At 46.0% G+C, this 121,896-nt stretch overlaps 2 long non-coding RNA genes across 4 annotated transcripts; one reads left to right on the forward strand and one right to left on the reverse strand.

Annotated features, from left to right (window-relative positions):
* The first annotated feature begins 49,781 nt into the window (after window positions 1-49,781).
* On the forward strand, window positions 49,782-99,745 carry LOC129543665 (uncharacterized). Of its 3 annotated transcripts, XR_016036048.1 has the most exons (6): window positions 49,782-50,013; window positions 81,321-81,426; window positions 92,657-92,877; window positions 92,987-93,092; window positions 96,697-98,533; window positions 98,967-99,745. It is a non-coding gene; the product is annotated as an uncharacterized LOC129543665 (long non-coding RNA). The 3 variants fall into 3 exon arrangements; XR_008683317.2 differs by lacking the exon at window positions 81,321-81,426; XR_008683314.2 differs by lacking the exons at window positions 81,321-81,426; window positions 92,657-92,877; window positions 92,987-93,092; window positions 96,697-98,533; window positions 98,967-99,745 and adding an exon at window positions 75,661-76,099.
* On the reverse strand, window positions 74,470-99,189 carry LOC148774226 (uncharacterized). Its single transcript, XR_016036049.1, has 3 exons — window positions 99,091-99,189; window positions 96,129-96,262; window positions 74,470-74,852 (listed from the first exon to the last, which is right to left on the reverse strand). It is a non-coding gene; the product is annotated as an uncharacterized LOC148774226 (long non-coding RNA).
* Window positions 99,746-121,896: the final 22,151 nt, after the last annotated feature.

Here is a 121,896-nt window from a genome sequence, read left to right on the forward strand (position 1 = left end):
GCATCGGCCTTTGGGAGACACACTCGGTCTTGGGTGAGCTGTTCCCTTTCTGGTCGGCTCACCAGGGTGAGGTCCTGCCGTCCCCAGACCAACAGTAGCACTGGTTAGACAGGGGATAGGAGGCTGAAGTCGGACCCGAGGTTCCCTTCTCTCTCCTCTCACCGTCGCACGGTCAGGAGCTCATCTCTTCCTGGGTCATGATAACCCTTAGGTCTCTGGCCCTCATCTCTCTGAAGAGCCGCCCCACTTGAATTTCTCACTGCCTGCTGCTGCTGCTGCTAAGTCGCATAAGTCGTGTCCGACTCTGTGCGACCCCACAGACGGCAGCCCACCAGGCTCCCCCTTCCCTGGGGTTCTCCAGGCAAGAACACTGGAGTGGGTTGCCATTGCCTTCTCCCATGCTTGAAAGGGAAAAGTGAAAGTGAAGTCGCTCGGTCGTGTCCGACTCTTCGCGACCCCATGGACTGCAGCCCACCAGGCTCCTCCATCCGTGGGATTCCCCAGCAAGAGGACTGCAGTGGGTGCCGTCGCCTTCTGCGCACTGCCTGCTGAACACGTCTGAGTAGAACACGTCCCCTGCAGCCCTAAACTGTTCTTCACTCTGCACTTCCTTCCCCCGCCACCTTCCTCCCCAGCCCGGCGCCCGTCACCATCATTCCCAGACTGCACGAATCCTCCCGCCACGGGCACGGGCCCTTTTCTGCCCTCAGCGCCATCCTCGCAGTCAGAATCGCCACCCTTGCCTCCGTTAGGCTGTTTCCTCAACTACCGACACGACGGTTGACTGTCCCTGCTCCATCCAGCCCCGTCCCTTCTCACGGATGCTGCTTTCCTCCCAAGAAAGCTCCCCTCTGCCTGCTCCTCGTTTCCGTGTTCACCACATGGCCCTGCAAGATGTCAGACGTCCTCAGTATTTTTCAAGCCTTATCCCCCACTTCCCCTGGGCATCCCTATGGACGATCATGCAGCCCGTAACCCCCTAGCTCTGCGCTTCTGTGAGTGCTGCCTCTCACTTTTGGGCTGCCCTTCCTCCAGTCTCTGCTTCCTGAAACCTAACAAACGCCACCGGAGTTTTCCCCGATGTCCTTTTTTTTTTTTTTCAATCTGGATAAAGGATTGCCACCTCCTTGGTTAAATCTGACAAACAGAATTTAAGGGGGAAATGTGATGAACTGTTTGCAGAATTGCACATGAGCCCACAGACATACTAATCTAACCTACGCATAAATCCATACAGCATCCCATTCTTCAAATCCACACTTCTCCTTGATTGCTGGGACAGGGTGGCAGAGATGTAGTGATGATTTCAGTTAGTTGGCAAGGCCATCGAGAGAACATGTGGGGTGGTTAATAGCGGGGAGGAAGGGGGCGGCAGATCGAACATTTCTAGATTTAATCTCGTCCTTGTTGCCTTAACAACTTGATGTAGATTTCAGAGATGGCCCTTTCCCCGCCCCCCCTTCTTAATAATCCTTTTGGAAGTCAGAGTTGTCATAACAATAGCACTGAAAATAGTCAACCCTCTGTCAAATGACTTTTGTTGCTGGCTTTTCTTTTCATGAAAGGCCAGTAGAACTTTCGAATTCAGATCCAATAAGGCAAAGGAGAAGAGGTAACTTGGCTAAGTGGGAAGATCGCATGTCTGTGTGTAATCTAACTCCAAACCCTGCACATGGAGGTGGGTTTATACTGCTCACACTTATTCAGACTATTCCACCAGCAGCTTTTTCACCATGAAGCGGAGTCTTGGATGTGTTTTTTCACTTATATGTCATGCTTAAACAAAAGGTTAACTGTATGAGAATAATCTTTTTCTTAAAAGTAAATTTTTAGTCCTGCGTTTCCCACCCACCCGCTGGTCCCTGGGCCAATGTGATAAATTTGCAGCACCTGCTTGCCTGGACACCTCTCCTCCAGCTGTAGAACCTTCCTTCTTGGCTTCCCTCGCTCTTTTCCTCGGCTCCCATGGTCTTCAGTAAGGGATTTATATTGTCAAGAGAGTGCGAGTGTGGTCTGTTTGGCAGTTTGCTGCCCTGCATCATAACACTCCATGAGCCAAACGTCTCTCTTCCTGCTGCCCTTGCTGTTACATGCTCTGTCTTAGGCTGTTCCGGCTGCTACAACAAAACAGCGCAGACCGGGGAGCTGGTAAACAGCAGAGATTTGTTGCTCTCAGTTCTGGAGGCCGGAAGTCTGAGGTCAGGGTGCAGGCACAGCTGGACGAGGGCTCTCTTCTGGGCCACAGGCTTCTCGTCTGCCCTCCCATGGAAGAAGGGCCTCTTCCCTGACAGCACTGATTCCGTTCAGGAGGGCTCCGCCTTCCTGACCTGATCACCTCCCAAAGGCCCCGCCTCCTCATTCCATCACGTCGGAGGTCAGGCTTTCCACAGGAGAATCGGGGCAGGGGGCACGCACATTCAGACAGCAGCTGGCTCTGTCACGGCAGAGTGAGCGGTAATCGTGCAGGGCATGCAGTGTGCTTGCCCCAACCACTTCCCCTGCAGGGCGCATCCTTTTGTGTGGATCATCTCCCAGGGAAACAGTGATGGAATATATTCTGCCGTGTCCTTGACATTCAACCAGTGTTGACTTGGATCCTGTTTCAGGGCAGTTAAGCCAGTTGGCTGGGCTATGGAAAACCTTTAGTGTTGCTTTCACTAGGAGGAATGGCATAGTGTGTTCCCCTGGGCTGTGGGCAGACGCCCATCCCATTAGCTGTCTCCACAGGAGTGTAAGCACGGCTCAGACTCCTGCATCCTCCAGACTGTGGGTGCTTACGTCCACGTGGGTTGTGAATATATAGAGAAAAAGCTCTTGCATTAAGAAACCCCCATGAATCTTCCCTGTTTCTCAGATTCCCCTTGGGAGTCATTGTTGGTCATTTCATTTTTCTTACTCGACTTTTAAGGTTCTTGGGGAAGGAAAAAAAGAAATGTTTTTTTTTTTCTTCTTTTTTTGGTTACTTCCCAGTGGCAAAGCTTACAAAGAAATAACGGGGCTGAAAAATGTGAAGTGGGGCATAAATTCTGAAACACCCCAGAAGGTGTTGAGTTCAGAGTCAGTGTTGGCAAAATCGATCTAAAGCATAACTCCTCCAAAAGGGGAAAGCACCCTTCTCATGCAAAAAAAGATACAAAATTTCTGCACACATTCAAATTTACGGTTTTTAAGCGAATTTGTGGAATGCTGACACGTGACATACATCATCAGGATTCTTGGTTCCTTATGGGAAGTGAGGAATGGTGTGCGGATGAGTTACAGTTTTGGTGCGATGTGGAAAAAATGCTTCTTAGTCCGTTTTCTTTTGTCTTAAATTCATTATTGTCCTGCACTGTTACAAAATGTGACATTTGTCCTTGCTGTGTAGGTTTGGATTTGCAAGGCCAGCACTCAGGAGGAAGTTCATTGGCTCCTGCCTACCTCCCTGCAATTAGGAGGCGTGGACAAGTGGGCAATAGAACCTTACCGCTCAGTGAGACAAATGTTAACAGAAAGAAAGCCAGTGTTTTCCATTAGATTTTGCTTCTACATTGCCATTTAGCCCCAAAGTAGCTTATCACAAAAATTGTAACGTAATAACTTTCTCTAATACTACTAGTTACCACGCTATAAAATGGTGATGTTTTTCTAAAGTAATGTAATAAGGAATATAAAATTCCTCGCTGGGATTCTTTCTCACTGTCTGAGTTTTCCCTTTGTGCTACTACTTTACCAAGGAGTAAACGCAGAGAAAGGGCCTCCCTGGTGTCTCAGACGGTAAAGAATTTGCCTGCCAATGCAAGAGATCTGGGTTTGATCCCCAGGTCCGGAAGATTGCCTGAAGAAAATAGTAACCCACTCCAGTACTCTTGCCTGGGAAATTCCATGCACAGAGGAGCCTGGCGGGTTACAGCTTATGGGTTCATGAAAGAGCTGGACATGACTAAGTGGCTTAACAACAATGGCAAACTCAGCACGTGGGTAAGGGACCAGCAGCAGGAAAGGAGGGGGAGCCGCAAGGAGGCGCCCTAGAGAGCTGGCCACAGCCCTGTGAGACTGTACCTGTGTCTCCTTACAATTCACATGTTTCGGGTTGGGGGGAGAGTCAAGAGGGAGAGAGCATTGTTGTATGGCAGAAGCCAGAACAATATTGTAGAGCAATTGTCCTCCAAGCTAGAACATGGAAGCAACCTAGATGTCTGTCGACAGATGGATAAAGAAGTTGTGGTACATTTACACAATGGACTATTACTCAGCCATAAAAAAGAACACATTTGAGTCAGTTCTAATGAGGTGGATGAACCTAGAGCCTATTATACAGAGTAAAGTAAGTCAGAAAGAGAAAGGTAAATATTGTATACTAACGCATGTATACGGAATCTAGAAAAATGGTTCTGAAGCATTATTTGCAGGGCAGCAATGGAGAAACAGACAGAGTATAGACTTATGGACACGGGAGAGGGGAGGAGAGGGTGGGGCGTATGGAGAGAGTAACGTGGAAACTTACATTACCACATGTAAAATAGATAGCCAACGGGAATTTGCTGTATGACTCAGGGAACTCAAACAGGGGCTCTGTATCAACCTACAGGGGTGGGATGGGAGGGAGGTTCTAAAGGGAGGGGATATATGTATACCTATGGCTGATTCATGTTGAGGTTTGACAGAAAACGACAAAATTCTGTAAAGAAATTATCCTTCAATTAAAAAGCATAATTTTTAAAAAGTGAATTTAAAAATATAAAAATAAATAAAAAAAGAAGAGAGAGACCAGAACTCACTCTCTAGCACCTGAGGACCCAGTGAGAAGGCAAGGTCTGCAGACCCGGAAGAGATTTCTCACGGGCACTGATGCTGTTGGCACTGTGGTCTCGGACTTCCCGGCCTACAGAAGCCTTGGGGATAGGTGTCTCCTGTCTAAGCCCCCTAATCTGTGGGATCTTGCAGCCTGAGCTCAGAGAGTGGGAGCAGCATGGCCTTTGCACTTTGCCCCACTGCAGAGGTAACTCCACTGCGTGCAGTGTGTATTCTCAGAGCCGATGGGGTGCAAATAACTTCTGTCCCGGGGGAGTGTTTCACCTGCTTCTTTTCAGGGTTTTTCCCTCTGACACCGGTAGCTACTTTACACGCACACCTACATCAATACAGTTAGGTGCTTACGAAGACTCTCTGAAGATTTCCTGAGTTCTCGCTCTGTCCCCTAGTACCCTGCCCTGAGAAATTTAGCAGCTTTGGACTCACCAAATATTGAACTTTATTCCCCCACTCAGGAAGTCCACTGGGCTCTGAGGTTCCCCTTCTCTGTACCACAAACATTAAGATGGCCATTGCTTTGTCTCCCTTCCCTCAGAGGTTACTCTTCTGGGATGTCCATCAGTCAGAGACTGAAAAACACTGTCTCATATATTTTGTCCAGATGTTTAAGGTAGAAAGGTAAATCAGGTTCCTGTTAATCCGCTGTGTGGAAGTGGAAGCTTGCATCCCACGCTGAAGGCGTCTATGCACTTGGGAAGTCAGGAACACTACCAGAGCCGGGTTCTGGAGAAAGTGCCCACTGCAGAGCTTGGCCACCAAGCACTCCAGACCGGGAAGCAAAATCTTTTCCTCCTGTAAGTTCTCTCCACTGCCCTCTACTGACAAAGTTTAATATCATGCCGTCTGGTAGAGAAATATTTTAAGGGGCCCATATCCAGATCAGGAAGCAACAGTCAGAACTGTGCATGGAACAACAGACTGGTTCCAAATAGGAAAAGGAGTACGTCAAGGCTGTATATTGTCACCTTGCTTATTTAACTTCTATGCAGAGTACATCATGAGGAACGCTGGGCTGGAAGAAGCACAAGCTGGAATCAAGATTGCTGGGAGAAATATCAGTAACCTCAGATATGCGATGACACCACCCTATGGCAGAAAGTGAAGAGGAACTAAAAAGCCTCTTGATGAAAATAAAAGAGGAGAGTGAAAAGTTGGCTTGAAGCTCAACATTCAGAAAACAAAGATCATGGCATCTGGTCCCATCACCTCATGGGAAATAGATGGAAAAACAGTGGAGACAGTGTCAGACTTTATTTTTTTGGGCTCCAAAATCACTGCAGATGCTGACTGCAGCCAGGAAATTAAAAGACGCTTACTCCTTGGAAGGAAAGCTATGACCAACCTTGATAGTATATTAAAAAGCAGGGACATTACTTTGCCAACCAAGGTCCGTCTAGTCAAGGCAATGGTTTTTCCCGTGGTCATGTATGGATGTGAGAGTTGGACTGTGAAGAAAGCTGATCACCGAAGAATCGATGCTTTTGAACTGTGGTGTTGGAGAAGACTCTTGAGAGTCCCTTGGACTGCAAGGAGATCCAACCAGTCCATTCTAAAGGAGGTCAATCCTGGGTGTTCATTGGAAGGACTGATGCTAAAGCTGAAACTCCAATACTTTGGCCACCTCATGCGACGAGTTGACTCACTGGAAAAGACTCTGATGCTGGGAAAGGTTGGGGGTGGGAGGAGAAGGGGACGACCGAGAATGAGATGGCTGGATGGCATCACCGACTCTGTGGACATGAGTTTGAGTGTACTCCGGGAGTTGGTGATGGACAGGGAGGCCTGGTGTGCTGTGATTCATGGGGTCGCGGAGAGTCAGACATGACTGAGCGATTGAACTGAACTGAACTGATATCCATTTTCTAGAGCAGGTAATGAAGTATGAATTTAGAGTTAAGAGGCGATAAATTGATAACAGGCGTATATATTGTGGAAGGTTACTTTCAGTATTTCAAAATTATGTGGTCATCTGATAAGTTTAGATCTATAACATCAATTAAATGCTTTCCATGAAAATTCTGAGCTCAAGTTAACTAAGATTTATTTCCATGGAATTCTCCACACGAGAATACTGGAGTGGGCAGCCATTCCCTACTCCAGAGGATTTTCTCAACCCAGGGACTGAACTCTGGTCTCCCACATTGCAGGTCGTTTCTTTACTATCTGAGCCACTAGGGAAACCTAAGGAAAAGAATAGCGGCTCCATGCTTTCCTAGTAAAGAACAAAGCAAAACTTTACAGTAGAATACTATACTTGTCTCCAGTTTTCCTTATTATTTGGTGGAAGAGAGGAAAAGGAGAGGAAGGAAATCAGTGTCGTTCAGTTACTTCTCTGTGCCAGGTGCTTTGCACGTATAATTGTCTGAAACCCTCAAAACTACCCTGTGATAAAGTTTGGCCCATGTGCCATTTTATAGATGACCAAAAAAGATTGTAACAATATGCACGCATAAGAGTCTCCTGAGAAGTTTGCTGCTGACGAAGGTGACTCGACCAGCCCATGGTGGTGTTAGGAATGAGGCCCAGGAACACGCATTTAAACAAACACCCAGGAGATTCTGTTGCACGTGGTTCATGGACCACATCGTCAGAAACACATTTCAATAACTCATTCAAGGCCAAAGGGTTTAGGGACAGGCTTCAGATTGAGCAGACTATCGTCTGTAACAATGTCCACCCGTTTTCCTTCTGCCGCATCAAACTACAGATTAGCAGTGAGAATAGGAGCCTAATCTGGGGACTTTAGTTAGTTGCTTCAGGTCCACCTTGGAACTGTGTACAGCTGTCCCTTGGGATCCATCAGGGATTGATTTAAGGACCCTCTGGGGATGCCAATGGCCACAGATGCTCAAGTGTCTTACAGCTGGCCCTTGGTATCCGTGGGTTCTGTGTCTGATAATCCAAGTCCCGTGGATCAAACAGTGTTCAATCTAGGGTTGTTTGAATCTGCGGATGCAGAACCCATGGACACAGAGGGCCAACTCTATCAGGGAGCCAACAGCTGATGGACAAGCAGTGAACACAGAACTAACAAACTGTGTTTCAGGAACAGCATTTTATCCGAAGAGCACTGGGTGGGTTAGCTCACTAGTGTGATAATGCAGTATGTTTCCTCTTTCACTCAGCTCATTGACAGACCCGCAGTGTGACACTAGAAAAAGCAGTTAATGGTCAGTGGGTGATCTTCTTTATCTAGGAAGTTGATGGCAATTGATTAAACTTATACTATTAAATTGTCAGATAGTGTGAATATTGAATAATGAAAATTTCTGAGACTACCAGTTCTCAAGGAAACTTATCTTTCAAAGTTAATTGTCGGATGTTAGTCCATAATGCTTATTTTCTGAAGCAGTTCCAAATGAAATAACTTTAGATGTTTTCTTGTTGAGTGATGTATCATGCAGTATTAGCGATGAGAGCATGGAACTAGGCTGTGTTTTGGGTTGGGCAGGCACACCTAGTGTTAGAGCATTTGGAGGTTGATGCATTATTAAAGAGATGCATTCCATGTGGGTGACTCATTTACTCTTGGCTCTGCCCTTGGCATGCAAATGTGACATTTGGAGACAGTTTGTATAAGCGATGGAGTATCTTTTTCTATAAAAATGGAAACAGAACATCTAAGACAAAGAAACATTTTCCAATAAATGGGCCTGAATAAAACTCTCTATTAGGATTATGACATCCCTGACACATAAAGACTAATTTTTATTTACCTTCATTTCATAAAGAACTCTACTTGAATAAAGCATGGTCTTTTCTTGAGTGGAATCACTCAATTTCATAAAGGTTAATCCATAAATGTATTGCAATTTCTAACAATCTCTTAACCAGATAAACTGATTGTAAGCATCATGTGAAAAAAAAATAGAGTGTCCAGGAACATTGATTTAAAAAAAAAAAAAAAGAAATGGTAAAGGTGGGGGAACTATCTCTATCAGATATCAAAACATATTCTAAAGCTACAAAAATTAAAACAATGTGATGTTGGTGCATGGTTGGAAAAACAGATGACTAAAACAGAGTAGGAAGCCCTTTTATACACACAAACAGTACAAACACATACAGGACATGCTGCTGCTGCTGCTGCTGCTAAGTCACTTCACTCGTGTCCGACTCTGTGTGACCTCATAGACGGAAGCCCACCAGGCTCCCCCATCCCTGGGATTCTCCAGGCAAGAACATTGGAGTGGGTTGCCGTTTCCTTCTCCAATGTGTGAAAGTGAAGTCGCACAGTCGTGTCCGACCCTTAGCGACCCCACGGACTGCAGCCTACCAGGCTCCCCCGTCCATGGGATTTTCTAGGCAAGAGTACTGGAGTGGCTTGCCAGTGCCTTCTCCCATACAGGACATAGAAGGAGCAAATAGGGGTACAGAGTAAATAGCTTGGGGTCACCTTGATAATCAATCATCTGGGAAAAAATTTGATTCCCATTCTTCATATATATATATATACACAGAAATCTACAGATTGATTAAAATTTAGATGTTAAAAGTGGGAATTAAGCATTTTAGAAAAATATACAAAATTTTAAAGATTAAATAGGGAAATCCTCCCTAAGAATGAAAAATGCCATAAAGGAAAGACTGCTAAATTCAAGTCCACAGAAAAACTAATCGCTCAACAGGAAAACGGACAAGAAAAAATGTGAAAGGAGAACTCATAGTAAAGGAAATAGTTCTCAAACAAACAAAACGGCATTCAATTTTATTTATAATGAGGGACATAGTAATTAAACCCATAATGGCACATCACTTTTTGTGCCTATTACATCAATAATACATGCTGCACTGGCGACAGAGTACAGAAGTGGACTTTGTCCTCCATTGCTGGTGGGAATGTAATTCGGGTGCAGTCTCCATGGAGTGCAGTTTGGCAATACCTTTTAAAATGTCAAATGTTCGTACGTTTTGACCTTCTCTGTATTTATCTCAAATATACTCACGTGTGGGCTTCCATCATAGCTCAGTTGGTAAAGAATCTGCCTGCAATGCAGGAGACACGGGTTCAGTTCCTGGGTTGGGAAGATCCCCTGGAGAAGGAAATGGCAATCCACTCCAGTATTCTTGCCTGGAGAATCCCATGGACTGAGGATCCTGGTGGGCTATAGTCCACGGGGTCGCAAGAGTTGGACACGGCTTGGTGACTAAACCACCACTATACCCACACGTATGTATCTAGCAGAGCATCCTGTGTTGGAAACAATTTACAATCCAGTCAAGATTGTAAAGAAAGCTGTATTATATCCATATTAAGGAATGCTACATGTTGTTGAAAGGAATGGGGCAGCTCTTTACATATTGATACAAGAAATACGTTGTGCAGAAAAAGACGCAGATCAATGAGCATAGCATGTCACTGTTGAAATGCGTGCCTGTGTGTGCCCGCGTGTACAGTGTATGCATGCATGTGCAGATACAAGTTGACACATGAAGTGTCTCTGGAAGGAGAAATCGGTTCGAGTGGTTTCCTCATGGCAGGTAAACTAGGCGTCCGGAGGAGACAGAGGGAGCACTGTGGCTTTGATGGCTTTCTCTTTGATCTCTTTCTGGTGTTTTGCCCTGAGAATGGATTACTCATTTTTTAAATGGCTCTGATTAATGATTGTTTTGGAGAACTTCTAAGAGGACCTGGTCTCACGATGGCTTCCCCAGAACTCATACTCTCCTTTGCCAAGAAGTAGGAAAGACTATACTGGAAATGAGTATTCCTTTGTTCTTTTTGTTTTTGCTATTCATCCATGTCTGACTCTTTGCGACCCCCTGGACTGCAGTATGCCAGGCTTCCCTGTCCTTCACCATATCTTGGAGTTTGCTCAGACTCATGTCCATTGAGCTGATGATGCCATACAACCATCTCAGCCTCTGCCACCCACTTCTCCTCCTGCCTTCAATCTTTCCCAACATCAACGTCTTTTCTAATGAGTCAGCTCTTCACATCAGGTGGCCATAGTATTGGAGCTTCAGCTTCAGCATCAGTCCTTCCAATGAATATTCAGAGTGAATCACCTTTAGAATTGACTGCTTTGATCTCCTTGCTGTCCAAGGGACTCTCAAGAGTCTTCTCCAGCACCACAGTTCAAAAGCATCAAATTTTTCAGTGCTCAGCCTTCTTTACTGTCCAACTCTCACATCTGTACATTACTACTGGAAAAACCATAGCTTTGATTGACTATACAGAGTTTTTACCTTGGTTCCTAAAGGACAACCATAAGTATTTCAGGAACAATCCTTGCATTCATGCAAAGTACATCCTCATGAACATCCCATTTTGATCTCAGGGTAGTGTTGAGAAAGATATGAGAAACGGTCCAGGCACAGCTCCAGGTGCGGTGAGCCCAGAGTCCCACAGTGAGTCATTGCTGAAACCAGCATCAGAACACAAATCTGTGTTTCCCTTCCCTTACTGTTTTATCCAATATCATGGATAATATGTTAATAATAGTGACATTTGGGCATCTACTATATGTGCTGTTCTTAGTCTCTCGATTGTATTTGACTCTTTGTGACCCCATGGACTGTAGCCCACCAGGCTCCTCTGTCCATGGGGATTCTCCAGGCAAGAATACTGGAGTGGGTTGCCATGCCCTCCACCAGGGATCTTCCCAGCCTAGGGATCCCAGGTCTCCCACATTGCAGGCAGATTCTTTACCATCTGAGCTACCAGGGAAGCCCAAGAATACTAGAATGGGTAGCCTATCCCTTCTCGAACTGGGGTCTCCTGCATTGCAGGTGGATTCTTCATCAGCTGAGCTACCAGGGAAGCCCTCACCTACTATATACCACACACTTAAATACACTATGCCACTCAATCTACTTGTTTTATCACTGTGTTATGTTTTATCATCTTTACCTCTTTTGTATATTTGTCATCTTTCATTTCTCTAGTGAGAAATCTGAGTCTCAGAGAGTTAAATAAGCTGTACAAGTTCAAGTGGTAAGAATTTAGAGCAGGGATTTGAGCCCCGGCTTGCTTAACGTTGGCTTCCCTGGTGGCTCAGATGGAAAAGCATCTGCCCACAACGCGGGAGACCCGGCTTCGACCCCTGGGTTGGGAAGATCCCCTGGAGAAGGCAACGACAACCCACTCCAGTGTTCCTGCCTGGAGAATCCCATGGACAGAGGACCCTGGTGGGTACAGTCCATGAGGTCGCAAAGAGTCAGACACGACTGAGCAACTTCACTTTCACTTTGCTTAACGTTGGGTCTTTTTCCTTCTCTGCAAGTGTCACACACGATTCTTCACATGAGCGGCTGGTGGTGTGTCCACGTCCCCACCCCGCAGGTGAAACACTGTGTTCAATGTCCACCAGTCAAGCGCCTCTTCTCGAGCCGGGTCTGTGCACAGAGCTGGGCTACAGCAGCTGTTCTCATCGCCAGAGGACAACTGCTCACGGGAGCATCCTCTACACTGGGGTGTCCTGTCACGCCCCTTCTCTGCCCTGGACTGCCACGTGGGCCAGGGCTGACACTGCACATGTGTTTCTGTCAAGCAGGAGGTATCCCTTACTTCTCATTCACCTCATGATACGCTTTTGCTTTTTCCAAATGAAAATGGCTTCGTTTTTTAAATTCTAAAGATAATATGTTTTCGTCAAGAATAAGAGGCAGACAATCAGTTCAGTTCAGTTCAGTTCAGTCGCTCAGTCGTGTCCGACTCTCCGCGACCCCATGAATCACAGCACGCCAGGCCTCCCTGTCCATCACCAACTCCCGGAGTACACTCAAACTCATGTCCACAGAGTCGGTGATGCCATCCAGCCATCTCATTCTCCGTCGTCCCCTTCTCCTCCCACCCCCAACCTTTCCCAGCATCAGAGTCTTTTCCAGTGAGTCAACTCGTCGCATGAGGTGGCCAAAGTATTGCAGTTTCAGCTTTAGCATCAGTCCCTCCAATGAACATCCAGGATTGATCTCCTTTAGAATGGACTGGTTGGATCTCCTTGCAGTATAAGGGACTCTCAAGAGTCTTCTCCAACACCACAGTTCAAAAGCATCGATTCTTCAGCGATCAGCCTTCTTCACAGTCCAACTCTCACATCCATACATGACCACGGGAAAAACCATTGCCTTCACTAGACGGACCTTGGTTGGCAAAGTAATGTCTCTGCTTTTTAATATACTATCAAGGTTGGTCATAACTTTCCTTCCAAGGAGCAAGTGTCTTTTAATTTCATGGCTGCAATCAGCATCTGCAGTGATTTTGGAGCCCAAAAAAACAAAGTCTGACACTATTTCCACTGTTTTTCCATCTATTTCCCATGAAGTGATGGGACCAGATGCCATGATCTTTGTTTTCTGAATGTTGAGCTTCAAGCCAACCTTTTCACTCTCCTCTTTCACTTTCATCAAAAGGCTTTTGAGTTCCTCTTCACTTTCTGCCATAAGGGTAGTGTCATCTGCATATCTGAGGTTATTGATATTTCTCCCGGCAATCTTGATTCCAGCTTGTGCTTCTTCCAGCCCAGCATTCCTCATGATGTACTCTGCATATAAGTTAAATAAGCAAGGTGACAATATACAACCTTGACGTACACCTTTTCCTATTTGGAACCAGTCTGTTGTTCCATGTCCAGTTCTAACAGTTGCTTCCTGACCTGCATACATGTTTCTCAAGAGGCAGGTCAGGTGGTCTGGGATTCCCATCTCTTTCAGAATGTTCAGACAATAGACAGTGATAAAGTGGAAAAAATGAAAATAATCTGAAAGCCCATCGCTATGACCTAAGTACTGTTCACATTTTGACAAATGTACCATCAGACTGCCCGCTTAGCACAGAGAATAGATAGGTAGGACTCGTGTATACAGACTGAATCATTCTTGGACATTCTACTTTTCTCACTTAATAAATCACAGCCACTTATGTTATTAAATCATTAACTTTCATAAATGGATGGTGGTTTGGTCACACAGGTAAACTACACTTAACTAATTTGCTCCCTAAGTTTTGCTACTATGAACAAGGCTGTAAGGTAACATTTTAGCATAACTATACACTCTAGTCCTGTTATTTCTGAAGGACTGATTCCTATAAGTGAAGTTGCTGAATCTGTAGCTTCTCTGAATGCACTCAGAGAAAGAAACTTGAACGCGGGGTCCCAGTATAGACGCTAACAGTAAAAAGGGCTTCCTGCTCTTTGCAAACCCTTCTTGCTTTTCTTAGTAGTTTCTGTGCCTGTGTCGTGAACGTCTGCGTTTTTGTTAGATTTCTTGCCTTGCCTGTGCCTCTGTTTCTTTACTTCTCCTGTTTTCCTTTACGTAGCATTTATCTTCCGGAAAAAACAGCAGTGGTTACCTTGGACTCTGGTCTACCATAACTTTTCTTTTTGAGCAATTTTCCGTTTGTGGTGTCTGATTTTCCTTCGTGGAGACAGCAGGGGTCTGCAGAGCAGCTTAACACAGCCATCTGTGTGTGCGGCAAAGCAGAGACAATTAAAACCTGTTGACAACTTTGGGCAAAGCTGCAGGCCTCATGTTCCGTAATTTATGTGAAAAGCTGAAGAACAATCAGTTCAAGCTGGTTCTTCAAAGAGACACAGCCTGCTACATGCTTTTGGCAGTGGAGCCTCTTTGCACCACAGCAAAGGGTATCTGAGTCCAGGGAATTCTGAGCTGTGCTGGAGGGGCTTGTGAGCAGGGCCTGCGACAACAAACACACACTTTGCCACGAGGCGAGCTGGGAGCTGCTGCTTTCTCTGGATTTCGTCTGACTCCGCTTCTCACTAATAGACAAGCGCGTGCCCAGTACCTCCACCTCATTGCTTCCTCTTTGTCTCTGTCAGAAGTAGGAAGAATCCTTTACAGTATTTGCCATCGGATGTGCTGATGTGGTTATGGACACAGGGGTGATAAGGATGCTTGGGAAGACAGTGGTGTGTGTTTAAATTTCACCTCTGCTGTCTTCTAACTTTTTCCTTGGTTTACTCTATTTCTTATGCTTAAAAATGTAGACAAGAACACCTAGATTACAGGATTGATACAATGGCTGAGGTCATATTTTTTTTTTATCATCACTTCTTTTTTTGACCGCATGGTGTAGCATGCAGGATCTCAGTTCCCCAACGAGGGAGCGAACCTCACCCCATGCAGTGGGAGCAGGCCGTCTTAGCCACCGGACTGCCAGGGACGTCCCCAGCGGCTGAGGTTATGCAGAACGTGTCGGTCACCTTTCCACCTCTCCCGTCTCGTCTCCCTGTTACCTTCCGCATCCCCTTATGTGGCTCCCACCCCCATCCTTCCACTGAAGCACTGCGCCCAGATCACAGCACCGTCTCTGTTTCCAGGTCACTCCTTGTCTTAGGAGGCCTCTCAGGAATGCTGACCGTCTCCACCGTCGCAGAGCACCTCTTCCTTTGGCTTCAAGATCACTTTGACAGCTGCTTCTCCCTCTGTGGGTGCTGCTTCTCAGTCTCCGGTGTCTTGTCTCCTTGCTCCCCTCTGTTTGAGCGTTGGTGCTACTCACCTTGGTTCTTCTTCTTCTCCACTATGAGACAAAGGAGAGTGTTATACTTCCTGGTCCTTTTCTGGCAAGTGGGGTCATGTGACTAGTTTTGACCAATGGGGTGTGAGCACAAGTCCCACTAGGCATTACTTCCAGGGGTGGGTCCTTGGGTCCTGGGTCCCCCAGAGCACTCCCTTCCCTGTTGTGGGCAGTGAGAAGGTTAGTAATGTGCTTGCTCTGTTGCTTTGGGTACTTGAGAGCAGAGCCCTCTGCCGACCTATAATCGACCTACAGTCAAGAGTGAAACAGAATCTTTGCTGGCTTTATTCCCTGCTTGCTAATACAGCAGAACCTACGTTATCCTGACTAATACAGACCCTTCCCACCTGGGCACATACTCTTTTGAATAGTGTAGGCAACTTTTAAAAGACATTTAAACACAAAGGATATATTATACCCCTCTAAAAAGATGGTAAGGTCCACACTAACCTAACTAAAGAGGGAACCAACCAAAATATTCTCCACTGAACAGGAAAGATCTGCATGAAGATGACTTTCTCTTTGTCCCAGGACCATGAAGTTGCTGGCAAATTATCTCATCAAGGAGAAGAAAAGCCTCTGGTGAATGGCGCTGTTAGGGTGTCTCTTGTCTCCAGCTCAGATCTCTCTTGGGCTTTGAACACATCTTTGATTGCCTGCTTTACCTGGCTATCTCACCGGCACCCCAGACACCAGAGCTGCAAATTTAAAATCGCCGCTTTCCCCTCAAAGGCGCTCCGCTTACTGTGCTGTCTGGCTCAGTGAGTATCTCCTTGTCCACCTAACTGAATCTCCCCGACCCCTCTATCTTCCTTGCCCTCACACTAAACCTTTCGCCAGACCTGTGGTTTCTCCCTTCCCGTGTGTCCACTAATACACTTTGTGCCTGCCACAATTATTTATCTTTTTCTAGATCAGTATAAGCCTTCTCAGGAGCCTCCTCGTGTCAAGCCTCTCCCTCTTTCCCATCCACGGTCTGCATAGCAGCCTGGGTGATATTTCTACAAGCAGATCTGATCAAAATACTTCCCCGTCGAATGCCCTTTCATGGTTCCCCACGGCTCTTAGAAGAAAGATAAACCTTTAAAATGTCTACAGGTCTCTGATTTGGCTCCTGCGTCTTTTTCTCGCTAGCCTTTGACTCGTGGCCCGTGTGCCACCATGATGGCTATAATTGAAAGCGTCGTATTTTAAGAAACCCTCTTGGCCCTGTTCTCTCCAGCTGGAACATTCTCCTCGCGTTTACCGCCTAATAGTCATCCTTGTGTATTCAGCCTTCTCTTAGATCCCGCTTCCTCTGGGACGCCTTCTTTGACTCACCTGGACAAAAATAGGTGGCCTCTGCAGATGCCGTTTATGACCTGTTCTCGTGCTCATTGCTGTAAACTCTGTCATAACAGACAGTCCCTGCCCCTCGCTGAAATAATACGCACCACCTGTTTACATCTGCGTTATCCAATCCTCACGACAAACCCTTGAGATAAATAACATTCCCGTTTCAGAAGGAGGACACCGGAGAACGAAAAGTGAGGTAAGCGGTTTAAAAGTCAGTCAACTTGTTAGCGACAGAGTGGGTCTTGAACGCACATGCCTCCATCTTGCAGTCTTGGGCTTCACCGGTGGGGCATCCTGCACAGCTTCAGCGCTCACAGGAGGCAGTGTGTATTGCTCATTGCTGCACTCCCAGGACTCAGCACACTGTCTGGCACACCGCAGGCGCTCAGTAACTTGGCTGAATAAACAGACAAAGGAAAGAAAGGATGCAAAGTTACCTGGGTGATGATGGCTCACAGAGAAACCCAGCTATGACTCTAACGCACAGAAAAGCAGAAAAATGGGAAGACAAATAGGATAGCATCAGTTTGGTTTCTACATAGACTCTCTGGAAACGTATCAGGGAAGATGCAGGAAGCAGGAAGTGGTCTGCTTTTGAAACTGGGAGGCAGCTTTCCACGGAGCAGAGCTTGCTGGGCTCACTGCCCTGTTCTTGCAGGTCAGGGTCTCATGCTATGTTAACAAGCTGCTGACTCACGAAAGAACCTTCCCAGCTTCAGCACCATTTGCCAGGATGCCGTACATTCACCGGTATTTCCTTCAGGACAACAGGATACGCAAAATCCTTCTCCTGAAATAAAAGAAAATCGGCATTTATGGGAGAAGAAAAGGTTTCTGATAAGTTCTATACCAGCTTGCGTTTGGGTAATGTTTAAATATAAGAAAACTTTTTTTTTAAAGTAGGAATTTGTGTATGGCAGGTAACACTGGTAGGGTTTTGGGTACTTTTGAATTTATATCATCATTGAAGAGAATTTATATCAAGGGTGAGGTTTAACACTGAAAGTTAAGATCTTCATCCAAATGACACGTGCATATGTGAAATAAAATCGAAGGACTGCCCTGGGGGTCCAGGGGTTAAGACTTCGTCTTCCAATGCAGGGGGTGCCAGGCTGACCCCTGGTCAGGGAGATAAGATCCCACAAGCCTCACAGCCAAAACACCAAAACACAAACCAGAAGCAATATCGTCACAAATTCAATAAAGACTTTTTAAAAGATGGATGTTTTAAGGATTTTTGTTAGTAGCTCAGATGGTGAAAGAATCCACCTGCAATGCAGGAGACCCAGCTTTGATCCCTGGGTTGTGAAAATGCCCTGGAGAAGCAAATGGCAACCCACTCCAAGATCCTTGCCTGGGAAATCCATGGACAGAGGAGCCTGGCAGGCTACAGTCCATGAGCTCACAGAGTCAGACACGACTGAATGACTAAACAAGAAGTACTAATCACAACTCCTACGCCGCACACTGGCTCCCCAGAACCTACTCGTCCTGTAAGTGAAAGTCTGTACCCTTTGATCAGTATGGCCCCACCCCAGCCACTGGTGGCCACTACCAGCTCTCTCATCGACTTTGTCTATTGATTCAGCACTCCCACCATTCCCTCTTCATACTGTTCGTGGGGCTCTCAAGGCAGCAACCCTGAAGTCGTTTGCCATGCCCTTCTCCAGTGGACCACGTTCTGTCAGAACTCTCCACCATGACTGGTCTGTCTTGGATGGCCCTGCACAGCATGGCTCACGGTTTCTTGGGTGAGACAGGGCTGTGGTCCGTGTGATCAGCTTGATTAGTTTTCTGTGACTGTGGTTTTTGTTCCCTCGGATGGATAAGAGTAAGAGGTTTATCGAAGCTTCCTGATGGGAGAGACTGATTGAGGGGGAAACTGGTGGGCGGGGCCGTGCTCAGTAAGTCTTTGATCCAATTTTCTGTTGATGGGTGGGGCTGTGTTCCCTCCCTGTTGTTTGACCTGAGGCCAAACTATGGCGGAGGTACCGAAGATAATGGAGACCTCCTTCAAAAGGTCCCGTGCACACACTGTACCAGGTCACCGCCGGCCCACATCTCTGCCGGAGACTCCTGGACACTCACGGGCAAGTCTGGGTCAGTCTGGCGGTGGACAGGGAAGTCTGGCGTGCTGCAGTCCATGGGGTCACAAGGAGACAGACCCGACTGAGTGACTGAAGCGAACTGACCCTTCCCTCTATCTTTTCTCACCCTTTGACCGCCCATCTTCCCTCAGCTGCGCTGTGTTTTTACTTTGTCCAAGCTGATATTTCAATTCTATTCTATAATCAGAGTTAAATCTGTGTGCTTTATCTCTCGGTGGATTCTAAGACTGGAAAGCTAATAAGCAGCATTGACATTATTAAGACTCTATAAATGTTGACTTCAGAGATGAGGGGAAAGCTAATGATTACATTCTCTGCCCTGTAGGTCCAGTGTCATGCTTTCTGTGCACTTGAAACAGAATGTTCCCAGCTTCAAGGTCATAATGGATTTTTCTGTTCTTACACCTTATCATTCAAAATGAAGTCACATTTTTCTTGCCCTCAGTTTGGGACTTTTGACTTTTTTTCTTTATGTTTACCAGGTGCTTCTAATTAGAGTTCTTTTTTTCTTACTTAAAAAGAATCTTAGGTCTCCACCATAACTTCAGAGGTATCCAGCTTTTCAGTAGTTCCTAGTGTTTGGAATCCCTTCCCTCCTTCAGCCCCCACAATAAGGTACCTGCCAGGATGCCCTGGGCTTCCCTGGTGGCTCGACAGTAAAGAGTCTGCCCGCAGTGCAGGGGACCTGGGTTCGATCTCTGTGTCAGGAAGATACCCTGGAGAAGGAAACAGCAACCCACTCCAGTATTCTTGTCTAGAAAATACCATGGATGGAGGGGCCTGGTCCGCTACAGTCCACGGGGTAGCAGAGAGTCGGACATGACTGAATGACTTCTCTTTCTTTCTTTTCCTTTTTTCAGGGTGCCCTAATCTGGGCCTGTTGCTTTCCAGACCTGTGTACCTTCATCATCCTTGGGCTTCTCTTCACTGACCTGGATGAAAGGCCAGTCCAGACTCCGTGTCATCTTTTTGGTCTCGATTTTATAGGAAAATATACTCAGAAGACTTTAGACAGACAAAATGGTATATAAAGTGGGTCTTTGTTTGAAAATATTTTTATTTTACTTTCAAAATGCATTGCTAGTTTGCCTGGGCATAGAATTATGGGCTCGAAATGTTTTTTTGCTTCTTTTTGAGCACTGATTTATTATCTTCTGAATCTAATGTGACTAATGAAAAGTTTGGGTGATTCCTTGCATTATCCTTTGGAAGCTTCTGTGATATTTTTCTGTATCATTGGCTTTCCTAAATTTCAAGAGGATCTGCTGCTAGCCAGGCAGCTATTTTCAAGTTCATCCTGCTCAGAACTCAATAGACTTATCAAATGTGAGGATTTGCTTTCTTCAGTTCAAGGAAATGTTCTATTGTTTCTTTAAAAAATAGCTCCATCCATATTCCCTGTTCCCTTTTTCTGCAATTTCTCTTAGCTAACTGGTAGAGTTCCACAACTTCTGCCACTAATCATCTATAAATCTTATCCCTCAAATTAGCTATTTCTTTGCTTTAAACATTAAGGGAGTTTTGGGGCTTTGTATATTATCCCTTCTATTAAACTTCATATTTTAAGTGTTATATTAATTTATAAGAATTTTTTCCTGTTCTCTAGCTGTTCCCTTTCCAATCACACTAATTGTGTTTTATGAATGAGACATCTTCTCAAATATCTTTGAATATATTCATTAAATACTTCAAAATATTTTCTGTTCTTGAATTATTTCTGTTCTCATGAGACTTTATATGTTTTGACTTTTTAATTTCCTTCTGGGTGTTGCATTCAAATGTCTGGTGATCATATTTGTGTGTTCACGTTGGTAAGTGGGAATTAGTTTCATAATGATAATTGTCTAGCATCGGTTTCTTCTGGATTTGAATCAACATCCTTTTTGACAGGCTTCTCTCCTGAATGAGAAAGCAGACGAGGAACTCTATGTAAGTGCACAGGAATAACTAACTGGTGGCTTTTGTTTCATGACCAGGCTAGTGTTGGACGTTCCACTTCCTCTCCTCTGAAAAACGCAGAACAAGGAGACCGACACTCAGGAGTCCAAACAAGATCCCTCTTCAGCTGGTTCACTTCCTTTACCGAAGCGTCTTCGGTTACTTTTCCTCCATCTTCCAGAAGTAACAGCCTGCATGGAAGGGGGACCTCTCACCTACTCTAGATTCTCGGTGATCCTGGGCGGGGGGGTGACTGGCAGTCGCTCCCCTGAGGGTCCCAAACTCACATTTGGGGGTTGGCGTCCTGTGCTCTGTATCATCCACTAACACATTTCCGTCTGCTTTCATATGTGAGAAATGTGTTGAAGTCTTTCGTCTACAAAAGACCTTCCTTCCCAGTTTCTGCTACAGATTTATTGCTTTCCTCACGCCAACACTGTCCTTTTAGTGGAATCTCTGCCAATGAGGCCAACACACATACTTCCTATCAGCCGTCTCACACCGGTCGTGTCCTCAACCCCGGGACGGTGTTTTTGAAAATGAGTTTCCTTGTTAAAAGCCTACTCATGTCTTATGTGTATTCCTCTGCTTAACATGAGAATTCTAGAGACAACAGAATCTTGTTTAGAAAGAAAGCAGAACCGAGGAAGGAAGGAGAAAGAAAAGGAAACAAGCAGATGAAAGACCCCGGGGCACCAACCGTCTCTTAAACATTTCTCACAGGCAGTTAAAAATCCCACCTTATTTATCTCACTGAAGGACCTCAGTCTCACTGACGACCTTACGGTGTTCAGTTTTCAAAAGTGTGCCTTCTACTTTACTTATTTCCTTTCCATGAAGGTAATTTTGACCCTAAAGCTCCATTTTAATTAGGATCCAGTAAACTGAGCCTCACTGGTTACTGTTGCCTTCTTCTTAGGTCTGTGGCAGAACTGGAGAGCCCAAAATATAAGGAGAAGCCAGTGTATCCATTACACAAATGTTGACATTTTCCTTCTTTTTTTTTTAAATTTAAACATTTGTTTTAAGTGAGCCACTTTTTTAAAAGTCTTTACTAAATTTGTTACAATTTTGCTTCTGTTTCCTGTTGTTTTTTTGGCCCTGAGGCATGTGGGATCTTAGCTCTGCCACCAGGATGGAACCTACACCCTTGACTGTGGGTATTTGTTGAGAAAGGAAATTCAGAGCTTCAGGTACTGTTTCCCTCCAAGATGTAGTTAGCTCTTTGACGCCTTGCCTTGCACTTCTGTGGGGCTTCTTTTTCTTGAGAGAGCTATAGACCTTCCATCTCTCCCTGAAACACTCTGTTGAGATGCTTTGGAATAATCTCCTTAATTGGCAGAGGCTTTAGGGACTGTAGCCTGCCAGGCTCCTCTGTGCATGAGATTATCCCGGCAAGATCTATAGTGGATTGCCATTTCCTCCTCCAGTCTAAATGCAGAGACACGTCAGTAAACACAGGCCACCATTTTCTCTGTGCTATTTTAACTGCTGCCATTTTTGCATTTCAGCACAGGAGCTGTTCTTAGCCAGAAAATGCCAGATGGCCGCGAGGAGTCACATTTGTACTATTCCAGAGCAATGTCATCCTCAGAGGAGAGCCAATAGCTAGTTGACAAAGGCACCCTTACTGTTTTTACAGAAGTCAAGATGCTCTGCCTCCATGATTAGGACTTTCCTTTTACAATTGGCTTGGGTCTCAAGATCTCACTGGAACTTTACTCTGGCCAGAATCTGTCCCCTAAAGTCTGTCTTCAGATGCTGCTCTTAAACCGATTTCTCTTCTTCTAGCTTTGGCTAGCCATCCCATTCACCCTCCAAGTTATTTCAGCTTCCCCTGTCTATTATACATCCTTGGACAATTCTCATTTGTTATCTGGAAATTTCAGCTATCTTTTAAAAATATATCTACTTATGTTCCCAACCAGCTGATAAGACCCCTCTGGATGACACCTAAATATCTTGCTTCTTTTTCTCTGTTGGGGCCTCCACAGTAGTTTTCACTTGTTGTTGTTTAATTGCTAAGTCGTGTCCGACTCTGTGGCCCCATGGACTGTGTCCTGCCAGGCTCCTCTGTCCATGGGATTTCCCAGGCAAGAAGACTGGAGAGGTTTGCCATTCCCTTCTCCAGGGAATCTTCCTGACTCAGAGATCGAACCCGATCTCCTACACTGCAGGCAGATTCTTTGCCGCTGAGCCTCTGGGGAAGCCTGGTTTTCACTTAGTAGATACTAATTAATATCTGTTGACTGAGAGATTGATACTGTGAGACTTTCTGTATTCAGATTAGGGTGTTCCCCAAGAGGGGAGTCACAGGAAAGCACGAGGCTTTAGCGTTAAGTCCTTCCACTGGGGAAGATGAGCTCCCTAATATTCTCACAGCATCCGTGCCTTTCGTGACACCTCTTTGGAGCACTGAGCAAAAAGGGAGAGAGTCTTGGAATTATGCTTCCCATGCTATTCCCTCCTGGGATTGAAGCGTAAGTCCTGGCTCCCTGATGGGACTGAGGAGTTAAGCATCTTCCACCAGAAGCCAGAGGTTTGTAGGAAGATGGTTGGAAAGGAGGGAGCATTTCAGATGGAGAGCATGGCATGTACAAAGGTCCTGGTGCTAAAATAACATGGGAAGTTCGTAGCAGTGAGGTATGGGATTTGGTTGGTTCATGTTTTGGCTTTCCTTTTTAGTTAAATTTAGGAGACTAAATTTTTATTTTAAATATTAGACAGAATGCTTTGATTTATAACTGAAAATTTTTAAAAGAGTCCACAGAAGACCGGTAAACTATGGTTGTCATATCATGAAATAAAATGCATTCATATTATAGAGCTTTATACTTATTTATATTTTTTCTTATTTATATTCACATATAATTTATATTTAAAACTTCTTTATTTGATTGATATAAGAACTAAAAAATATGGAAAGGCACTTCCCCAGTTTTAAAAAAGAATATCTCTGGAATGTGAAATTACTGACTATTTTAATTTTATTTGCTTTGTGATTTTTTTTTGTTTGTTTTTTTCTCCATTTTGGGGAGTGGGCCTGCTGGATTTTACAACTGAAAAAAAAGTCAGGGTAGATTTTATTGATGAGCTAGAGCCTGACACTTGTCTGCTGGAGGGCCTAGGGGATCTGGTCATTTTGACTCTTAATTGTCAGCCTGGGTGGTGACACAAACACCAGTGACCAGCTGTCAAGACCAGCCGTGAAGTGAGTAGGGCGACTGGAGGGGGGCCGTTTGCCGAATGTTCCACCAAGTGCAGTTTTTATTACTCATCGTTTTATCTGCTTTCCATAAACTCAGGGTTTTTTAAAAATTTAATGGATCTGATTTGAAAATTAAATTCTAAGCAAACTGAGTGTAGCAACTCTTTCTAAACCCTTTATTGGATATTTTGGGATTGCTAAAACCACATGTTTCCTTAGAGACCCTTTAGTGAGAGAGTGGTTTGGACTGGCTCTTTCACCTTCTTTCATGCATCTGTTTACCTGTATATAGTTTATGAAAGAGACATTAACGTTGCCCTTCCTTTTTGTTCTGCTGAAATGAACTTTAAAGTGAAGTCTCCAGTAGCAAGTCTCAGTAAGAATTCTTCCCCTTCTGTTTTCTCTTTGTTCACATTTCCTGAATTAATTTCTCTTTTATTCAGAAATTTTGCGGATGTGTGCAACTTTTCGCTTGCTTTTAAAATGACAGCTTTGTACTCACTCTAGGACCTCTCTGCTTAGTCTGATCTGAGCCTCACATGCATTGCTGTGCCCACCGAGGCATGACCCCTGGGGGCCGAACAAGGTCTTCCACAGCAGTGCTTTCCTCGGTCCTCCACTCATGGACGTGACACGCAGGACATTCAGTCGAAACAGGAACACCCAGCAGCTGGGCATCCAGCTGCCAATTCATCAACTTGAGAAGTGGATCTGTTTCCGCTCAAGTCATCGCAGGCAAGGCAGGGGGTGGAGGGCGCTGGTTCTGTGCCCATGCCAACTTCCTCCAGAGTCTCTCTTCCAAACTTCCCCACCCTGGCCGGTGGCTGGAGACCGAAGAACCATCCTTGTCATCACCTTCTCAGGCGGATCTCCCACCTGGAGAAGCTAACCGGAAACCACATGCTGGGTGGGATTTCCTCCAACAGAAAGGAGGCAGTCGGGGGGTGGGGGGTCAGAGACCCTGCCTAGGAGAAGAGACCCTGTCCCTGGAATTTCGGGGGAAAGTGGACAGTTCATTCCACCCATCCCTCTGCCTGAGACACTCCCCTTGGAGATTGCATGTCCATCCATGTGGAGGTGGTAAGGCTTGAGCGAACTCTCGGGAAAACACTTCGATAGGAACCACCTCTCCCCTTCGCGTCCCAAATGCTGGCCTCCAAAACAGACTGATCAGTGAAGGCCACACACCCACGACAGCTTGTGGACACAAGTCAGACAACCAGGCAGGGTCAGACAGAGCAGAGAGGATGGCCAGGTGCCGGCTGGAGTGTTTGTGTGAAGCCGAGTGAAGAGATGGAGAAGGACACACAGAAACGGGCAGTGCCGGTTCATCGCGGCTCCATCGTAACCATACGAGGGAGCTATTGTGATCTCATTTCACGGGTGAATTAGCTCAGACGCATAGAGACTAAGGGCTTTCAAGGTGGCACAGTGGTAAAGAAACTGCCGGAGATGCAGGAGAACTAGGTTCAATCCCTGGGCTGGGAAAACCCCCTGGAGAAGGAAATGGCAACCCACTCCAGTATTCTTGCCATGGACAGAGGCAAATTCCATGGACAGAGGAGCCTGGTGGGCTATAGTCCATCTGGTCACAAAGAGTCGGACACGACCAAGGGATTGAGCACAGAGACGAAATAATCCAAACAAACAGCGATCACTGCCATGACTGCTTACCTGAGGATGTCTTACTCTGAAGCCGTACTCTGCATATAACACAGAGATGCTGTGTGTGTGTGTGTTTAATGCATATAGCTAGGCAAAGTATTCAACACGGAAAGCATGATTAATATTTGCACCTGTTTCCCAGGTTTAAATGAAAAGGGGTGTAAGGGAAGCACTGTTTACAGGTGTGGGCGCAGAGCTGAGGAAGCCAAAGGTATCGGCTAGTGCTCAGGGGCTCACATAGAGCGGAAAGCAGTCTCCAGCCCCAGGCCTGAAGGACCCACAGAGCCCTAGCCTCGGGAGAGGTGATCGAGCAGGAGCTGTGACGGTAGAGACACTGAGCTGTGGCCCAGTAGAGGCCTGGCGGGCCCTCGGGGATGGGGTGAACACCCTGAGCTGCCTTCTCCCTGCTCCCACCCTGCATCCTGCCCCGACGTAAACACAAGCTCCAGCAACAAGGACTTGGCTGATGCAACCCACGGGAGGAGATGGCCCGGAGCCCAGGAGGAGGGCCATGAGCAGAGAGGTAAGTGGAGAAGAAGAAGAATAACCAGCTACAACTGTGCCCAATCAGACTTGCTGAGCGATGAATAGCGTGATGTCGGAAAGGAAGCAGAAAGAGCAACCCGGATGCCGAGTCCACAGCTTCACCAGCAATTAACACTGAAGAGAAGCACCATGTGCTTTCATTCAACGCACGGGATGAAAAATATTGCCGACCCTTCCCTGGGCAGGGGGCCCGAAGCAGGGCGAGGCTAACCGACTCCTTCCAGGTGACAGTTTGCCCCGGGTATGGCGACACACGCTTTGTCCACTTCCTCTTCCTCCTGGCCCCCTCCAGCCCCTCAGGAAACAGAGACCCTCTGTTCTCAGTACACGCCCTGCCTCCCTTGTGTAGGCCGCCTTCCCCCACTCTGACACAGAACAGCGAACAGGCCCCAAGCTGTTAGGTTCTACCCCAGATGGATGGATGGATGACCATGGCCAAGATCAGTCGTGGCGTGCCCTAACAGGGCCCTGCTGGACACAGAGGAGGGTAACACACACGTCGCTGTGGTGTTGGGTACCCGTCTTCTGTTGGGGGTAATTATTCAGTGACGCCTGCGGGAATGAGCGGTTTGGAAACAGGGTGCCAGGTCTGATTAGCAGGCACGTCAATCTCAGCCTGACTGTCCCGTATTCTGAGCTCCCTGCTCGTTCTTCGTGAAATGCCCCCGGTTGCAAAATTCAAAACAGGAAGCGTGAAGTGCTGGGTCTTCGCTTTGAGACAAGACCACAGTGTGTGTATCGTGGTGCTGAGCAGATTCCTCGAGATGATTTGTTCGGCAAACAGTACTTACTGAGCTCCTGCCGCATAAACTAGGTGAAGGAGGTGAACATGTGTATCAGATTCCGAGAACTGCTGTAACAAACGGCTACAAACTGGGTGGCTTACCACAAAGGAGATGTTTCACCACAAGTCTGGAGGCTAGAAACCTGAGAACAAGGTGCCGACAGGGCCACACTGGCGGGTGTCGTCCATGGGGTGGCAAAGACTCAGACATGGCTGAGCGACTAACACTTTCACTGCTTTTCTTCCAGAGGTTTGCGGTTCCCTGTTTTCTGGAAGTTACTCCAATCTTTGCTTTCACCTTCCCATGGCCGTGTGTCAGTGTGTGTCTCTGTGCTGTCCCCTTGTCCAAATCTCCCTCTCCTTTCTCCTGTCTGGGCACCTAAATCCAGGAAGACTTCATCTTGAGATGCTGAACCGACTACATCTGCAAAGACCCCATTTCCAAATAAGGACACGTTCTGGAGTTCTGAGTAGACATGAATTTCGAGGAAATCCTATTTAATACAAGGCTTCCCAGGTGGCACAGTGGTAAAGATTCTGCTTGCCAGTGCAGGAGACGCGGGTTCAATCCTTGGGTTGGGAGGATTCCCTGGAGGAGGAAATGGCAACCCACTGCAGTATTCTTGCCTGGAGAATCCCATGGACAGAGGAGTCTGGTGGGCTACAGTCCCTGGGATCGCAAAGAGTTAGACCCGACTATGCACGCACACACACTACTGAATCCACTACGAAGTGATTTAATTCCGGTCCTGCTCTTAGAAGCGTTAGTGCTCACTGTTTTCCTGAACATTCCTTCTTTGTTCCTGATTTTCTTAGAAAGTTATGTGCACAGCATTTCCGTCTTTTTATATGTATGTGTGTGTGTGTGTATGCATGTGTATGCGTGTGTGTGCATGTGTATGTGTGTGTTTGTGTGTGTGTATGTGTGTGTATGCGCGCGTGTATGTGTGTGCATGTGCGTGTGTGTGTGTGTGTTTGTGTGTGTGTGTGTACGTGTGTGTGTGTGCATGTGCGTGTGTGTGTGCATGTGTGTATGCGTATGTGTGCATGTGTATGTGTGTGTTTGTGTGTGTGTATGTGTGTGTACGTGTGTGTGTGCATGTGTGTGTGCGCATGTGTGTGTGTGCATGTGTGTGTGTGCATGTGTGTGTGTGTGGGTGGGTGTACGTGTGTGTGTACGTGTGTGTGTGTGTGTGTGTGTGTGTCTTCATGTGCTTTGGAATAGGCTGAGTGCTCGGCCCACCCTCTGTCTTTCCTAAATTGTCTTATCTCATCATGGAATTCTCATTTCCTTGCTGGCACTTTGCTTGGTACTGTAAATCTAAATGTACCTTTTTTCTTTTAATGAGAAAAGCAATCTTTCTTGCTCTAAATGCTCAGACTCTGCTTATGCAACCCCTGGGGATGTTCTTAGTGGTGCCTTTCCATGCAAGGTCTGCAGATAGGTCACACGCCATTAAATCGGAAAAGGGAGGACATTTATCTTGAGTTCAAAATTGTTTCCATTTTGTTGCCGATTGATTTCTTATGTATTTCAGCAGCCTAGTACCAAAAGGGGGTGGGCCTTATCCCTCTGGGGTATGTATGTGTGTGTGTGTGTGTGGCGGGGGTTCCTGCATATCTACAAAGATACGCAAAAATAACCACCAAGTCCCATTTTCTTGTTGTTGTTTAGTCACTCAGTCTTGTCCAACTCATTAGCGACCCCATGGACTGTGGCCCTCCAGGCTCCCCTGCCCATGGGATTTTCCAGGCAAGAACACTGGAGTGGGTTGCCATGCCCTCCTCCAGGGGATCTTCCTGACCCAGGGACAGAACCTCAATTTCTAGCATCTCTTGCCATGACAGCAGATTCTTTCCCACTAGTGTCACCTGGGAAGACCCTCCACTTAACCTGCCCCCAAACAGACATCAGACTTCACCACGAAATCTCAAAACACAGAGATTGTTAAGTGTATTACTCAAAGCCCTAATGTACAATAATAAGGAAACAGTGATAGGTGTATGGTTGAAGTTTAAATCTCCCTCCTCCTGGTTGGTCCTGTTATGAAGAACAGTGCCTAAAATGACAATGGCAAAAATTTGCTGAGTGCTTTTGATACGCTAACAAACAGCCTTAAGCAAATATTGTTAGTTGCTTCTTATAATGGCCCTGAGAGGTGGCCTTAGTTTCTTAGACGGAAAACCGAGGCTTACAGATGTTCATTTTCTCTGCATATTATTGATTCCTCATAATGCTTATCTTTTATACTTTCCTCCCCCCCGCCGCACCCCGCCTCATGCCAGAGTCCCAATGGAAATTAATGGCTTCCTCTTCTCTGTAAGGAGATCAAATCAGTCGGTCCTAAAGGAAATCAACCCTGAACACTCATTGCAAGGACTGATGCCGAAGCTGAAGCTCCAATACTTTGGCCCCTGACTCAAAGAGCCGACTCACCGGAAAAGATCCTGATGCTGGGAGAGACTGAAGGCAGGAGGAGAAGGGGGAGGCAGAGGCTGAGATGCTTAGGTAGCATCACTGACTCAAGGGACATGAATTTGAGCAAACTGTGGGAGATAGTGAAGGACAGGGAAGCGTGGCGTGCTGCAGTCCACGGTGTGGCAAAGAGTCAGATGTGACTTAGCAACTGAACAACAACAACTTTAGCTAAATCGCGGAGGGTTGATTTCTGAAAGTGCAGTTAAGGTGCGGGTGGCGGGTGTGGGGGAAGAATATTGGCTGGAGGTTATTCAGGATTAGCAGCATCACAGCACCAATGAAAACGGAAGTGACAGCTGAAAGCCACAAGGAAAGAGGTGGGCATCCCAGACCTTGAAAGGAGCAATGACCTTCAGTCAGGGACCAAGCCAGTCGGAGGAGACCTTGAAAGGGCAAACACTGACTTCACGCTCCATTCATGTAAACTCTGACTTGTAGGAGTCTCTAGTTAGACTGACCAACTTATCCCAGTTTGCTTAGGGCTTTCTCAGCTTTAGCACTGAAGGTCTTGCCTCCCAAGAAGCCCCACAGTCCTGGGCAAACCAGATCCGTGGTTTATCCCAGCTCTAGGGCTCTGAGCCCGGCAGGTGCTTCCCTGGGAGCCGGTATCGAGGCATGTGGCTTGCAGAACCCAGACTCCACCCATCCACCTGCGCCATCATTTACTCATGAACTGAGTATTTACTGGGTCCCAGGTACTGGCCCAGCCGCTGGGGAGTCGGCAGTAAACCAGAAAAAGACTGCCTCATAGACGGTGAGGGAGACAGATAAGAAACAAGGAGATAAAGACAAGACATAATTTCAGGCGGTGGTAAGTGCCAAGACAAGGAAGAAAACGGAGTTCCCAGGGTGGAGAGCGAAGGCTGTGGCCGTGTGGGCAAGCGCTCCTCCAGGAGGCGCCGGGGAGCACATCCCTGGAGGAGGCAGCCGGCTCCTTCCGGAGCAGGAGCAGCTAGAGCCACGTGGCTGCCCCTTCACACTCCGCTTTTGTGGCTTCCCTTCAGCTTTTCACTCTCCCCCGCAAGCCTTCTTGTTTCTCCCCTCAGCCCCTCTCCCTTCTCCTTAAATTCCAAAGATAGAAATGCCTTTGCTTTCCCCTGCCATGGTTAAAATTGCCCGTGAGGGGCCACGTTTGAAGCTGTTACAGTTATTGATAGCTTTAGGTCTTGAGAAGACCCAGAGCCAGGTGTAGACGGAGGTGGGAGATTGGGCCTGAAATCCTGGGGGCTGACGATGGAAGCAGTGGTGATGGAAAGAAGCAAGGGGAAGAATTAAGTGCCTGTCTCTGAATGTCACTTTCTAAAATTCCAGCTCTTTCTCCCCAAGATGCTCACTGTAACCCCTGGGTTCTGCCCTGTCTGCATGAAATTAGAGTCTGGACCCCAGAAAGCATCTTCAGGAGGCCCCCAGAGCAGGAATAGAGCTGGGGGTCAGGTACAGAACGCAAGTGCCCAAAACTGAAACAAGTCGCTCAGTCGTGTCCGACTCTTTGTGACCCCAAGGCCTCTACAGTCCATGGAATTCTCCAGGCCAGAATACTGGAATGGGCAGCCTTTCCTTCTCCAGGGGATCTTCTCAACCCAGGGATCGAACCCAGGTCTCCTGCGTTGCAGATGGATTCTTTACCAGCTGAGCCATCAGGGAAGCAAGGGATTACTGACCTTCTCCTGGGAAAGTCCACACTTGTCCTACGTTCTATCATTGTCATTCTGTTTTGTCCACAGGAATAGAGGGAGCCAAGTGGAAGTTGGAGATCCCCTGAAATTTTGTACTATTCAAGTTAAAAGTTATTTATAACTTCATTCAAAACGGAAAAAATAAAAGTTTTATCTTATGATTCCTTTTCTTCAGTCAATAACCATGAAGCCAACGCGGCGTTATTGAACTTCCTCTGCCTCTGGAATTTAAGAGTGTAAAAGGCAGTAATTGATGGCTTTTTCTTAGACCACAGGAAACCACTTGTCACTATCCATTAATAGCTGCTTTTCAAGAATATTTTTCTTGTCTGCCTTAGGAAGAAACAAATGACAAAGCAAAACAGAAAAGCCATTTGTTACATTCCAGTCAGAGGAGCTAAACTAAAATTTCCTGGATGGCCACATGCTTGGACATGACATACATCCGTTGTGTTTGTAAGGGGCTTGTTTATTTGTGCGTTTATTTATGTACGTGCCTTTGGTTTCTCGGTTTTATTCTGCCACCCGGGTGCATCACAGGAGTGCCTAGACTCTGAATGGCTCCTCCAGGAGCCGCGCTTTACGGTACAGTCACAGCCCACTGCGTGGGGGACTTGGTGACGCTTTTCCTTCTGTCCCTGCCTCTCCGCCTCCATCTCTTTGTTTCTTGTGTCTCTATGTACATGAAACTGTGCTGTGCTCAATCACCCCCGACGGTCTGCGGCCCCACGGGCTGCGGCCCTCCAGGCTCCTCTGGCCATGCGGTTTCCCAGACAAGAACACTGGAGTGGGTTGCCGCTTCCTTCTCCAGGGGATCTTCCCCACCCAGGGATCAAACCCGTGTCTCCTATGTTTCCTGCAACGGCAGGTGGATTCTTTACCACCGAGACACCTGGAAAGTCCCTAAAATATAAAAACATATTCTATATATGTGTGTGTATCAACGTTTAAAAGAAACTTAACATGTGAACTGATGGATGTCCCTTGTTTTTATTTATTTTCCCCAGAGAACACCGTTTACCTGATAAAATAATTGAACACAAGGAGAAAGCTGAATCTGACAACTCATTCTCAACTTACTGATGCAAATTGAGGACAAGGTGCCAGTTTTGATTTGGAGTTTCCAGTTTCTTGTCAATCTGTGTCATGGCCTTAAGACCTCTATCTAGAGAGAAATTGGCAAACATTTCCCTGAATATCATTTCTTTAGACGAAAATCTCGCAGGATATTGAATCTAGTTCCCTGGGCTATACAGTAGGACCTTACTGTTTATCCATTCTGTATGTAATAGCTTGCATATTCAATATCCTGAGATGAACCATCATGGAAAGAACGTATAACTGAGCCACTTTGCTGTGCAGCAGAAATTAGTACAACATTGTAAATCAACTACACATCAATGAGAAATAATTTTTTACAAAGAAAGTCTCTCACTGCACTTCACAGAGCTTTCTCATTTTCCCAGTGGTAAATAGCACATGACCTCAGAAGTGAAGTCTATGCCACAATGGCTGTTTTCTCAGATGAATTAAGGATCCTACATGATTTTTGGTTTCCAGAGAAAGGTGGAATCTAATGGATCCTAAAGTAAAAGTGTTAGTCAATCAGTTGTGTCTGACTCTTTGTGACCCTGTGGACTGTAGCCCACCAGGCTCCTCTGTCCATGGGACTTCCCAGGTAAGAATACTGGAGAGGGTCGCCATTCCCTTCTCCAGGGGATCTTCCTGACCCAGGGGTCAAACCCACGTCTCCTGCCTTGCAGGCAGATTCTTTACCGTCTGAGCCACCTTCCCCGGTGGTCCAGCAGTTAAGACTGAGTTTCTCCTGCAGGGGGCACAGGTTCAAACCTGGTCAGGGAACTAAGATCCCACATGCCATATGCAAGGCAAAAAAAAAAAAAACATCCTAGGGGATCCATTTAAACACCAGTGGGTTAAACACCACTTAATCCAGGTGTTTTCAAAATAGCCCTCTCTTGAAAGACTCACCAGAGATCCCATACTTTGGGGGCTGCCGTCTGAAACTGGTGTCACCCCTTAATGAGAGGGCAGGCCACGTCAGCCTGCCCGAAAATACCCAGTTAGCAGAGTCCTGACCATGGCCAGAAGTGTCAGTGTCTAAGCCTGTGTTTTTTGCTGTGTGAACCATCAGAACTTTCTGGAGTTCTTGGTAAAAGTACAGACCTGAGTTCCTTCCCCACTGAATAAACCGGAGTCTTTGGGGCCAGGGCCAGGGATCTGCATGTCAAAGAAGCTTTATACTTGAGTACTGTGGGTTTCCAGGTGGCTCAGTGGTAAAGAATCTTCTGCCTGCCAATGCAGGGGATGCAGGAGACCTGGGTTCGATCCCTGAGTTGGGAAGATCCCCTGGAGAAGGAAATGGCAACCCACACCAGTATTCTTGCCTGGGGAGTCCCATGGACAGAGGAGCCTGGTGGGCCACAGTCCACGGGGTCACAAAGAGTCGGAGAGGAGTGAAGCATCTCAGCACACATGTGCTGTGCTCCTCAACCTTGGGGCCCTCCGGTTTGGACTGGCCACCGTGAGGGGGAGAATTCGCAGATCTCATCAGCTGAAACCTGAGAAGAGGGAGAGACGGCCCGGTCTGTGTTCATGCTTCGCCTCCACGTCCCAAGTGCAAGGCTGGAGGTGAAGCGTATGCATGATGGACAGTCTAAATGACACTGGATTCGAGTGGTTCGCAGCTCGTTTAACGCTGTTACCATCGACTTGCTTGTCTGTGTGTGCAAGCATGCGCACGCATGAAGGAGTATTTGATTATGTCTCCGTCATGGTTTCACTTGGATTTCTGTCATGAGCTCAGTTCAGGTCACTCTCTCAGCCGTGTCCAACTCTTTGCGACCCCATGGACTGCAGCAGGCCAGGCTTCCCTGTCCATCAGCAACCCCCAGACCTTGCTCAAACTCATGTCCATCGAGTCAGTGATGCCATCGAACCATCTCATATTCTATTCTCCCCTTCTCCTCCCACCTTCAATCTTTCCCAGCATCAGGGTCTCTTCTAATGAGTCAGTTCTTCTGCTCAGGTGGCCAAAGTATTGGAGCTTCAGCTTCAGCATCAGTCCTTCCAATGAGTATTCAGGACTGATCTCCTTTAGAATGGACTGGTTGGATCTCCTTGCAGTCCAAGGGACTCTCAAGAGTCTTCTCCAGCACCACAGTTCAAAAGCATCAATTCTTTGTCACCCAGCTTTCCCTATAGGCCAACTCTCACATGCATACATGACTACTGGAAAAACCATAGCCTTGATGAGACTTTGTTGGCAAAGTAATACTTTTCAATATGCTGTGTAGGTTGTGAGGCTGGATAACTTTTCGTATGCTTACTGGTCACATGGATACCTCGTAAAGCGCTGCTTCAAGTCTTATGTTCATCTTTTAAAACCTGATGACGGTTTTCCTTACTGACTGCAAGGAGTATGGCGATATACTCTGTTCTCAAGTCTGCAGTTGGACTTATCCATTGCACCCGTCTTCTCCCGGCCCGGGGCTGGCCTTCCACTCTTGCACCGTGAGGTCTTGTGAAGTGCTTTAACGGAGTCGCACGGATTTGAAAGCAGTCTGAATCCTCTCCTCACAGGGTCCCAGCCTCACTGAGTCCTTTTCAGCCCCATCTCTGGTCCAGAGGCTGCTTTTTCCCTGTTTCAGGTTGTTTCAAGAGGAAGGAAGGAATGGTAACCCCCTTCCTCTCCATGAAGGTGAACAGCAGAGAGTATTTCAGCTTCAATTTGAACTATCATCACCGTTCCCTCTGAACTATCATCAGGGCGGAGAAGACAAGGTAAAAAGGTGCCTAAACCTGCCTCTTGTCAACCCTGCTGAGCTGTCCGCAGTCAGACCCGCCCGGGAGCAGGGGCCCCCTCCCTGCCGTGTTTCTCTTCTGCGGTGACCACTGCTGCTCCCTGTGACGGAGACACCCCCAGACCACCCCCCAACTCTGTTCCACTGTCCCTGAATTTGGAAGGCACAGTCCCTTCTCCAGACCCCAGCGAGCTGGGGGTGGTCAGACGTTCAGCGCCCAGCACTCTTTGGGGAGGGTCCCTATCAGAGGCTCCACCTTATTCTTTGGGGTCCTGGGATCTTCCATGCCAACTGACCTAGAAAGAGGTTCCCCGCAACCAGACTGGTCCGCTACTCTGAGCCATTCTAAGGAAAATATTTTAGACCAGAATGATGGATATGGAGGCCTTTGACTACTTCCCTAAAATGAGGTCCCTCTGAGCGTCTTTTACTTGTCCCCGTTGTCCTGACAGACGGCTTCCTGGATTCGCGTGTTAGTCCATCACCAAGGCAGCTGCAGCTTACACTTAGCCCAGGCAGAAAAGATGCGCCACAAAATCACCAAACAAAACCAGCTCCTAACGCTCGTGTGTCCACGTTCCCAAAACGGTTCTTCCTGGCTGCTCGCCCTGAGAGTCACCTGTAAACGGGAACCCAGAAATATCTTTTTTAGTGGAATATCTTTCTTTAGCACACTCATGAGGAAATAGGTCTCGGGTCTTTCCACTTTTTCCTTTCTCATTTGTAGGAGTGGGACTGCGATGAGGAGTGGAGGATTCATTTCCTAGTGTCCCCATGGAGAGCTTACCCAGGGCCCCTGGGGCCAGCTGCCTTGGGAAGGCCCTGTGGTCAGGGCTCATGGTTCTGCTCATTCTCTGGATAATGAAACTGGTGTGTTAGGTGTGGCAGCAACGGAAGGACAGTCATTGCTTTGCTGGAGAAGACAAAATGGACCTGTCTTTTGGAGACAGCTTGGGCTCCTGGAAGCTGTGAAACTGTAGCTTCCAGTTCATTTCCTTGGATAATTGATGTTTTCTTCCTTTGATGTTAAAAAAAAAAAAAAAAACCCACAGAAACCAGCATTTTAAAGATAGAATCCTTTATTTTGTTTCCACTGTGTGAAGCTGGGATTCCCCCACGGAATACTTCATCACTGACTCTGGGCATCACGAACAGGTCCTAGGAAACATCCCAACCGCACGACAGGAGTGCAGAGTGGGGCTGTTTCGTGGGCCGCTGTTGGCTCTGAATCTCCCTTCAGAGATGACGCTTGGCGAGTCAGCAGATTTGGACTTTACGGTTGTGTAAAATCCCCTTAAAATGGATGTCCCTGAAACCCAGGAGACTTTTCCATCTGTCTTCTTTGCAAGATTTGTGCCGGGGAGGGACAAGATAACCCAGACATGTTGGATTCTTAGAGTCGCATTTTGAATACTGTTTAAGAAAACACAGACTTCTTTTTCTCCCAGTTAATTTTTGCCTCTTTATTTTGAAGGGAAATGTAATCCTTGGGCTTCTGCTTCATCAGAACTGAAGTCAAAAAGATGCTGCTTTCTAAGCATCATGTCTGTAAGAGAATCATTGTTCAAAAACACTTTTAAAAAAGAAAATGTTAAGAAAAATATTTTAACTAGTGGCAGATGGAGGTACAGTCTGAGTTGGGGTTCTGAGTCTGTGAATTTGGAGTGGACTTTAAGATTAACTAACTATGGGGTATAGCTGGGCTAGTTTGAGAGGAAAGAAAAATAAAAAAAGAAATAAAGGTCAAGATAGCCTCTTGATTCTGTCTGGCTGAACAAAGGACTCTGGTCTCTTTCTACACCTAAGTCATTAACCTATCAGTTTTCAGAGACAGATGGTCCCTTTGATCCCCAGTGGAATATTTCCTTCTAGAATGCACTGTCTTTATAATCCTTCAAGATACGCATCACCCTTGGCTTTATAAGAGAGCGTGTTGGGAAGACCTTTGTTTGAAGAATTAATTTCTTCACCACTTCTCTTAGAATCCCCACTGTATGAACCTCTCTAACCCAACTCAGATCTTCGCTTTCACCCACCTTTGTATGTGGAAACGCTTAGGCTTCCCTTCAATGAACGCCAGCATGCAGCCGATTTTGGCTGGTCTCAGTGCAGTTATGTAACACGCGTAACTGGCACAGCTCACTCAACCAGACAAGCCAAGTGCTGCTCTGAGGCTTGAACACGCTCTCTGACGCAAGTTCTAAAACCCGATGATCCTCTCTCCTCCACCCAAAACCACCCAAAACCCAAGCGATCAGCCAAGCCAGACAATCCTCTTAAGCCAGTGAAGAGCCCACATTCTTTTTACTCAGTAAGTGGAAAGTGCAGACTGGGGCAAAGGACTGGAGGCATTGCTAACTGGATAAGTGATAAAAACATGTACCTGAAGTCGCCAGGTTGAACCGTGGCTTCCCAGCTTACAAGCCTCTATTATATTATTTCCCTAGGAATGGGCTGCAGTTCCTACAAATGCTGCCAAGGGCCCTGGCGGGGCTTCTCTCATAGCTCAGTTGGTAAAGAATCTGCCTGCAATGCAGGAGATCCTGGTTTGATTCCTGGGTCGGGAAAATCCACTGGAGAAGGGATAGGCTACCCACTCCAGTATTCTTGGGCTTCCTTGGTAGCTCAGCTGGTAAAGAATCCTCCTGCAATGCGGAAGACCTGGGTTCGATCCCTGAGTTGGGAAGATCCCCTGGAGGAGGGAAAGGCTACCTACTCCAGTATTCTGGCCTGGAGAATCTCATGGACTTTATAGCCCGTGAGGTCGCAAAGAGTAGGACACGACTGAGCGACTTTCACTTTCACTGCCTTCTAGTGGACGTGAGAGTGGTCCTATGATTCTGTGCCATAAATCCCGTTATCTGCAGCCCCTGTGTCCTGTGGTTCTAGAGACTCGGGGTGCTGGGAAGATGTGCAGTCTCTTCTCTGTACTTATCCTGGCAGCTTCCCTCCATCTCTGGAGTTCCCATTTCTGGAGCTCTCCTCCAGGAGAGCACTGAGCTTCAGAACACAGTTTAGCCATCTTCTCCTCTGAGATTTTTTTTCCAGCCTCTTTCGATTTGGGTTAGGCACCTCCCCCAATCCAGAACATGCATATTATAAATGTCGGTTTATGTCTCTGCCTCTTGTTTTTTGTTTCTTTATATTTTCAGAATTGGATTAGAAGTTTCAAACCTCATTCATTTTTTTTAAAATCACTAAAATGGTAAGCTTTCTTTACTTTTTTCAGTAATACTAGATGCCAGAAGAAAGGGAACTATATCAAAGTTTTGAGTGAATATAAATTAGAAATCTAATATTCTATTCATATTTAGTCAAACAAGTGGAACCAAAATGCCATAAGCTTTTTAGCTAAGCAAAAATTCATTAAGTTTTCTAAAATGTATATATTATTTTATACTCTCAGTCATGTCCGACTCTTTGCAACCCCATGGACTGCAGCCTGCCAGGCCTCTCTGTCCATCCCTGACTGCCAGAGCTTGCTCAAACTCATGCCCATCGAGTCAGTGATGCCATCCAACCATCTCATCCTCTGTCGTCCCCGTCTCCTCCTGCCTTCAATCTTTCCCAGCATCAGGGTCTTTTCCAATGAGTCAGTTCTTCTCATTAGGTGGCCAAAGTATTGGAGCTTCAGCTTCGGCATCAGTCCTTCCAATGAAATATTCAGGACTGACTTCCTTTAGGATGGACTGGTTGGATCTCCTTGCTATCCAAGGGATTCTCAAGGGTCTTCTCCAACACCACAGTTCTAAAGCATCAGTTCTTCAGGGCTCAAGTTTCTTTATAGTCCAACTCTCACATCCATACATGACTACTGGATAAACCATAGCTTTGACAAGGCAGACCTTTGTCAGCAGAGTAATGCCTCTGCTTTTTAATATGCTGTCTAGGTTGGCAATAGCTTTTCTTCCAAGGACCAAGCATGTTTTAATTTCATGGCTGCAGTCGCCATCTTCAGTGGTTTTGGAGCCCAAGAAAATAAAGTCTGTCACTGTGTCCATTGTTTCCCCATCTAGTTGCATGAAGTGATGGGACCGGATGCCAGGATCTTCAATGGACATGAACCTGGGCAAACTCCAGGAGACAGTGAGGGTAGCGAGGACGGGGAGGTCTGGTGTGCTGCAGTCCATGGGGTAGGAAAGAGCCAGACACAGCTCAGCAACTCTACATACGCAAACGCTTTTCTGCCACACTTGGTGAAGGCTTGAGAAAGACCTCTGCCTCTTTTTACGCGCTGTGGTGTTGATGTCTTTAACATCTGACTCGGCGCCTCGTGCATACAGTCCCTGCCAGAATCTTGTTGAAGGAGTGAATCCTAGCATATCGGATGTCCATGCCAGGGAAGCCTGGCTCTGATCAAGATTCCACCTGATGGGGTTTGACGCTTCGCTGCAGTGGGACACCTGTACTGTTTGTTCATAAAGGCTGGCCCATGTCCAAGCTCCATGGTACCCTGGAGCACTGATGTAAAACCTTGAGTAGAATCGCCTGAGGGCCCTCTTGGGAAACAGGCATAGCTGGGGATCCTAGAGGCTGATCAGTCTGTTCCTGGTCACCAGCGGCCAGCTTGGCGCCATCAGGCCGTAGTCAGAGCTGCGTCTTCACGTGTGCTAGTTGTGGGGACTAAGTGGGCCTCTGTTCTCTGGGCCATTGTGTGTGTGTGTGTGCATGCATGCATGTGCGTGTGTTAAGTCACTTCTGGACTGTAGCCCACCAGGTTCCTTTGTCCATGGGGATTCTCCAGGCAAGAATACTGGAGTGGGGTGTCATGCCCTCCTCCAGAGGATCTTCCTGACCCAGGGATTGAACCCATGTCTCTTAATATGTCTCCTGAATTGGTAGATGGGTTCCTTACCACTAATACCACTTCGGAAGCCCTCTCTGGGTCATTAGGAAAATGAATAATCATGTTCAGAAAAACATCTATTTCTGCTTCATTGACTATGCCAAAGCCTTTGACTGTGTGGATCACAATAAACTGTGGAACATTCTGAAAGAGATGGGAATCCCAGACCACCTGACCTGCCTCTTGAGAAACCTGTATGCAGGTCAGGAAGCAACAGTTAGAACTGGACATGGAACAACAGACTGGTTCCAAATAGGAAAAGGAGTACGTCAAGGCTGTATATTGTCACCCTGCTTATTTAACTTATATGCAGAGTACATCATGAGGAACGCTGGGCTGGAAGAAGCACAAGCTGGAATCAAGATTGCTGGGAGAAATATCAATAACCTCAGATATGCAGATGACACTACCCTTATGGCAGAAAGTGAAGAGGAACTCAAAAGCCTCTTGATAAAAGTGAAAGAGGAGAGTGAAAAGGTTGGCTTGAAGCTCAACATTCAGAAAACAAAGATCATGGCATCTGGTCCCATCACTTCATGGGAAATAGATGGAAAAACAGTGGAAACAGTGTCAGACTTTGTTTTTTTGGGCTCCAAAATCACTGCAGATGCTGATTGCAGCCATGAAATTAAAAGACGCTTGCTCCTTGGAAGGAAAGTTATGACCAACCTTGATAGTATATTAAAAAGCAGAGACATTACTTTGCCAACCAAGGTCCGTCTAGTCAAGGCAATGGTTTTTCCCGTGGTCATGTATGGATATGAGAGTTGGACTGTGAAGAAAGCTGATCGCCGAAGAATCGATGCTTTTGAACTGTGGTGTTGGAGAAGACTCTTGAGAGTCCCTTGGACTGCAAGGAGATCCAACCAGTCCATTCTAAAGATCAATCCTGGATGTTCATTGGAGGGACTGATGCTAAAGCTGAAACTGCAATACTTTGGCCACCTCATGTGACGAGTTGACTCACTGGAAAAGACTCTGATGCTGGGAAAGGTTGGGGGCGGGAGGAGAAGGGGACGACAGAGAATGAGATGGCTGGATGGCATCACCAACTCTGTGGACATGAGTTTGAGTGTACCCCGGGAGTTGGTGATAGACAGGGAGGCCTGGCGTGCTGTGATTCATGGGGTCGCGGAGAGTCGGACACGACTGAGCGACTGAACTGAACTGAACTGAACTGAAGGGGTATGCCCAGGAAGATCCACTGGAGAAGGGACAGGCTACCCACTCCAGTATTCTTGGGCTTCCGTGGTGGTTCAGACAGTAAAGAATCCACCTGCAATGTGGGATATCTGGGTTCGATTTCTGGGTTGGGAAGATCCCCTGGAGAAGGGAATGGCTACCCACTCCAGTATTCTGACCTGGAGAATCTCATGGACTGTACAGTCCACACGGTAGCAAAGTTGGACTTGACTGAGAGACTTTTACTTCACTCACAAGGGAAGGGCACCTTTCCATAGCCAGTCCTGCAAGTCAAAATATGGGAATGTTTGTTTTATATTCAGTAATAAATTTCAAGGTCTCCATGGCCAAAGCAATCTGACTAGCTCAGCGGTCCCAAATTTTGAGCTCTGTGCCGCTAACTCAGAGCCACAAAGCCATCCTGGCTGTTCACTGATGCTATGTAGTCATAAACACAAACCAGTGTCTCTGTTTAAGGAAGGGGGAGGAAGGGTGTTTATACTGTAAAGGTTTTCTTCTAGATGAAAACTCTCCTAGTTCTCTGAACTGAAGGACAGTTTGTCCTTTAAATCAACAAGGTTCTTATTTCAGCATTTGTCCAGAGGGAAAGCCATTTCTCTGGACATTGATTTAGGTCAATCTAATTTCTGTTGGTTTGAGCCTCAGCCTAATGATTTTTGTTTTTCATTTGAGATTCCATCATCTACAGCTGAAAGGTAAAGTCTAGTCCACAGCCTTGCAAAGTGAAGTCAATGATATTAAGTCACGAGGTTCCCATGGGATTTCTAAGAAACAGAGAAGGGGCTTCAAACTATTTCCCAAGAAAGACGTTTTCTGTTCAAACCGTTTTGTCAATTTCCGTATACATTGACTTCTCCATGTGTTTATGCTGTGTTTATTTAGCTTAGATGTCCATTCATTTAACAGATGTTTGTCTAGTGCATACCAAAGTCAAACCTGAATTTAGTAGGTTAAATAGAAGGCATATCCATCGTGTGTTCTATTTTGGACCTTGGAATATCTTTGACACGAGGAACAGGGCTGATTTCCATTGGTCATCTTTCAGCTCAGTCTTCCCTGTGGCAAGAGATAGGTTAGTAGCGTGCGTGTGTGTAGTCGCTCAGTCGTGTCTGACTCTTTGTGACCCATGGACTGCAGCCCACCAGGCTCCTCTGTCCTTGGGATTCTCCAGGCAAGAACACTGGAACGGGTTACTGTTTCCTCCTCCAGGGGACCTCTCTGATGCAGAGACAGAACCCGGGTCTCCTGCATTGGCCGGTTCTTCACCGCTGAGGCACCTGGGGAGCCTCGATACGTCTTCATCTTTTCCCATCAGTCCTTCCATGAGAATACGGCTTGCATTATTATTAATACTGGTCTGCATTATAGATGCTCATATTATCTTTATGCCAATTAAAAAGTAACTTATGCTTGTTATAGAAGTTGCCGTATCCAAAAAGGTAGGAAAAAAGAGAAAGCAAAAACACACTCAGTTCCTCTGAAAAAGCTGCTGTGAGTATTTTGATGTAATTTTTTCTCTTTTCTGTCACTTACAAATCTAGTCTAACGTGTTATTTAAGCCACTTTATATCCTAACTTTCAGCTCTCAGAGAGGAGAAAGGCAGAGGGAGGGACAAAGCAGGTGAAGGCTCATCCTCTCACCAGAGTATAAACTAATAGCTGTAAAATAGGTGAGCTACAAGACTGTCATGTGCAGCACGTGTGTTCCATAGCAACTTCATATGCAGTGTATTCTACAGAAATATCAGGTCACTGTGTTGTATGCCTGAAACTAACATAATATTTTGAGTCAAATATACTTCCATAAAAACAAAGAGAAAGAATCGTGAAAATCATTTAAAAAAAACACAGCATATGCATTTTCTCTTGTTATTACAAACTCTAATATTATTTTGATGGAGACATATTACTTTCTTACACACACATAGCAGTATTCACTCAGTCTCCTCTTGGTTTAAATCTTCCTACCATATGATCCAGCAATCCTGTTTCTGGGTATATACACAAAAGAATTCTGTGAATTCTGTAAGCTCTTCAGCAGCGAAATGCATGGTTAAGAGCGCAGACTTTAGAAGCACGTTGTCTTGGGTCAGGTGGTGACCCTGCCTCTTCCTGTGTGACCTTGGGCATGTTCCTTAACTTCACTGTTCCTTTACTCCACATTTGGAGAAGGAAGATGAAAAGAGTACTTACTCGTGGTGATAAATGAGCTAATGTACATAAAGAGATGTACATCTGACACACAGTAAGTGCTATTCCAGTTCCCGGTGTTAGCCTATCTACTATCACAGGTTAGACAGGTGAAGGATGACCAAAATGAGGATCAAACGGTGGCTTATCTCAGAGTGGTGAGTTTAACAGTGTATTCCAAACCTTCACGTCCGCTGGGAACCTCAGAATATAACCTTTCTGAAAATAGAGTCTTTGCAGGTGTAATCAAGTTAAGACACAGGCACACTGGATAGGGTGGACCCTAATCCAAAGACAGGTGTCCTTGTAAGAAAGGAGACACAGAGGATAAGGCTGTATGCAGACGGGGGGAGAGACTGGGGTCAGGCTTCTGCAGTGGAGGAGCCTGGCGGGCTGCCGTCCGTGAAGCTGAAAAAGACTCAGACACAATTTAGTGACTGAGCAACAGCCACCGCCAGCCAGGGACACCTGGGCTGACGGGAGCAGAAATAGGCAAGGATTTTTTCCGGAGACTTCAGAGGGGATGTGGCCTGTCGATGCCTTGCTTTCAGACATCTGTCCTCTAGAACTGTTAAAGAATAAATTTACATTAATTTTAGGCACCTAAAATCTGTTGGAGGATACCAAGGCACAGGACACCCTGAAATGCCTCATGAAGCACCAGGGAGGAGGCTCAGTGTTTACATGAAATTGGCATGCTGTAGCCAAGCAGGATGGACATTATTTAAGGCCACTAGGGACCCCAAAACAGAACTGCAGGCAGGCTCACTGTGCCTTCCTGAGTGACACGTGACATCAGTGAGCTGACCAGAGCCCCAGGTCAGGGTCGTGGCCCTGTGAGCCTCCTGATGGATTTTTGCTCTCATCGGTCATTGATAACGTGGCCTCCTTTCCACATCTACTCTGCTGCTAGATTTTAATGATGATTGATTCACGTAGCAAATGGCCTAAAGTGGCCCTCACCGCCTTCTCATTGCAGACACAATTACCACTAGGCTGAGCTTGCTGCTACAGTGTCTGATAATGGACTCTAATTTGCCAGTGGGGTTTATGGTTCTGTGTTCCCAGACAGGGATCCATTTCTAAACTACAGACTAATTCATAAATATTTTCCTCTCCCGTCATGGGGGAGGGCTGGATCTCGTTTCATGTTGAAAGACAGTTCTAGCTGGAGGCCACTGAGGGAGGCTCTGGGCTCAGGCTTGGGACGGAGCTCACTGATCTAAGCTGTTCATTGTGCAGAAAAACCTGCTGAGGCCCAGAGAGGGAATATGACTTCTCCAAGGTCATACAGCAAGCTCTTTATTCCAACACTGCCTCCCTTGCTCCCTGAGTAGGGGAGCAGCAAAGAGAAGGGTGTTCCCAGAAGCCTTTTGGAGTGGAAGCACCTTGGCCTCTGCTTGTTCAAAATACTGTTAGGAGTTGTTTTCTTTTAAAATAGTATATTTACTGTTTCTATTTTATAATAACGTTACAAACTCTTCCATGGAAATTAGAAAACATTGCGAACAATTAGTCATAATTCTTTCACAAAGAGATACCAGGTTAGCATGTTTTATTCACTGACCGTGTTTTAGTGTAGAACTAGGGGGCTTCCTAGGGGGCTTCCCAGGTGCCTCAGTGGTAAAGAATCTGCCTACCAATGAAGGAGACTGGAGTTCCATCCCTGGGTCGGGGAGATCCCTTGGAGAAGGAAATGGCAACCCACTCCAGTATTTTTGCCTGGCGAATCCCACGGAGGAGGAGCCTGGAGGCCTGTAGTCCTTGGGATCTCAAAGAGCTGGACACAAACAAGCAACTGGGCACAAATGCATGCAATGTAGATGCAGAAATGTTTTATTTTACAAAACTAAGATCATATGTACAGTTTCTCCCCAAATCAATGGAGAGTTTCTATTGCCTCTTTAAAAAAATCACAGATAGGTCTCAGGACTCATCAGCTTTCTGTACTTTCTGTGGCTGGACAACGCTGAGATGTGATTCCTCAGCCTGCTGCGCTGTATCTCTTTCAGAGGCCTAGGTGCCATGCAAAGATTTCTCTGATCTCCCTGGTTGTAACTATTGTGATTTACAGAATCAAAGCTGAATTTGATGCAAGTTTGGAGTTGTTTCCGTCAAGAATCAACTCGTCTTTCTAGGCTTGAGATACTGGACAAGCAACATCTGGCCCCATCTTAACCCAGTGGATGGATTTTTCATCCATGAAATTTCATATTTCAATGAAAAATCTGTTTTGCTGGATATCGATGTTTACGGGGAAGGGAACATCTGTAGACCTCACTTCCTCACAACAGAAGCCCACGTAGAATTTTGTGTTCTGTGTTTTTCTGCCTGCTGTAGTTGGGTATTTTCTCATGTCATTAAATGTCTTGTTATATCTTCAGAAACATGACTCCATAATATCAAACAATGCAGATTAAGGAGATATTTAAATATTTTTACTATTAGACACATTGTTTTCCATTTTTGCAATTATAAATACTTCTGTTGTGTATAACTTGGGCATACAGATATAAGATTATCTCTGATTATTCCTTTATAATGAATAATTGCAAGTAGAATTTGGGATCAAAGACTATGATAGTTTTAAGAATCTTAAACAGTACATATTGCTAAATTGCCTGACTTATCAGAGTAAAAATGGAGACGTGTATGTACTTAAAATTAGAAAATCCATGCTTGAATCTTAAATTGCCACTTATTATTAATAGCTATATGACAACAGGCAAATTCTTTTGTTTCCTTTTTAAAGTTAAATTTTAATTGGACAATAATTGCTTTAAAATGCTAGAGTTGGCTTCTGTCACACAAGAACATCAGTCAATCGTAAGTATACATATGTCCCCTTCCTCTCGAACCTTCCCCCAACCCCCCACCCTATCCCACCCCTCTAGATTATCACAGAGCACCGGGCTGACTCCCTGTGTTATACTTCCCACTACTTATCTATTTTACACGTGGTAGCGTATATGTTTTAATGCTACTCTCTCAATCCATCTACCCTCTTCTTCCCTCTCTTCTGTCCAAAGTTCACTCTCTACATCTGAGTCTCTATTCCTGCCCTGCAAATAGATTCATCACTTACTGTGTGAAATAAGAACAATCACTACCTTATCAGGTTAGTAAGAGAATGTAATAAAATTAATATTAAAATGCTTCGCACCGTGCCTAACAATCAGCAGATACTCAACAATTTATTGTTGCTTTGAATTGTTGCTACCAGTGATAAGCCAAGAACCAGAATCTTCTAGGGAAAGACAAAGAATATTTATTTTCCAAACAAGTGCCTCTGGGTGTGGGATGGAGATAATAATCCTTCAGACTGCAAGTATGTAGGAAAGTTCACTGGAACACCCAAGACAAAGTTGTTCTCCGTGCTAGAACCACGATGCTGAAAAGTCCAAATGTGCCATTTTTATGATGTCAGTCTCTTCCTATGGAGAATATTTTGGTATGTCACAGTGCCATCAGAAAATTCAGTTCAGTTCAGTTCAGTCGCTCAGTCGTGTCTGACTCTTTGTGACCCCATGAATCACAGCACTCCAGGCCTCCCTGTCCATCACCAACTCCCAGAGTTCACTCAAACTCATGTCCATCGAGTCAGTGATGCCATCCAGCCATCTCATCCTCTGTTGTCCCCGTTTCCTCCCACCCCCAATCCCTCCCAGCATCAGTCTTTTCCATTGAGTCAACTCGTCGCATGAGGTGGTCAAAGTACTGGAGTTTCAGCTTTAGCAATGAACACCCAGGACTGATTTCCTTTAGAATGGACTGGTTGAATCTCCTTGCTTACCTAATGTCATGGCCAACCTCAGACAAGGCCAGCTGCCAGATTGGTTGTATAGGGTTCAAGAGAATAAAGCTCTGGCTACAGACCCTTCTCTAAAATCTCAGGTTTCCAAGGACAACAAAGGAGATTGGGCTAAATAAGCTTGGAGGAAGTGAGCTAACATCAAACCAACACGGGCTGTGAGCCCAAATCCCGGCTCTGACATTCCTTAGCGATTCGGCCTTGAACCAATCACTTGACCTTGACCTCCTCGTGTCTCTTTCCTGCTCTATAAAATGATGTCAAGGTAGCCAACTTGTTTAGTCACTAAGTCACTGACTCTTTGAGACCCCATGGACTGCAGCATGCCCAACTTCTCTGTCCTCCACTATCTCCCAGAGCTTGCTCAAATTCATGTCCATTGAGTCAGTGATGCCATCCAACCATCTCATCCTCTGTTGCCCCCTTATCCTTCTGCCTTCCATCTTTCCCAGCATCAGGGTCTTTTCCAATGAGTCGGCTCTTCACATCAGGTGGCCAAAGTACTGGAGTTTCAGCATCAGTCCTTCCAATGAGTATTCAGGGTTGATTTCCTTTAGGATTGACTGATTGGATCTCCTTGCTGTCCAGGGGACTCTCAAGAATCTTCTCCAGCCTACAGGTGTTTATCAGGCCAGAAGAAAATGAACATGAGATAAAAAGTAGTCAATAGATTAGTAGCCATTCTTACTATTATTATGTAATATTAGACAATCCATTACCGTTAGTCTTATCTTCAGTTAGAAAATGGAAAAATAATAATCATGTTCAAGTTGCAATATTACCATGAAGCTGCAATATTACCATACAGATTATCGACAAATATATGTGGGAGCACTGAGTAATTTGTGCGGCAGCTCGAAATAGTCAGGTGTGGGAGGCTGAGTGCTCACCCCTGAGTGCGGGCAGATGAGGGATGGCAGTGGGTCTTGAAGGCCCGAGGCCGTGAGCCTGGGGCTCTCCCGGAGCCTCACTGCCATACATCTTCATCTTGGTTACCCGCTGGCTTGGGCATTGCCCTCTAGTCATTTCTTCCTGAATGCCAAGATGATTCAGATGTTTACTGCAACAAAATCATGCCCGTCAGGGTTTCAGCACATCCCGTGGAGCCAGCAAGGGGCCATCAGTGTTTGCGTCCCAACTAGGGCTGTGTCCAAGACAAAGGCCTGATCGTAGCAGTCAGTGAGCCCTGGGCAGGGGAGGGAGAGTGGGTAGTCCTTATCTCCAGCACCCAGACGACCTTCTCCTGGAGTCCTGCTTGTGACGTATGTATACGGGTGGTTGGAAGGGTCAGGGACAGCCGTGTTTTACACCCGGGTTGCGTCCACTCACCTGCAGTGTCTTCTTTCCCGTGAGCACGTTCAGCCACCTTCATCACGTGTGTGTGAGGTTGTGACCAGGGCAGGGTGGGGCAGGTAATGTACGTGAAGCCAAATGCCTTTAATGACATGACCACGAGCTGTTTAAGGTAAAGACAAAAAGTTCATGGAACTAGGATTACGGATAGAAAGATCGGAACCCTCTCTTTGTGCTTTTGCCTTCCGTTTGGTGTCTGTATGACCCTCACACCAAACTCAAGTTTGCCCAGTTCATTATTTGTCGTAAAGATTAATGAAGCCTGTGTGCTTTTCTTCACATGACCCACTACTTAGAAAGCATCCAATGCCAATAAAAGATGATTTCACCAAAGTTGTTGATTTGAGAGAATGCAAGAGGGGTTACAAAACAAGTACGCATCACAAGTTTATTTTTTGAGGATTTAATTACTTACAGAGAAAAATGTGAGCTGATGCAGCCATCATCCCTGAGAGCCACTCAGCAAATATTTATTGAGAACTTGCTGTGTGGGTATTGAGTGCTGGAGGCTGGAGCCCTCCAGGGATTGGGGACAGGAGGAGGGAATGGCTGGTAGTAAGAGGTGATGAGGGGACGAAACCAAAGGGACGAGGGAAGGGGCCTGTGTTAGCCCAGGTTTTGGCTTTCGTGATTTCTATGAAGTTAGAGATGATGCTCCTAGCAGTGAGAGATTTAGAAAGACCCAAAGAAAATCAGAAAGACCAAGGAATCCTTGGTCTTCCCAGGTGGCGCTAGTGGCAAAGAACCCACCTGCCACTGTAGGAGACGCAGGAGATGTGGGTTCGATCGCTGCTTCAAGAAGATCCCCCGGAGGAGGGCATGGCAACCCACTCCAGTATTCTTGCCTGGAGAATCCCATGGCAGAGGAGCCTGGCGGGCTATAGTCCATAAGGTTGCGCAAAGCTGGGTATGACTGAAGGGATTTAGCACACACTCAGCGTATGAACTCCTAAAACTGGAAAGCTGAGGAGATCGGATGTAGAACAGAAAGAACGTTGCCACTCACAGTGGCCTCATGCAATGGGAGGCCTGGACCTGGTTCACTTAAAGGGACTGGAACCAAGTGAACGCCTGGTTGAAAGTAGCATAACGTGAAGGCAAAGTTGGCATGATCTTGCAGGAAGCACTTCCGTGGAGGGGGCACAGGGATTTGGTCAAACGCTTAGGACCCTGTTGAAATGAGACTTTCTCCAAGAGTGAGCTGTGAATTTGTGAGTGAGTCTCAAATCTTTTCAGGAGAGGATGAGAGGACAGTTGGCATTCGGCGGCAGAGACTGGAAGTAAAACCTCGCCCATCCATGTTTTGCCAAGAAGCTCACATTTCTTATGTGGAGCCAGTAGAAATGTCAAAGGCTGAGTGGTGTTTGCACACTGAGCCCAATGTGAATCAGCCACATTGTGCAACTTTGAGAAAAACCAGGGAGTGTCTGAGGAAAGACGAATAGGAGTGAAGAGTTTAGCAATCCAGGAGAGAGGCGTTATTTCCAAAGAAGCCAGAACTTACCAGAATGTTCTGTTGTCCTCTAGTCATTGCACAAGATCATCACAGGGGCTGTGCAGAACCCAGGAAGTGGAGGTGGGAATGAGGTTTGAGACAAAGGCTTGTAAGGGAAGAGCCAAGGACCTGAGCCGCTAAACTAAAAGAATAAAGGACTGGAGAGGGACCAAGGTTATGATTTACGGTGTAAGAAATGGCGTTAGTCATGATTAAATGGCCCCCCATTTTTGGAGAAAATAAGAGGAACGGAGAGTGAAGCTGCAACACATGATATTAAGGTTAGATTTGTTTGTTTACTTATTTAATCTATTTTCTTTTCTTTTTTTGGCCACGCCATTTGGCAAAGTGATGGGTGATCCTGCCATGCCGGATCTTAGGTCCCCAACCAGGGATCAAAACTGAGGTCCCTGCCTTGGGAGCCCAGAGTCTTAACCACTGGACCACCAGGGACATCTCAAGGTTATATTTAATGGAAGAACTTGCTAAGTGACTTTTCTTAAGTATGACAGGATTAGTTCTCAGAGGAAAATAGATTGACTATGAGAATCAGTCTAGCATGTCAGTAATAGGTTGTTTAGTACAAATGTTAATTGTGCAGCTACTGTGTAAGGAACTGTGAAGCTCCTTCCGCTGGGGACGGTGAGGGGAGTGGTCTTTAAAATGAGATAACGCCTCTGGAGTAGAGTCCAGACAGGATTAGCAGCATTCTTGAGTTTCATTCCAATACTGTGAATTGAATCCTAACATGTTTTAATGGGTCTCCAAGGTTTTTAGACTATTGTGTTTCATGACTCAGGTAATCATTCTTAGTTTTAATCTTCAAGGATTCCCCAGTTTTCGAAAGCCAGGCAATGAGTTAGTTCACACATGGTATTCATTTGGCCTTTGCAAATTTTGTTGTTGTTTTGTAGGGGCAGAGGGAAAGTGGGCATCTAACCATGTGTGCTGGAGAAGGCAATGGCAAGCCACTCCAGTACTCTTGCCCAGAAAATCCCATGGATGGAGGAGTCTGGTGGGCTGCAGTCTGTGGGGTCGCTGAGGGTCGGACACGACTGAGCGACGTCACTTTCACTTTTCACTTTCACACATTGGAGAAGGAAATGGCAACCCACTCCAGTGTTCTTGCCTGGAGAATCCCAGGGACGGGGGAGCCTGGGGGGCTGCCGTCTATGGGGTCACACAGAGTCGGACACGACTGAAGTGACTTAGCAGCAGCAGCAGCAGCAACCATGTGTGCGTGTGTGTGTGTGTGTGCACTCAGGTGTGTCCAGTTCTTTGCGACCCCATGGACTGTAGCCTGCCAGGCTCCTCTGTCCATGGGAGACTCCAGGCGAGAACACTGGAGTGGGTTGCCATGCCCTCCTCCAGGGATCTTCCTGACCCAGGGATTGAACCTGTATCTCTCTTGTCTCCCGCATTGGCAGGTGGGTTCCTTACCACTAAGGCCCTCTGGGAAGCCCATGGCCTTGACAAAGTGCACCTGTGTTTCTCTGCAGCTGTCCATGAGATGGAGCCTTGGTCCTGATGCTGCTCATGCTCGATGTGATTTTGCTGCTCACCTATCACTTTGCCAAAATGTCACAAGCCAGCCCCGGGGGGGGAGCCGTGTCACGTGGGGCCATAGACTCAAGGCAGGTCTGCCCCAGGTGCCTGAGTTACAAGTGCTGGAAGCAAAATCTGACGCAAGCAGGAAATATGGCTCCATTTTCTTATTCAAAAGACACACTAAGGTCCATGCTTGATAGAGCTGGGGGTGGGGCACTCCGACCAGCAAGAAAACCAGAAAATCATGCTGTTCTCAGCAGTGAATGAGGAAGAGATAAAAGTCAAACCTGAGATAAATCCAAACGAGGGAGCGTGAATGGGGATGAATCAGACCCATAGAGGCAAACGCAATCGAATGCCGTCTGTTACCCTCCGAGGTGCGTGGGCAAAGAGTCATAACACTAAGGAGGCTGTGGACCAGCAGGTGGTGCTGGAAGGTGGGGAGGACGCGCCCTGAGACCCAGGGGCAGGCCGTCCACGATGCTGTTGCTTGGGTGTCTGCACCCGGAGGTTACAGCTGTTCGCTGCTGACCTGTGTGTTAAACATGCATCACCCAGAGCTGTCTCGGGTGCACAGGGAGGTTTGTTCCAGTCCCCGAAGGAGCTTGCTTGTCTGATTGATGACAGGAGACGTGAAAAATGAAGGAAACTCATTCTTTCTCCTACAGTCCCAGTGTGTCTCCTGGCACTTCGAGATTATTCACAGCACTTGAATTAGTCAAAGAAAACTTCTGTTCCTCGGACATCATCTTTTTGAGAGAATGTGTGTGTGGGAGGGAAGGAGACAAGTTCAAAGTAATTTCTCCTGAATGGGCCAAAGTTCCCAGAACACTACGGTCTCTCTTGACTCCAGGTACCTATTAATACATGAAGCAGCTGCAGAGGTGGCTGAACCATGTGATGACTGGTTTACTCGACAAGTTCACAGGAGGTGTTATATTTGTTAATGGACGCGAGAGGCAATATTACTGTAGGCTGACCAAAATATATTGTCAGAGCTGATGGCTGCCTTTTTGGAGTCATCTGAAAAATACAGAGAAAGGTGTTGGGGAGCAGAGTTCACAAGGCCTGTAGGTGAAGTCGACCTCCAAACATTTTGTCTCCCACAAGCATTGTACCCTTGATTGCAGGCATACACGCCACTGTCAATTCCGAAGACGTAGCTTTTGCTGAGGGACAAGATTTTGCTGAGGGACAATGAGAACAAGAAATAGTTAGGACTACCTCTTTTCAAGTTCGTGTGAGTACAGATAGGAGAAAGTATCTCTGGTCTTCAGCTAGTGTCCATTAGGCTTTCAAATATGTTGGATGCTGTGAGGTTTTACTTTGGCTAGGAAGACGGGCTCGTCAAATGTTTTCACGTGGTGGTATCTCTAACTGAGAGAGAAAGCCACTACTAAATAAACAAAAAGCTCTAAGAGACCACAAAGCACTTAACCAGCGTTTCTTTTTTCAAATGCATGTTATAGCCATAGTGAAACAACCACCTTATTAAACCTTAAAGAGTTTAATTGACACTTTGGAATCAAACATTACTGTATCAGTTACCCAGGGATGAGCCCCCCTCCCTTGAATAAGTTTGGTTTGACTGATAAAAGATAGTGACAAAAAGACTCATTGGAAAAGAAACCCTGATGCTGGGAAAGATTGAAGGCAGAAGAAGCTGGTAGTAGAGGATGAGATGGTTAGACAGCATCACCGATTCAATGGACAGGAATTTGAGCAAGCTGAAAAAGACAGGGAAGGAGGCAGTGAGACGGGGAAGCCCGGCATGTTGTAATAAATGGGGTTGCAAAGAACTGGACGTGACTTAGCGACTGAACACCGACAGCTGAAAAAACTTGCCAAACGTATTTTGGTGGCCTTTTTTGTGTGTCAATTCATTTTTGCTTTCTGAACCATTGTCTTTACAGAGATCCATCAACAGCCTGAGGCAAGAAAATGGTGTTGGAATTAAGAAAGCAGGAGGGGAAGCAGAGAGGGAGGAGGAAAATGGAAAGGGAAGGAGGGAGGGAAGAGAGTGAAGGGCTGGGTTGGTAGCAGCGGGCGTGAGCAGGAGGGAAAAAACACCAAGGAAGGGACTTCACGTTGAAAGAAAAGGATGCTGGTCTGATGCCTGGGGGGTGACTAAGCCGGAACCCCAGCTACAGAGCCCAGGGGCCACAGCTGGAGTCCGTGCGCTGCAATGCAAGATCCCGCGTGACACAGGGAAGGTCCTGCCTGCCGCAACTAAGAGCAGACACAGCCGGATAATAAATTAATTAACTTTAAAAAAAATCAGTGCTTTTAAAAAATAAGTGAATAATACTGAGGAAGGAGAGGGGAGGAAGGCTGATCGGGGGAAATGTCTCTGAGCTTGCAGGCCCGGGGTAGTTCATCAAAACCCGCTCTGATGAGTAGCCCAGGGGCTCTTTGTTAGAAAGGGGAGCACAGGTGGCCTCTGTTTTTGTGAACAGAGGTCAGACCTCCTTCCCCAGCAGCCACTGGCCATGGCCCCTCTGCAGCTGAAGCTGCTGCTGCCCCACGCAAACCCCTTTGGTTCCGTTGCCATTTTCTCGCACAGTGGCCCCCGTATGCTTTCACTCCTGACATCCAGCGTGGATGTGAGGATCCTGGACTTGGCTTCCTCTGCACACTCTGAAAGCGGGAAGAGCCTGGGAGCCTATACCCCCTGCCCCAGCCCCCAGGGCAGCCTTGCTGGTGACTGACGGGTGCAGCTGCATCAGTACTCCAGCTCTGTCATCCCCGAACTTGGAGGCGTGGTTGTGGCGTCTCTACAGCTCCCCCTGCAAAAATGAGCCAAATTCACCCTCTGTGGGATGACTTCTTTGCCTTCCCTTTGCTGCGTGCCTCTACTGGGTGTCCTAAATACACTTCCTGATAAACATTATGAAACTTCATCTTGGGGGTCTGTTTCTGGGATCTTGACCTAAGATAGCACCCAATACCGAGGAGTCTGTGTGAGTGCATGCTCAGTTGCTAAACCATGTCCGACTGTGTGTAACCCCATGGACTGTAGCCTGCCAGGCTCCTCTGTCCATGGGATTCTCCAGGCAAGAATCCTGGAGTGGGTTGCCATGCCCTCCTTCAGGGCAACTTCCTGACCCACAGATTAAACCCAAGTCTCCTGTGTCTCCTGCCTTGCAGGCAGATTCTTTACTGCTGAGCCACCGGGGCAGCCCACCTAAAAGTCCAGATTATTCCAAAGACCACTGAGGAGCTCTCTCTGTGTTTGATCTCAGGGATGACTGAGCAGTATAGAGGATCTGCTCTCTGTGTGCTCCTACGCTTGCAGTTAAAGAGAACAGTCCCCTCACACAGTCTCCTCCTGCCCACACTCGTCTCTCCAAGCACTTGGCTTCTTCTGGAACATGTGAGCATCTGTCCTGACGCAGATGAACCCCGTCCTTGGAGGCTCCGCTCTCATGGCCCCCCTCCCCACTCCAGGCTCTGTCATGGTCTGAGGCTCCATCTGGAAGCCTGTAGGGCGTTTGTCTCCAGAGCTGGGAGTTGTTGCTGGGTGTGTTCGGGAGTTGGTTCCATCTCAACAAGCACCCCTTCAGCCCCCGTCTGACGGGGTCATCATTACTGGGGTGGGTCGAGAGTCACAGGAGCAGAAGGCAGACAGCTTCACTCACAGCCTTGTGGTCTGAACAGACATTTGTCACCCCACCCAAGATGGGTGTTACAGCTGGAGTCCCGGGTGTGTGCTGAAATGCCACCTGGGCCGCTGGAATTTTGTGGGAGGTGGTTAAGGCTGTATTTTCTGTTCCTGGTGATCCTGTAATTGCTCAATGAAGTCACTGAGGCTCACCATACTCAGTGAATCAGTTCTTAGGACTCTAATTGAGAGGGAGGCTTTTTTTTTTCCCCTTGTTCTCAAATACTGTGAAAAAAAAAATGTGTCTGAGTCTCCCTCCACATTTCTTCTCACCTTTATATAGAAAGAGGACAGGAAATAACTCCCCTTTTCAAAGTCAGAAAATGGAAAGCGGTGATGACTACTTATCCTTAGTAGGATTGCTCCCCATGAATCCAGGCTGGAAAAAGTTCTCTGCTGACCGGCCCATGGAGCAGACAGAGCAGAATTCCCAGTGTTTCTCTGCTGGAGCCCATCAGGAGGCCAATTTGAAAGACTGTGGCAAAGTCCTCTTTGAAAAACCCTGCAGTGAATATTTGTTGAGCACCTACTGTATGCCCAGTCATGTAAAGACAGGTGCTGGTGGGGGCGGGGGTAAGTTAGCATGACTTTTTGACATTCAGGAATTATATTTATTGCAAAAATATTATGTTATGCTGTAAAAATACATCAGTTTTGATACTTTTGATCGAGAGATTTTATTACAAATAATAGTGATGTGAGAAATCTCCCTCAGATGAAAACTTGAGAGATTTTATTTAAATTGCTGCATACAAGAGGGACTTGCCAGGTGGCGCTAGCGGTAAAGAACCCACCTGCCAATGCAGGAGATGTAAGAGACGAGAGTTCAATCCCTGTGTCAGGAAGATCCCCTGGAGGAGGGCGTGGCAACTCCGGACTTTTTGCCTGGAGAATCCCATGGACATATGGGCTATGGTCCATAGAGTCGCAGAGAGACAGAGACAGCTGAAGTGACTTAATGTTCGGGTGTACACACACACACCCGTGAAGCAGGCTGTCTGCTTGTGTTGGCGACCCTCACGTCAGTGGTCAGCCGCTTCCTGCTCATCCTCATTGCACAGAATTTGCAGTGAATCATTATTTTATGGAAGCTGTTGCTCATTGTGTCTTTTCAGAACCTCTTAGTTCTTGACAGTTTCTTGTAGGAAAGTCAGCCTTAAAAATATTCACATTTAATTATTTTGGCAATAAATTAATGAAAGGAAACATTCCTGACAGGGATTATAAACTGGAACATGGGACAATTACATTTTTTCCTAGGGGTAATGTTTACTAAATGATTACTAAGGCAGAAACCATTAAGCTTGTGAGTAAATCTAACTGCAAAAAGAAAAATTAACCCCTGCTCCTCAAAAGCAACTGCCTAGATTTGACTCCACAACAACCTGTATCTTTACCTGAACATTGAGATGGAAATATTATTTGAGGCAGAGATGGGAGATTTGAATGGCAAGGGAGAGCCTGTGCAAAGAAGATAGCCAGGTAGCAGTCACACAGCTCACACACCTCTCACTCACGTCATATAACACGCAGGGTGTTTTGGGAGGTAACTAAGGAGATCTGGGGAGGAGATTTTTGTGATCGTTGCTCATCTGGCTGCGCTGGGCCTTGGTCGCAGCGTGTGGGACCTTTCCTTGCAGTGCTTGGAGACTCTAACTGTGCCTCACAGGCTCAGTGGTTGGGGCATTCTGGCTTATTTGCCCCATGGCATGAGGGATCCTCCCGGAGCAGGGATTGAACCTGTGTCCCCAGCACTGCAAGGCAGATTCTTAACTACTGGACCTCCATGGGAGATCGCTTGCAAATTTTCTTTAAATCTGAAATTATGTCTAGATAAATATAGTAAAAATAAAATTTACATCATAACCCAGTGAATGTATACTTACGTACATGTCCGCATATTATTCACCCAGCTAATGCTTGCAAATGCCCGCCATAAGCCATTCTAGGAAACAGATGTACAGCAGCTACCAAAGCAGAAAACTGTCCTCTCACAAAGCCTACATGTTTGTCTGTTCATGTACACACACATCTGTCCTCCTGTGCTGCTCTGCGTGTGTACAAACATGTACATATATGCATGTCTACATGCACATCCATGAAAGTGGGAACATAAGCTTTATCTGAATTACATTTACACTCTCAATGGTGCATCACGACTTTAAAATTCTATCTTATTTTTAAAATGAAGCCAATGAAGTAAAGAATAAATTGATTTTGTGACCCACTAAGTGATAGTAATCTTCAGTTAACAAAGCAAAATCCTAAATTAGGGGAAGGAAAAAAGCAGTAGCCCAAAGGTCCCCCACTGAAGTTTTTATCGACCACATACCATAGCAAAAATGTTTGAATCCAGTCTAAACCCCTCTTCTCATCTCCACATCTTTATTTCCAATTGAAAACTTGTCATAGCCACAGCCATTTCAGATTTTCTCAGTCCCAAATTAAACTCTTGATCTTTCCTTTAAGAGCATTCTTTCTCCAGCGTTTCCCATTTCAGGAAACAGCACCTCAACCCACCCGTTGCTCAGCTTAGAAAGACTGGAGTCATTCTTGACACCTCCCTTCCCTGCACTCCCTACAGGGATCAGCCACTAAGCTCCCTTGATTCTCTACACTAAATATAGCTCAAATTCATTCTTCTTTTTGTCTGACACTGTTTTAGTCTAAAGCCACCAACATCTTTAACATGAATTATTGCAATGGCTTCCCACTTGGTCTCTTTGCATTCCCAAATTTCCCACCTAAATCTTCCATGCAGCAACCAAAGCAAACTTTTAAAGCCAAAGGTAACCACGTCACAGCCTTTCTGATCTTCCCGGCGCTTGTGGGAGAGCCTGACAGATCTTTGAGTGTGTCTGTGCTCAGTGGCTCAGTCGAGGTCGACTCGTCGTGACCCCATGGACCGTAGCCCGCCAGGCTCCTCTGTCCACGGAATTTTCCAGGCAAGAATCCTGGAGTGGGTTGGCGTTGCCTCCTCCAGCGGTTCTTCCTGATCTAGGGACTGAACCCGCATCTCCTGCATTGGAAGGAGGATTTTTCTTTTTTTATTTTTTTTGCCACTGTGCCATCTTTAACAATATGCTAATTCAGATTGTATTTGACCATGAAGGACAGAAAACCTCAAACAGCAGTGGATAACAGGATAGAAATGTCTTGTCTATCGTGTGAGAGAAATGAGTGTGGGTAGACTGGGGTTGACTTCATATACAACAGGGCATCCAAGACACCCTTTCTGTCTTGTTCAGGCACGTGGCTTTCACTCCTGGTCAAGTTGGCCACCTAACCTCCAGTCCTCATATCTACCTTCCATGTGACTGGAAGGAGCCTGTGATGTAGAAAAATTCACTCTCTCTCTTTAGAGCCCATTCAGCGTACCTTGTTATCTACACGTTTATCACACAACCACACAGCTGTGAAGGACGCAGGGTGCAGCCTTTTCTCCATGTGGACAACATACAGGTAGCAAGTGGGTATTAATAGCGGAGCGCTCACAGTAAAGGTTTTGAAAATAAATCTTGAGGTACATGAGCAGTCTCTGCCAATATGGTCTTTAAGGTCCTATAAGCTTTGGCCCTGCTGTCGTCTCTTTGCTCAAAGGCTCCACCCACACTGGGCTTCTTCATTCACTGAGCAAGTATCCTCTTATCTGGATGCCTTCCCGAAATACTTTCCTGCCTGCTTCCTTGGAAAGAACTTCCTTGACCTAACAAACAAGGCAATGATTAGTCTTAACTCCTCAAACATTCCATGTATAGCCTTCCTTCAGCTACATATTTCTTTATGCAAGCACTTCAGTTCAGATCAGTTCAGTTGCTCAGTCGTGTCTGACTCTTTGCGACCCCGTGGACTGGAGCATGCCAGGCCTCCCTGTCCATCACCATCTCCCAGAGTTTACTCAAACTCATGTCCATTGATGAGGTGATGCCATCCAGCCATCTCATCCTCTGTCATCCCCTTCTCCTCCCATCTTCAGTCTTTCCCAGCGTCAGGGTCTTTTCAAATGAGTCAGCTCTTCAAATCAGGTGGCCAAAGAATTGGAGTTTCAGTTTCAGCATCAGTCCTTCCAATGAACACCCAGGACTGATTTCCTTTAGGATGGACTGGTTGGACTTCCTTGCTGTCTAAGGGACTCTTAAGAGTCTTCTCCAGCACCATAGTTCAAAAGCTTCAAGCATTTGATTGATTTTAAATACTCCAGCATGAGTAGTGAAGCATGTGAGTGTGTAAAACAGGTTAAACCTAATCCATACCTACCATTTAGAGATGGACAGTAATCTTGTAAGCATGCTTGCTAAGGCACTTCAGTCATTTCCGACTCTTTGCGACCTTATGGGCTGTAGCCCGCCGGGCTCCCCTGCCCAAGGGATTCTCAAAGCAAGAATGCTGGAGTGGGTTGCCATGCCCTCCTCCAGCGGATCTTCCCAACCCAGGGATCGAACCCACGTCATTTTATGTCTCCTACATTGGCAGATGGTTTCATTACCAACAGTGCCACCTCAGAAGCCCTGTAAAGTAAGCAAGTTTAAACTAACCTATTTCAACAGCATAGAGTCGCCTTACTATACAAGGAATGATAGAAGTAATGAAACTTACATATTTAAGATACATGACTGGTGGGGAGGAAGGTAGCAGAACCATTACCCTTCTATGAGCAGGATTTTATTCATTTATTTGGCTGCTCCTTGTGGCATGCAGAATCATAGCTCCCTGACCAGGGATCAAACCCAAACCCCCTGCAGTGGACGCATGGAGTCTTCACCACTGGCCTGCCAGGGAAGTTCCCGAGTAGAATTTTAAAAATCAGTGAAACCATTAATCTATTCCATTGGGCCTTATGGTTCAGAGCCCAACCAGGGTATGGTATAGAGTAGACATTCATTGAGGAAGTAAGCAAATTCACTTAGCATTCACTGTCAGTTAGATAATACTTAGAATAAAACTAAAAACTCAAATGAGAGATAAAATCAATACTTCATTGGTTGCTGTATGTTTCAAATACTTTGTTGTTAAGTAGAGTGAAGTGAGGGCTTCCCTGGTGGCTCAGAGAGTAAAGAATCTGCCTACAGTGCAGGAGACAAGGGTTTGATCCTTGGGTTAGGAAGATTCCGTAGGAGAAGGGAATGGCTACCCACTTCAGCATTCTTGCCTGGAGAATTCCATGCACTGAGGAGCCTGGTGGGCCACAGTCCTTGGGGTCACAAAGGGTCAGACCCGACGGAGCTATAAACGCAACAACCACACAGTGAGCCGAGCATCTGCAGTTTGTTTCAGATTCTTAACACATTTATTAACACGTAGCGCACAGCACACAAGTGCTCCATTGAAAGTGTATAATTCAGTGGGTTTCAGCATATACAGAGTTGGGTGACCATCAGTTCAGTCGCTCAGTCGTGTCCGACTCTTTGCGACCCCATGAATCACAGCACACCAGGCCTCCCTGTCCATCACCAACTCCTGGAGTTCACTCAAACTCATGTCCATCGAGTCGGTGACGCCATCCAGCCACCTCATTCTCTGTCATCCCCGTCTCCTCCTGCCCCCAATCCCTCCCAGCATCAGAGTCTTTTCCAGTGAGTCAACTCGTCGCATGAGGGGGCTAAAGTATTGGAGTTTCAGCTTTAGCATCAGTCCTTCAAATGAACACCCAGGATTGATCTCCTTTAGAATGGACTGGTTGGATCTCCTTGAAGTCCAAGGGACTCTCAAGAGTCTTCTCCAGCACCACAGTTCAAAAGCATCAATTCTTCAGCGATCAGCCTTCTTCACAGTCCAACTCTCACATCCATACATGACCACGGGAAAAACCATAGCCTTGACTAGACGGACCTTTGTTGGCAAAGTAATGTCTCTGCTTTTTAATATGCTATCTAGGTTGGTCATAACCTTCCTTCCAAGGAGTAAGCGTCTTTTAATTTCATGGGTGCAATCAGCATCTGCAGTGATTTTGGAGCCCAAAAAAATTAAGTCTGACACTGTTTCCACTGTTTTTCCATCTATTTCCCATGAAGTGATGGGACCAGATGCCATGGTCTTTGTTTTCTGAATGTTGAGCTTCAAGCCAACTTTTTCACTCTCCTGTTTAACTTTCATCAAGAGGCTTTTTCGTTCCTCTTCACTTTCTGCCATAAAGGTGGTGTCATCTGCATATCTGAGGTTATTGATATTTCTCCTGGCAATCTTGATTCCAGCTTGTGCTTCTTCCAGCCCAGCATTCCTCATGATGTACTCTGCATATAAGTTAAATAAGCAGGGTGACAATATACAACCTTGACTACAAGTTTATTCACATTGTAGCTTGTATCAGTATTTTATTGCAAATAACATTCCATTGTTTGGAAATACCACATTTTGTTTATCCACTCATCAGTTGATGGACATTTGCTTTCATGGTTTGGTTATTGTTAAGTGTTGCTATAAGAACATCTATATACAAGTTCTTGTGTGGACATATGTTTTTATTTCTCGTGTATATTGAATTAATTTCCTATAGTGGCTGTAGCAAATTACCACACGTGTAGTGGCTTAAAACAACATGGGTTTATTATTTTATATCTCTGGCAGTCTTAATTCTAAATCCACTTCACTGGCTGAAGCTAAGGGGCTGGCAGGGCTGTCATCCCTCTGAAGACTCCCTCCTTTCCAGCCCCGGAGGTCCCTGCATCCTCTGGCTCCTGCCCGCCCTGGCATCCCTCCCACTTCTCTGTTATCATCCTGTCTCCCTTTCATCCTCTCCTGAAAGTCACGTCTCTGGCTTTCTCGGCTTTCATCGTCACACGGCTTTCTTTGACTCGGACCATCCTGCTGTGGTCTTGTCAGGACCCTTGTGATTACGTTGGATGCACGGATAATCCAGGACCGTCTCCTCGTCTCCAGACACTGAGTCATCACAGGTGCAAATGTGTTGCTGTTGCTCTTTGGTTGTTATTGCTGTCTGCTCGTTTAGTGGCATTCCTTAAGTCTGAAAGTTATGCGTTCCCTGCACTGTGAAGACACCATTGCTTAGCGATCAGCGAATGACTGATCAGAGATTTCCTTCTGTGCTTTCAGCCAATAATACTTCCACCCTTTGCTTAAGGGCACTCTGTGTGTTGGGAAGGCTTTCAATGCTTGGGTAGCCTACAACTCTGTCTTAACCTTCACTTACTCTTGTACAGGACCTAAAGTTCAGCCTAGGATGAGAGACTGGGGACCTCTCAGATGTTTTTAGAAATACACACAGCCCCGGATATGTGCATGGCCTTCTTAATGCCTAGATATTTGGGACTGGTACGGGTGACATCCTTTTTAAAAGAAATTTTGTTGACTCATCATGATAATATAAACACTTGGTGATTTGACATTTTCCAAATAGTGTTTCTTCCCCCAAACACTTATTTCTGTTCAAAGCCTTTGGGATGAACCCAAGAGTTAAGAAGATAAATCCAGCTGTCCTGCTCTGGACAGTTCGAGGTATACTCACTCTGGGAGTTAAGTGTGTTCCGTTCTGACCATAAGCACCCCCTTCTTGAAGTGGGTCAAGTGGCCTCATAGGTGACTCGCGACTGCTCTTGAACCAGAGGTGGTTATTGATGAATCAGCTGTAGCAGCATGTCTTTCTTGCAGAGAGCTGAGTCAGAGCATACTGAAGGCAAATATTCTGACAGCTTTTGAAGAAGAATCTACACGTCGTTCCCTCCAGCATGGCACAAACCCAGAGAACTGAACAGCATTTAAGAGTTTTTTTCAGTTGTGTCTGATGTTTTTCTTTCTTTAAAAAAAAAAAAAGACTCAAAAGTTTCCACTTGAGTTTCAATCAATATGTTGCAGATGGTCAAGTCATCCTGGCAGAGGGAAGAGCTGAGATTGTGTCCCTGTGGACGGTGCCAGGAGGCAGGGTGCTCCAAGGGAGGGCAGGGGTGAACGCTGAAGCTTCAGAGACCTGGCGGCAGCAGTGAGACACACGCACGTGGCCAGCTCTGGGGCTGTGGGCTGCTCCCAGGTATATTTCGGCAGGCACTTGGCTCCTCCCCTCGCATCATCCCTTTGTGACTTGAGGACTGACTAGCTTATCGCCTCCTTTCTCCAGCCCCTGCAAGTGAGAAATGGTGTGGTGAAGGGCGGTGTGCCTTTTCTGCAGAAGTGTGCGCTTGCATAGCTGAATAGCCCTTTAATAAATGGAGACATAGTCCTTCACTGACATAATATTGTCGAGATTTGTCCTCCTCCCTGAGCGATCTTCAGCTGGCAGCAGAGCTGACATACTCAGTTCCAGCATCTCTGCTCCCAGCTTCCTCGACAAGGAGCAAACGATTTTTTAATGGGGAATTTAAGAAAATGCTCTCTACTTGGAGATATTTTTATATATTCCCAAATATTACATATATACTATTAATATCAAAGACTTTCTCAAGCACAAGGCACTAGCCCCGCAGCCTTGGTGGGGCTGACAGTTGGGGACTGATGGCTAGATCATGCATGGTACTTACCCAAGAACAGCAGCCTTTGTCTAGAGCTCGCCTCATGGTTATAGGTTCCAGTTGGGTTCCAGAGTTTTGAAACTGTGGACTCCAAAAGGTTTCACCAGTCTGATGGCTGCTTTGCTGGAGGGAGCAACTCCAAGATCTTCCCGCTCTACATTTTGCATGAAGTCCCTTGTACGAATGTGTTGTGAAATTCACATAAATGTTATCTGTCTAAATCTCCATTTCTTACTTTTCCATCAAACGTTTTTTAAAAATTGTAGTGAAATACACATAACACAGTATTTACCATCTAAAGCACTTTTAAGCATATAGTTCAACGGCGTTAAGTATATCCACACTGTCCAACTAACATCACATCCATCCACTCGCAGAATTCTGTTCATCTTGCAAAATACTGAAACTATACCCACTAAGTAAAGACTCCCCTTTCCACCCACCCCACAGACCCTGGTGACAGCCATCCTACAATTTGTCTCTGTGAATCTGACCACTCTAAACACTTCATTAAGTGGTCCTACTGTCTATCCTTTTGTGACTGACTCATTTCACTTAGCACAATAGCCTCCAGGTACACCCATGCATCAGAATGTCCCTCTTCTTGAAGGCCGAATAATATTTCATTGAACGAATATACCACAAATTGCTTATCTATCCATCCATCCACTGAAGGACGTTTTGGTTGCTTTTGGCTATTGTGATTCATGCTGCTGCGAACAGGGGTGTATAAATATCTGTTTAAAGTCCCCATTTTCAATTCTTTCGAATGTGGATCCAGAAGTAGAGTTACCAGATCATATGGTAATTCTAGATTTAATTTTGGAGTAACCATCATCCTGTTTCCCACAGCCACTGTGTCATTTTATGTTACTACCAGCGGCTGGGAACTGCAGTTTCTTCATGCCCTCAATAACGCTTGATGTTCTCAGGTTTTGTTTATTAAACAGCAGCCATGGCAACAGGTCTGATGTTTTCCAGAGCCATACATGTTTCTTCCTGATGTCACGTTCTATTCCACTAACGAGGCTACATGTTATTTCATATTCTCTCCCAGGGTGGACAGCACCTCCCTGTCTAAATAAAGCTATAGTAACATATTTGCTCCGGAGAAGGCAATGGCAAGCCACTCCAGTACTATTGCCTAGAAAATCCCATGGATGGAGGAGCCTGGTAGGCTGCAGTCCGTGGGGTCGCTAAGGGTCGGACACAACTGATCGACTTCACTTTTCACTTTCACACATTGGAGAAGGAAATGGCAACCCACTCCAGTGTTCTTGCCTGGAGAATCCCAGGGACGGGGGAGCCTGGTGGGCTTCCGTCTATGGGGTCACACAGAATCGGACACGACTGAAGTGACTTAGCAGCAGCAGCAGCAGCAACATATTTGCTCATGGCCATTTGTGAATCTGTGTAAAATCAGTCTGGGCATATATACCCAGGGATGGAATTGCTGGATCTCAATGTATTAGAACTTGTGTACTTTTTATTTGACTAAGCAGTCTTAAGTAAAGCCAGATTGCTCTCTGGAATGGCTACACGGGTTTACATTACATTCCTACCGACAATGTATGAGGATTCTGTAGTTCAAAAATCTTTTATCAAAATTAGCATTATGAGGACTTACCTGGCAGTCCAGTGGCTAAGACTTCACCTTCCAATGCAGGGGCACAGGTTTGAGCCCTGGTTGGAGAACTAGGATCCCACATGCCACGAGGTCAAAAAAACTAGAAAAAAAAAAAAAGCAATTATATATACTTCCTATTGTATGCAGTCTGATATGCCTGATTTAATTAGTATTTCTCTACTTCAAATTATTTTGAGCATTTCTTCCTATGATTATTAACTTTTTGAGCTTTCTGTGTTAAAACTTCCTTGCTGATATCTTTTACTCATTTTGAGTTTTTTGTTGCTGTGGCTTTTCTTGTTTTTTTGGGGGGGTTTTGTTTGGTTTTCGACTGGCAGATGACCTTTCATATTCTGGAAATTAGGCACTGTTTTTGAAAGACATTGTTTATTCTTCTACTCTATCATGTATTTATTAATTTGTCCAATGTGTGTTCATCAAACAGAGGCTCTTAATTTTGATATACTCTAATTTGACATTTTTTAAACCTATACATTATTTTATTCAAACTAGTCCTTCCCTGCCCTTAGTTCACAAAAATATTTCTTCTACCTTTTACTCTATGAACTTCAGTGTTTCACCTTCCCTATGTAAGCTTTCATCTACCTTGCTGTATAGTGTTATTGGGAAGAGATTGTTTTTACTCCATGTAATGAGATGAATTTTTCTGCGTACTTTCTTCACATAATTTTCTGTTCCTTCTGTTGAATCAGGTTGCCCTTTCTTTATCAGTTTTGTTGCCCTCCTCATCAAACATTCTGCTCCTGGATACAGACAGGTCTGCTCCTGACCCTCCATGCTATTTCAGTGCTCTGCTAATCTGTTCAACAGTGACCCGATATTTTTTTAATCGTAATGATTTTTATATACTAGGATATAAAATTGCTAGTATTTAATCATTTTGACCTACAAAAATGGTAATTTCTTATAGCTGCACCTAACAGTATGTTTTAATTTGAATGCGGGAAGTTCTCCAAGTTCTCCCTCTTCTTTTTTTAATGTAAACTTGATTTGTCTCTTTATACACATTGGTTGGTTCTGCTTTATAAATTCCAGATTAAGTTTAATGAATTTCTTGTAAATATCTGACAACTATTTTGATTGAATGTCATTGAATTTTAGATCAATGTAGGGAAAATCAATACTTTTATATCAAGCCAGCTCATTTAATAGCATGGCATGTCTTCAGTTAGTCAAATAAATTTTTTATGTTCTTCATCAAAGTTTTGATTTTTTCTCTGTAGAAATCTCATGCATTCTTGATTTAGTTAATTCCTAAGTCCTTTATAATATTTGTTATTTTGAAAAATATTATTTTTAATTTTATTTTGAGTCCATCTCTACTGGGATGGAGAAATACTATTGATTTTTCTAGATTGATCTTCTATCCAGATAACTGCTGAACCCTCTTTTTACTTTTAATCTTTTTCTATTAGAAGTTTGTTGATTCGATTTATCTTTCTAGATAGAAGGTAATATTATCTGTAAACAAAGGCAGTTTTAATCTCTTTCTTTACAATCTTTAAAGCTATTTCCTTTCCTTTCCCAATAAAATTATCCAATACTATACTGAAATACTGGTGGCAATTGGGAATGCATATTTGTTATTAGTCTTAAAGGGAAATTTTAGTTTCTCCTTGCTTGAAACCTTTAACATTTGGAATGCTCTTTACATACCTTATCCCTCAAAATGACTTCAGAACACTACACCAGCTACTTGGATCGGATCTCTTGTCTCTGGGCTTTAAAAATCATAGGCAGTTGTTATCTCAGCCATTAGTAGGGAGAAATGTAATTGTTTTTTGCACTATATATCTTCCAGTTCTCTGTGCTAGTCAAAGCTGCAACTCTGTGTGTTTATATAGAAAATAACCCAAATCATTCTTTCTCTAGCCTTTAACACTCCAAATATAACAAATATCAATAAAGTTCTTACTGGTGTAAATGACTGAATGAATCAGTAAATGGAGGAGAACAGAGCCGTCTCTGACGCAGAGTAATTCCTAGTAATTTGAGCAGATGCCCTGTCCTCTGGCAGGTGGAGTAGAACTCGCCACTCTTCTAGTGTGGGCTGCAGATAGAAATTTCCTCCCAAAGAGCACAGCGTGGACAGGGAAACAGAGTTACTTTACAATGGAGAAACTCAACGGACACAGCCTCAGTCAGGTGGTCAGGGTCAAGATTAAAGGTGACGCTATATTGATAGTGGGTGCCCTTTGCAGGAAGGGCTTCCCGGGTGGCTTAGTGATAACGAATCCACCTGCCAATGCAGGAGACACAGGTTCCATCCCTGGGTGGGGAAGATTCCCCTGGAGAAGGAAAAGGGAACCCACTCCAGCATTATTGCCTGGATAACCCCGTAGACAGAGGAGACTAGATGGCTATAGTCCACAGGGTCGCAAAGAGCAGGGCACAACTGAGAGACTAAAGAGCAGCAACAACCCTCTGCAGGATGTGATGACCAAAGCGCTTGGCCTCTGTGGTCCTCCTGCCCCACCCACAATCCATCTATGCATGAGATGAACATCCACGGAGCCGCAGTCGAGGGACATGATACACAATGCCTGACCAGTGCTCCTCAAAACTGTCACCGTCACAAAAAAAAGAAGAACGTCAGAGAAACAGCCACAGCCAGGAGAAGCCTAAACAGACGTGAAAACTGAGTGTCCCGTGAGAGCTTGGGTGGGATCTGGACCAGGAAAAGGACATTAGGTGAAAACCGGAGGAACCACGACAAAGTGTGGAGTTCAGTTCAGAGTGACCTGTCTGCACTGGTTTGCCAATTCTGACAATTGTATCATATTAATGGAGGATGTCAGGAACAGAGGAAGACTGGATGTGTGCTTGATGGGTAGGGGAATTCTCTCTACGGTCTTCGCAATTTTTTGGTAAATCTAAAACTGTTTTAAAATAAAATACTCGATCTAAATAACCCTCTGGAGTCTTCACAGAGAGTTCTGAGTGAGCTGTGGCATCCTGGGTGGGTAGGGGTGGACAGGGAGTTTCCTGGGGCATCGCCAGGCAGAGAAGTGGTGGTGAATGAAAGGGACAGTTTAGGAACTTGGGAGTGAAATGGACGCACCACGACACTTGAACTAGATCACCAACAAGCACTTACTCTGTAGTACAGGAAACGCTGCTCCATGTTCTGTAATAACTTAAATGTGAAAAGAATCTGACAAATGATAGATACGTGTATATGTGTAACTGAATCACATTACTGTGCACTCGACACTAACACAACATTGTTAATCCAACATAAAAGATTTTTTAAAACCTAAAAAAAGCAGAAAGGGACTGAGAAGGAAGGGTGCCTTTGCTCAACACTTTTAAGAACAGAAACCCCCCGAGGGAGGCACCACCTCTCCTGTGTGTGCAGGGCTGTGCAGGGCTCTGTGAGATGGCAACCGCTGCTGTGCAGCAGAATGGGCAGTGGAATTACAGCCGGGGTGTTTGCCTGCGTCACAAAGTAGATGAGAATCTGTGCAGGGTACACACCCGCACGCAAACACACACTTGGTCGTGCATGCGTGCGTGCTAAGTCTCCTCAGTCGTGTCCGACTCTTTGCGACCCCATGGACTGCAGCCCACCAGGCTCCTCGGTCCATGGGATTCTCCAGACAAGAATACTGGAGTGGGTTGCTGTTTCCTCCTCTAGGGAATCTTCCCAACCCAGGGATCGAATCCATGTCTCCTGCATTGGCAGGCAGATTCTTTACCCCTGAAACACCTGGGAAGACCCACACATGTTCTCTCACACACACACCATCAGATATGACTTGGAGCAGACGTCCTGCTTCCTTGGAGGCAGAGGTTTTTGAAGGTGAGTCTGGAGCTCCTGGGATGAGGTGCCCAACAGCGCCAGGATGCAACCTCATGTCTCTAGAGCTTTTCTCCTAAGCTGCCTCGCCGGAGGGCTCTGCACACCGCACACACTCGCCATCACACATGGGTGATCACACTCGTCTTTCTTCTCTACCAGGAGGTGACGTTCCCTCCCACCCGACTCCTCTCTGCTTTGTGCTTATTTGCATGGCCTCCTGGCATTACCTCAAAATAAACTAACATCTCTTCCAGCTGGATCCCCGAGAATTCCGGAGGGGAGGGTTTCTTTGTGACTTCTGTTTGCTTATGGACTCTGCACAGTGTTTGCAAATTCTACGGTGCTGGAAAGCTTCCAGACCTATTTAAATCCATTTTCCAATTACCCAGCACCATTGAAGATGTCATTGACTTGCAGTGAAAATCCAGAAAGAGTATGTGTGTTTGGAGTGTGTGTGTGAACGTCCAGAATTTTCAAAGCACGTTGCTCGCAGGATCGGTCGGCTGGACATGAGATGCGGAGCTTCTGACAATGACCCTGTGCTCTTGGCTCGTGTACTCAGAGGCTGTCAGGCCCTGCCCCTGATGAGTGGCAAGATTCTCAGCATGGGAAAGACTTAGAATGGATTTTAGAACTGTGCCTCTCACCATCAGTTTGGGGGCTTTCAAGACCCACAGCTGAGCCATCACTGCACGGAGGTTGTAAGTCTGGTCCCTCCCACCTCTGGAAAGGCTCCCAAATGTAAAAAATCTATAGTCTGATTACTCTGGAACCAGGAATTTTTTTTCATCTTGGGGGAAGAGCAAGATGACAAATTACTTAATATTAGGTCTGGGAGACTTTGCGAACTGATTTCATCGCCCGGGGCCTTTGGGGGTTCTATCTGGGGAGTGAAAAGCATGAAAGCATGTTTGTAACTACTTACAGCCCAGGGGCCTTTAGATGCCAACTGAAGTTGTCGCACTTGGAAGGGGATAAAGCCCAGGAACATCTCTCCCTAGGATATTCTACTGTCCCCACTGGCAGAAATGATGATCCTATGGCCTAAAACAAAGCCTTATTAAGAAAGAAATCCAGCCACAGTGTGCGGTCATGTGACCAGCAGCATTCCCCCGGTGAAAGGTGCTCATCAGGGACTGTCTTAGTTGGTTCAGGCTGCTGTACCAAAAGTCCCTTAGACCAGGTGGCTCGGGATCAGCAGACGCTTATTTCTCATAGTTCTGCAGCCTCGTCCAAGATCAAGGTGCCGTCATGGTCTGCACCCCGGCTCACTAATGGCTGTCTTCTCCCACGTCCTTCCATGATAGTGGTACCAAAAGTCGTGGGGTCCGACTGCTCGCAGCCCCAAAGCCAATAAGCAGACCAGGTTGGTAGAAAGGAAAGTTAGCTTCATTTCAGATGCTGGCAGCTGAGATGGGGAGGGAAGACATCTCTCCAAAGTAGACTCCTCCGCTCGCAGGCAGGGCTGAGAGCTTCATAGGTTGAGGAGGGGGCTACTCGCAGAAACAGCACACTCGGCTCTGACAGTCATCTTCACATTGGCCCTCAGTGGTCTGACTTGCGTCATCTTGAGTGCTTTAGACACAGTAAATTTTTAGTTTCAGGGTCGATTTGTTTCCATTTCTTTGAGGACAATTCTTGGAACTGTGACAGCTTATATCTTGGTTATAGTCTGGTCATCATGTAGTTAACTTCTCCGCCTGGGGTGGCTCTTGGGATTTATAAGACAGTTCACGGGATGTGATGGCTCAGTTGATAAAGAATCCACCCGCAAGGCAGGAGACCCTGGTTCAATTCCTGGGTTGGGAAGATCCCCTGGAGAAGGGAAAGGCTACCTACTCCAGTATTCTGGCCTGAAGAATCCCATGGACTGTATAGTCCAAGGGGTTGCAAAGAGCTGGACATGACAGAGCAACTTTCACAGGATATGGCTCAGAATATTATCTATAGCTCTTGAGAGGGAACTAAATGTTCTTAATGATGCATGATGACTGCATTATTATTATTTGATCTCCTTTGACTGCTTTCCTTTGTTTCGGCATGTCTTCATTTCTCTGATTAAACTTATTCTTTGGCTAAAATTTTCCACAGACAAAAGGCTGGCCGAGTCCATGGCTGGGCATGGCGGTGGAAAGGACCTGCTCCGCTGTGGTAGAAGTGGCGAACAGGCTGTCTGGGGTCTCACTTGTGAGGCCCTCACCCTTACGACGTAACCGTCCCTGAAGGTCCCTCTTGTTCCGGAAGTTAGGATTTCAGCGTCTGACTTTTGGAGGGCCACACGTTTAGTCCGTTTCAGGGACCGTCCAAACGCCACCGAGCCCCACGTTGTAGGCGTTTCCCTGCTGAAACCAGAGTCACTGTCAGCCCGGGGCGCGGGACGCGGTTCCGCGCTGAGCCACTAAAGGCGGGTTTTCAGGGACCTCCGACCTGCGGCCTCGGCTCACTTCCTGTTGCTTCCTCATCCTTTTCCTGATGTGAATTGTCTGCGAAAAGTGCCCCACGGTCGTGCACTGATGTCGCAGGGTCCTTCCAAACCCCCTGCAGGAAGTGTCTACAACTCTTCTACAATAACATGCATTTAAAGCGTTTAAGTGCCCAGCGCCAGCGGGGGCCCCGGTAAGCCGTCTCAGTGATAAAGCATGTACTCACTCACTTTGTTTTTTCTTTTCTTGCCCCTGCATTCTTAGCGGATTTGCTTCGTTGCTACCATCATGCCTGCTGGTTTCTTCCTTTTATTACATTGTAGAAGGAATCCTGCTAGACACAGGGTTCCCTGAGTGACTGCGTCACACACTGAGAATCAGCTGGGCAAGTGTGTTTGAAGTGTGTGCGTGAGTGTGAGTCTGTGGGGCTGTGCATGTCGGTGGAAGGACGAGAAACCGGGGGCAGTGGAAGAATGAAGAGCGAAATGACTGGAAGGTGGCTGTGCATTGATTCGCTCCTGGTGAACGAGACGGGCTCAGCCAAAGGTGTGGCTTCAATTTGTTAGGAGCCCTGCTTCCTTTCTGCCTGCTTCCCCCGCTCTCTCATCCCTTCTCAGATCATTTTTATGCTTGCCTCCCCAGTCAAAGCCTATGCTCAAAACATTTATTCACATTAAGGTGCAAATAATAGGTGTTATTGTTGTTCAGTTGGTAAATCATGTCCGACTCTTTGTGACCCCACGAACTGCAGCACACCAGTCTTCTCTGCCCTCCGCTATCTCCCGGAGCATGCTCAGACTCATGTCCATCGAGTCGGTGACGCCATCCAACCATCTCATCCTCTGTTGCCCCCTTCTCCTCCTGCCTTCAGTCCTTCCCAGCATCAGGGTCTTTCAATGAGTCAGCTCTTCACATCAGGTGGCCAAAGTATTAAAGTTTCAGCTTCATCATCAGTCCTTCCAATGAATATTCAAGGTTGGTTTCCTTTAGGATAATAGACACCAGGTCAAATGAGAGTAATTTTAAAATTGTTTCCTCTTTAAATTAGATAATGTTTAGACTATAAGTGAAAGTCACTGAGTTGTGTCAGACTTTTTGTGACCCCATGGACTCTAGAGTCCATGGAATTTTCCAGGCCAGACCACTGAAGCCTTCTCCTCCTCCAGGGAACCTTCCCAACCCAGGGATCGAACCCAGGTCTCCCACTTTGCAGGACTATAAACATGATGCTAAATCGTGGAGTATCAATTACAGGATTGTTTAAGAAGGATTGTTAAGCCTTTGCGGATCCTGTAGAATACTAACTATGGCATACCTGACTCTACGTAAAGATTAGGTCACCTTTGACAGAGAGGGATTTAATAAAAAATGAAAAAAGTGAAAATTAAGGCAAATATTTATTCTTGAATGCAGTAGCTCAGGAAACTAGAAAACTAATGTTCTTGAATTAGGTTAATATTCCCTCCATTTCCTGTTTACCACTCAAATAAAGTTCTTTAAAATTCTGAATCACTTACTTAAAGTTTAATTGATTTGGACTCAGCCAGCAGATTATCTATTATCTCTTCCAAAAATTGAGTCTGCTAAAGTTCCTTGATGGTCTATATACAAAAAGCACCTAACCACTTCCTGTGGAGGATACAAAACGAACACACAAATACCTTCCTTACAGGATTCTTTTAATAATTAGGTTACTAACAGTCTATGTAAGGTGCTTAGAATTTAGTACAAAATAATACAAAATAAACAGTCCACAGGTGGTTACTATCCTGTTGCTTCATCATTATTCCCGCTCAGACACACTCTGCCTGTTTGACTTTGAACAAATTAATACGTTTCACTGTGCTTCATTCACTTTCCTTTTTAGGAGAATGAAGATAATAAATAGGTATAGCACCTACTTTACAAGTCGGTTATGAGTCTTAGCTAAGAAAATACTTGTAGCCCCGCTTTGAAAGCTATGACATCCGAAACAAACATAAGGAAGTCTCATTCAGCTGTTAGAGGAATGAGAGCTCAGTCCCCAGTGAGTGGAAGAATCGCGTGCTCCTGTTATGTCTCCTATTACCTAGAAGAGGCTTGGGAGAGGCCTTTTGAGCATCTCTGCTGGACTGTCCACTGCCAGAGGCATACCTTTAGTTCTTGGTTTGATGGGGTATATGGGATGTTAGAGGGAAAGGTTGAAATTGCTCTAAATTCTCACCTCTGCTTGTTCATTCATTCAAACTTTATTTCTTGGTAGATGAGAGGGGTGGGGGTGGGAGGGAGAGAGAGACTATTGTGCTGACCTTCTGATTCTTCTGAGTCTCAAACCAAGAGCATCTCCAACAGCAGAGCAAGGTGGGGTGGCGCATGTGCCCGGGAGACGTCTGGGTCACACAGCGACCCCAGACCTCAGATCTCAGACCGTAGCTGCTGCCTCGGAGAGACTGCGGCACTGGGCTCCCGTAGGCATCGCAGATATTGTCCACAAGAGCGCTTGGAAGGGTTAATGGTTGGCTGAGCTCCTGCACCTGTGAGACGGCTGTGGCGCGCTGTGTCGAAAGCGTTGCATAACGAGCCTTCGGTTCACTAACATGCACATGTTCTTATAATCTATCTAAGGGAATTGAACTCCCTTATTAAAACAAAGTGCAGACTCTCCAAAGCTCTAGTCCTCACAGAGGACTGCCCAGGTAAGACAAGGTATTTAGGCCAAGTGCATCCATCTCTTTTGGTCTTAAATTTTATCTATCCCATGGGTTTGCTGTCTTTAATTACTGTGGCCACCACTGCATAAACTTCATTTCTAAAACTCTGTCCCAAATGTAAACAAAATCATTCTTCTAAGTTCGTACATTTTGAGGACTAGAATCTCCTAAAGGACTCTACTTGATGCCCTAAAGAATAAGGAGGGAGTAGACAGGAAATTGGAGGGACTGATGCTAAAGCTGAAACTCCAATACTTTGGCCACCTCATGAGACGAGTTGACTCACTGGAAAAGACTCTGATGCTGGGAAAGGTTGGGGGCGGGAGGAGAAGGGGACGACGGAGAATGAGATGGCTGGATGGCATCACCGACTCTGTGGACATGAGTTTGAGTGTACTCCGGGAGTTGGTGATGGACAGGGAGGCCTGGCGTGCTGTGATTCATGGGGTCGCGGAGAGTCGGACACGACTGAGCGACTGAACTGAACTGAACTGAACTGAGACAGGAAAATGCAAAATGCAGAGCCCAGACTTGTGATGGTCAAAGCTGTCATCAACTCCTCCGATGTGAGCAGAGAGGAATATAGTCTTTATCCCAAGCTTGAATCAGCATTTTGCTCAAGCTCCCAGCTGACTTCCCAGCTCCTCATAATCTTTGGGTTTCCTGTCCCTATAGGTCGTGTCTCAGACATTTTGTTCATACTGAGTCCAAGCCAGGGTCAACAAACAGACAGCCTGTGATGACCCCATTCCTAGTTCTCGTTTCCGGTTGGAGACATGGGCCTTTCCCCAGGTGACTGGCAGGTTCCTGATGATATTCATGATGACTGAACAATAACGTAGTTCTCACACTTCTATGTGCAGCTGCTATATCTCCCTCACAAGTCTTCCTACGAAAAAGAAGAGGCAAATTCCATGATTAACCCATCCATGCAAAGATGGCAATGACCAGTGTGGTGGCCATTCAGATTTGCCGAGGAGGCCTTAGTGACCCATAGCCTGGCCACTGCCCTCTGGGCCCCTCGTGTTCCCCGGGGACCACTCTCCCTGTGTGCAGGCTGCTCTGAGCCAGCCTGAGCAGGGCAATGGTCCCGTGCGTGCCCGCTCCTGTGAGATACAGCCTGCTGTGCAGGAATGGACCAGAGGCCCCAACCTCAGCCTGGCAGGCCCTGACCTGAACCACCGCCCTCTCCAGGACTCCGCCTGCCCTAGTCTTCTCCCTCCTCACCCCTTCCACGCTCGCAGACCCGGAGAAGGCAATGGCACCCCAATCCAGTACTCTTGCCTGGAAAATCCCATGGACAGAGGAGCCTGGTGGGCTGCAGTCCATGGGGTTGTGAAGAGTCGGACACGACTGAAGCGACTTAGCAGCAGCAGCAGCAGTGTGGTCTGAAGATGCTGCCTGACTCTTGGGGAGGCCTCCCTCGATAAACATCTTGGAGATGGAATCCTGTCCTGGCGTTTGCATCTCAGTGGACACACATTGACATAACAAGTAACCAAGGAGACGTTTGGTTTCAGATCTGAGCTGTGTTTGCTGACATAACCTCTGTTAATTTGGAGGTTCATGTGTTTCATTCCTCGGACACCTGCTAGGCGCTGGGCTCCCCTGGAAGCTGGGAGCTCTGGGTGAGCTTGAGAAGCAGAGCAGAATGAAATCTTATCTCTTCTCACTGGGTTTCCCCCTCCATTTTCTAGGGCAACTGAAACCACAGAAGGAGACATGTGTGCGTAGCTGTTCCAGGCTGGGAGTCCGATGCTTCAAGAGTTCAGCCAAGGTGCCCATCCAGGTTTCGGGAGCCAAGCCATTTGGTTAGTGCTTGCTAACCTAAGTGGTCAGGAGCTTCTGGCTTTAGCCAAAAAAAAAAAAAACCAGCAACAACAAAACCCACCCAGTTTGGGAAACCTTAAAATGTGGCTATTGGCCCAGGAAAGAATATGCTGCTTGTTTGAGAAAGCAAAATAAAATTCCATCTGCGTCTGCAGCTGCTCTGGACACTCAGTGCGCAAACGAAGCACGAGCTTCAGAAGGCGTGCACACGCGGGCGGCAGATGACTGTGAGTTCCATTTCCGTAAACCTGTTCAGGATTTTACACTCCAAATGATTAAAAAATAAAAGGCTTTGAATTTGGTGTATATGTATTGACTTTTGTTTTATAATTTAGCATGATTTTAATTTTGTAATTGTTTATGGAAAGAAACTTTATACTATTTTGCACACGCTGCATCCCTAAAGGTCTCCATGTAGTCTGCAGGCATGGCCCTGGGACAGCCAGTTCCCCTATGCTCTCATGAATGAGTCCCCAGCGGTGGTTGTGCTGGTCAGTGTTGAATAACTGAATCTCTGGGAAAAAGGGTAAGGTCCAGGTTTCTCTGGAATTTCTATAAATAGTATATTCTACTTCCTGGGACTTCCCTGGTGGTCAAGTGGCTAAGACTCTGTGCTCCCAAGGCAGGGGGCCTGGACTTGATTCCTGCTCAGGGAACTAGATCCCACATGCTGCAACTAAGAGTTCACAGGCCACAGGTAAAAAGAAAAAAACAAAAAAAGATCTCGCATACCACAAGGAAGATCGAAGATCCTGAGTGCCACATCTAAGACTCAGCACAGCCAAATAAATAATTACTTTTTAAAAAAAAAAAACTATTCTACTTCCCAGTGTAAAACATCTAGGGACATCAGAAGAAATTTTTACAGCCCCAATAGGGACTCGAGAGGCAGCGGTAACACCGGTATCCTCAGAGTTCTAATCTTGCTCCTCTGCCACGAGGAAGTCAGCTCACTGTCGGCGGGTACCAGTGTCTAAGGACTTCCCAGGTGGCTCAGATGGTAAAGAGTCCACCTGCCATGCAGGAGACCCGGCTTCCACCCCTGGGTCAAGAAGGTATCCTGGAGAAGGGAATGACTACCCACTCCAGTATTCTTGCTTGGAGAATCCCATGGACCGAGGAGCCTGGCGGGCTACAGTCAGTAGGGTCGTAAAGAGTCAGAGACAACTGAGTGACTAACACATTCACTTTTCAGCAATGTCTAAAGCATTTTGCCAATCGGGTCTAGTGATTAGTTCAGTGGTTAAGTCATCAGCCCCATTGTAAGGTCCTTTATAGAGCCCAGACCAACTTTAAGTATCTAACAGACGTTTTCATCCTTTCCACAGAAAATGTATGAATCCAGCACTTACAAGGATAATCACAGTTTCCTGGAGATCATGCATCCCCTCCTCTCCCATCCTAGTTCATTCATAAACCCTAAGAACATCTGCTTGAAAGTTAATCTATAGTTACTCTCTTTTCTAACCTAAAAGGTCACAAAACTAAAGCAACAGAGCCCAAGAGAAGGTTGTATAGGAAAGGCAGCTATACTGTACGTGGAAATGTTCTTGACAAGATTCAATCAGACTGTGCAGCAGATGAACCTATTTCCCGGGCAGGAGTAGAGATGCAGATGCAGAGAACGGACGTGTGACCATAGGGGTGGGAAGGGGCAGGGCACTGACCCGGGAGGGGAGGACTGACGTGTACGCACCCAGGTGCAAAACAGATGGCTGATGGGCAGTAGCAGTGCCCGGTGCAGCTCTACAGTGAGCGTGAAAGGCGCTCTCGTGTCCGACTCTGTGACCCCGTGGACTGTCCAGTCCATGGGATTCTCCAGGGCAGAATATGGAGTGGGCAGCCTTTCCCTTCTCCAGGGGATCTTCCCAACCCAGGGATTGAACCCAGGCCTCCCACATTGCAGGTGGATTCTTTACCAGCTGAGCCACAGTTCAGTTCAGTCGCTTGGTCGTGTCCAACTCTCTGTGACCCCATGAACCGCAGCATGCCAGGCCTCCCTGTCCATCACCAACTCCCAGAGCCCACCCAAACTCATGTTCATTGAGTCAGTGATGCCATCCAACCATCTCATCCTCTGTCATCCCCTTCTCCTCCTGCCTTCAATCTTTCCCAGCATCAGGGTCTTTTCCAATAAGTCAGCTCTTCGCATCAGATAGCCAAAGTATTGGAGTTTCAAATTCAACATCAGTCCTTCCATTGAACACTGATTTCCTTTAGAATGGACTTTTTGAATCTCTTTGCAGTCCAAGGGACTCTCAAGAGTCTTCTCCAACACCATAGTTCAAAAGCATCAATTCTTTGGCACTCAGCTTTCTTTATAGTCCATCTCTCACATACATACATGACTACTGAAAAAAACCATAGCCTTGACTAGGTGGACCTTTGTTGTCAAAGTAATGTCTCTGCTTTTTAATATGCTGTCTAGGTTGGTCATAAGCGTCTTTTAATTCCATGGTTGCAATCACCATCTGCAGTGATTTTGGAGCCCCAAAAATAAAGTCAACCACTGTTCCTCTGTTTCCCCATCTATTTGCCATGAAGTGATGGGACCAGCTGCCATGATCTTGGTTTTCTGAATGTTGACAAGGGAAGCCCATATACTTACAGAATACTATACTGTGTAGTATAGTACGGTTATAGTACAGTATATAGCAGTATAGATGCAGTACAGCAGAGGAAGCTCAGTTTGGGGCTCTGTGATGACCTAGCAGTGAGGGATGGGGAAATTGGGAGAGTGGGAGGGAGACTCAAGAGGAGGGAACTTATGTGTACATGTAGCTGATTCACTTCATCGAAACCAACACATTTTAAAGCAATCGTACTCCAATTAAAAAATATATATGTATTTGATCAGACCAAGCATATCAGATCTCAAAAAGTGTTTCTTCTTTCTAAAAAATCTTAACATTCGTCTCTACAGAGGCACTTGGATGCACGGGGGACTCTGGCCCCTGGGAACTCTGTGGAAGGGTCCGAATAATTCCCATGAACAGAGGGAGGAGTATTTTGGAGCTGCTTCCTGCACAAGGGTTACTGCTGATTAATGAGCTGCTGCGTGTAGAAGTGACAGGAGCAGGGAAAAGCAGGAGAGGAAGTGCGGGGCTGGGAGATGAGGGCCTCGGGTGAGAAGGGCTGGAAGTATAAAGCTGCCTCATTAAACATGCATGTTCTCCAGCAAACAGCCGTTCCCTGGCCTCATTCTGTGCTCCCTCCTAAACATCCCTAATCCAAAGGGCCTCTGTGAGCCCACGAGGGCACTTTCTTCTCTCTGCTGAGTGCCTCCTCCACGTCTTTTAAGTTCTGCTGAAAACATCACCACCCCTGGGTCATGCCGGGCTGCCTGTGCCATTTGTATAGAAACAAACTTTTCTCCATCCATAAATTTGGCCTCAGAAGCAAGAACATTAGTTTTAGAAGCTGCCTCAGCTTTCCCAGTTTTCTTTTATTTCTTGAACTTTTTGTTTTATATTGGAGTCTTGCTGATTAACAACGCTGTGACAGTTGCAGGTGGACAGCAAAGGAATTCAGCCACACACATATACACATCAATTCTCCTCCAAACCCCGCTCGTATTCAGGCTTTGAGCAGAGTTCCCTGTGCTGTACAGCAGGTCCTTGCTGGACATCTGTGTTAAATACAGCAGCACATAGCACTGTGAGACAAATCCCGTCACCACTGGGGGTATGTGTGTGTTTTTTGTCAGTCACTGCTGGTAGCTGGTTTTACAGAGATTTTTGCTTCTGCAGTTTGGGCTGGAGGGCTCTGATCTTTTAGATACTCCTAAGATATTTCCAAAGTGCCTGACGTTCAGGAGAGCCTGGTCCCCATTCCTTTAACCATGATCGAGGGTCTCCTACACCCGAGGCAGTGAGCTCACGGCCAGTGATGGGATGCTGAGTGAAACAACTGGCAGTGGAGACCCCTGATAATAGGAGAATCACACAAATAAATGCAACACCTGAGGTGCCCAGAGATGTGTCAGGAGCTCTGAGAATTGGCAACGCAGGACCTGACCAAGTGAGAGAGGGCGAAGGGCACTTCCTAGAGAAAGTGATGATGTTGTTCTGATCCGAGAGGAGGCAGGGGTGACTGGGGGCGGGGCAGCTAGGCAGAGGAGAGAGTCTGTGAAAGGGAACAGCACGTTCCAAGTCCCTGGGGGTGGACGGAGAGCATAACATGTTCATGGATCAGGCAAAAGGAAGAGATGTGAGAGTCATAAAATAATGGGGATGATAAACTTAAAATTGGAGACTGTGGTTATGGTTGGTGCACCAGGAGTGATGGAGGGAGACTCAATTCAGGGGGGACGCTGGGGGATTCAACTATAATGTCAAACTGCTTTTTGCTTCCCTGCTCAGCCAGTGGTAAGGAATCCATCCTCCTGCCAATGCAGGAGACCCAGGTTTGATCCCTGGTCAGGAAGATACCCCAGAGAAGGGAATGGTACCCTACTCCAGTATTCTCGCCTGGAGAATCCCACGGAGAGGACCCTTGAGGGCTACAGTCCATGGGGTAATGAAGAGTCGGACATGATTGAGTGGCTGAGCAGGCATCTACCTTGTACAAGGCACAGGTGTAATATCGTTTATTTTGGCCCCGGCAATCTGTAGCTGTGGTGCTGTAATAAACTCAGTAAAATCGGTTATTTTTTAACTTGAGATTAAACAGATCCTTCCTAGACAGACTTTGGGAATAAGCCGAACTATTTTCAGAGTTTTCAGGCTGAGCTACTTTTCATGGACTTACTATCTTCTGTGGGGTTTCCTAGGTGGCTTAGTGGGTAAAGAATCTTCCTGCAATTCAGGAGACACAGGTTTGATCCTTGCATTGGAAAGATCTCCTGGAGAAGGGCATGGCAATCCACTCCAGTATTCTTGCCTGGAGAATCCCATGGACAGAGAAGCCTGGTAGGTCACTGTCCATAGGGTCACAAAGAGTTGGACACAACTGAAGCAACTGAGCACACGTGTACTAGCTTTTGGAGTAATTTCAAGATTGTAGGATATTGTTGCAACTCTGGAATTCTGCTGGACTTGTTTTTATTTTTAAGAAAGGTAAAATGAAAATTAAATGAGGTCTGAGTCACCCTCATAAATAGAATGTAAAACTACTCCTTTCATGTGGAAACGTACATTTCAGTTATCACTTAGAGGTTCCTTCTGTTTAGCTCATGTATTTATGGTTTTAAAATTGAGTTATTTTGTTAAGAAAACTTTTTTTTTTTCTCATGATTTGATAAGTCTGAAACAGAGTAAAGCCTTAAGTCAACAGAAAAGGAGAGGTTGGGCATATTATTGTGGCTTTTGCTGGAGACTTCGTAGTGCTTTCAGCTTAGGGTCTCCTTCTAGAAGAAAGTTTAAGTGCTACTATGATGAAAGAAATAACAATAAAGTATTATTATTATTCAAACGCTTAGCCACATTCCCAGTGCTTAGAACTAGGTCAGACACAGAGGAGAAAAGAAATATTTGTTGAATGGGTGAATGAATGTAAAGAACTTTACAGTGTTTTTTCCACGTGATAGGGTTCAGTTCTGCGAGCCTTGGTATCTGCTCAAGTTAGGAGGGACTCCCTGGATGCCTAAGTGATGAATCAAATTTATATGTACCCTATAGGGTCAACAACTCCTGGTAAGTGGGAAATTTACCTTTTCAAGTTGGGATCCTGGCAAAAGCAATTTCAGTGGGGTGGTGGCCACCGCCGCCTGTTTGAAATGGGAGAAAGGAAATGACCGTGGGGATTTTGCCAACTACTACAGCAGGTCATCCCATTAACCCCGTCCAGTGTTACCTTCCGTCTTTAATTCCACCTGTTTCTTGTTCTAATTCCTCAGTCTCCCCGCAGTGACCTCAGCCAACAGTTCAAATTCTGACATAATTGGAAATGAATTCAGTAATCTGGTCCATCGATCTGTTGATTGCCTCTGGTTCTTTTTCCTGGTTACCATGTTTATTAGCTTTCCTTAGCAGCATTCTGAGTGCCTGGCTCTCAAGGGTACAACAGGGAGAACCAGCCTTTCTTCCAGCTAGCTTGCCTCTGAACTCTCTGTGGGCCTGTGACGTTATAAAAATAGATGGGGAAGAGCCACGCTCTCAGCTCCTTGGGATTGCAACAGAGAGAAACATGAGATTTGCTTTTGCAGCTGTCCTTTGCAAACTGGCTCCAGTTGAATAGGGAGAGTTTGTGCCTTCTACACTTCTGGTTTTTTTTTTTCCAATCCATACTATTGGTTTCCAAATGACAAGCTCAATTGTGCTGGCTTCAGTGAACTTGGCTGCCATGTTGGCCAGTCTTTATTAGCATGACAGCAGGACCTTCCCCCTTCTGTTGAATGCCTGGTCAATTAATTACAGGGGCTAAAATGAAAAAAAAATGTTGGAATGATTGACATTTACTTCTAGACGTTACTTTGATTTTCAAGTCCAATGTTTTCCAGTGTAGTCCACATTTGAAATGGTTCACTTGTGGTTCCTTGGAATTTAGCTTCTGGTTTTGGTGTCGTAAACAGTATTTGCCATTAAAAATTCAGCAAAGCTTTGCTTTTTAATTTGATCAGGGTTCACAGTTCAAATCCAAACATTAGCATCGAAATTAGTTTGCTTAATTATGTGATAGCTAAAAAGAGCTTGGCATAGCATTTACTGCATCCTGGAGATTAGTACTGTTAATTCTTGACTGTCTACATATGGGTTATGAATGTCATCTAAACTTCCTTTCTCAGATTCTGGGCATAAACTATATTCGGAAAGCAATGTTCGTATACTCTGAGCTCCTGAATATGCATAAAGTCTTTTTGCCCAATATATATATATTTTATGAAGGGGGTCATTTATTATGACTCACAAGTAGCTTGAATGTTGTGATGCTGATCTGCTTGATCTCATCACAGTATAAAAGAGATAGGTGGGTACAGGCAGAGAGCACCACATTGGATTGAAGTCCCAAATTCCCCACTGACCAGCTCTGAGCAAGTTTCAGTTTGCTGATCATTATGTGGGCATAATTTAATTCTATGCCCTTTATACTGTTCAGGATTATTACGAAGAAAGAGAAATAACTGTGTGTATTCAACATGTAGCCACATAAGGTAGTTGTTTAATAAATTAAAATATACTGAGGATTAAATGAACAAGAAGATGCCTGGCAGTTTGTAAAACAATGCACACAATGGAACTGCACAAATTCTGTAATTGTCTAAATCCTTCTTTCTCCCCCTCCTCCTCCTTCACCTCATCTTCATGTTAGAGCATGAAGAACATCTCTGTATCTTTTATACAGAGAATAAAAGAGGGCTTTCCCAGAAAAGTCTAAGGAATTGCTTCCCTGATATCTAGCTTCAGTGCAACTCATGGTTAATACAGTTCCCTCAGCTGGCTTTCTTAATTGTTTATTCATCTGCTCATTCATTAACTCACCATACGTTTCTGAGCTCTCCAGGATATAGAGTGGCTTTATGGCTGAGTCGAGAGACCACAATGGGGCCTCAGCTACAAATAGGCTTGTTTTGGAGACAGAGAGAGGAGAACGACTTAGCTTTGGAAATGCAGCGCAGTCCTCTGCCTAATCTCATCAAGGCGAAGTGAAATAGGCGTTCCTTCCACTGACCCACACATCCCGCAGTGGGAGGAAGTCAGGAGAAGGGAGCAAATTCTCCTGTTTCCATGGAAACAAACCTGCTCAGAAAGGCAAGAAATATGCAAAGCAACTACCTGGAAGGTGGAATATGGTTCCGCTGCAGGGAGGGCAAGGGGCACCAGCCAGGTGGCTGGACACCAAGGAGTGGAAACTAGTAAATGTTTGGAATCATTTTGTTCATAAGACACTGATGTGATTGAATACTTGAAGAAACACTTGGTTTGATGAGGGGCGACGAGTTGACTCACTAGAAAAGACTCTGATGCTGGGAGGGATTGGGGATGGGAGGAGAAGGGGACGACAGAGAATGAGATGGCTGGATGGCATCACCGACTCTGTGGACATGAGTTTGAGTGAACTCCGGGAGTTGGTGATGGACAGGGAGGCCTGGCGTGCTGTGATTCATGGGGTCGCAAAGAGTCGGACACGACTGAGCAACTGAACTGAACTGAACTGAGCTGAAGGCATTGTGATATTCTTTGCAGCTGTCTCCATCCATAAACTGACACGATCCACAGCACTATCGGAGATACTACAGGAGCACCAAAGGAGATGCTAAAGGACACTTTGCAGAGTGCACTGCCTGTAAGATCTTTAGAACTGGGAGAGATCAACAAAAATGCCAAGAAAGGGGGAAGGGATAACCTCCTAGCGATGAATGTGTGATAAGTGATGAGCAAAGTCACTCAATCACGTCCAACTCTTTGTGACTCCATGGATTATACAGACCATGCAATTCTCCAGGCCAGAATACTGGAGCGGTTCCCTTTCCCAGTGTATTTTCTGAACCCAGGGATGGAACCAGGTCTCCCTCATTGCAGGCTGATTATTTACCAGCTGAGCCACCAGGGAAGCCCAAGAATACTGGAGCAGGTAACCTCTCCCTTTTCCAGGGGATCTTCCCAACCCAGGAATTGAACTGGGGTCTCCTGCATTGCAGGCAGATTCTTTACCAGCTGAGCTACCAGGGAAGCCCAGTGATGAATTTTATGACAACCACAAAGTAGAACTGGTAGGGATTGGGATTTCCTAGTTGCCCAGGACTGTGCTAATTGCTGTATGTGCCTCTTTTAAACTTCAGAACAAATTTGTGAGGAGCACGAGGCTTACAAAGATGAGGAAGATGAAGCCCAGCATGTTTAAGAAAATCACCTGATATCACATAGTTCAGTTCACTTCAGTTCAGTTGCTCAGTCGTGTCTGACTCTTTCCAGCCCCATGAACTGCAGCACGCCGGCCTCCCTGTCCATCACCAACTCCCAGAGCTCGTGTCCTTTGAGTCGGTGATGCCATCTGATCCTCTGTTGTCCCCGTCTCCTCCTTCAATCTTTCCCATCATCAGGGTCTTTTCCAATGAGTCAGTTCTTCTCATCAGGTGGCCAAAGTATTGGAGTTTCAGCTTTAGCATCAGGCCTTCCAATGAACACCCAGGACTGATCTCCTTTAGGATGGACTGGTTGGATCTCCTTGCAGTCCAAGGGACTCTCAAGAGTCTTCTCCAACACCACAGTTCAAAAGCATCAATTCTTCAGTGCCGAGCTTTCTTTATAGTCCAACTCTCACATCCATACATGACCACGGGAAAAACCATGGCCTTGACTAGACGGACCTTGGTTGGCAAAGTAATGTTTCTGCTTTTAACATGCTGTCTAGATTGGTCATAGCTTTTCTTCCCAAGGAGCAAGCATCTTTTAATTTCACGGCTGCAGTCACCATCTGCAGTGATTTTGGAGCCCAAGAAAATAAAGTCTGTCACTGTTTCCATTGTTTCCCCATCTATTTGCCATGAAGAGATGGGACCAGATGCCAGGATCTTAGTTTACTGAATGTTGAGTTTTAAGCCAACTTGTTCACTCTCCTGTTTAACTTTCATCAAGAGGCTCTTTAGTTCTTCTTTGCTTTCTGCCATAAGGGTGGTGTCATTGCATATCTGAGGTTATTGATATTTCTCCTGGGAATCTTGATTCCAGCTTGTGCTTCTTCCAGTACAGCATTTCTCATGATGTACTCTGCATATAAGTAAAATAACCAGGGTGACAATATACAGCCTTGACGTACTCCTTTTCCTATTTGGAACCAGTCAGTTGTTCCATGTCCAGTTCTAACTGTTCCTTCCTGACCTGCATTCAGATTTCTCAGGAGGCAGATCAGGTGGTCTGGTATTCCCATCTCTTTCAGAATTTTCCACAGTTTATTGTGATCCACACAGTCAAAGGCTTTGGCGTAGTCAATAAAGCCAAAGAGGATGTTTTTCTGGAACTCTCTTGCTTTTCTGATGATCCAGAAGATGTTATCAATTTGATCTCTGGTTCCTCTGCCTTTTCTAAATCCAGCTTGAACATCTGGAAGTTCACAGTTCACGTACTGTTGAAGCCTGGCTTGGAGAATTTTGAGCATTACTTTGCTAGTGTGTGAGGTGAGTGCAGAAGGTGAAGAGGAACTAAAAAGCCTCTTGATGAAAGTGAAAGAGGAGAGTGAAAAGGTTGGCTTGAAGCTCAACATTCAAAAAACAAAGATCATGGCATCTGGTCCCATCACTTCATGGGAAATAGATGGGGAAACAGTGGAAACAGTGTCAGACTTTATTTTTTTGGGCTCCAAAATCACTGCAGATGCTGATTGCAGCCATGAAATTAAAAGATGCTTACTCCTTGGAAGGAGAGTTATGACCAACCTTGACAGTATATTAAAAAGCAGAGATATTACTTTGCCAACAAAGGTCCATCTAGTCAAGGCTATGGTTTTTCCCGTGGTCATGTATGGATGTGAGAGTTGGATTGTGAAGAAAGCTGATCGCTGAAGAGTTGATGCTTTTGAACTGTGGTGCTGGAGAAGACTCTTGAGAGTCCCTTGGACTGCAAGGAGATCCAACCAGTCCATTCTAGAGGAGATCAATCCTGGGTGTTCATTGGAAGGACTGATGCTAAAGCTGAAACTCCAATACTTTGGCCACCTCATGCGACGAGTTGAATCACTGGCAAAGAGTCTCATGCTAGGAGGGATTGGGGGTGGGAGGAGACGGGGACGACAGAGAATGAGATGGCTGGATGGCATCACCGACTCGATGGACATGAGTTTGAGTGAACTCCGGGAGTTGGTGATGGACAGGGAGGCCTGGCATGCTGTGATTCATGGGGTCGCAAAGAGTCGGACATGACTGAGCGACTGAACTGAACTGAACTGAACTGAGATGAGTGCAATTGTGCGGTAGTTTGAGCATTCTTTGGCATTGCCTTTCTTTGGGATTGGAATGAAAACTGACCTTTTCCATTCCTGTGGCCACTGCCGAGTTTTCCAAATTTTTTGGCATATAGAGTGCAGCACTTTCACAGCATCATCTTTTAGGATTTGAAATAACTCAGCTGGAATTCCTTCACCTCCACTAGCTTTGTTCAGAGTGATGCTTCCTAAGGCCCACTTGACTTCACATTCCAGGATGTCTGGCTCTAGGTGAGTGATCATACCATTGTGTTTATCTGGGTGGTGAAGATCTTTTTTGTGTAGTTCTTCTATGTATTCTTGCCACCCTTTCTTAATGTCTTCTGCTTCTTAATATCTTTCTGCTTTCTTTGCATGAAATGTTCCCTTGGTGTCTCTAATTTTCTTGAAGAGATCTCTAGTCTTTCCCAGTCTGTTGTTTTCCTCTGTTTCTTTGCATTGATCACTGAGGAAGGCTTTCTTATCTCTCCTTGCTAATCTTTGGAACTCTGCCTTCAAATGGGTATATCTTGCCTTTTCTCCTTTGCGTTGAGTTTCTCTTCTTTCCTCAGCTCTTTGTAGGCCTCCTCAGGCAGCCACTTGGCCTCCACTTGGCCTTTTTGCATTTCTGTTTCTTGGGGATGGTCTTGGTCACTGCCTCCTCTACAGTGTCACGAACCTCTGTCCATAGTTCTTCCGGCATCTATCAAATCTAATCCCTTGAATCTATTTCTCACTTCCACTGTATAATCATAAGGGATTTGATTTAGCTGAAACTCCAATACTTTGGCCACCTGATGCAAAGAGCTGACTCATTTAAAAAGACCCTGATGCTGGGAAAGATTGAAGGCAGGAGGAGAAGGGGATGACACAGGATGAGATGGTTGGATGGCATCACCCACTCAATGGACATGAGTTTGGGTAAACTCCGGGAGTTGGTGATGGACAGGGATGCTTGGCATGCTGTGGTCCATGGGGTCACAAAGAGTCAGACACAGCTGAGCGACTGAACTGAACTGAACATACCTGAATGGTCTAATGGTTTTCCCTACTTTCTTCAATTTAAGTCTGAATTTAGCAATATGAAGTTCATGATCTGATCCACAGTCAGCTCCTGGTCTTGTTTTTGCTGACTGTATAGAGCTTCTCCATCTTTGGCTGCAAAGAATATAATGAATCTGATTTCAGCGTTGCACATCTGGTGATGTCCATGTGTAGAGTCTTCTCTTGTGTTGTTGGAAGGGGGTGTTTGCTATGACCAGTGCGTTCTCTTGGCAAAACTCCATTAGCCTTTGACCTGCTTTGTTTTGTACTCCAAGGCCAAATTTGCCTATTACCCCAGGTGTTTCTTGATTTCCTACTTTTGCATTCCATCCCCCTATAATGAAAAGGACATCTGTTTTTGGTGTTAGTTCTAGAAGGTCTTGTAGGTCTTCATAGAACCATTTAACTTCGGCTTCTTCAGCATTACTAGTCAGGGCATAGGCTTGGATTACTGTGATATTGAATAGTTTGTCTTGGAAATGAATAGAGATCATTCTTTCGTTTTTGAGATTGCATGCAAATTCTTCAATTTGGACTCTTTTTTTGACTATGATGGCCACTCCATTTCTTCTAAAGAATTCTTGCCCACAGTAGTAAATATAATGGTCATCTGAGTTATAGTCACCCATTCCAGTCCATTTTAGTTCACTGATTCCTAAAATGTTGATGTTCATTCTTGCCATCTCCTGTTTGACCACTTCCAATTTGCCTTGATTCATGGACCTAACATTCCAGGTTCCTATGCAATATTGCTCTTTACAGCACCGGACCTTGCTTCTATCACCAGTCACATCCACAACTGGTTTTGCTTTGCCTCCATCCTTCATTCTTTCTGGAGTTATTTCCCAACTCTTCTCCAGTAGTATATTCGGCAACTACTGACGCCTTGTCTAACTCAATGAAACTATGAGCCATGCTGTGTAGGGCCACCCAAGATGAATGGGTCATGGCAGAGAATTCTGACAGAACGTGGTCCACTGGAGAAGGGAATGGCAAACCACTTCAGTATTCTTGCCTTGGGAACCCCATGAGCAGTATGAACAGTATCACGTAGTCAATGAGAAGCAGAACAGAGATTTGAGCCCGGGTCTATTGAACTTTGAAGTCGAAGGATTTAATCGTTGCATTATGTTATATCCTGTGAGGTCATGACCCTCCAGCCATTCCAAGATGTTTTTTTTTTTTAATATTTATTTATTTGTTGGGCTGCTCCAGGCCTTAGTTGTGAAACCAGGGATCTTTAGCTGTGGCATGTGGGATATAGTTCCCTGACTAGGGATTGAACCCAGGGCCCCCTGCAGGAGTCTTAACCTCTGGGCCACCAGGAGTTCCCGAAATGGGTTCTTTAAGGCTTCATGTCACCTATTCATTTATGAGTTCTTTTATGCAATCCATTTGACAGCATCTCTGAACAGAGACTCCAAGGGTGTAATAAAGGAATATTGCAATAAAGGAGTATGTGAGGGAAACCACAGGTGCTGGGATCCTTCTCTGCATCTTATTGTATTGTACCATCACCAGGTCAGCATCTAGCAACAGAATGCACAGCCCCACTGGCGGAATGGAATTATTATGGTTGTATTGTGTTGATAGGCTACTCAGAGAAAGCAGAAAATATTCATGTTAGAGGTGAGGCCAGAATTCCATCCTGAAATATTTACCAAGGACTTACTGTGTACTGGAGGTCTAGAAATAAAAGGTGTGGCCTCCACCATCAAGGGATTTGTAGAGGGGAACAGACCTGAAAGTCAGCCTCGTGTGCCGGCTATTTTCTGGTGCCTTCAACACACCAAGAGGAACAAGGAATTCCAAGGAACCTGGAACCTCAGAGAAGGAGGGGGAACACTGGACGAGCTTCCAAGAGGTTGGCTAGTGCTTCGGTCGTGTCTTGAGGAGCAAGTAGGAGTGAGCTAGAAAGATTCAAGGGGTGTCCGTGGAACATCCCCCTGGAGATGCTTAACAGGTGAGAGGAGTTTCCAGTTTCAAACTCTTTCAGTCATTTGATGAACAGAATTGAAATAGGACCACCGCACCAGTGTGGAGCTTCTGTCCATTCAGGTCTTCCTAAGGGCCACGGGGGGCCCTTATATCTGGGTAACATTTTTCCTGTTTACACGATGCTTTCACACCATCATCTCATTCTGTCCCTTTCGAAACAGACACTGTTATCCTCATTTTCTGGCTGAAGACAATATATGAATTGCCCGAGTTCCCACAGCTCTGATAGGTGGGGCTAGGATTCAGATCTCACCCCGCTCCCCGCCCCCAGGGCTCCTTCTCTGAAGCATGTGGTCTCCCTCCAGCTGGAGGGTGAGCCTGCCAAGAAGCTCCGGGCTCCTGAAACATGCCCAGAGGAAAAAAGATGCTGAACTGGGCATGCGTGGCTGCTGGGCAGGGGGAGCTGGGATGACGGTGGAGGATAAGCCGGGAAGGCCTGGTGAGGAGGACAGCAGCGTCAGGGGAAAGAAGAGAGAGACGAACCCCACGACTCAGAGGTCAGAGGGTCAATCAGAAGGCAGTAGGGCAGGAATGAGTGAGTGACAGTCGCTCAGCCGTGTCCAGTTTCTTTGCCACCTCGTGGACTGTCGCCCGCCAGGCTCCTCTGTCCACGGGATTTTCCAGGGAAGAATACTTGAGTGGGTAGCCGTTCACTTCTCCAAGGGATCTTCCCACCCAGGGATTGAACCTGGGCCTCCTGCATTGCAGGCAGATTCTTTACAATCTGAGTCATCCAGTCAGGGTTGTGTAGCTTTAAATCCAGGGCTCAGAGTGTGTGCTCCTTGTTCCTGCTGACTCACAGGCCAGCTGCCCCCTCCCCACCAGGTGGGTCAATCAGAATGAACCTCAGTTACAAAGGATCAGAGTGGCAGTGACGGTGCTGAGGTACCGGGTGCCCTTCACATGCCCTCCCAATGCAGCATGCGCCCCGCAGGGCTGTGAGTGCCTGCCACTCGTCTTCACTGTTCGAGCTCTCCAGTGCTAGCAGTTGGCATGTTGTGGGCAGATGAATATTCAATTAGGCTTCCCAGGTGGCTCAGTGGTAGAGTCTGCCTGCCAATACAGGAGACTCACGTTCAATCCCTGGATTGGGCAGATGCCCTGGAGGAGGAAATGGTGACCCACTCCAGTATTCTTGCTGGAAAAACCCCATGAACAGAAGAGCCTGGTGGGCTGCAGTCCATAGGGTCAGTTGGACATGACTGAGCACACAAATATTAAGCTAATTACTAAAAGACACACAGACCATGCTGAATTTTACCCCTGGGACTGTGAAGAAGGCTGATGGCCGAAGAATTGATGCTTTTGAACTGTGGTGTTGGAGAAGACTCTTGAGAGTCCCTTGTACCGCAAGGAGATCCAACCAGTCCATTCTAAGGGAGATCAATCCTGGGTGTTCATTGGAAGGACTGATGCTGAAGCTGAAACTGCAATACTTTGGCCACCTCATGCGACGGGTTGACTCACTGGAAAAGACTCTGATGCTGGGAAAGGTTGGGGGCGGGAGAAGAAGGGGACGACCGAGAATGAGATGGCTGGATGGCATCACCGACTCTGTGGACATGAGTTTGAGTGAGCTCCAGGAGTTGGTGATGGACAGGGAGGCCTGGCGTGCTGTGATTCATGGGGTCGCGGAGAGTCGGACACGACTGAGCGACTGAACTGAACTGAACTCAACTGAAGATATAGGAGAAGGAAATGGCAACCCACTCCAGTGTTCTTGCCTGGAGAATCCCAGGGACAGCAGAGCCTGGAGGGCTACATGACTGAGCAACATTTGACGTTTTAGGTGGGGAATACCCTCTGAAGCCATTCTGCCAAAGCTGCTCAGGTAAGGCTCCCAGGGATGTCATAGCAAGATGCTCATTTCCCCTCTTTGAAGCCATGGGTGACACTCCTTTCTTTGAGCCAGAGCATCCTCTCTGCTAAGGCTCCCTGGCGCTCCTCCTGGGGACTCCCTCGTGCACGAGGTGGTACGGATGTGTCCCAAAGCGGGAGCAGCATCTGCTGCCTCTGGAGCCTCGTGAGTCGCCTCCCCCTCAAACTGACTCCGACCAGATATTTTATGACTATGCTGTGAAATGAATGCTTTGCGAAACTCTCAGAGGTGCCAAGGAGCTGAAAAAAGCTGGTAAAGAAACTAAGAGGAGATCCGGGGGCTGCCTGCAGGGGTTTGGAGAGTTGTTGTGCAGAAGCAGGAACAGGGCAGGAATTGAGGATTCCTAGATAGGTAGGAGAGGTAGGGAGAGGACCTCAGGAGCATCTCATCCAATGGCCTCTCTGGACTGATGAAGGTGCTGGGCTGGAGGGCTTGTCTGACACCGAAGGTTGAAAATGATAGATAAGCTGCTGCTGCTGCTGCTAAGTCGCTTCAGTTGTGTCCGACTCTGTGCGACCCCATAGATGGCAGCCCATCAGGCTCCCCCGTCCCTGGGATTCTCCAGGCAAGAACATTGGAGTGGGTTGCCATTTCCTTCTCCAATGTGTGAAAGTGAAAAGTGAAAGTGAAAAGTGAAAGTGAATTCGCTCAGTCGTGTCCAACCCCTAGTGACCCCACGGACTGCAGCCTACCAGGCTGCTCCATCCATGGGATTTTCCAGGCAAGAGTACTGGAGTGGGTTGCCATTGCCTTCTCTGGATAGATAAGCTAATTGAGCCTTGATATCCTTTTAAATTGGCTTTCCAGGTGGTGCTAGTGGTAAAGAACCCACCTGCTAATGCAGGAGACATAAGAGACACAGGTTTGATGCCCAGGTCAGGAAGAACCTCTGGAGAAGGAAATGACAGCCCACTCCAGTCTTCTTGCCTGAAAATTCCCATGGACAGAGGAGCCTGGCGGGCCATAGTTCATGGGTCATAAAGAGTTAGACACAACTTAGCAACTAAACAACAATAACAGCAGCAGCAACATTACTTCACTCTCCCTGAAAATAAGCTTATTTCCATCTACGCAACATGTAGTTACTAATCATCTCGTCCATTTAGGTGCCCGGATGGACTGGTCACTTCAACAGCAGGGACTGAGCTGGGATTTAAGAATGTCTTAGTGACTGGGGGCTAAAAACCCACACCGGATGGAGTGAGCTGGCATCCCTTCATGTCACTTCTTTGTTACTGACGAGGAGAAAGTGATAATCATGCTGTATTCATTAAACGGACATAGACATGCGCATTTGACCCAAATTGGCTTCTCCCTCACCTGTGGGGTACGTACACCAGGCTGCGCATTCAGTCTTTATAAGCCTCCCTGACCAGCTTGGGTTAACGCTTTTTTCTTTGGCTGATCACAACCTATCCTGTTCATCTCACGTTCAGAATCCCGAGTGCCAGCTTCCGCGTGATCATCGAGAAGCCAGGAGACTGCAGAAGTGGTTGTGAAAGCACTGAAACAGAGAAATTGCAGGGAAGGCTGGTCTGGAGGGTAAGACGGGGGGCTTGGGCTTAGCGATTTTGCAGTTGAAAGACACTGAACTTTCCAGTTAGAAGTTCTAGCCTGGAATTGGAAATATGGGCCTAGCAGGAAGAGTCCGTCCTAGAGGCAGCTTCTCTGTGCAGAAGTGAAGGTTGAAATCGTGAGTGAACAAAATATCGGAAAGAGGAGCACTCAGAGAGAAGCTTGGGGGCTCCAGGGCTTCAACATAGGAACACACATATTTATGGGGAGAAATAGCCTTCAGGTCAACTCAACACACCGGTGAGTGCTTACTATGTGCCAGGCGCCCCGTTAGATGCAGGCACAGTCACAGCCAGCTCAGAGACAGTTATAGGCTCTGCTCTCTGGAACTTATGGTCTAAACTAATTGAAAATATCAAAGATCCGGACATGCCAGAGGTGGAAGCCAGTCCGCAGGCCGTTCATTTCAACCTTCGTCTGATGGCTTAGTGGTACCTCCGTTCCAGTCTGACCCCTCCGGGTGGACATCAGTCCTTCCCACTCTGGGGAGGCACTAAACCAGGGCCTCTGACAGCCCTTGGACACGCCCCATGCATTCCACACCACAGGTTTCCTGATCTTCTCCATCCTGCTGCTTCCCGCTGAGACCTCTTCTTGCCCATCCATCTTTTTTATTTTATTTCATTTTTAATATGGGCCACTTTTAAAGTCTTTATTGAATATTGCTCCTGGCTTTTTTGTTTGTTGGTTTTGGTTTTTTGGCCACAAAGTATGTGGGAATCTTAGCTCCCCAACCAGGGATCAAACCTGCACCGCCTGCTTTGGAGGGCGGAGTCTTAACCGCTGACAGCGAGGGAAGTTCCACCACTGTGCATCTTCAAGTGCTCACCCAGGAAGCGTCCACAGAGCTGTGGCTCTGGTCTGGCCAGTGAGGAAAGAGATAACTACCTGGCATCAGATGTATGCGCCAGGCACGCACTCCACTGATTCTGTGGCTGCTTCCCAGCCACCTAATCAATCACTATCTCAATTGATGAGAAGAGTTAGACTCCCTTGTTCTATTTCCCAAACTTCTCTTAGCAAACCCCCAGTTTCACTCACATAATTTTCCTCATTAAACTCACTACTGTCTTACGTTGCTTTTACCCACTTCTCTTTTTCCCCGTCCTCAATTTGGACCTTGTTTTGGAGGCAGGGAAGATGAAGATTTTGCAGTTGGTTTATTGTTCCCATCTTCTGACTTCTCATTTCCTTATTGTGTAATCCATTGCTTTAGGGAACCTCCTCAGCTTTACAGCAACTGAAAACGTGATTAGCCTACTATCAACATCCTGTATCTGAAATACTATTAAATTTTAACAGGACAGCACCCCTGTGTAACCCAATCTAGAAAGTTCTAAAGGCCAGGAGCAGAAACAAAGCTGTGAATACAGAAGATGAATTTTCAAGTTGGTTAGCAACGGCAAACGTAACAGAGAAGTCAAACTGTAATATTCCTGGGGAGGTCCAAAGAGTAATTTCATCAGGATGGGTGGGGCAGAAGCCACGTCACTGGGGTAAAGGCAAGAATAGGTGAAGAGAGGCCTGAATGCACTGTGGGCATGCGTGCTCAGTCACAGTGTTTAACTGCTTATGACTCCATGGACTACCGTCTGCCAGGTTCTTCTGTTCATGGAATTTTCCAAGCAAGAATACAGGAGTGGGTTGCCGTTTCCTCCTCCAGGGGATCTTCCTGACTCAGGGATGGAACCCAAGTCTCTTGCATCTTCTGCGTTGGCAGGCAGATTCTTTCCCACTGAGCCACCTGAGAAGCCCCTGAATGGCCTGGAATTCCTTCATTTTGAACCCACTGTATCGACTCTGACTTCCGGCCACATATGAGTATAGGCTTTAGAAAGAAGCTGGTCCTTCAAGTGCTTGGAATTCTTGAAAGAGTTTGGATGAAATCCCTAGTGCTTCCAGATAATAAAGGTGGTGTTACTTTTCATCACCAATTAGATTCTTGCTTGCTTATTTAACTTATATGCAGAGTACATCATGAGGACCACTGGGCTGGAAGAAGCACAAGCTGGAATCAAGATTGCCGGGAGAAATATCAAGAACCTCAGATATGCAGATGACACCACCCTTATGGCAGAAAGTGAAGAGGAACTCAAAAACCTCTTGATGAAAGTGAAAGAGAAGAGTGAAAAGCTTGGCTTGAAGCTCAACATTCAGAAAACGAAGATCATGGCATCTGGTCCCATCACTTCATGGGAAATAGATGGGAAAACAGTGGAAACAGTGTCAGACTTTATTTTTTTGGGCTCCAAAATCACTGCAGATGCTGACTGCAGCCAGGAAATTAAAAAACGCTTACTCCTTGGAAGGAAAGTTATGACCAACCTAGATAGCATGTTAAAAATCAGAGACATTACTTTGCCAACCAAGGTCCGTCTAGTCAAGGCTATGGTTTTTCCCATGGTCATGTATGGATGTGAGAGTTGGATTGTGAAGAAAGCTGATTGCTGAAGAATTGATGCTTTTGAACTGTGGTGCTGGAGAAGACTCTTGAGAGTCCCTTGGACTTCAAGGAGATCCAACCAGTCCATTCTAAAGGAGATCAATCCTGGGTGTTCATTGGAAGGACTGATGCTAAAGCTGAAACTGCAATACTTTGGCCACCTCATCGACGAGTTGACTCACTGGAAAAGACTCTGATGCTGGGAGGGATTGGGGGTGGGAGGAGAAGGGGCGACAGAGGATGAGATGGCTGGATGGCATCACCGACTCGATGGACATGAGTTTGAGTGAACTCCAGGAGTTGGTGATAGACAGGGAGGCCTGGCATGCTGTGATTCACGGGGTCACGGAGAGTCAGACACGGCTGAGCAACTGAACTGAACTGAACTGAAAGGAAAGCCATTTTAAAAAGAAAGGGGTGAGACAGAGGCAGTCACATAAATTCAATGACTTCTATCTCAGATTGGTGTCCTGAAACAGGCTCTGTTCTTTTATAAAAGAAGAGCAAGTGTTCGAATCCAATTTCTTACTTGCTTGCGTGCTGCTATTCAGCTTACTCACGGTTTTTAACTATGGAGGAAACGCAGTGAAACAAAGAACAGGAAATGTCACTGCATGGCAGAAACGGTCAAATATCCAAGCGAGACGCTGCATATTCACACAGCCACAGTCCTGGTGCTGCCGTCTCACTTCCTCTGTAGAATGATTGGCCAGAAAAGAAAAGATGACACGGAGAATAAAGGCAGAAGGGAATTCTGTCATATTTTTGGACCCTAAATACCACCCTTAGTAATGATAATGAACATAAATAGGTTGATGATTAAAGTAACGCTTTTGGCTGTTTAGTGTATGATAACCTTTGTGTTAAAAACTGCACATTTTAGCTCATTTGATTTTCTATCTTTTTTTTAATTTTTTTTTATTGGGGCACAGTTGCTTTACCTTGTGTTAGTTTGTGCTGCACAGGGAAGTGGATCAGCTATAGGTACACATGTAGCCCCTCTTTTTTGGATTGCCTTCCCTTTTAGGTCACCACGGAGCATTAAGTAGAGTTCCCTGTGCTCTGTAGCAGGTGCTTATTTAATTTTCACAACCCCATGAGGTCTATGTTATTATTCTTATCTTACAGCTGAGAAAATGAGAGAGCAAGCTAGAAAGTGATGGAACCAGACCAAGGACACTGGAGTCCAGATCATCGACATCACGTCGGGTTGTCTGTACATCCCACTCTGTCAGCCTGGAGTACACACCCTCCATGAGTGCCTGCTGAATGAAGGAGGAGCAGTCCGTCTGTCAAGGCTCTGGTTCTTCCAGTGGTCATGTGTGGGTGTGAGAGCTGGACCATAAAGAAGGCTGAGCACCGCAGAATCGATGCTTTTGAACTGTGGTGCTGGAGAAGACTCTCAAGAGGCCCTTGGACTGCAAGGAGATCCAACCAGTCCATCCAAAAAGAAATCAGCCCTGAATATTCATTGGAAGGACTAATGCTGAAATTGAAGCTCCAATACTTTGACCACCAGATGCAAAGTACCAACTCATTTGAAAAGACCCTGATGCTGTGAAAGAACAAAGGCAGGAGAAGGGGGCGACAGAAGATGAGATGGCTGGATGGCATCACCAACTCGATGGACATGAGTTTGAACAAGCTCTGGGAGTTGGTGATGGACAGGGAGGCCTGGTGTGCTGCAGTTCATGGGGTCGCAAAGAGTTGGACACGACTGAGCGACAGAAACGAACTGAAACGGGTGAGTGTCAAGAACAGGCAAGCCAGCGGGACATAGAACAAAGCTTAGACGTAAGTTCTGTCAACCACACAAGCAAATTATACTGGTGGAATAATAAAGACACCAGTCAAAAGTCCAGCAGGTGTATTATTTTGGGAATCAACTTGATAAGAGCAACCAAAACACTGATGCAAATGAAGCAAACCTTGTAACCAGTGATCTTTCGTTATTAGACCAACTTCATGCGTGTGGTGGGAGGACCACAGGGGGAAAACATGTTTTGCACTCAAAGGGCAGAAGTGCAATAACGGAATCAGTGATTCTTCAAGAACTAATCTGGTAGAATTCTTTACAAAACTGGAAAAACTGGAAATACTCTATGTTTGCTTGTTCAACATGGTAACTGCTAACCACGTGTGGCTGACGCGTGGCTACTGTGACTGAAGAACTGAATTTTAATTTTATGAATTTTAATTAATTTAAATTTAAATTGTCACACGAGAATAACTGCTATTATACTAGGCTGTGTGGAGATTGAGAATGCAATTATCCTTTTGTAGAACCATGTTGTCCATTTAACAATGACGAAAAACTTGATGAATTAATTTAGCACCAAATCTGAGCTTGACAACCCCAGAATTCTCTCACTCCCACTGAAAGAGGTAGGGCTGCCTGTACACAAAAGCTCAGCTGAAACCTAAGTGGAAAGGGGGAAAGCAACAATTGCAAGCTATTCAAACATCATCTGAAATCCGGAAAAGGGCAGAATTAAGACCCTGAATTGGCTTATTAGGGAGACAGTCCTGGAAGCCAAGTGAGAACCATGAGCCGGAATTCAGCCAGTATTTGTTATCATTGTGGGCTTCCCAGGTGGTGCAGTGGTAAAAACTCCACCCGCCAATGCAAGTGACGTCAGAGATGTGGGTTTGATGGCTGGGTTGGAAAGATCCCCCGGAGGAGGAAATGGCAGCCCATTCCAGTATTCTGGACTGAGAAATCCCATGGACAGAGGAGCTGGGCAGGCTACAGTCCAGGGGTCACAAAGGTCAGACATGACTGAGCGACTAAGCACACACACTCCTATACGAGGGGGTGATTAGGACACAGACACACACAGAGGAAAGATCACGTGAGAAGACAGGAAGAAGATGGCCGTCTCTAAGCCCAGGAGAGAAGCCTCAGAAGAAACCATCCCTGCTGACAGCTTGATCTCAAGCGCCTAGCGTCCAGACCTGTGAAAAGGTGCATTTGTGTTGTTTCAGCCCCTCAGTGTTTGTTATGACCACCCTCGCCAACCAGTCCACTCCCAGCTCGCCCCCAACTTGTGTGTTCTTGCTGACCTTCTAGCACCTCGCCTCGCCTGCCCACATACCCTGAGCCCTGACCTCACTGGCTCCTGTAAGATTCATGGTCTCTGACTTTCTGTCTTTGCTCTGAGGACACCTCTACATAAATTGTCCTTCCCTCCACCCTTGTCTCAGGATGCAGCTCGTGTCCCACAACCCCTGTAACCGTCTCATAAGGCATCCTGGATGAACGCTTTCTCTCTGCCCTGCATTTGATCCTCTTGCTCCAAATCCATTCTCCTTTCCACCTCTCCTTCTCAACTCTTTTGGAGGGGTGAGCAGCCCAGCACCTCGGTAAAATATTCATTTCTCAGCCTCTCTCTCAACAGGTGGTCATGTGGTACTGGCCGGTGAGATGCTAGTGGAAGTTGTTGGCTGCCATTCAAGAAGAAAGCCCTGAAATGGGCTGTAACAACGACAAAAATGGAACATATGGTTCTGGAGGTCACGAACCTGAGGTCAACGTGTGGGTAGGGTTGGAGTCTCCCGAGGCCTCTCTCCTTGACCTGCCAATGGTTCCCTCTTGCTGGGTCCTCACACGGTGCTTTCTCGATGATTTTTTGGAATTGACACCAAAAGCAAAGGCACCAAAAGCAAAAATAAAGAGGTGGGACTACCTCAAACGAAAAAACTCTGCACAGCAAAGAAAGCCATCCACTAAATGAAAAGACAACCTACGGAATGGACCATAATGTTCGCAAAGCACGTGTCTGATAAGAAGCCGGCTCCCAAAATACAGGAGGAATTCAATTACAAAAGAAGAAAAAACAAAAACACAACACCCACAAGCATCAACAATCCAATTTAAAAATGGGCAAAGAACATGACTGGACATATTTCTAAAGAAGTCGTACGGACAGCCGACAAGTATAAGAAAAGGTGCAAGATGTCACTAATCATCAGAGAACTGCAAATCAAAACCACAATGAGGTGTCACTTTTCACCAGCTAGAATGCCATCATCAAAGACAGGAAATAACACATTCTGGGGAAGCTGTGAAGAAAGACAGAATCCTCGTACCCTGTTAGTGAGAATGTAAACTGGTACAACCATTTTGGAAAACCGGATGGAAATCCCTCAATAAATTAAAAACAGAATATATGATCTATCCATCCCATTTCTGGCATGTATCCGGAGAGAATAAAAATCACTGTTTCGAAGAGGTAGCTGCATTCCCACGTTCATCACAGTATTATTCACAAAAGGTTTAGAAACCACCTAAGGCTCCGTTAACAAATGAATGGATAAGGAAAATATGGTGTGAGTACACAAGGGAATAGCATTCAGCTTTTTAAACTGGAATATAATTGCCTTTCAATGCTGTGTTGGTTTCTGCTGTAGGACAGCGTGAAGCAGTCATGTGTGCACATGTGTCCCCTCCCTCGAGGGCCTCCCTCCCACCCCCTCCCACCTCCCCAGGTCACTGCAGATCGCCAAGCAGAGCTCCCTGTGCTGCACAAGCAGGCTCCAGCTAGTTGCCTACTTTACACAAGGTCGTGTACATGCCAGTAGATTTTGTTTTTGGCAGCAACGTGGGTGAACCTGGAAAGTGTTACGCTAAGTGAAATAATCCAGACAAAGACAGATACTGTTATCCGTGGAGCCCAATACGAGGTCTAAGAAAAGTAACCAAGAGTGGAACGGCGGTGCTGGGGCTGGAGCGGGAGCAGCAGGGAGGTTGGTAAAAGGGAACAGACTTTCCCTTAAGGCAGCAAGTTTTTTATCCGCTCGTCTGTTGATGGACATCTAGGTTGCTTCCATGTCCTGGCCATTGTAAATAGCGCTGCAATGAACATCCGGGTACATGCGTCTTTTAGATTGTGGTCTTCTCAGGGCACATGCCCAGGAGCAGGGTTGCTAAGTCATATGGGGGGAGAGGAGGGCGGCTCTAGAGGCAGGGGAGGAGTGTGTGACTATGGCTGATTTGCGTTGCTGTGTGGCAGAAACCAACACGTTGTAAAAATGAAAACACACACACACACACACACAAAAAGAATAAGTTCTGAGAATCCAAAGTATTAGAACGGATACTCTAACTATAGACTGTAATGTAAAATGAAAATTTGCTAGGAGAGTGGAACTTAGGTGTTCCCTCACACACACAAAGTTAAATATGTGAGGTGGTGGATATGCTAATGAGATGTTGAAATGTTGAGAATCCTTGCATAATGCATACATATAGCAAATCATCAAACTGTACATTGACGTGTAGGTACAATTTTATTTGTGCATTAGAACTCAGTAAAGCTTAAAAAAAATGCATGCTCCGTAGCAACTGACTTAAATATAAAACATACTTAACAAACGGAATAAAAAAGAACAAAGAAAGAAAGAGGAAACTAAATTTGTGGCTGTTTCTCTTTGAACTTGGTTTAAACCACAGAAAACTTGTCCCACAGATAAGATACTCCTTTTTCAAGGGGTGGCCCCTGCAGTGAAATAGCTGTGTAGGTGGCATTTACACCTGCAATTCCTGTTTTATAAGGGAAATAAATTTGCCTGTTATGTGAGAAACAGTGGAAAATGAGCAGTTTTTACGGCGTGCTGAGATCTCACCTTGAAGTCACGAAGGATAATGGCTCATAAAGCTTTGGAGAGGGAGAGACGAAGTAGCAGCCAGCCCTCTCCCGATGTGCTGGACTGGGAAACACCTGAGACCATGGATGTCATGGTACCTGTGATGGCTTTCTCAGCATAGGTCATGAGGCAGTGGCTGCCTTTGGTGATGAAACGCGAGAGAACTTGTCTGGGTTCTTTGGCTAATGTGAAGGGGACATTATCTATTTAACTTGGCTCTTTTTGGACATTTGTTGAGGGGAGAAGTTGAAGCCAACAGCATTTACACATGCCTCCTTGCTTCTCTGAGAGCTCAGTTGGTAAAGAATCTGCCTGCAATGCAGGACACCCCAGTTCGATTCCTGGGTCAGATAGATCTGCTGGAGAAGGGATAGGTTACCTGCTCCAGTATTCTTGGGCTTCCCTGGTGGTTCAGATGGTAAAGACTCCACCAGCGATGCGGGAGACCTGGGTTCGATACCTGGGTAGGGAAGATTCCCTGGAGAAGGGAAAGGCTACACATGGCATTATTCTGGCCTGGAGAATTCCATGGACTGTATAGTCCATGGGGTCTCACAGAGTTGGCCACAACTGAGGGACTTTCCCTTCCACTTCGCTTCTGCCTTGAGGAAAGCCATAATCTCAGGTTTTCGACTACCCCAAAGCCATCCTCACAGTCCTGCAGGAGCAGGTATGGACATCCGTCATCGTGAGCTGGGCTTCATCATGGCTCCAGCTCACACCAGTTGAATAGCACAATCTCCATCCTCTGTCTCACCAGCCCTCGGAGCAGTCACATCCCTCTGCTGTCGCTGGTCTCTGCAGGCCTCAACAGCCCTGTCCATAGCTAGGGACGTGGTCCCTCATTTTAGTTCTTTCATTGGAGCCATCTGGGTCGAATTCTGTCTCCTGATGAGACTACAGGAGATATGCCAATAAAGTCAGTTTCTAAGAAGAGGAGCCTGCTTTTTTGTTTCCTTTCATTTTCATTTTAAATTGTGGTAAAATATTATTATTGTTTAGTCATTCAGTCATGTCCTATTCTCTGCAGCCCCATGGACCGTTGCCCTCCAGGCCCCTCTGTCCATGGGTTTCTCCAGGCAAGAACACTGGAGTGGGTTGCCATTCCCTCCTCCAGGGGACCTTCTCGACCCAGGGATCGAACCCATGTCTCTGTCTCCAACACTGGCAGGCGGATTTTTTACTGACTGAGCCACCATTTTCTATTTCTTATATGACCCAGTGGAGGAGAATATAATTCTTTTACCACTCCCAAGAACTAGATAAGGTAACCAGGGAGTTTTCAGAAGACCAGGTTCCTAATATTCGCTGCGCTGCTTGCCTGTGTTACCCTAAGCAAGTTGCCAGGCTTCCCTGGTGTTTCTTCATCTGTGAAACGGATGATTACAGACATGATCACTCAGCCCTCTAGACCTTATACATCAAACATTCTGTAGGTCACTTACATCCGTCTTCTAAGGCAATGATTCTCAACTGGGGGGTGATTTTACTCCCAGGAAATAGCTGGCAATGTCTGGAGATGGTTTTGGTTGTTAAACTGGGGGAGGGGTTGCCATGGAATCTACCAGGTAGAGGCCATGGATGCTAATAAACAGCCTCCAGTGAGCAAGACAGCCCCCACAATAAAGAACTATCCAATTCCAAGTGTCAGTATGACCAAGAAAAAGAAATCCTGTTCAAGGGGGAGAAACCAATACTCCACAGAGAATGACACTGTCTTTTTCCTCGTATGAGTCTGAGTGGGGGAAGTTATGGCGGGTCCCATGCCATGACCTATGAAGGAGTACCAGCATGTCAGGAATAGCACGTTGATATGCTTGTCCCTCCGTGTAGAGTGTACACTCTTAAAATGAACTATCATTTCTCAATAGGTTTCATTGAAGATGCTGAGAAGAACTCTAATTGAATGCACCATCTGGAAACATTGAACTCCATGGCGAGAGCAGTGGGATCAATTTACATCCTCCTCCACACCCCCACTGGGTGTCTGAGTGTGAAATGCCTCCTCTGTAGTTATGAGGCCGAGGCTTTCGAAAATCGTTTCTATGAAGAAGATGAGAGTGCTACTTTTATTGCAGGAGCACCGCTCCTCTGATCATCTTAGTGTTCCACATTGCATTTTAAGGGAAACTGAAGGACAGGTGGTACTGCTGAGGCCACATCGCAAAGGCAGTGGTGGACCTGGGATGGGGAACTGGGTCTGTTGGTTCTTGGCTCCAGGCGGACCCATTGGCTCCTCTCAGCCATCGCCGACGTTTCCAGCATATGCACGTGTTCCTTATAAGCTGTGCTTCCTCAGGATAGGCTGGTGCAAATCCTATGCGGGAGGTTTCAATGAGGTCATGTGTCAGAAATCACCTCGTGTCTGGTAGATGCTCAGGAAACATTTGAGCTCTTTGAAAGGAGCATGCCGATGCTGAGTGGCAGTGGTGGGAGATCTTGAAATTAAATGCCACCTCCACGTTGCTCTGTCTCCTCTGCCTGTCTCCGAAACGGAAGCAGGTGGTCACTGAAAGTTAAGGAGGTTTGTTCTGTCCCAGCTGGGATGGGTTTCATGTTTGGTTACTATGGGGGAGTGAGACAAGTGACACCCAAACTGCCTTGTTTCAGCGCTCCAGTGGCCGTGAGGACTAATTGCTTTGCTATCAAGTGTGAGCCTCTACCCAGACTTGCCGGGTGGATGGACACATTCGATCTTCCGCGCGGTCAGCTCATTTCTGGTCCTGCCTCTGGGTGTGCGTTCTGAAGAGGCACTGGGTCAGGGCATCTGTGTGGGATGTTCCTTGTGCCACAGAGCCCACAAACTGATTTCAGCGCTTGCCATTTTTCTCCTGTTCACTTCTAGCCTCTCTTCTGTCTCCTTCTAGCTACAGAGTTGTTTTTCTTCCCCAAATTCAAAATAAGTTTACTCTAAGTAGGATAACTCCTGAGAGGCTATGTGAAAATCCAGTTCTCTTCTTGCCTGATGATGGAAGGAAACAAGACCTTGAAGGAAGGTTAGAAAAAAAAAGAGAGAAGAGAAAGCAACTAGCATGGAATTATTTGAAAACATCTTCGTTTCCTTTACAGAGAGGAACCTCAGTTTGGTCCTGGATGGATGGTCCAGCCGTTCTGCTGACAGCACTTTTCCAGGCCAGACTGTGCTTTTCCTTTTGTTTTGGTTTGTTTTTCACGTGCTTGTTTCTGGCGGCCCTGGGTCCTCAGTGTGGCGCACGGGCTTTCTCTGGCCGAGGCGAGTGGGAGCTGCTCCCCAGCTGCAGTGCACAGGCCTCTTGCTGTGCAGTCTTCTCTTGCTGCGGGCTCGACGTGCACGGGTGTCGGTAGTTGCAGTGCACGGGCTTAGTTGCCCTGCAGCGGTGGCTTCTTCATTCCCAGGCCGGGGATCGAACCCGTATCCCCTACATTGGCAGGCGAATTCTTAACCAGTGGACCACTGGACCACCAGGGAAGTCCCCAGGCAAAGCTTTTGTTGTTGGATGGATTTCAAGAAGACCCCCCAGTGTTTCACAGAGCAAAGCTAATTTCTAAAGAAGTAGCTGCGGCATTGCTTTTCTTGCAGATTGATTTTTATGGGTTACTCAAATATCAATACCAACTCATTGTCAATACATATAAAATCCACCATATGATCCTAGTCACCACTGAAATGCTAGTATAAGTAAACGCTCTGCAAGGCGTTGACTTGAACAGCCTTCCTGTGTGGCAGGGAGAGCAGACTGAGTTTAACCTACCTTTCCATTCAGTTTAGTTCAGTCGCTCAGTTATGTTCAACTCTTTGTGATCCCATGGACTGCAGCATGCCAGGCTTCCCTGTCCATCACCAGCCCCCAGAGCTTGCTCAAACTCATGTCCATAGAGTCAGTGATGCCATCCAACCATCTCATCCTCTGTCGTCCCCTTCTCCTGCCTTCAATCTTTCCCAGCATCAGGGTCTTATCCAATGAGTCAGTCCATCAGGTGGCCAAAGTATTGGAGCTTCAGCTTCAGCATCAGTACTTCCAATGAGTATTCAGGACTGATTTCCTTTTGGACTGACTGGTTGGATCTCCTTGCAGTCCAGGGGACTCTCAAGAGTCTTCTCCAACACCACAGTTCAAAAGCATCAATTCTTCGGTGGGCAGTTTTCTTTATGGTCCAACTCTCACATCCATACGTGACTACAGGAAAAACCATAGCTTTGACTAGACAGCCCTTTGTCACAAAGTCTCTGCTTTTTAATATGCTGTCCAGGTTACCCCTCACCCAGGCATGTCTGGATGTATCCAGATTGTGGTCCACAAGGATCTACTTATATAAGGGAAAGACTGATCTGGATTATTTGGAGATTGTAAACTTGAGAAATCTAACTTAAGTTTTTTAAAAGGGGTAGGGGAAAATGTCATGATGTTCCAGTTAACATGAGCTTTAGGCTCATCTGGATCCAAGTGCTCAATGTTACCATCAGGAGTTTCCATCTCTTGATAGAGGGGTCTCTGTTGCCCTTATTGCTTGACCTCAGGTTAATGGCAGAGTATTTATCAGTCACATTCACAATTCCAGCAGCTACAAGCCTAGCAGAAAGAGGTGGAAAAAGAGGTCATTTTTCATTCAGCATTTGAGCCAGAGTTTGGGGATTGAATTTCACTGATATAGTTCTCATCTCTATCACTCCACTCTCTTGAAACTCTTGCACTCACTCACCAGATGAGGATGAACGTACATCTCTGTTTGCCTGAGATGGTCCTTGTTTATATTAGTTGTCTGGGCATGAATATTAATAACATCCTCTTCTGTGAACAGCCAGAGAGTAAAGGTAGAAACAGTCCTCTAAATAGGGTTGTCAGCAAGGGCTGCTGTGACAAGGTGACCTTTGAACTGAGACAGAATAAAGTCAGGAACTGTGTGAACAGCAGTAGTGTCAGCATCCTCAGATGATGGCAGCGGGCGAGGTCCTTCGCCACTCTGACAGGTGTGCCTCCAGCCTGGGGGCAGTTTGCTCAGCACCTGCAGAGCAGCCCTGCACCTTCCAGGCACAGTCAGCAGAGCTGGCTGTGTAGGTGTTGGTGACCCTCATCTCCAAGGCAAACAGGACAGGAAGGAGAGAACAGAGGCTGTCCTGGGAGCCAGCAGACCTGGCCCTCAGGTGGGCAAGCCAAGCCAAGCCCTAGGAGAACCCAGAACCCTGCACTGGGCTGTTAGTTCCTTAGGGCAGACTCCTGACGATCCTGCTCACACCATGAGTTCACACCATGAACTGAATGTTCACACCATGAACTGAATGTTCACACCATGGTAGGTGCATACTAGTCGTGGTGACAGTCTAAGCATAGGTTGGAAAACAAGTTCCAACACAGAGCATTTCAGGGGGAGTGAGTTTATTAAGAACAAACAGCAGCGATAATGTGGGCACTGCAAGAACAGCGGGGAAACCTCCTGACACAGCTGGGAGAGTCAATGCTTTTCATGGGTTAGTAGCCAGTCTTTATAGCCTCAAGACAAAGAAAATTTCTGCTGGAAGGTGGGCATTAGGTGATTGGTTAGGGCACTGTAGGGTGACTACTGGGATGGGCGTTTGCCTAATTTGGCATCAGGAAGGTGGGCTGGTGATGATCAGGGGGTTTTTGGCAACGACTCGGGCTTAATTCTGAGCTGATCTTGGTTCTGGACTCTGTCTGTAGCCTTGGGGCAGGACTCCACACTGGTGTCTCAATAGATACTTGTTGAAAATGATCAATAGCTCTTCATGAAGAGCTTGAGTGCAGCCAGAAGTCCACTAGAGAATGGAGGGGTGGGGACCCAGAAAAATTCTTTATAATATCAAAAGTGGTTGCTTACACCCTATTCTCATGCCCAGATAGATTTTCTCAGAAACATACAGGTATGCTAGAAAGATAATTAAGAAAAGTCCTTTCTATTTAAAATCTCTCCCCTTGTGGATTCATAAGCTATAAAATTCCAGACCTGAGTTTGTCTTCACAACTCAGAAGCAAGGAGTTGTAGCTCATTACCCTTAGCCTTGAACTTGTATTCTGTTCCTTTTTCTACTGAGGCTATCCCTTGGTTTTACCAAGCTGAAATAAGACTACCATTTCCTTTCTTTAAATACTGTAAAACTTTTGGTGTTTGCTGGGCAACTAGTTGACTCATGCTACCGGAAATCTGAGAATTAAAGATATGAACGGATAACTAAGTCCGAAATGTGTCAAATAAACAACTTCCCCACTTTCCCTTATTTCTTCCTTAACTGTTTATTGTCAACATGTCCCAAGCAACACATTATACGTTAGGACTACAGTGATAAAAGATATCTAATTTGTTAACAAATTTTCTTTTGCTGAGTAAAACAAAAGACTGAATCACGCATGATGCTTGGAAAGAAAACACAAATTGTCAGTTTAGACTCTGAAATTCTCCCCTGGATTTGGCCTGTGTGTCGAAAGCTAGATCTTGTGATGTGAGAAAGAGAAATGAATGTACGTGGGATAAGATCCTTAACGAGACTGCCATCCAGATGTTAGATCAAACAGACTGTGATTCATTCAACTGGGAACTTTTGAAGGCCAAGCCAAGTCTTGGTGACTTTGAGGGTTTGCTTGTTACCATTTATAACGTGTGTGGTTTGTTCCATGTAAATATTATGCAACAATTTGAAAATGAACACCAGACTGAGAGAGGTACTCAAAATGGCTTGTCCTACTGAGCTCCACCTTTGTGAGAAGAGGTTACCCAAAAGACCAGGCTGAATAAACAGCAGCCCACAGGCCAGACTGCGTGTACGACTGGGCTAAATCCTGCCACTATTCCCAGAGCTGGCTGCTAGTTAGAGCACTCCCTGGGTGCGACCAGACTGCCATATTTTCCTGATTTATTACTTACCGCTGCTTCACTCCTTGTTCATTTCTCTTTACTGACTTCTGTCTGAGGTGGCGTTTCTGTGTGCCCATATTTTCTACTCAAAATGCCAACACTTATGATGACAATCAGGTATCCCACTGATGTCTTCCCAGACCTGTATAATTATGAGTTCTTAAAGAAATGAAAAAAGGCAAAATGGCTGTCTGAGGAGGCCTTACAAATATCTGAGAAAAGAAGAGAGGCTCAAGGCAAAGGAGAAAAGGAAAGATATACCTATTTGAATGCAGAGTTCCAAAGAATAGCAAGGAGAGATAAGAAAGCCTTCCTCAGTGATCAATGCAAAGAAACAGAGGAAAACAACAGACTGGGAAAGACTAGAGATCTCTTCAAGAAAATTAGAGATTCCAAGGAAACATTTCATGCAAAGATGGGCTCAATAAACGACAGAAATGCTATGGACCTAACAGAAGCAGAAGATATTAAGAAGAGGTGGCAAGAATACACAGAATAACTATACAAAAAAGATCTTCATGACCCAGATAATCACGACGGTGTGATCACTCACCAAGAGCCAGACATCCTGGAATGCGAAGTCAAGTGGACCTTAGGAAGCATCACTTCAAACAAAACTGGTGGAGGTGATGGAATTCCAGTTGAGCTATTTCAAATCCTAAAATATAATACTGTGAAAGTGCTGCACTCACTATGCCAGCAAATCCGGAAAACTCAGCAGTGGCCACAGGACTGGAAAAGGTCAGTCTTCATTCCAATCCCAAAGGAAGGCAATGCCAAATAATGTTCAAACTACTGCACAATCCCACTCATCTCACACACTAGGAAAGTGATGCTCAAAATTTTCCAAGCTAGGCTTCAACAGTATGTGAACCATGAAATTTCAGATGTTTCAGCTGGATTTAGAAAAGGCAGAGGAACCAGAGATCAAATTGCCAACATCTGTTGGATCATTGAAAAAGCTAGAGTTCCAGACAAACATCTATTTCTGCTTTACTGACTATGCCAAAGCCTTTGACTGTGTGGATCACAATAAACTGTGGAACATTCTGAAAGAGATGGGAATACCAGACCACCTGACCTGCCTCTTGAGAAATCTGTATGCAGGTCAAGAAGCAACAGTCAGAACTGGACATGGAACAACAGACTGGTTCCAAATCAGGAAAGGAGTACGTCAAGGCTGTATTTTGTCACCCTGCTTATTTAACTTATATGCAGAGTGCATCATGCAAGATGCTGGGCTGGATGAAGCACAAGCTGGAATCAAGATTTCTGGGCCAAATGTCAATAACCTCAGATATGCAGATGATACCACCCTTATGTCAGAAAGTGAAGAAGAATTGAAGAGCCTTTTGATGAAAGTGAAAGAGGAGAGTGAAAAAGTTGACTTAAAACTCAACATTCAGAAAACTAAGATCATGGCATCCAGTCATCACTTCATGTCAAACAGATGGGGAAACAATGGAAACAGTAAGAGACTTTATTTTGGGGGGCTCCAAAATCGCTGCAGATGGTGACTGCAGCCATGAAATTAAAACATGCTTGCTCCTTGGAAGAAAAGCTATGACCAACCTAGACAGCATATTAAAAAGCAGAGACATTACTTTGTCAACAAAGGTCCATCTAGTCAAAGCTTTGGTTTTTTCGGCAGTCACTTATGGATGTGAGAGTTGGACCATAAAGAAAGCTGAGTGCTGAAGAATTGATGCTTTTGAACTGTGGTGTTGGAGAAGACTCTTGAGAGTCCCTTGGACAGCAAGGAGATCCAACCAGTCCATCCTAAAGGAAATCAGTCCTGAATATTCATTGGAAGGATTGATGCTGAAGCTCTAATAGTTTGGCCACCTGATGCAAAAAACCAGCTCACTGGAAAAGACCCTGATGCTAGGAAAGTTTGAAGGCGGGAGGAGAAGGAGGTGACAGAGAATGAGATGGTTGGATGGCATCACCGACGTGATGGACATGAGTTTGAGTAAGCTCCAGTAGTTGGTGAGTGACAGGGAAGCCTGGCGTGCTGCAGTCCAAGGGGTCACAAAGAGTCGGACACAACTGAGTGACTGAACTGAACTGAGCTCTTAGCCTTTCAGGTTAGAAGTGACTGGAATCACTCTTTACTGAACCCAAATTAAGCTGAGCATCAATAATATGTGTGGTATACTCAAAGCCCTGGACCTATGTGAGAAAATCCAGGGGTATTACTGCTCTAGGTTTAGTTCAGAAGATCTGAGGCGAAAGCAAGGATATTGAAAAGTCATAGACATCGAGAGGACAGCCTCCACTCTGGACACCAGAAGTTTCCTTTCCCGCTGAACGTCGGGGTCAGCGCCACACTCCCCACGTGCTTGAATTCCTGTGTTCTGTCATCTAGTGCTTTTCCAGGGGACGTGTTCACCTCTCAGACTGACTGCAGTCATTGCTTTCAGCTCTTTACTTTCATCAGTGTGACATAACTAAAATATTTCTAGAGGAGCAAATTATTTGCACAAAGCTGTGATAAGCCTGTCTTTAAACAAGCTTTTGCAACAGAGCAGCACCCTATGGTCACCTAACTGGTGGCCCAGATGGTAAAGAATCTGCCTGCAATGAAGGAGATCTAGGTTTGAGCCCTGGGTCGGGAAGATCCCCTGGAGAAGGAAATGGCAACCCACTCCAAGTATTCTTGCCTGGAGAATCCCATGGACAGAGGAGCCTGGCGGGATACCATCCATGGGTAGCAAACAGTCTTACACGACTGAGCGACTAACACTTTCAGGACCCTAAGGGGCTTTCCCAGGACAGACTTCCTCCATATCCTCTACCTTAGCTCCTCTCTGAAGTACCTAGATAATAATGTTTGATGCACATCTCCTGAGCTGTTTTACAGACGTAAAAAACGTCCTACCAAACAGAAGATGTTAACTACCTTGAGCACCGAGCCCCAGGTCTCCTGGAGCCTAAGGACTGACACAGTTCATGCTGTGACATCAACCACTGCCTCACCATCAGCCAATCAGAGAATTGTGACACCACCCACTACCTCACCATCAGCCAATCAGAGAAGTGTGCATGAGCCTATCACAGACCCTACGACCAGCCCTCCCTCCTCTGGCTTTTAAAGGTTCTTTACAAAAACCCCTTGGGGAGCTTGAGGTTTTTCAGGGCGTGAGCCACCTGTCTACTTCCATGGCCCAGTAATAACCCTTTCTCTGCTCCAAACTCCAATTTCTCATTTTGTCTGGCCTCACTCTATATCAGGCACAGGAACTTATGTGAAATACTTTGACTATCTAGGGACAAAGCCTCAGGAAACACTTCAGACCAACATTTTTTTCAAATGGGTTAGAGATGAAGAGAAATTATTTAAAGTTGAATCATACAGGAACATTTTATATAATATTTGCATATTTTTATTCTATAGTATTCAGTATGTGATAAAGAAATCAGGTTAGTCACCATTCAATTAACGCAATCTCCATGTTTAAAGACCTATTTCATATAACTTCTCTGCTTTTGATATTTCCTGGAGTCACCACAGATGATTAATGCAAAATGACGTCAATCCAATGTGTTTTCAATGAATTTCTGAGCTTTCTGATCGTAATACCCTCAGTCTACGTTATAACAAATATTTTCTTAAATCTCTGGTCTGCGCACAGATGACTGCACAGCTTTACCCAAAGAAGAACTAAGTGCCTAGAGAAACAGAATATTTCCCCCCGTATTGGTGAACAAAGGAGGTCAGGGTCATCAGTGTCTGCTGCTGCTGCTAAGTCGCTTCAGTCGTGTCCGACTCTGTGCGACCTCATAGACGGAAGCCCACCAGGCTCCCCCATCCCTGGGATTCTCCAGGCAAGAACACTGCAGTGGGTTGCCATTGCCTTCTCCAATGCATGAAAGAGAAAAGTGAAAGTGAAGTAGCTCAGTCGTGTCCGACTCTTCGCGACCGCATGGACTGCAGCCTACTAGGCTCCTCCGCGCATCTCCAAAGGTGAGCGGGTGCGTCCTGAGGGAACTCAGGATGTGAAAACACAGGTTACCGGCCCCAGAGCAGAAATGTATATCACAGAAATGATGTCAGCAGCCAGACTTCTGCATCTTCCCATACATAGTAAAGTGCTCAGTTCCCTAACTTGAGATTTCTAGTTTTCTTGAATTAACAGTAACTTTTTGACCGTGAGAGCACCTGCCCTTTCTTACAAAACTCTGCATCTCGCCCCACCCGTTCCACCTCCCTGGACCAGTTTTCTGAGGGTTAGTTGAGATGCTGCCTCCAGGCTTGAAGTCCAAAAAGACTTCTGCCAGATAAAACACAACTCTCAACTTTAAGGTTGTGCTTTTTTTTCTTCTCAGTTGACAGCACGCTGAGTTTAAGATTCTCTTCCTTACAAAGTTCCTTCACTGCCACATTCAAAAGCGGTGTGAAAATATGTAGTAAAGCCATCCAATGTGGATGTACAGGACCCCATTTTATCTTTGTTAAGGATTGCATAGATTTCCACTGTATATGTGTGGTGTAATTTGTTTCAACGAGCCTCGATTAATTAACATTTCAGTTGCTTCCTCTTTTATGTGATTTGTAAACAATGACATTTAACATCCTGGGAAACGTATCTTTGCACACTCAGACAAATATTTCTACAGGAAAAATTCCTATAAGTGGAATTTTTGGCTTGAAGGAAACATACATTAAAGCTATAGTAGGTATCACTAAAAAGTTGTTCCTTTTCACTTTCTTGCCAACTCTGGGTATTAGCATAGTAAATCTTTGCCAACTTGATATGTCAAAACCATACTGCTGTTTAAATTTGCATTTATTTGATTAGTAGAGAGGCTGAATGTCTTCCCGTATATTTACTAGCCATTTTTGCTTCATTTGAAAACTGTCTACTCATGAGCTTTGCTCAGGATTCCATTGGATTGCTCTTTTTCTCATAAAGTCATTTGAGCTCCTTATGTATTATAGAAAGAAAATGCTTTGTCATATCGTTGTAACTATTTTCATATTGATCAGTTATTGATTACAATGAAGTATTTTTCTAGTCCACTTTATTATCAAAGTGTCACCCTCATCTGGCTTTCTGGGAATGTCCTGCATATTTTTGTGAGAAAATATAATAAAGACATTTATTTTAACATTATTATCAAAAAGGGAGCAAGAATCATTGTATAAACATAAATCAAGTGAAGAAGTGTAAGGGTTTTTTTTTTTTTAAATCAAGCATGCAAAGGCTATGACAATGCCAGAAAGAATAAAAAACATACATTTTTCTGGAAGATTCTTGAAGCCTGGAAATTCTCCAAGGCAGAAGTCTTGCACCTCTAAGGGGAATATCTCCCCTGAGTACACAGAGTTCTCAACTCCAGCAGGTATGGGTCGTATCATGGAAATAACATGGGCCATTCAAGCTTTCTGGCTCATCATTTATCAATCTTGTGACCTGGTGTCCCAGAACACTTCCTCATGTGTAAAGTGCATATGATTATACCTGACTTATGGGGCTACAGTAGTTATTAAATTGGGTACAATACGCAGAGGAGATGCTCATTAAATACTTGTGTTCCCACCCAGCCCCAGGAGTTTTGTTAAAGAAAAATTGTACCTATAACTACTCAGCTGCAACAGAGACATCTGAAAATGTAAGATCACTAACAAGTCAAATGTCAATGTTCAGCAGCTTTTTCTTAAAACACTGAAATGTCAAGAATCTTTGCACATAAGTATGAAGCCAAATCTGCCCTCTGTACCCCAACACCAAATTAATTCTCAAAGGCAGAGTTTTGGGTAAAGTAAAGAACAGCTTTATTGTTTTGCAAGGCCAAGGGGGCCACAGCAGGTAATGCCCTCAAAACTGTGTGTCCCAACGTGGAGGAGGCGGTGAGGTGTTCTACAGTAATGGTTCAAAGAGGGCGTGATCAGTTCGTAGAAACTCTTCTGATTGGCTGGTGGTGGCGTAAGTGGGAGTCAGCATCACCACCCTTCTGGCTCCACTGGTCTGGGGTCTACAGGCTTGTGGGCAGCATACAGCTAACTTCTCCCACCTGATGGGGGGGCCAGTGTCTGCAAAACAGCTCAAAGAGATTGTTGTATGTGTCCCTCAGGGGGGAGCCAGGACCCTCCCCCAGGGCTGCACTGTTGTTTCTCTCGGCTCTTCCTCCTTTGTCTAGTGCACCCTTCCTTGTCTAATTAGCGACTGTTTGAACCTGTCTGATGGGACTCGGGGCAGGTCAGGAGGCTGTTTCCTATAAACAAGAAATGGGGGACGCAGACCGACTTTTGTGTCCAGGAGCCCCACAGGGTCCTGCTCGGTATCAAGGGTCAGCTCCAGTGGGTGCTTGCCGAGGGCATCTGCCTTCTGCCTCTGCAGAGACTGGACCCGGTGCTGCTGTGGCTGTGACCTTTGACATGCGCTGAAGGCAGTTCAAGGTGGAGAGTGAGGCACCCTGAGTCCCAGGGAAACTGGTGGGACAGGTCTTTAGATAGAAATTTTCGGGAACTGACTTCATGATCCCAACCCTTGCATCTCCTCATATCCAGAAAAGCACCCGTGATGACATCATCTCCTCGTGCCTAGCAGAAAACCTCTTGTAAATCAAGCACTTGATTGCACTGAATTCCTCCTTCACCAAAACCTATGTGTTGACCTTCCCCCAGTACCTCTTTGGAGCAGTTTCTCAGAGCTATCCGAGGTGCTGTCTCCAGGGCAGGAGCCTTCATTTTGGCCCCAAATATAGCATAACTCGCAACACTCATGTTGTGCATCTTTTTTTAGTTGACACAAGTATACGAAGATATACTTAATTTTCTAGAATGAGTTTGAAATTATATTCTCTGTATGAGAGTAAACAACCTCTGTGCATCTTAAATATTTAAGGTTTATAATGAAAGATGTTTTCTAGGAAAATAGCAGCCTGCAGCATAAATATTAGGATCCATAAACACATGAAGTGAAATAAGACTCAATAGCTTTAGTCCAAGAAGTGGATCGGGGAGCTTGTGGAAGTGACAGATCCCTTGTAGAACTACTTTTGCCAGAAGGGGCTCATATATTTTTAGGCCAGAGACTATTGATGGAGGAAAACATGTCGCCTGTATGAGAAGTTGAGCTGATATATACTGAAGATGACACTTGACCGCTGTGGTCTTCCTCCCCAAAAGTCGGAATCCCTGTCTGATCATGAGAAAATCATCAGACGAATCCCAATTTAATTATCAAATACCTCTGATTAATTATTTGATTATTATCAAATACCTCTGATTAATTATCAAATTCCTCTGATTGTTGAGGTCAGCAAAAATAAGCAAAGTCTGAGAAGCTGTCACAGTCCAGAGGAGACTAAGGAGGCAGGAGTACTCAATGCAGTGCGGCATCTCAAACAGAATCCTGGCGCAGGAGAAGGACCAGAGGCAAAAGCTAAGGAAATTCAAATAACGTACCAGTTTGGATGAATATTGATGTGTCAAGATTGAGTAATCAGTTGTAACACATGTATGATTCCAATGTAAGATGTTAATAATAGAGGAAGCTAGACACAAGGCATACGGGAATTCTCTGTACTTTCACACTTTTTCTGTAAATCTGAAGTTGTTCTAAAATATTGTTTATTCTTTTTTTATGATTTCAATGTGTCTGCCCTCTGACGTCCCCTCGCAATACCTACCGTCTTATTTGGGTTTCTCTTACCTTGGTCGTGGAAAATCTCTTCACAGCCGCTCCAGCAAAGTGCAGCCGCTGTACCTTACCTTGGATGAGGGGTGTCTCCTCAAGGCCGCCCCTCCTGACCTTGAACGCGGAGTAGCGCCTCTCGGCCCTCCTGCGCCCGCGCAGCCACCGCCTGTTGGACGTGGGGTAGCTCCTCTCGGGGGCCGGCCCTGGCCTCAGGCGTGGGGTAGTTCCTCACGGCCGCGCCTCTTTGCATGGTTCGTTGCGCCGGGGCCGGCGTCTCTCGCGTCTGCATCTATGGTTTTTCCCGTGGTCATGTATGGATGTGAGAGTTGGACTGTGAAGAAAGCTGATCGCCAAAGAACTGATGCTTTTGAACTGTGGTGTTGGAGAAGACTCTTGAGAGTCCCTTGTACCGCAAGGAGATCCAACCAGTCCATTCTAAGGGAGATCGATCCTGGGTGTTCATTGGAGGGACTGATGCTGAAGCTGAAACTGCAATACTTTGGCCACCTCATGCGACGAGTTGACTCACTGGAAAAGACTCTGATGCTGGGAAAGGTTGGGGGCAGGAGGAGAAGGGGGCGACAGAGAATGAGATGGCTGGATGACATCACTGACTCTGTGGACATGAGTTTGAGTGAGCTCCGGGAGTTGGTGATGGGCAGGGAGGCCTGGCGTTCTGTGATTCATGGGGTCGCGGAGAGTTGGACACGACTGAGTGACTGAACTGAACTGAACTGAACTGAACTTTTTTTATAATAAGAAAAGCTTCTTAGATCGCCATCCATTCCACTCTTATTAGCTACCCTAAAAAGCAAAAGTAAAACTTCCCCAATACGCCTGAAAGAACAGTGTGCTTTCGAGAAGGCTAGCGTCCCAACCCCACACATCAGCGTTTGATCCTCTCTGAATGCGTCTCAGGCTCTCTACTCTGTCTGGGTTGCTAACTGTTTTGGGAACCCATGTGGATGAGGGACATCAGTGGATGCTCAATAAATACTTAATTGATGGAGTGATATGATAATTAAGTCTTCTTTAAGTGAATTCTGAATTCGGGTCAAACCAGAGCTCCTGCCATAGAACAACAATTTTCTAAGAAGCCAGCCTAGAGACTGAGCCATGGGGTCGACACCCAGCGTCAGCCTGCACACCTACCCACAGCCAGCTCTGCTCACACCCACATCCACACACGGCAGATTCAATAATCCAACAAGCTTGGCTTTTAACGGTGGACATGGGGGCGAATCTTGGTTGGGTATGATACCACCTTAAATATAACCAGTTCAGGCAGAAATCACAAACCCAACATTTAAAAACCAGCGAGTCAACAGCAGAAGTCTATCTTCTCTCAGCTACATGGTGTGCTCGGAAGTTGCCAGCATTTTATTTAAATTAGTGAATCAAATCATATATCTAATTGACTAATAGAAATTGGCACCTTCGAAAGAATGCATATTCTAAGCCAGTTTGCCATATTATCCATCTGTAGAGCCCAGAGTGCTGTGCTGTTTGCAGAGGATGTGGAACACAGAAGAACAACAAGTCTTATGCACGAGTGTGTGTGAGTGTACCAGTGGGTCATGCATGCGTTGACGTGATGTTGATTACTAATACATCTTCCCAGAGGAAGCAATAAAGACACATATCTTGTGTTTAATGGTCTCTCCAAATCAGTTTTAAATGGAATTGTTGCCTACTGCTTTCTTTTACATTGGTAATAAAAATGGTGGGGGTGACAAATGAGTGCTGACTTTCCAGGCCTGAAGATGGTGACAGAAGGCGCCCAGCAGGCCTGCCCACTCCTGTTGTTAATTAAAGTGTTTTCACGTTCTCCAGGGTATGATGCCCTGTGGGCACCTAGCGCCAGAGAGACTGGTGTTGTCTACTGATCACACGGTCACAGAAACCTGGTGGGGGGAGCGCGGCACCGGGGAAGAGACCACCTCCCCCGCCCCATTAACCACCGCAAAGCTCGCACGTGTCCCGGCTGCACTGACTCCACGGCTCGTGAATAATAAATATTAGTCAGGCTTCCAATTGCTCAGAGGTTCAAGCTAAGGAGGACCCCGGTCTGCTCAGTGGAGACCTATTCGAGGTGGGGAGTGACATTTGCAGCTCAGCGCAGTCTTGATTGCTCCCACTAAGTGATTCTGGCCAAAGCGCTTTTCCTCTGACTTACGACACCTCTTGGTCTGAATTGCACTGTAATCGTCACTTGTCAGCACTGTTAACGAGCTGGTCTGTGAGTGAGCGTCACAAAGCCGGTTCTGAGTTATCAGAGGGTGGAGCTGCACACGCCAACGTCATCTCGAGGAGCTCACAGATTCAGAGGAAAAGACACCTTTTAAATATCCGACGTCCTTCCAAACTGCAAACTACACTGCATATAAGATTCCCCAACACTTTGAATTTTAGTTGAAAGAAAGCATGGGAAACTTTATTTCAGAGAGGTATACAGTCAGAAAACGCTCTGTAGGAATTAGATGACAAAAATAATGGAATGATTTTGAAACTTCGGGTATTTTTATTTCAGTTACAATATCACAAATGCAACTTTATTTACATTGCATATTACATTCCCAAAAGTGCTCTTGGTGCTGCTGTTGTTGTTCAATCACTAAGCTGTGTCCAGCTCTTTGTGACCCCACGGACTGCAGCACACCAGACTTCCCTGTCCTTCACCATCTCCTGGAGTTTGCTCAAACTCATGTCCTTGAGTCGGTGATGCCATCCAACCATTGCATTTCACCCTCTGTTGCCCCCTTTTCCTCCTGCCTTCAAGCTTTCCCAGCATCAGGGCCTTTTCCAATGAGCCAGCTATTTGCATAGGTGGCCAAAGTATTGGAGCTTCAGCTTCAGCATCAGTCCTTCCAATGGGTATTCAGTGTTGATTTCCTTTAGGATGGACTGGTTGGATCTTCTTGCAGTCCAAGGGACTCTCAAGAGTCTTCTTAGCATCACAACATGCAAGCATCAATTCTTTGGCACTCAGCCTTCTTTTGGTTCAACTCTCACAACCGTATATGACTACTGGAAAAACCATAGCTTTGTCCACATGGATCGTAGTCAGCAAAGTGATGTCTTTGCACTATTTGGCAACATTTTAAAACTGAATTAGACCATTTCTATTTTTACCTGAGGTAAATAAGTACATAGCTTAAATGAAATCTTGCACATTGATTGCAACACTTTAACAGAACCATCTTTCAGGATTTGAAGCAGCTCAGCTGGAATTCCATCACCTCCACTATCTTTGTTCGTAGTGATTCTTCCTAAGGCCCGCTTTACTTTGCACTCCAGAATGTCTGACTCTAGGTGAGTGATCACACCATTGTGATGATCTGGGTCATTAAGAAATTTTTTGTATAGTTCTTCTGTGTATTCTTGCCACCTCTTCTTAATATCTTCTAAACTCAGCAGTGGCCACAAGACTGGAAAAGATCTGTTTTCATTCCAATCTCAAAGAAAGGCAATGTCAAAGAATGTTCAAACTACCACAAAATGGCACTTACCTCACACACTAGCAAAATAATGCTCAAAATTCTCAAGCTAAGTTTCAACAGTACATGAACCGAGAAAATCCAGATGTTCAAGCTGGATTCAGAAAAGGCAGAGGAACCAGAAATCAAATTGCCAACATCTGTTGGATCATAGCAAAAAGCAAGAGCATTCCAGAAAAACATTTACTTCTGCTTCATTAACTACACTAAAGCCTTTGGCTGTGTGGAGCACAACAAACTGTGGAAAATTCTTAAAGAGATGGGAATACCAGACCCCCTGACCTTCCTCTTGAGAAATCTGTATGCAGGTCAAGAAGCAGAAGTTAGAACTGGGCAAGGAACAATAGGCTGGTTCCAAATTGGGAAAGGAGTATGACAAGGCTATATATTGTCACCCTGCTTATTTAATTCATATGCAGTATTCATCATGTGAAATGCCAGGCTGGATGAAGCACAAGCTGGAATCAAGATTGCTGGGAGAAATATCAGTAACCTCAGATATGCAGATGACACCACCCTTATGGCAGAAAGCAAAGAGGAACTGAAGAACCTCTTGATGAAAGTGTAAGAGGAGAGTGAAAAAACTGGCATAAAACTCAACATTCAGAAAACTAAGATCATGGCATCCAGTCCCATCACTTCATGATAAATAGATGGGGAAACAGTGGAAACAGTGACAGGCTTTATTTTCTTAAGCTCCAAAATCATTGCAGATGGTGCTGCAGCCATGAAATTAAAAGACGCTTGCTCCTTGGAAGAAAAGCTATGACCAACCTAGACAGCATATTAACAAGCAGAGACATTACTTTGCTGACAATGTATGCATAGTCAAAGCTATGGTTTTTCCAGTAGTCATTTATGGATGTGAAAGTTGGACCATAAAGAAAGCTGAGCACCAAAGAGTTGAACTTGCTTTTGAACTGTGGTATTGGAGAAGATTCTTGAGAGTCCCTTGGACTGCAGGGAGATCAAACCAGTCAGTCCTAAAGGAAATCAGTCCGGAATATTCATTGGAAGGACTGATGTGGAAGCTGAAACTCCAATACTTTGGCCACCTGATATGAAGAGCTGACTCACTGGAAAAAACCCTGATCCTGGAAAAGATTAAAGGCAGGAGGAGAAGGGGATGACAGAGGATGAGATGGTTGGATGACATCACCAATTCAATGGACATGAATTTGAGCAAGCTCTGGGAGTTGATGATGGACAGGGAAGCCTGGCGTGCTGCAGTCCATGGGCTTGCAAAGGGCCGGACATGACTGGGTGATGGAACTGAACTGAAATGAAATCTTGAGGAATTAGATTTCGTATGACTTTCCATACAGTTTCATATAAATTGCATCACAATTAACAGAATGCTGAGCACGGAACAATTGATGCTTTTGAACTTCAGTGTTGGAGAAGACTCTTGAGAGTCCCTTGGACTGCACAGAGATCAAATCAGTCAATCCTAAAGGAGATCAACCCTGAATATTCATATATATATGAACTTTACATATTTATACATATATCCATATACAGAGGCATAAACTTCACTTTTAAATGAAACGCAGGATCCAGTGTAACAACAGAGATTTCTGCATTCCCATCACAGGTGGCACTAGTGGTGAAGAACCCGTCTGCCAGGGCTGGTTAGAGGTAAGACACCCGGGTTCCATCCCTGTTGGGAAGATTTCCTGGAGAACGAAATGGCAACCCTCTCCAGTGTTCTTGCCTGGAGAATCCCATGGACAGAGGAGCCTGGCGGGCTATTGTTCATAGGGTGGCACAGAGTTGGACACGGCTGAAGCGACTTGGCACGACACGGCACATGGCGCTTTGACCGGTTACCGTCTTACAGAGGAGAACCTCTAGCCATGTGGTGGACACAGCCAGAGCTAAGGGACAAAGCATTTGCCTAGACACATGGCCTAAATGCCTCCAGCTCCTGCAGAGCACATGCCTTTGCCACAGCAGGGCACTGCCCTCCTTTCAGTCGGGCTCACACCCGGGAGGGCTCAGCGCACGGCGCAAAGCGAGCCTCAGACTGAAGGTGTTCACAGGCATCTTCTGCAGGCGGCTTTGCTCCCACCCCAGGGTCACTGCGGCCCCTTAGGTGAAGAAAGGCCCTGGGACGCTGACACCTGCAGGCCGGTGAGAGCGCGCGTCAGCCACAGCTTGGACAGCTTTTCAGAAATGGGATCCAAGCTGCCTCGTGTGTGAGCGAAGGGTTCAAGCACTGCTGCTGCAGCCTGGGGCGCTCTGTGGGACTGAAAAGTGTGTGTGGTGTGTGAGGTGGAGGTGGTGTGTGTGTGTATGTGATGTGTGTTGTAGGGTGTGTGAGGTGGATGTGTGGGGGGTGTCTGTGTATGGGATGTGTGTGGTGTATATGTATGTGATGTGTGTGTAGGGTGTGTGTGGTGTGTGTGGTGGATGTATAGTGTGTGTGGGTGTTTCCTTGGCACATATATCTGTGCTTTTCTCATCTGTGAGCAGCTGGCCTTGCCTAGCTGAGGTTTAGTTTCCAGAGGCATCTCCCCAGCTTCTCTGAAACACCTGGTGGACTCGGGGGCTCGTGCTGCGCGTTTGGGGCGCGTCCACTGTACCCGCAGCAGGTATGAATTATTCATCAGCAAGTCTGCGGTGGTCCTGATACCAACTCTGAGCAACGTTCAGGGGCTTGGTTACAGACGCACTGGGGCTGATCTCAAAGA

The sequence above is a fragment of the Moschus berezovskii genome, chromosome 23, assembly GCF_049115385.1.
Source record: "Moschus berezovskii isolate FMDL1 chromosome 23, NW_MosBer_1.0, whole genome shotgun sequence".
Classification (NCBI taxonomy): domain Eukaryota; kingdom Metazoa; phylum Chordata; class Mammalia; order Artiodactyla; family Moschidae; genus Moschus; species Moschus berezovskii.